The 118,238-nt window shown below is 36.4% G+C and overlaps 5 protein-coding genes across 5 annotated transcripts; 1 reads left to right on the top strand and 4 right to left on the bottom strand.

The window, feature by feature from the left end:
- Nucleotides 1–46,057: 46,057 nt before the first annotated feature.
- LOC145058376 (bifunctional dTDP-4-dehydrorhamnose 3,5-epimerase/dTDP-4-dehydrorhamnose reductase) lies at nt 46,058–47,619 on the top strand. The gene is made up of 2 exons (XM_079006293.1): nt 46,058–46,793; nt 46,983–47,619. The coding sequence occupies exons 1-2, from the start codon at nt 46,344–46,346 to the stop codon at nt 47,436–47,438; spliced, it is 906 nt and encodes a 301-aa protein (XP_078862419.1). The 5' UTR covers nt 46,058–46,343; the 3' UTR covers nt 47,439–47,619.
- An 8,117-nt stretch (nt 47,620–55,736) lies between these two features.
- On the bottom strand, nt 55,737–59,789 carry HMGS (hydroxymethylglutaryl-CoA synthase / HMG-CoA synthase / 3-hydroxy-3-methylglutaryl coenzyme A synthase). The gene is made up of 12 exons (XM_079005748.1): nt 59,569–59,789; nt 58,422–58,528; nt 58,199–58,331; nt 57,978–58,121; nt 57,751–57,909; nt 57,583–57,656; nt 57,428–57,503; nt 57,274–57,329; nt 57,080–57,167; nt 56,746–56,886; nt 56,506–56,655; nt 55,737–56,136 (listed from the first exon to the last, which is right to left on the bottom strand). Exons 1-12 carry the CDS (start codon nt 59,632–59,634, stop codon nt 55,954–55,956), a joined length of 1,377 nt encoding a protein of 458 aa, XP_078861874.1. The 5' UTR covers nt 59,635–59,789; the 3' UTR covers nt 55,737–55,953.
- A 32,188-nt stretch (nt 59,790–91,977) lies between these two features.
- LOC145059507 (protein FAR1-RELATED SEQUENCE 11-like) lies at nt 91,978–93,585 on the bottom strand. The gene is made up of 5 exons (XM_079007352.1): nt 93,325–93,585; nt 92,961–93,242; nt 92,446–92,698; nt 92,068–92,274; nt 91,978–91,982 (listed from the first exon to the last, which is right to left on the bottom strand). Exons 1-5 carry the CDS (start codon nt 93,583–93,585, stop codon nt 91,978–91,980), a joined length of 1,008 nt encoding a protein of 335 aa, XP_078863478.1.
- A 350-nt stretch (nt 93,586–93,935) lies between these two features.
- On the bottom strand, nt 93,936–94,277 carry LOC145059506 (uncharacterized). Its single transcript, XM_079007351.1, has one exon. It carries the CDS (start codon nt 94,275–94,277, stop codon nt 93,936–93,938), a length of 342 nt encoding a protein of 113 aa, XP_078863477.1.
- Nucleotides 94,278–99,490: 5,213 nt separating this feature from the next.
- Nucleotides 99,491–102,360, bottom strand: LOC145059505 (protein HOTHEAD-like). Its single transcript, XM_079007350.1, has 4 exons — nt 102,276–102,360; nt 101,134–101,769; nt 100,663–101,057; nt 99,491–100,114 (listed from the first exon to the last, which is right to left on the bottom strand). The coding sequence occupies exons 1-4, from the start codon at nt 102,358–102,360 to the stop codon at nt 99,491–99,493; spliced, it is 1,740 nt and encodes a 579-aa protein (XP_078863476.1).
- Between the last annotated feature and the right edge of the window lie 15,878 nt (nt 102,361–118,238).

Genomic DNA, 118,238 nt, shown 5'->3' with positions numbered 1-118,238 from the left:
ATTCAAGTTAGTTGATAGATTGAGTCCTTAGTAAATCACCCAAATGAAATACTAAGACTAGGACCCAACACAATATTCTACAACTCGGGAGAGGGATGCCGTAACCCTAATTGCAGAATATTTGAAGGTAAGTGAATGACGATTCACTAATTTCCACCATGAAAAACGAAAAAGAAATTTAAGTTTTAAATCAATGAAAACTCCTAGATCCTTTGAGATTCATTGAACTTTCAATGGCATGTTTAAATCTCGATATGCCCCTCTAGTTTGTGACTGGGATGTCGAGGATCACAAAGCGGGTGTGAATAACCATGCAAACTTACATGGTGCCCTCACATGTTACAGTCACCTATTCGATGTGCCGGTAAACCACACACGCTCCACCAAACTATGATAAACATTGAGTCACCCTTTGCTACCTTTGCTTAGAACCATTTAGTGTGCCGGTAAACCACACATGCTCCACTAACGTCTTCGCAAGGGCACTAAGTGTAATTTCATGGAATTGCATCAATTCACTTTTGCCTAAGTAACTAAGATTGGGAATTTTATGAAAACATTTAGTTACTTTTATACTTCATTATACTTATAATGGAAGGTTTTGTCCTATCCTACCCGTTCGGCTAACGACCCTCCACTAGTCAAGAGTGCGGTGGGTAAGAGTGGATACCCATTCAATCGCCATTTTATAGGCAATTTCCTTAAACACCCCTTATAGACCAGCTTCGTGAATGAGGCCTACTAACGGTAAGACTGACTTTTACTCATACATATATATATATATATATATATATATATATATATATATATATATATATATAAAATGTTATACCTTTAATGTTATATATATAGTATAGGGTGTATTTTATACTTTTTAAAATATTAGGTGGTCTAATTTAACAATTACACTTTTAATTCAATTAAATTGTAAACCTAAACTTTTATGGATTTATTAAACTTCTTTTAATTATACACCTTAATTAATTAATAAAACCATAAGGGTGTGATTTGAACTTTTTCAAAACAATACTAGAGTTTTAGAATTTAACATTCCTAATTTAACTTTTAATCAACTTTTAAATTCCAAAACTTGAGGGCAAGTTTTGAAACCTTTTTCAAAACATTAGGGTTTCAACTATTTAAATTTCAAAACAACAAAACTTTTGGGTTCAAATTTAAACTATAAAACCTAAAGGGCAAAATATGAAACTTTTATAACAACAAGGATCAAATAACAAATAATCTAAACTAACATTTAATTACATAATTATCCATATTTGATTTGTTAAATGATTTCTTGCAAAACAATTTATCAATTTACTCAAAATAATTAATCAATTATCTTATAAGGAAACAATTATCTTATTAATTGATAAATATCTTAAATTAGATCAAAAATATAGTCAAATATATCATATAATCGGATTAATATTGATCTAACATGATAAGGTAACTATCCCAATGCAAAAACAGCAAGAAATCCCGAAATAAGCTCTATCTGACGAGTTGACTCGTCGAGTCAAGCCTGGACTCGTCGAGTCACCTTGGACTCGGCAAGTTCAGCTATGGACTCGGTGAGTCCCGCCTCCAAAACACCAAAAATCGAATTTTTTAGATATACAATGCATCAATACAATTGAAACCAATCAAGGCTCTGATACCACTGATGGGTTTTGGTCTTAAGACATCCTATGTGCTCATACAAACCCTAATGCTTGGATCTAGGTTTCTCTATTGTACATGCTTTGAATCCAAGACTATAAACCCTAATTCTAGCATATGGAAATCGATATTAACATATAATTAGGTTTAAGATATTACCTTGATTGTTATGTAGCAATAACAATCCCAATTCCTCCTTGAATTGACTTTGGAAGGCTTAGAGTCACAAGTGTCACTCCTCTAATGGCTTACAAACACCAAGAGCAAATCGAGAAGGTATAAAGAGAGAGGAGAGAGGTAGGAATTCGTCCTTAGGACCTCTTGAGAAGGCTTAGACGAATTCATGAGCCTTAGGGGGTTTATATAGGTGTGAAGATTAGGGTTTTAGTCCTTATCCTTATCTAGTTGCTTGCCCACCAAGCAACCATAAGATAAGTCTTAGAAACCCTTATCCTAGTCGAATTCTAAGGCATTATCACCTTAAATTCGTTCACCCTATATTTAAGATAATCCTTACCTTATTTTGTAACTATCACATAATTACAATTCAGCCCCTCTAGTTTAATTAATTACACTTGATCACAAAATTAATTCTTAATTATTTATTGACCAATATTAATTAAACAAATATGATTTCTCCTTTAATATATTATTCTTATAACATATTAATAAATCATAATAAACTCTCTCTCTTTATTTATTTCTCCAATCAAGTTGCTTAGGTGAAGGCAACCCAAAAGGACCATGCACCATCGGGTCAAGTACATACCAAAATAGTTATGGACTTAGACACTAATCCAACAATCGGATGGTCAGAGCGGGCAGACCATCTTGATCTTGGAGGATATGCTGCAGGCATGCGTTTTAGACTTCATAGGTAGTTAGGATACTTACCTTCCATTGGTGGAGTTTCCCTATAAAAAAATATCTATCACGTGAGTATCGATTGTCCTCCCTTCGAGATGTTATACGGGAGGAAGTGCACGACCCCGATATGTTGGGGTGAGGTTAGACAGAGGGTCATGGGGAGTACCCAAGTGGTACTCAAGACTACAGAGAGTATCCAGCAGGTTTGGAGCAGACTTCAGACTGCTCAGAGTTGACATAAGAGTTATGCCGACAGGCGTCGTTTGGACCTGGAGTTCCAGGTCAGGGATATGGTGTTTCTGAAGGTGTCGCCTTGGAAAGGTGTCATTCGGTTTAGAAAGTGGGGCAAGTTGGGCCCCAGGTACATTGGACCCTTCAGGGTTGTAGCCCAGGAGCGCAAGGTGGCGTATAGGCTGGATATGCCAGTCGAACTTGGTCAGATTCATAGTTCTTTTCACATCTCCCAGTTGCGGAAGTGCCTGGTGGACGACTCGACAATGGTGCCTTTGGAGGATATTCAGGTGGATGATAGCCTGAACTACATTGAGCAGCCAGTGGTGATCCTCGACAAGAAGTCGAAGGATCTGAGGAGCAAGAGGGTGGATCTGGTGAAGGTGCAATGGCGGCACCGCAAGGGCTTAGAATGGACCTGGGAGCTGGAGGATGACATGAGGGAGCACTACCCTGAGCTTTTTTCGGATTCAGCAGCAGACTTCGAGGACGAAGTCTAAAATAAGTGGGGGAGAATTATAACACCCGGTTCCTGCTACATATTTAAATTCAATTAAGTTCATGTTCTGCTCTGGGACTTGGCGAGTCGGAAGTCCAACTCGTCGAGTAGACTTGATACTGACCGGGAAGTTTAATCAACTACTCGACGAGTTGGGAGACCGACTGCACGAGTAGAAGTTGTCTGGATGAAACCCTAATATATTAGGGTTTGCACCCTATTTAAACAGCTTATAACGCTCCAACCCAACCTCCATTGTTCCTCCCAACCCAGGGAAAGCCCTAACTCGAACCCTAAGCCTTTTTTCAGTATTCTTGAGCTTTTGGTGACTTTTGTGCTCATTTAAAGTTAGAAGAGAAGAAGGAAGCTTGGGAGTTCAACTGGAAGCTAGTAGATCCAGAGGTTTTGCTTTATTCTCAATTCGTTCAAGGTAAAAAGCTTAAACCTTGACCATCTATCTCTTAGATCTTGTTTTGGGGCTATTTTTCTACCCTTTTTATGATTTGTGAAGTTATAATCGGATTTTGTGAGTATGTCTGGAGTTACACTTCAGATCTGGAACCATTGAGGGTTCCCATGGCATAAAGGTGCCAACTTTATGGCCATGAGAGACCCATGCTTCTTATATACCTCTATTTATGGCTTTTTGAGCCAAAAACCCCATGCATGGACGTCAATATTGGAACTTTACGTATAAAATGGACCTTAGGAGGTCAGATCTGTGGTTTTGATGCATTAAGACCCATTATAATCGACTGAATAGTTTTGGACAAAGAGGGACTCGGCGAGTCACTTGGGTGACTCAATGAGTCGGGTCGCATTTTCCCCAAAATGTTTTCTGGAAATGGTCCTTGGTTGAGTGGAAGGAACACTCAGCCTGTTAGGGGTTTGTTATGGACTTGAAGATCAAAGGACTCGACAAGTTCAAGAAGGAATTCGGCGAGTTCAAGGCAATGTCCCAACCACATGAAGACGGACTCGATGAGTTCAAGGATGAAATCGCATAGACTGAACACCTTCATATGGATGAAGATGAACTCGATGAGTTCAAGGACGAACTCAGCGAATCGGTTGAAGATAGTTTGATGTGTTGTTGAAGGCGCGCTCGTCAAACTCTTGCTAGACTCGACAAGTCAGGATGGGTTGGTAGCTTTTGTGGACATGGGGACTCGGCGAGTTGGTGGACCAACTCGGCGAGTCGAGTCAACTAGATGTTGACTTTGACCAAGGTTTTGACCTTGACTTTGCCTTGGACTTGAGTGACCCTTGTAAGGGTTATGAGTACGAATTCATAACTTAGAAAAAGTTGTCATGTAGGGATTGAGGAGTTGATGAGAGTCAATCTTCATACCGAGGACAATGTAGATGCTACACGACATTGAGGTTAGTTACCTTCCAATAGGAATGGGTATAAGGCACCAAAGCAGACCCACTAGTAGTTGATTACAATTGAGATGATTGCATTTGTGATAATTGTTTGGTTTGATATTACTTGATGTGTTTTATGTGCCAGTATGATATGTTCTATGTGGTAGTGGTAGTAGGAGGGGAATAGTCCCCCGATTCGGTCGTTAGGACCGAAGGGTAGGTCGGACACCCCAGATATGTCTGACAGCATGATTATGATATGTTATTATGTGATAGTAGTAGGGGTGAAATAGTCCTCGTGACTGGGTGAGATAGACCGAAGGGTAGGCAAGCACCAAGAATGGCCTGACATGGGTAGGTCAGCACCTCACAATGGCTTGACATGGGTAGGTCGGGCACCCCAGAATTGCCAGGCAGTATGTATGTTGAATGGTATGTGATATGATGGGGGAACTCACTAAGCTTTGTGCTTACGGTTTTCAGTTTTGGTTTCAGGTACCTCTTCATCTAAGGGGAAGGAGCCGGTAGGGTAGCAGTGCATCGCATACACATGATTCTGCATTGAGAACCCTAGGATTGTACTCTGACCCTACACTATTAGACATTATGGTTTTTGAAAACATTTAACTATGGTTTTGTGGTTTGATGTGATATCAGTAATGTTTTACAAAAATAGTTTTACAAGTATTATAATTAAAAACCAAAATTTTCAGTCTCGGTTTTTGGGATGTTATAGATGCTTAGTTCGCTTCATTGACCTTGGTAGGTGACCTTCCCTACCACACACACATACATACTTTATCTTCCCCTTTCCAAAGTTAGGGTTTTTACTTTTTTTGAATTTTGACTGTTGATAGACACAAATTTGAGTGATCTATAGTGTTTGATGTAACAAATGTTAATCATGTCAAAGATATAAAATGGTATCTTAAATTATCATATATAATATCCTCATGATTTAAGAATCTGACTTTCATAAACTATATTAGTTATTCATGAACGTTCATGTGTTAAATTGCAGATATTTCGTGATTCAGTAAAAGAACATGGAATTTTCAATTTTAGTATGTGTGCATAAGGTTTTCGCAATTAATGATTGATCACCTTTAAGCAACAAAATATAGTTGTTCTCTTGTGGAAACTAGTTTCCCAACTTCTCTTATTGGTCTTTACGGCCCAGTCACGACTGGTTTTGTAAATCATCAACCAAGAAAAATAGGGAAATTGGTTAATGAATACCATTGTCGACATGGTTATCAGGTTTGTTTATGAAAATCTTGTAATTTATGATCCTGTGACTCGAAATACATGATAGGTAAGTGTTTGGATTTTCATCTAAAATTGACTTTTTTAACTTATTGACTTCTTGAAAAATCAATAAGTTAAAGAAAAGTGTATGGGTATAGAGAAAAACCTTTTAAAACAACTTTTTGTTTAGTCTTTGAAAGGAAATTTTAAGAAGTCACAAATTCTAACTTCTTCAAACAACTTATGGCTTATTAGGTTTATAAAGTAGATAAAAGGAAATTCTAAGCCAAACACATTTTAACTTATTTACATATTGACTTTTGCAACTATAAAAGCTAATCCAAACACGTTTTTAAAAACTTCTTTTCTCACCTTCATAAGTCAATAAGTCATTTTGGGTAAAAGTCCTTTTTAACTTCAAAATGCAATCACAAACACCCTCTAAATTATTCAAGTGGATATCGTTTGTCGTGATATGGTTGCAATTGACAGTAAAATTAAAATCAAGAATTCTAGCAAAATGGAAACAGCGAAGAGTGTCAGTGTAACAATATAAAATTTTGTGTTATGGTTTTTTATATAGGTTTTGGAGTTAGGATTGTAGATGTTTAGGGTTGGGATTACTATGATATTCTAATGAGCCCAATTTGATAATGGGTTTACTCTTCAAATTACAGTATTTTATAAAGAGAAATTAAGTAATCTAACCAATATAAACGAGTATTTTAATAATAATAACCACCATAATTGTTGTTATTTTTTTTGAAAAATGACCATTTTCTCCAGCATATCGTATTCTGGAGTAGTTACGGACATTCCGGAGTTGGGGTTGGTCGAATGGTTTGGGTCCGGAATTTAACAATCATAAGGTCCGGACTGACAAAATGGAATCCGAACTATGGATTCCAGAATACGATATTACAGAATATATATGTTCATTCCGGTATTGGTGGTGGTTAGTAGGATTCAAGTTTGGGATATGACAAACGTAGGTTTTGGACTGTAAAAGTATATTCCATAATGACCTTCAAAATGTACGGCCATTATGGAGTGTAATTATGGAGTGGAAAAAAAAGGCTATTTGAGTTCTTTGTTCATCCACAAGAGTATATTTGTGTCTTTGTTCCCCAATTCATCCATAATCAACTTATTCAATAGTTTTCCTAATCTAAAAGAATAAGTATGTATACAGATTTTTTCGAGTGCTAGTCTCTAGTAGATGGCAATAACAGCGTATCAAGGGATTTATGCAATATATTACTCTAGACTACACATGCTTTGGTGTAGATAAGCAATGATATCAACTTCAGTGGGTTAATTACGTTGGTTGCTTCTAATTCTAGGTTATACACTAATCAAATATGCAAATCTTTTCAATGTGTTGGATCAAATATAGTTATGCCAATTCTTGACAATAGTGATGTGAGATATTTTCTTAATTTTGTTAATAGTATGCCTCCAAACACGGTATGATTATTTTTTGTTAATAATGTTATGGAAAGTGGTAGTCATCGATTTCCTAGGAAAAACCATTTGTGGTGGAAATTGGTATTCTGGTGCTAGAAGTAACTAAATTTGTAATTTATTACCTATGAAAACCAACCATGTTTCTTCTTACAATGGCCCTATAGATAGGGGTGATTTTAGGTATAAAGGTAAGGTTATTGATGAGATTCTCCGGTAGTTGATGTGGATGAATCTGCAAATGATGAGGAAAAACTTAGTTTGTTAGTTGATGATGGTAATATGCTTCCATATGAAGAGACAGTTGCATATTTTCAGAGTCTCACTAAATTTGTTGAGGATGATACTGAAGGTGAAGAGTAGGAAACTGAGCCCCAAAAACCCTAAAAACTATAAGAGGAAAAATTTCCTTATTTTCTTTTACGATTCTGAAGAAACACAAACCACCCATTAGGGTATGCCTGAACCTTTACCATTGCCCGAATTAACTCAACAAAAACATAAAGGTGTCACAGCCTACAATTATACTTCTTATGTGAAGAAGTATCAACTTGTAACAACCTATAAACCATGATAAAAAAAATTCATTTTGAAACAAGAGTTACTGTCATCAAAATTGTTCCCAAACTATCACATAGTAAAAATGTCAAATTATCAGAGTAACAATATCAAAAAATGTGGAAAATAGTGAAGGGAGAATGTTGTGCCATCATGCCGGGCCTTCCCCTTAGTAATGGAAGTACCTGAAACCATAAATATAAACTGTAAGAAAAAGCTTAGCGAGTTTCCCCAAAGTACTAGATACCATACATAAATAAGTTAGTGATATGGGCCAAATCATAGTCTTACAAGTAATTCATGGCGATGGCCAAATCATGGTCTTCCATACATGTGTCAGGGGCTAGATCCTGGTCTTTCATACAAATGCTAGGGGCAACATCCTATTCTTTCATACAATTGTCAGGGGCCAAATCTTGGTCTTTCATACACATATCAAAAAGATAGCTAGCATCCTATATCACAAATAGTGGGTCAGCCTTGGTGCCTTCGACCCATTGATACAGTGAGAAAACTCACCTCAGTCCGTTGATAAATAACTAGATGCTCGACAACAGAACCAGAAGATCCTACACTAAACCCAAACAAATAACCCTAATCAAAATTGGGTTATAAACCATAATTGTGGGTCTAAATCCCAAACCCAAACTCCTAGGATAAAATACCATTTTATCCTCCTATAATGGGCCTAACCAAACTTAGCCCAATAACACAATAATGGCCCCCAAGGTCCAAAAAGACCCAAATCGTACAACTTAAGGTCCACTAACAAAATCTTAGGGCCCATTCATGCTTCAAACAGTCCAAAGCCCAAAACCTAACTAAAGCCCAAAAGTCCAAAGCCCAACCAAAGGCCAAAAGCCTACAAAGAGCCTGTAACGACCAATTTTTTTTCAACCAAAATTTTCAATTTTAAATTCATAAAAACACATGTCACATCATTAATTCTCAAAAGTCAAATCACAAGTTTCCAAAACAATCATTTAAATCCAGGATCATAACTCCATCTCGATGTAGGTGTACAATCATGTCGGTGCCTTCCCGCGATCCTCTAAAGTACCTGAAACACATAACACGTAACACGGAAAGCATAAATGCTTAGTGAGTTCCCCAAAATACCACATACACATATTAGCCTCTCGAGGCTATAGCACTATATGACCTTCCGGTCCATGTGTCTTAGTGGGACCTTCCGGTCCCACAGCTCTAGTAGACCTTCTGGCCCTTCCATGACTTGCCTTCCGGCCCCAACTCTGTTTGCCTTCCGGCCCAATTCATACATCATATACATATCACAATAAACATATCACATAAGTCACATAACTCATACAAATACATAAGACCTTCCGGGCACACATAGTTACCATTCCGGTCACACATACTTGAGACCCTCCGTGGTCTCAAGTATCCCTTATTGACCCATTAACTAATCAACTGAAGTCAGCAAAATTTAATCTGTTCGGGTCGACCTGACTCGTCGAGTGCACTCCCGTGACTCGTCGAGCCCAGTCGCATTTCTTCGAGTCTCGCCCTAGAGTCCACTCAGCTCGTCGAGTTTCCTCTCAAATCGATGAGTTCATACTTAGTCAAATATATCAGGTCAAACCCGCTACGACTCGTCGAGTCATCTTCCAGACTCGGCGAGTAAACCCCATGAAATTCTCATTCAACCTCCTGAGTTCAGATCTGTGACTCTAGCTTATAGATCTAAGCTTCTAGCACCCAATAGTCACGTAAAGGTCCGATTTTTACGTCTATGCATCGCAAATCTAGCTCCGTTTGACTAAATAACTCTCATAATAGTGTTTTAGACCCAGTACTCTTATGTGACTACATAAAGCTTGAATCATGGGACTCTCTGGACCTCTCAAGGTCCAAATCTAAAGTATAGGACTCAAAGGGGCTTCATATACATCATAACTTCAACGAAAAGAGAGTAAAGAAACCCTAATTCATGAGATCTACTAATGATACGAAAATAAGTATAGCTTTATACCATAAACAGTAGCCTAGAGTGGAATGGAAGTAGATCTGAACCCCTCTAGCCAAAATAGCTTGCAACATCTCCTTCTCCCTTGTAAGAATGCACCAAGATGATGACAATTAGCTTTCTCTCTCTCTCTCTCTCTATATATATATATATATATATATATATATATATATATATATATATATATATATATGCTCTCAGGATCGATTAGGGTCTCTCAAAGGGGAGTGTGGCCGCAAATGAAGGCCATAAGCTCCTTTAAATAGGCCACAGGCCAGGGAAATTAGGGTTTTCCTCAGCAGCGCTGACTCGGTGAGTCAGCCCACCGACTCGTCGATTCCATTCATTAAACACGTCATCAGGCGCGATCCTACTCGACGAGTTGAAGCACCAGCTCGTCGAGTTCCTCCCCAAAATCCAATATATTTAAATAAAATAATATATCTGGAAATCCAGATGTTACAATTCTCCCCCACTAGGATCAGACTTCGCCCTCAAAGTCATGCTCTGCAAATAACTAGGGTTGATGCTCCCGCATCTCTGACTCCGGCTCCCAAGTCAACTCAGACCCCCTTCGATGCTGCCACTGGACCTGAACAAGGGGCACTTCCTTATTCCTCAAAACCTTCACTTTACTATCCAACACTGCGATCGATCTCTCAGCATAATTCAGGCTCGCATCGATCTGAATGTCCTCCAGCGGGACAATTGTCGTCTCATCGGCCACACACTTCCTCAACTGGGATACGTGAAAGGTGTTATGAATCTGGCTCAACTCCTCAGGTAGCTCCAGCTGATATGCTACCTTGCCCACCCTGGCGATCACCCTAAACGGTCTAATGTATCGAGGCCCCAACTTGCCCCACTTCCTGAACCGTATCACCCCTTTCCATGGGGAAACCTTCAGGAGCACAAAATCTCTGACCTGAAACTCAAGCACGGATCGTTCCCTGTCTGTGTAACTCTTCTGACGAATTTGAGCCGTCAGTAACCTCTGTCTGACTTGTTGAATCTGCTCGGTCGTCTTCAGCACTATTTCAGTGCCGTCCATAACTCTCTGCCCCACCTCTCCCCAACATATGGGAGTACGACACCTCCTCCCATACAGGAGCTCAAAGGGAGGCATAACAATGCTCGAGTGATGGATGTTGTTGTACGAAAACTCAAGCAGAAGTAAATAAGTGTCCCAACTTCCTCCGAAGTCCATGACATCGCACAACATATCCTCGAGTGTCTGGCTTGTCTGCTCACTCTATCCATCTGTCTGCGGGTGGTATGCAGTACTAAAATAGAAGTGCGTGCCCAACTCCTCGTGAAATTTCTACCAAAACCTGGAAGTAAAACACATGTCTCGATCTGACACAATCGAAATCGGCACTCCATGCCGAGATACTACTTCCTACACATAAATCTCAGCCAACTTTTCGGTTGAAGAGCGCTCACTAATGGCAAGAAAATGAGCACTCTTGTTCAGTCGATCCATAATAACCCAAATCACGTTAACTCCGTGCGCCGTCCTCGGTAATTTGGTGATGAAATCCATAGAGATCTATTCCCACTTCCATTGGGGAATCTCCAAAGGCTGCAATGGACCATGTGGACATTGGTGCTCTGCCTTGACCCGGCGGCAAGTCAAGCACCTCTCAACTACCCATGCAACATCCCTCTTCATGTAAGGCCACCAATAATCTCTTTTCAAGTCTAAATACATCTTAGTGGCCCCGGGATGGATCGAGAACCTCGATCTGTGCACCTCATCCATCAGTATGCTACGTGCTCCGCCCGTGTAGGGCACCCAAATCCGCCCTCGAAAGGTCATAAGTCCTCGGGTATCCGTCAGAAGCTCAGATATCTGCCCAATCACCGCTCCCTCTTGCGGTTCTCCGGTCTCACGGCCTCTACCTGGGCCTCTCGAATGGTATCCAATATCGGAGTCATCATTGTCATCCTCATGCATATATCTCGAATCGGGGCACTCTCCGCCCTGCGGCTCAAGGCATCGGCTACCACATTAGCCTTGCCCGGATGATACAAAATCTCACAATCATAATCTTTTACCACATCCAACCACCTCCTCTGGCGCATATTCAGGTTGGGCTGATCCATATGATACTTCAAGCTCTTGTGGTCCGTGTATATGGTACACCGAACCCCATACAAATAGTTGTGCCAGATCTTGAGGGAAAACACCAACTCCCCCAACTCCAAATCGTGGGTGGGATACCTCGTCTCATGAGGCTTCATTTTTCTTGAAGCGTAAGCTATCACATTCCCTCTCTGCATAAGTACTGCACCCAAACCCGATATAGATGCATCGCAGTAAACCACAGAATCCTCCATCCCCTCAGGAAGGGCTAACACTGGAGCTTCGCATAATCTCTGGCGAAGAGTATCGAATAAGGTCTGCTGCTCGAGATCCCAAACGAAAGCAACACCCTTCTGGGTCAACCTGGTGAGAGGAACGATGATATTGGAGAAATCTCTGATAAACCTCCGATAGTAACCGGCCAACCCCAGAAAACTCTTGATCTCGGTGGGGGATCTCGGCACCTCCCAACTCATAACAGCCTCAATCTTGGCCGGATCAACCAAAATCCCCTTCTGATTAACGAGGTTCCCCAAGAACTGGACCTCTTGTAACTAGAAATCACACTTGGAGAACTTGGCATAAAGCCTCTCCGATCTCAATACCCCAATAATCTCTCTCAAAATTCTCCTCATGCTGGTCTCTGGATCTCGAATACACCAAGATATCATCGATGAATAGGTTCACAGATCGATCCAACATAGGCCTGCACACCCGGTTCATGAGATCCATGAACGCTGCCATTGCGTTGGTGAGCCCAAAAGGCATCACCACAAACTCGTAATGCCCATAACGAGTCCTAAATTATGTCTTCTGAATATCCTCGTCACGCACCCTCATCTGATGATACTCAGATCTCAAGTCAATCTTGGAAAACCAAGACGCACCCTACAACTGATCGAACAGATCGTCGATCCTCGGTAGTGGGTAACGGTTCTTGACCGTCAACTTGTTCAACTCCCGGTAGTCAATGCACATCCAGTGTGAACCATCCTTCTTTATTACAAAAAGGATCGGAACACCCCATGGCAAGCTACTCGGTCAAATGAATCCCTTCCCTAGCAGCTCCTGAAGCTAAGAGGATAACTCCTGCATCTATGGCGGCGCAAGGCGATAAGGTGCCTTGGCAATTGGCGTCGCACCCGAAATCAGATCAATCAGGAACTCCACCTACCTCTCAGGAGGCACACCCGGCAACTCCTTGGGGAAAACATCAGCAAACTCACACATTATCAGCACATCAGAAATAGAACTTGGTCTGGCATCAACAACCCGCATATCCATCACATACGCTAGGAAACCCATACAACCATGCTGTAAACTTTGTCTCGCTTGGGCCGCAGAATAGAAGGCTGATCCGGACCTAGTACCCTTGTCGTACACCGTAAGCACTCCCCCACTAGGGTCTTGTATGGTCACCAACTGACGCTCGCAGTCTATAACCACTCTGAATCGAATCAACTAGTCCATGCCCACAATGACACAGACATCTCCCATCGCAATCGGTACCAGATCTATCGGAAACTCAACACCGAAAATCTCAAGTATACTACCCCGAATCACATCAACAACATAAATTGTGCGCTCGTAGGCTATGGAAACTCGTAGAGGTCGACTCATCGCCTCTCGTCGGATGCTAATGTGACGGCTAAAGGCTATCGACACGAAGGATCGAGTCGCACCCGAGTCAAATAACACCAAAGCAGGTACAGAATTCACAAGAAAATTACCTATACATATAATAATATAAGCATAACATTTTACAATAATAGAATGAGTAAGAGAATACATACCAGCCACAACATCGGGTGCTGTGCGGACCTCCTTCGCAGTCAACGGAAAAACTCTATAGTGAGCCCTCGGAACCTCGGCCTTCACTGGCCAACTCTTTGTAACTCGTGCAGCAACAGGGGCAAATCCCTATGATGGTCCCTATGTCAGTTATGGGCACTCGGCCTTCCGATGGCCAGTCTGATTGCAGTGGAAACAAACCATAAACCCCTTGGGTCAATCCTTGGCTATATTCCCCTCCTTGCCACACTTGTAGCAAGCACCCGTCTGACAAGTCCCCTCATGTCCCTTGCCGCACTTCCCACAAGTGCAGCCCCTCTGGCCTCCAATCCTCGAATCGGCGGGCTTTGCCCGCTTGGCTGCCAGCTAAGATTGTATCGGTCGCCTATCCCTTTTCTGAGACTCCATATCCTCCCTGGCCTGAGTCTCTAGCTCAATCTCCCTCTTCCGGGCATTTGCCTAAAGCTCAGCAAATGTCCGGTATGACGAGTTCGCCATGAACTCACGAATGTCCCTCCTCAGTATTCTCAAGTATTAGCTAATTCGTGCCTGCTCAGAAGACACGTGCTCAGGGCAAAAGAGCGCCCTCTCATGAAACATCCTCGTAATCATTATCACAGACTCAGTCCCCTGCTTGAGGGACAAGAACTCCTGGGCTAACCGGTCCCTCTCCACCGGAGGGACATACTCGTCACGAAACATAGTGTTGAACCTCTCCCAAGTCACTGCAGTGAGCTCTGCAGGAGTGAAATCAACTGTCACAAACTTCCACCAGTCCTTCGCTCCCAAGCGAAGCTGGTTCAGCATGAACCGTACCCTCAGATGTTCCAGGCAGGAACAAGTGTAGAAACATCCCTCCATGTTAGATATCTACCTCATCGCGGCAATTGGATCCTAGGTCCCATAGAACTCTGGTGGCTTCGTGTTGATGAACTCCCGGTACAGCAATGAGTCACCCCCCTGAGGTCTAGCAGCAGCGACCGTTGCGGTGGCTGCAGCTGCAGCCGCCTGAGTCACAGCAGTGTATTGCTCATCAAACATCTCAATCAATGTGGTCTTAATAGACACAAACATCTCCGGGATAGCCTCACAGGTGGCTGCGGCCACCTCCTCATGAATCATGCGGCATATCTCCTCGTCAGTGGTACCACTAGTACCGCTGCCCCCAACGTTGTGGCGTGTAACCACCATGATGTCTCTGAAACACAACATAAAATAATCAGAGACTCGACCAAGATCACTCACACTCGATCACTCGCTCCACCTTGTTCCTTAGCACCCTAAGGATTCTTACTTGGACTGCGCACTAACCCAATGTTTTTAGTAGTACGGGCCCAATACTACCTTCCACACCGTATCTGTATGCATTCCAAGTCTTCCTCCTAGGATCCTAGCTCACAAGTACTCTATATCTCATCAGGCATCGACCACTCTCATAAGAGATCTATCACATGCTCATTCCTGCTCCTACTTGCACTCAAGCAAATCACAGATAGCAACCCCTAGGCAAAGGCATCACAAATAAGGCCACTCTAGTCCTAAATCAGGAAATACTTAGCCTATTCTCTAGCATGCATATCATATCTCATATCAGTTCATGACACTTAATGTAAGGGTATTTTGGGTAATCTCCGTTCGGGCACTGGCTGATTGTACACACTGCTCGTTTCCTCTTTCTCTTAAAATCTCTTATTCATTTTTAGGAAAATCATTTCTTTTGAAAACTTTTCTCCAATACTCAGTTTGAGTCCAGACATACCCGAAGGTGTATCTGAATCCCTCAAACCAAGGCTCTGATACCAAATTGTAACGACTAATTTTTTTCAACCAAAATTATCAATTTTAAATTCATAAAAACACATGTCACATCATTAATTCTCAAAAGTCAAATCACAAGTTTCCAAAACAATCATTCAAATCCAGGATCATAATTCCATCTCAATGCAGGTGTACAATCATGTTAGTGCCTTCCCGCAATCCTTTGAAGTACCTGAAACACATAACACGTAACACGATAAGCATAAATGCTTAGTGAGTTCCCTAAAATCCCACATACACATATTAGCCTCTCGAAGCTATAACATTGTATGACCTTCCAGTCAATGTGTCTCAGTAGGACCTTCCGGTCCCACACCTCTGGTAGACCTTCCGGCCCTACCATGACTTACCTTCTGGCCCAATTCATACAGCATATACATATCACAATAAACATATCACAAAGGTCACATAACTCATACAAATGCATAAGACCTTTCAGTCATACATAGTTACCATTCCAGGTAAAGCATAGTGAGAAGACTCACCTCGCAGCTAAAAGAATACAATCAATCTCTCGGAATCATGAACTAGCCTTAGCCTAACATATTTAGACAAACATCACAATCATTATCCATCGTTTTACACATAAAACCCTATGGTTCTCTTTCTATCTCTTGGAATAGGTAAAAGACCATTTTACCCCTCCGTGGTCTCAAGTATCCCTTATTGACCCATTAACTAATCAACTAAAGTCAGCAAAATTTAATCTGTTCAGGTCGAACTGACTCGTCAAGTGCACTCCCGTGACTCGCCGAGCCCAGTCGCATTTCTTCGAGTCTCGCCCTAGGTTCCACTCAGCTCATCGAGTTTCCCCTCAAATCGATGAGTTCATACTGAGTCAAAGATATCACGTCAAACCCGCTACGACTCGTCGAATCATCATACAGACTCGGCGAGTAAACCCCATGAAATTCTCGTTCAGCCTTCTGAGATCAAATCCGTGACTCTAGCTTATATATCTAAGCTTCTAGCACCCAATAGTCACGTAAAGGTCCGATTTTTACGTCCATGCATCGAAGATCTAGCTCCATTTGACAAAATAACTTTCATAATGGTGTTTTAGACCCAATACTCTTATGTGACTACATAAAGCTTGAATCACGAGACTCTCTGGACCTCTCAAGGTCTATATTTGAAGTATAGGACTCAAAGGGGCTTCATATACATCATAACTTCAACTAAAAGAGGGTACAGAAACCCTAATTCATGAGATCTACTAATCATACGAAAATAAGTACATATTTATACCTTAAACAGCATCCTAGAATGGAATGGAAGTAGATCTGAACCCCTCTAGCCAAAATAGCTTGCAAAATCTCCTTCTCCCTTGTAAGAATGCACCAAGATGATGACAATTAGCTTTCTCTCTCTCTCTCTCTCTCTCTCCCTATCTATCTATCTGTATGCTCTCAGGATCGATTAGGGTCTCTCAAAGGGGAGTGTGGCCGCAAATAAAGGCCATAAGCTCCTTTAAATAGGCCACAAGCCCGAGAAATTAGGGTTTTCTGTAGCAGCGCTGACTCGGCAAGTCAGCCCACCAACTCGTCGAGTCCATTCATTAAACACGTCATCAGGCACAATCCTACTCGACGAGTTGAGGCACCAACTCTTCATGTCCCTCCTTAAAATCCAATATATTTAAATAAAATAATATACCTGGAAATTCGGATGTTACAAAGCCACTGCGAGGCGTACACGACCAATCGCCAGTACGCGCAGTGTAGCAATTGGTACGCCTAGCGTACTGGGCTGCTTACCAACCTAAGCCATTTACTGCTTAATCCATTCATCCATACGGTTTAACTCTCATATCTCTTCCATTTTAGGGTTCTAATACATAAAGTTGGCAACTTTAACCCTTAGCATGTCTTAATGGAACCCAAAATCCATTTTTGTCCAACAATACTCATAAAAAGAACGCAAATTCATGCATGGACCAATAACGACCATCAAGATGACATTTTTATGCATCATGAACAACAAAGAGGTTGAGATCTAACATATCTAACTCCTAGAGTTGCTCAAACTCACAAGGAGAACCCATGAAACCAAATAAAGCTCACAAACAAGCCCTAATCTCAAACTATCAAAATGAATCATCAAGGTAAGAATTTTATACCTTCTAAAGCTCACAAAGTTGATGAAGACTCTAATTCTAAAAGCTCAACCTCCGCAAATTCTTGGTCTCCAAGCTCCTTCTTCTTGAATACCCACAAAAATGCCACAAAGTTACTTTCAAAGCTCAAGAACACTCAAAGAATGAATTAGGGTTTCAATGGGATGAAATGAACAATGAAGGCTGATGAGGGTAGGGGTCCAAAGACTATAATGATGTTTAAATAGGGTTCAAACCCTAAAAATTAGGGTTTGAACCTGGCAGCCATACGCCTAGCGTACACCAAAACAATCTCGTACGCTAAGCGCACCAAACATACGCCCAACGTACGAGGGACCAATTTTTTCATTTTTTCTAACTTAAAGGACCAAAGGCGTAGTACCTGGAATCGAGTGTTACAAATCTACCCCCACTTCAATTAGACTTAATTCTTGAAGTCTATTAGTGTAAAAAAGTCTAGGTAGTGCTCCCTCATCTTACCCTCCAGCTCCGACGTCGACTCAGGGTCCTTTTCGGTGCTGCCGTTGCACCTTCATCAAATTCACCACCTTATTATGTAGATTCTTAGTTTTCCTGTCGAGAATCTCAATCAACATCTCCACGTAATTCAGACTCTCATCCACCTAAATATCATCCAACGAAATCACTGTTGAATCGGCGGCTATACACTTCTGTAACTGAGACACGTGGAAAGTGTTATGGATCTAACTGAGCTCATTAGGAAGATCCAGTCGGTATGAAACCCTGCTCACTTGGGCAGTAATCCTGAAAGGACCAATAAACTGGGGGCCGAACTTACCCCGTTTCTGAAAATGAATGACACCTTTCCAAGGTGACACCTTCAGCAGCACCAAGTCCCCTACATGAAACTCGAGGTCTGAATGTCGTCAATCAGCATAACTCTTCTTTTTTCTTTGCACGAATCGCAACCTGTTGTGCACCTTCTGAATCAACTATGTGGTCTTAAGCACCACCTCAGTGCTTCCTATGACCCGATGACCAACCTTACCGTAACAAACCGGGGTCCTGCACCTCCTCCCATACAACATCTCAAATGGTGGTCGATCAATACTGCCATGATAACTGTTGTTGTAGGAGAACTCAACCAGTGGAAGGTAAGTGTTCCAACACCCTCCAAAATCCAACACACAAGCCCGAACATATCCTCAAGCGTTTGGATCATCTGCTCGCTCTGGCCATCGGTCTGAGGATGGTATGCTATACCGAAATGCAACTGAGTATCTAACTCATCATGAAACTTCTTCCAAAAGCTGTAGGTGAAACGAACATCCCAATCCAAGACCACCGAAGCTGGCACCCCGTGCCTAACTACCCCCTCTCGGACATAAATATCAATTAGCTTTTTTGCGAATATACTCTCGGCAATGGGGAATGAAATGCACACTCTTGTTCAGTCTGTCCACAATGACCCAGATCAAATCAACACCATTTACCATCCTTGGTAATTTTGTGATGAAATCCATAATGATCTCCTCCCAATTCCACTTGGGAATGGGTAAAGGATACATCTTGTCGTGGGGTTTTTGATGCTCAGCCTTGAATTTCCTGCAAGTCATACATCGCTCAACAAACCAAGCTATCTCCCTCTTCATACAGGGCAACCAATAACTCAACCTAAAATATGTGTACATCTTTGTGGCCCGTGGATAAATAGAAAACTTTGACTTATGCGCATCCTCAAGAACCGGTTGTCTCACCACACTTGATATCGGGACCCACACTCTACCACACTGAGTCAACAATCCTCAGTTGTCCCTGACAAACAACGGGATCTGCCCCCTGATCCACTCAGCCTTACAGTTCTCCTTTTTCAAACCCTCAATATGATATTCCTTGATCAAATCCAACAAAGGCGGGGTGACAATCATCCTCAAGAAAACATATCTGATAGAAGAGATTGCCACATTGCGGCTCAACTCATCGGCCACCACATTGGCCTTTATAGGGTGGTACAAGATATCGTAATCGTAATACTTTACCATATCCAGTTATCTTCATTGTCTCAGAGTCTCAAAAGCCAACTGCGAATCAGGCCCCTAACAAAAGGTCACACACTTCTTTGTCAAACAGGTCAATGGCACAACAATCTTGGAGAAATCATGGATAAATCTCTAATAATACCCTGCAAGACCTAAGAAACTCCAAAGCTCAGATGTGGTCCTCAGACCTCACAACACATCACAGCATCGATCTTGGCCGATTCAACCAAGATTCCATTTTGGAAAACGATGTGCCCCAAAAACCACGCATGGCGTAACCGAAACTCGTATTTAGAGACTTTGTCATAAAGCCTCTCCCTCCTTAGGGTCTCCAACACCTCTCGTAAATGTTGCTTGTGCTTCTCCTTGGTCTTGGAGTAGACCAGAATATGATCAATGAATACAATCACATACCAATCCATGGGCCTGCAGACCCGGTTCATGAGGTCCATGAACGTTGCTGGTGCATTTGTGAGCCCGAATGGCATTGCCACGAACTAGTAATGATCATAACTAATCCTGCAGGTAGTCTTTTGCACATCCTCGTCCCTGACCATCATTTAATGATATCCTGACCATAAATCAATCTTGGAAAACCAAGACGCACCCTAAAGTTGATCATACAAATCGTCAATCCTAGGAAGTGGGTAACGGTTCTTCATTGTTAGCTTATTCAGCGCCTGATAGTCAATGCACATCCTGTGTGAACCATCTTTCTTCTTCACAAATAGAATCGGTGCTCCCTATGAAGAACTGCTCAGACGAATAAAACCATTATCTAGAAGCTCCTGCAACTATATAGACAACTCCTGCATCTCAGATGGTGCCATGTGATACGATGCCTTGGCTATCAGAGTCGCACCAGGTACCAAATCAATATGAAACTCAACTTGCCTCTCAGGAGGCACTCCAGGAAAATCCTCTAGGAAAACATTAGGAAAATCCCGCACAATGGGTACCCTGCTCAACTCCATCGTGTCCTCGACCCGCGTGTCAAAAATAAGAGATAGGAACCCAGAACAACCCTGTTGCAAATATTTCCTGGCCCTCGAAGTTGAATAGAGAGTTGGCCCATGAAAAGATCTCTCACCAGAAATAGCGAGTTCTCCCCCACTTGGGGTTTAAACTCTCACCAGCTGCAGCTCATAAACAATCACGACCCCATTATGGCCCAACCAATCCATCCCGATGATCACCTTTGATCCCTTGAAGGGAATCGGCACCAAATCAATAGAGAACCTATCGCTAAACATGTTCATGACACACCCACAGAAAACCCTCAAAGCACTCATGGTATGGTCATCCGCAATCTCCATATCTAGGGGAAAATTCAAGGTCCGCAGAGCATCTTGAAACTTCTTGCTGAGTGCAAGAGATACAAAGGATAGGGTATCCCCCAAATCAAATATAACATGAGCAGACAAACCATTAACCTAAAAGGTCCCTATACAAGATCATAATAAACATAAGCATAAACAAATGAATCAATAAAAGACAGGTTTAAAACACATATTAGTAACTACATCCGGCGCTGCAAGGGCCTCATCGGTGGTCAATTGAAAAGCCTTGCTCTTCCCCACAGGAGCCTCTGCTTCTTTGCCTTGGTAGCCATCGGTAATCCTCAAGGTGGCTTGCCCAACATACACATCTAAAATTTATTAGACAGGTGTAATTAGGTCTTATATTGAGGAAAAGTATGATATGAGTAGAATCATTTATGGTACGACTTGATATATGATTTATTAGGTAACAAGTTGTGAAGAAAGATTCTTCTCAAAACTGTAGAGGAAGAGAGGATTGAGATAAAAAATCCAAGCCCATTTCAACAATGTGGCAGTGTTTCGTTCCGCCATTCCTTTCTGTTGTGATGTATACAGGCATGATACACGATTCGTGATACCAGTTTTTTCTAATATCTATGAAGCTTATGATACTCACCACCCCAATCAAATTGGATGGTGTGAATTTTGGCATTTAAAAGACATTCAACATGATTTTTGAAGTTGTAAAGGCTTGTTCAACATCAAATTTATTTTTAATAAGATAGATCCAAGTATAACGACTATAATCATCCAAAAAACAAAGATAATACCAAAAACCTCCACTAGACACTCGATTCGGTCCCCAAACATCAATGTGAATAAGCTCAAGTGGGTGAGGAAGTGACATGAACATAATTACTATAAGAAATTTGATGACTCTTTACACGTTGAAATGCATCACAAATAGAAGACACACTATTAAAAAATTATAATTTATTTGACTTCAAAATAGACTTGACAATTGCTGGAGTAGGATGTCCAAGACTGCGATACCACTAAGATGAAGAGACTTTAGCACTGGATGCAACATCATGAGGAGTGTGACTAATTGGCACCAGAATCATACCACTTTTGCTTTTACCAACTACAAGAGGTTTGTTCGTGAGAATGTCCTTAACAAGAAAAAACTAGGGTAAATTTCAATGAATACATTTTTAGGAGAAACAAGTCTAGCAGTTGAAAGAATGTGTTTGTTAATTTGAGGAACACGTAATACATTTTTTAGAACAAGAGGTCGACCTAAACTTTAAATTTTTGAATAACCAATATAGGAAATATGCAAACCTATTCCATTAGCGACTTGGACTTGATCTTTTCCATGGTATCTCTTAAGAATTGATAATTGATCAAGGTCACTTGTGAGATGATCTATTTCTCCAGTCTTTGTTGTAGTGTCCAAAGGTAGCACTATTCCTGCTACGATAATCCTCAACTTGATATGCATGATTTAATCGATTTCTACAATTCAACACGGTGTGACCTCGAATTCCACACACTTGAAAATGGGGACCTCCAACATTGTGTCTGTTGCGACCACACCCTTGACCACGGCTACTACCACGATAATTGTTTTGTTGATTATTGTTATTGGAGGCAATATACTCGTTGTTGTTGTGATTTTTGCCAAAATTTCTTGAGTATTGTTTCATGACATTGTTGGCAGAGGAAGTGAAGTTTTTTTTACATTCATTGCCATGGTTTGAGCTTCATGGGAAATTAAGTATGAGTAGAACTCTCGTAATTTCACTCCTTGATGATTGATGAGGACGATAATGGCAGTAAATAGATATATGTGTCTTGGACCAAGGCCTACTTGGATATAGCCAATAACTTCTTCATCAGTCATGGGGTGACCGATATTATCCATAGTATCAGCGGATTCGGTCATCTTCTAGTAATATTCAGACAGGTTCATGTCATCCTTTTTTGTATTTGAGAGTTGTGTACGGATCTTGATGGAGTTTCCTCTATGTTGGGTCGAGAACATTGTGTGAAGGGAAGTCTATAGTTGATTTGATGTGTTGTGTAACGCGTATGTTGAGACAAGTCATCTTCAACATAGAAGATAATAAGTCTCCAAGAATAGCTTGGTCGTGAGTAACCTATGCCTTGTGATCTGGGTTATTTTCTTGTCTTGTTGCATCACTGGTTCCTATTGTGATATTGGTTTCCGGTGTTGGATAGGTTCCATCGAGGAAACCAAACAGTTGAACACCACACAATATGGGGACGACTTGTGCTTTCAAAAGCAAGAAATTTGCGCGGGTTAATTTGCAAGTAATAGCAGTGGCAATCTTGGAATAACTAATGAAAGGGGATCCATGATAGAGGGATGAAGGGAAGAGAAGAAGAAAAAAATGCAACCGTGAGAATCTTGGCTCTGATACCAAGTTGAAAATAACGATTTTCCTTATAATTTCCTTTTAGATATATTCCATATATATATATATATATATATATATATATATATATATATATATATATATAAGATACAAGGATAGATCCAATAAGTTATGATCATTATCTATACAATAGCTAATCGATAATTACAAATAAATTCTATCTATTCTCTTCTGAAACATTGGGATAGCCTTTCTATTTACATGATACTTATGCTTGCTCAACTGACATAGGTGGCAGATAAAAAACATCTTGAAATCAAATGATCATACTTTATATTATTAAAAATAAAAAGGCATAACATAAACAATAAACTGCCTTATTAATCTTTTTTTTGTTGGACAAAACCATATGTATTGTTTGGGGAACACTTTTGAATTTTAGTTATTAGTTATTACACTCATAAAATAAAAGAAAGGGTACAAGAACATTAATCGTTTAAGGTTGGAGGGAGGGGTGTCACACTTACTACGGTCCACGTAGGCCCTACATCAGATTTACACACTTTAACAAAAATTTGCTATTTGAATGGCGTGGGTTGCCACACTTATCATGCTATTTTTTTCTAAAATTATTTTATATTAAGACAAAACTTCAAAAATGGTCCCTGTGGTTTCTAAAAATATCAAGTTTAGTCCCTAAGTTCAAAAAACCTCATAGATAGTCCCTGTGGTTTCAAAACTTTTAACAAATGGTCCTTTTCGCTAACTCCGTTAGCTTTTGGGCGTTAAGTGAAGGACATTTATGTCATTTCACAAAACAGGGACCATTTATGAAGTTTTGCTTTATTTATAAAAAAAGAAAAAAATAAAATATATTATTTAATATAAAAGGTCCTCTCTCTCTCTCTCTCTCTCTCTCTAAAAACCCAGATTTGCCTTTTTCTTTTTTCTCCATCTCCACTGAGTTATTTTTCTCCAACTCCATTGAGTTTTGTTTCTCCAATGCTTACAAGTGTTCATTTCCATATTCAAGATCCAAAAAATTCCAAGACCCACTACGGAGATCTCCAGCTCCGATGAATTCGAGTTGCCGACAACCGACAAATTCAACAAACTTTCCCTTCTGTGAATTTTGGGTATGTAAACTTAAAACAAAAGCGAAGAGTACTCTCTCTTTCTCACTCTATATTTATGTGGGAGTTTTTTGGGAAGAATCGGGGTTGAACTTTTTATGGAATACATGGGTCCTAATGTTTCTTATCAAGTTCCAAGGTTTGAACGATTAGAAGTAAATTCTCGTTCTATCTCCATTGCATCTGTAGCCGAATCATTTTTAGATTCAAGAAGATCCATCACTCATGACCCCCCCCCTCCCCTGTAATTGAACCCGTACCTTTGCCATTTCTTATAGACCACATGTAACAGATTCCCCAAATCAAAGTATAGGATATCAAAGAGTTCTGAATATGTAGTTTATATTTTGCATAATGGTGATTCATTTTCAGCTCCCCCTTCAGGTTCTCCTAGTTCTTCTCAAAACCTACAAGTTGATGCTAATGAAAACAAAGTGAGAAGAGGTCGAGCTCCTGTAGTCACTTTCAACAAAATCGATAGATCCGAGAGGAAAGACATGGGGCCCGGATACTCCGAATATGTTGCAGTTTCTAAAAAAATGAAGAAGATGAAGACAACAAAAAGATGAGTTTGTTACAGGTGTGGGAAATGAAAGAATCTTGTTTGGTTTGTGATGCAAAATATTGTAGTAATTGTGTTCTTAAAGCAATGGGATCGATGCCCAAGGGTAGAAAGTGTGTTACTTGATAAGTCAAAACGATGGAAGAATTCGAGGTTGTTATCTCGGTTGCTTAGTCTTTTGGAAGTGAAACAGATTATAAAAGCAGAAAAAGAATGCTCTACTAATCAGCTAAAACATAGAGAATGGAGAAGGGAGATGTGGGTTTGGCTTTCTTTTTTATCAAGAGAAAGAGAGAGAGAGAGAGAGAGAGAGAGAGAGAGAGAGAGAGTAGGGCCCTTTTATATTAAATAATATATTTTATTTTTCTTTTTTTTTAAATAAAGCAAAACTTCATAAATGGTCCTTCTTTTGTGAAATGACATAAATGCCCTTCACTTAACGGCCAAAAGCTAACGGAGTTAGCGAAAAGGACCATTTGTTAAAAGTTTTGAAACCATAGGGACTATCTGTGAGGTTTTTTGAACTTAGGGACTAAACTTGATATTTTTGGAAACCACATGGACCATTTTTGAAGTTTTGTCTTATATTAAAAATAATCAATTCAACAAAATTATTTTAAAACTAAAATTTCATTAAACTTCAAAGAAAATTACAACAAACAAACCCAAAAAACATTGAATATAAAAATAGAAAACATGTAAATTAAAATTACCAAACCTAGATAAAGCTAAAGGACATCTTCACAGGAAAATTTATTGTCTAAATCATCGATCGGTTTCACGTTAAGATCAATGTGGTCGACAGTCCAAATATGTTCTGTCAAGTCTCTACGAAGAACATGATGGGTCTCAACATCATGAATTATTGCCCTCCTCGTCAAGTACTCATCACTTCCAACCTCAAAAGCTTGTGTCAGTGGAACGATCTTGTTTTCATTATATACACATATTGCATGTCCTTCGTCTCCGAGAATCATATTATGCAATATGATACAAGTATACATCACCTCAGTCATTTTCTTCTCTTCCATATAAAGTGCAAGATATTTAAGAATATGCTAACATTATTTCAGAGCACCAAACACTCATTCAACATCCTTTCTCACCTTCTCTTGAGCTCTCTTAAGCTTCAACCTTTTGCGATCATTTGGACAAGACAATGACTTCACAAAACAAGCACGCTCCACAGATCCCATCCACCAGATAATACTCGTTCCTATACGATGTTTCATGCACTTGAAAAGGAGGAATCTGGTGTAGTCCCATTATACACGTTGTTGAATAAAGGAGACATGTTAAGAACATTAATGTCATTGAGTGAACCAACAAAACCAAAGAATGCATTCCAGATCCATAAATCATGTGAGGCCACCACTTCAAGTATGATAGTTGGATAACTATGATCGGTGTGGGTGTATTGGCGTTGATAGGTAGTCGGACAACTGCCCCTGTTGGGCACAAAGTTCTCTGTTAGATGACTAGTGAAGACTTGGCTTGAGAAGACCCGCTTGTACATATGGGATTGGAACCTTGTGACATGTGTTTGTGTGTGTGATAGATAGATAGATAGATAGATAGATAGAGAGAGAGAGAGAGAGAAAGACTTGTTAGCAGTTCTATAAATAGTGGGTTGCGTTCCACTATTAGAGTTCGCTTAGAGATGTACTTCATTGAGATTAGTGATTGGGATATTTATGTAGAACTAGATGTAGATCCCTTTTTGTAACTCATTGCTATAATCGAATACATCTTTTAGCATCCAAATCACCATGTTCATTGTATTTTTTACAATTCCGCATGTCAAAACAAATGTTCATAATTCTACAATTGGTATCAGAGCCTAACCATGAAGATTCAAGCTATATATTCATGGAAACGATTCTCGATTTGGCAACAACAACACAATGTGAATGATCTATGGTGAGTCTCTCGAAATCTCACATAATCTCTCGGAATCGTGCTTTTGTCATTGAATTTTGATCATTTTGACTCGTTTGGATCAAATATATTTTGAGCACAATTGTTATGATTCAATAAATATTTTCAATAAATAAAGCCCAAAATCAAAATTATGATCCGGTACTATTCATTAATCCATATTTCTTTCAAGCCTAGATTGATCAATTTTTTTAAAGTTGTCCCACAATTTCTTTCCGGTTCGTGTTTCTCGATTTTACCATTCTTGAATCAATGTTCTAGTTCGATTTAATCGTAAATTGAGTTTCTTATCAGAATTTAAGATGCGTTCCAAATGTTTTATTGATTCATGAATAATATGACAATAATCGACCTGTTCATCATCATTATAGTAAATCTAAATCCTTCATAATCATGTGATTTCTTCTTTGAATCATGATGTTCTACACTGTTAAAATTGTTTCAATCGAGCTTTATATTTAGATTCCATAAGAAAGATTTACATAGAGCTTTGATTTGGAATTTGAATTCATTCGATTGAGTTCTTGATTTCAGTCTGCACTCTATAATTGTTTTCGGATGGAAAATAATCTGATTGGAGGATCGAATGATTTTGCTATACAAATTCAAAATTGATGTTCCTATTTGATCGAAGAGTTTTTGCTGAATTTGTTGACGTATTCATAATTGATCGATGTTGGTTCGATGGCTAATCAAATCTATTCTGGAAGTTGAATCGATGGTCAAAGATAGAAAAGTCAAAATCGGTGTTCTTGAGAATATGGAACTGAACCGAAATTGATTATGGATTTTGAGTCAGAACGAAATTGATGATTGATGAGTTTGGATCGAAAGTACTTTCTGTGAATATCCTGAGGTTTGACATTGATGGCAGATAACGAAAGTTGAAATTGGTGTATAACTTGCGCCAAAGTTATGAATTGGAATTTGAAGGCTGGGTATCGAAGGGATTGCTTCGAATTGAAGTCTTTATTGTTGTTTCAATTCGACATGGAAGGAGAAATCGAAGCTGATAATGAAGTCCTTTGGAGTCAAAATTGATTAAAGTTCATGTGTAATAGCGAAGGTCAAGATTTCGATAATGGTTATGTGAACAAAGGTTGAGTATCGAACTTCAGTGATTGAGTTTATTATACGAATCGAAACTGATAGTGATCATTACAAGTTGAATGGTATCACACTGAATGTCGAAAGGCTGTATTCTTAACGAGTTGTTGCAAGGTTGATTTCGAATGATTGGTTAAATATCGATTTTTAATAGCGGATGACCAAGTCGTAACGAATTTTGCAACGAAGAAATCGAATTGGGAGGTCGATTCGAAAGATTTGAACAAAGGTACTGATAACGAAGGAGCTGATAACAATTTTCAAGTCGATATTGGTTGAAGTACTTTCGATTCGAAATGGTTTGACGTCGAAAGTTCAAGGTTGGGATAGAAACTTGGTAATTTTGGAGTCGAAAGTGTGGTTTGAGCTTACGTATTTGTTCATTCCAATTTGCATTTGGAATTAGGGAAGATGAAAGAAGTTTCACCTTTGGTCCCTATAGTTTCAGAAAAATGACTCTTTTTACCTAGAAATCAAAATCTTGTCAAATATTGAAGATTATTTTGGGATTTTCAAAAAGTGGTCATTTTTGCAAGTAGTTTTCAACAATATGAACGAGTTTGTTCATTTCAAGTCAAAGGCAGTCCAAGCAGTGAAGAATTCGGAAATTGTCATATTTTTTGGAATTTTTTGATTTGTGTGAAACGTTTATGCCACATATCTCGGGGGAGGATTGTATTGCATATTCCACATTGAGCGTTTTCTCATTTCATAATCTTATTTTTTATTATAAAAAGGAGGAGACATTAGTAATATGAGAATTCGAAGTCGAAAGTTTTGTATTTTTCATATTTGGCGAATTTGAACACCGATGTGAGCTTGAGAAAGAGAAGTTTATGAAGTAATTTGAATTGGAAATTCTGAAGTGATTTGGGTTTTTCCCGGTTTCATGAAGGGTTTGGACATAATGAAGATTTTTGGGGTGTGTTTTTATGCTTAAAAATTGGGTAATTGATCCTTGGAGATTTGGATACTCCAATTTACCTTTTGATGCTCAAATTGTATCGTCTCACATTCTAGAACCTAGATTGGTCAATCATTGAAGACTTGAAGATTTGATGCTCACTTCTGCATTTGTCATACTTGAGGTTTCATTCGCAAAGTTGCTCTATTTCGAGATTGAAGCCGAGTCATCCATTCCTAACTTTGAGGGGGAGAATGTTGGGTACAAAGTTCTCCATTAGATGAGTAGTGAAGGCTTAGCTTGAGAAACCCACTTGCATATGTAGGATTGGAGCCTTGTGTGTGTGTGTGTGAGAGAGGGAGAGAAAGAGAGAGGGAGAGAAAGAGAGACTTGTTAGCACCTCTATAAATAGTGGGTTGCATTCCATTATTAGAGTGTGCTTAGAGATGTAGTTCATTGAGATTAGTGATTGAGATATTTATGTAGAACTAGATCCAGATCCTTTTTTGTAACTCATTTTTATGATCGAATACATCTTTTAGCACCCAAATCACCATGTTCATTGTGTTTTTTATAATTTTGCATGTCAAAACAAATGCTCATAATTCTATAGCTCGTTTCCCAGTGGAGACAATCTAGGCTTCCTAACATTCGATGGAAGCCGTGAACATTCGAATTATAAGCATATAATTGTTAGACGACATTACAAGTAGTTTTGTGTAGATACCATGGACCATATAATCTCATGACATATTGACAAAATTAGACAAGCTTTGTCGTGCAGTACGTCCAGACATCCTAATATTCTCACCCAATGCATTAGGGGAAGTGGCATATGCTAATTAACGAAGTGCAGCAGTGTATTTTTATAATGAATTAAAACTAATTGTATATCTAACGTCTAAAGATTGTTGAAAATATGGACACGGCGACATCGTTGACGACATGTAAAAATAGAATTTTATGTATACGGAACCGTCAACAACAGTAATTATAACGCCCACAGATTTGGGCTAGTCAATTTAGAGACAATAAACGTCAAAAATGATTTTTTGATAGAAGATTATTTAGAATAAATAATATTAACCAAGTTATAGTATATGTCATAAGGGTTCTGTACATATAAAGAACGTCGGAATCCGAGTTATAACGAAGAAGTTATGACTTATCGAAGTTTTACGGCTAAACCTGCACGACACCGCGTAACGTAAAAAGTGAATTTTTGATAAATTACTTTTTAGCCTTAGAAATCTAAAAGAAAGTTGTATTATACGTTAAACCGAGAGCGTGCATAAAAAGAACGCCCAAATCTGACTTCGTATGAGGAAGTTATGATTTTTCTAAAATTTGGCATAGCAGCACACAGCCCGGAATTCGAATTTTAGATTGTTCGATTTTTGGCCAACGCAAACTAAATGATAAATGAAGATCTCATTAATAGGAGCTCAACGATAAAAAGTCGGATGAAAACGGAGTCCGTATGTAGAAGCTATGAATTTACACGATTATTTAACTGTGTAATCTTCTCCGACTGTTAAATTTAAAATCAGCTGAGAATTAGCTGATAAAGTCAAAAGAAGAGTTGTAGATCTTGTCAATACCTACGTGTGGATATAAATAACATCGAATACGGAGCTCGTATGTGAAAGTTATGGGGTTTAGAAGTCGGCAGGGTGCTACTGCAAAGAGGGTGACGTGGCTGAATCTGAGCCATTGCTTTCTCCCAAAGCCTTGCTACCACAGGGTGACATGTAGCACTAAATCGATGAGTTGGAGGCCCAAATCGACGAGTTGAGCAGTATTTCAGCCTATAAATAGCATGCAAAGGTCTCCATAATTCTCATACCAAAACTCACTTCTCTCTCATTCTAACTTCTCTCTAAACCTCCCAAAACCCCTCTAAAGCCCTAGTAACCTCAAGGTGCTAGTGGAAAGCCCCAGAGTGCTCGAAGGCTCCAAGAAAAAGAGATTTTCGACTCAGAAGTTCTGCTCGCACAGAGCCCAGTTCTTTGCTAAACCCCCTATAAGATGAGTTATGCTTACCGTACTTTAAGTATAACTTATATTGAAGTTCATTATCATTATTATGGACCTATAAACAAAATTTATCAGTGATTCCAAGTCATTATACCGATTGATTTACTTACGGGGATGATGTCTAGTGACACACCCCCAAACCGGAATGGTGGAAACGTTCGGGGGTGGAGGACATCATGTTTAAGTATCACAACAATTGTATAATAGTAATCAAAGCAACAACAACCATTATATTGATAACATAGTATTTACATGGTATTCCAAAATATTACTTGTTTAACATTCATACTATAGTAAAGATAAGACGAAATGCTACTATGCTCCGTCTTCGAAACACCTGAGAGAGAGTACCTGCCAACTAACTTTCCTGAGAATACAAGTGATTTGAAAAAGTGTCAATATTAAAGTTGGTGAGTTCATAAGTATTTTGTTGGAGAGGATATGGATAAATATATGTCATTCGATGAGATGAAATCATGTTTATTTATAACAATGAGAGTGTTTATCCTGAAAAATATTATATTTTCCATAAAACTGAGTTGTAAACTGTTTGTTCGTAAAGTAATCATATCTATCCTGGAAAATCCTATATTTTCCATAAAACTGAGTTGTAAACTGTTTGCTTGTAAAGTATTGACGTTTATCTTGGAAAATCTTATATTTTCCTTAAAGCTTATTTGTAAACTGTTTGCTTGAAAAGTATTAAAGTTTATCCCGGAAAATCCTATATTTTCCTTAAAGTTGATTTGTGAACTTGTTTGCTTGAAAAGTATTGACGTTTATCCCGGAAAATCTTATATTTTCCTTAAAGCTGATTTGTAGTCTTAATTACTCCAAGACCGAAAAGTGTAAGTATATTACCATACTTAAGGCTAAATTGTAGTTTTAATTACTCCAAGACCGAAAAATGTAAGTATATTAGCATACTTTAAGTTGAGTTGTAGTCTTATTTACTCCAAGACCGAAAAGTGTAAGTATATTACCATACTTAAAGCTGAGTTGTAGTCTTAATTACTCCAAGACCAAAAAATGTAAGTATATTACCATACTTAAAGCTGAGTTGTAGTCTTAATTACTCCAAGACCGAAAAGTGCAAGTATATTACCATACTTAAAGCTGAATTGTAGTCTTAATTACTCCAAGACCGAGAAGTGTAAGTATAGTACCATACTTAAGTTAATGACATGTAGTTTTATTCGTTTATAAAACTGTTTGAAGAGATGTGTTTTCACGTAAAAATAAGTGTATTGTCAATTTCACGTAAAATAAGTGTATTGTCAGTTTCACGTAAATTAACGTATTTTCATTTATCATGTGAGTTTTCATAATCGTGTTAACAAATGATTTGCCTGCTGCAACATTCTTCAAGCATCGTTATGTTTGATATTTGTCACCCATAACCTGTCGGTCGTATTGTAGCTAACAGTCAGGGTGCAGGGTCATCAATCACGTATAGATCTATACACAAGTATCACGCTCTTCGGGAGGAGACTCTGGTTATAAAATAGGACTTCCATGTATACCTTGGTAGGTATAACGAAGACGATGTCTAACAAATTTCCAACGATATATGTGTTTTGTTATTGAAAATATTCATACATGAAGTTGTTACTCCTTCCGTTATGTTTATAATATAAAAACAATCGTATTTTTATATAATCGTTTCTTTTCACTGAAAGGGTAAAATAATGAGAATGTAACATAAACTATACATATTATAGTTTACAATGTATGTTTCATTTGAACTGATAACTGTTGTGTCATAAGATGTTCTGTATGCACATGTTTTCATGTAATAGTTATATAAACTGTAAGAAAACAATGATTTGTAGTTTAACACATGTTTCCCTATGTTACTTGAATCCCCCTCCCTAAACACATAGGAAAAGACATGAAAATGTATGGGTATGAACTCACCTTAAGAGTGATTGCAGGGAGAATCAAGGTAGACACTGGCAACAATTAGTGATCGTCGGCACGGGAAAACGACTTGAATTCAGCAACACGGGAGAGAGGATAGTGTATTTGTGTAACACAAACAAAGAGAGAAAGATCTCTATTTATATTTCAAGATTTTGACTCTCACGTCATGATCATGCATGGATCATGTCGTGAGTTTGGTCCTGATCATCCCATAGCTTTTCCACGCGCGTTTCTAGCTCCGAAAGGTGTCCAGATGACTCCTCACGTCGTGAGCTTTTAACGTAGACTTTTTGTGTGTCATCTAGGCTTGAAAAGTGGCATTTTGACTCCTCACATCGTGAGAAATGATGCTAACATTGTGAGTCATGTCAGATTAAGGTTTCTGACACGCGTCATGCTCTCAGACAACTGTATCTTCGGAAGGTCATAACTTTTTCATACGAGCTCCGTTATTGACGTTCTTTATATCCATGTGTAGGTGTAGATGTACTCTACAACTTTCTTTTAGATCATTAAGGCTGAAAAGTAATCTATCGTAAACTCACTTTTTACAATGCCCGGTGTCGTATCCGTTTTGTCGCGAAACTTCGACAGGTTATAACTTATTCGTTATAACTCGGATTTCGGCGCTCTTTATATGTACGGAAACCTTGTGACATATACTACAACTTAGTTAAGACTATTTATTCTAAATAATCCTCTATCAAAAATTCATTTTTGACGCTTATTATCTCTAAATTGACTAGCTTGAATCTGCGGGCGTTACAATTATCTCCCCCTTAAGACGATTATGTTATGAATTCACTGGCACATGATTGAAGTTTAGACCTAACTTGGTCTAGAATTTTCCAGTTGTCACATCTAGCTGTGATTTAGTGAGGTGTTTAAAGTGGGATTTCGAAACAGTATACTTCGTATACCAAACAAACGCTACCTTCGATATGATCCTACCTGGTTGTTGCTTACATGATAGATCATGAAAGTAGACTTTGAGTTAATGATGAATCTAGACTAATAATTAGTCGTGCGACTGATTAGACTAAAACTTAGTCATAATAATTCTAGGTTTCGTCGAAGAAAATAGAAACGTTAGAAGCGAAGCGCTGCCTGAATTTGGAATTATCACTTTAACAAGTGAGTGCATAGTTACTTTCATCTTACACATAGATATGAAGTATTTGTATATAAATTACGTGCTATGTGTGGATATTATCTGTTTACTTCATATATATGCTAGATGAACGATCTTATACATTTTTTAAATAGTTTAAACTATATATGTATTTTATATCTACAAAATATGTTGGGTAAAACATGGGTAGATGAATGATAAGGGATGAAAGTTGATATTGAGGAACATTGGAAGTTATGGACATAGTGCCCTACAGGTGAACATTGGCATCAATGGACTTAATACCCTATAGATGAGCATTGGCAGCTGTGCCACAATGTGTAGATGTTTTGATCTACGATGTACTCTAAACATCCTAGCAGTTGCGCTCAAAGGGTAGTATCGGCAGTTGCACCTAATAGAGAACATCATAACCCTGACAGCTGCCCCTAATAGAGAATGTCATAATTCTGGCAGTTGCGCCTAAATGATAATATTGACAGTTGTGCTTAATAGATAACATTGATAGTTGTGTCATTAGGCAAAAGATGGACTTCGTGCCTATTCCTTAGGACAATCCTTAGGAATGAATGAGGGAATGATAAATGATTCTTAGTATAGATCTTTAAGAAATAAAGAAGATAATGGGGATGGATAATTGGGTTGATTGTTTAATGATTAAACATAATTATATTATTATGGGTTGAAAACCCTATGTATTCACCAAATTTCCCAACCTGACACACTCAAGTTTATTTGTATCACATGTGTCGATACGAAACTACTTTACACTTAGAGATTAAGGAGATGTAGATCACTAGTGTAAATGAATGTAAGGTCTGTTTATGCTTATGTGTCTGTATTGACGATGACATCCCAAAGTTTTAAAAGAAATGAAATACATTTATTCGGAAATGCTTTGATAACACATTTATCATGTTTTTCTGGGAACAAATTCCGCAACACTTTTCTTTAAAAATGTTACTCTGATTTTCAAACAAAGCATAAACAAATCGGTCTTTTCTGGCCGTGAAAATGGGGATGTCACAAGTAATATCCTTGAAACGTCGTTTTTTCGTTAAAGTAATCCTGCATGAGTCGTTGATTATCCTCCTCGTGATGTCTTTTTATGCACCTTCTTTTTATCTGGCTCGTATTATCTGTATTTGGTTGTCGTAGTGATTCAATCTTCTTTTTAGCATCTTGAATGACCTCCAGTGTTGCAAAAAGTGGCCTAGGCGGCCGATTAACTGAAATCGAGTAGGGACTGAGGCACATAATTAGGAATGGTCAAAATCAGCTCAAATTCGGTCAAAATAACGAAAATTCAGAATCGGTAAATATCGGAAAAAATCGGGAAAAATTGAAAATTTTGACTTTTTTTTTAGAAAAGAAATCTATAATTGTTATTGATATTCATCTATTTTGTTATAATTTTTAATAAACTTGTTATATTTTATATTTGTTATATATATATATATATATATATATATATATATATAATTTTCATATAATATATTTGTTATATATATAATTTTCCTAAAATTATTTTGTTATAATTTTTAATAAACTCGCTAGGTGTTACTCGGCCGCACATCAAAAATACTCGACGATAAAGATGATTCAGATGCCATTTTTAGAGAGATTATGGAAAAAGTAGAAGATGGTTTTGATGTGTTAAATGAATTAGTGTTAGGTTATATATATATATATATATATATATATATATATATATATATATATATATTAAATTTAAACCAAAATCAGTCGTTGCCCCATTGGTCGAATACACTTGGTCAAACTCGGTAAGACTTGACAGAGTGCGCATCGGCAAAGCTAGGCACACCTAAGAAAACACCGTGCCTTGTCTTCGGCGAGCTCGGTTCGGCAAGGAAACTCGGTAAATATATCTACCGATGAGAGAGAAAGGAAATCAACTATTTTCCTTCTGTTTTTTTTTTACTATTTAATCAATTTTCGATTTTCAAAAAAAACTATATGTTCAAAAAAATACGCCCTTTTCAAAAATATAATTGTTTTGTTTTTAAAATTTTAAATTTTAAATTTTAAACTTTCAATCCTCAACTATAAATATCATCATCTTTATTTATTATTCACCACACTCAAATTTTCTTAATTCAATTGTCTTAACTTTCTTAACCTACTCGTTAAAAATGGCTCATGTTTGACCCCCTTTGATATAACAGAAGACCCAATCAACATTAAAGTCAATGTGTGTAGTTTTTGGGGGTGAATCGCCGAAACATACAACTGCCAAGCTTCTGTTCCTCGATGTACATATTAACTCTTCTCCAAATCGAGACATGCAAACGCACTTGCAACTCATTTTAACAATATGTTTGGTAGGGTGATGCATGAAGCCAAAAATTGAAAAACTTAAAATACTTTGCTGGAGAATGTTTTTGAGTCTTGAGACTTACCATGTTAAAGCTAACAAACCTTTCTTGCTTGTTAAGTTTTGACAAATTGTGAGGAAGTCCATGAAATGACGTCAAATTTAAAGTTGTTGTCTTCTAATTTCTAATGGGTTGTGTGTTTAAATTTCTAGTGGTCTTGTGTTTTAATTTTTATTTCAAGTGTAAGCTTTTTAATTTCAAGTGTGATGTTTTAAATTTTGTTGTGCTCTTGTGACGCTTTTTAAATTCTAATGGTGTGTTGTAATTTTCTTATTTCGTTTAATGAAATATTAATTTTTTTTAATAGTATGTTTAAAGTTTTTATTTTTTTAAATAAAGGAAAATCTCTAGAAAAATATCATAATATTTTGGGGAAATTTTTAATAAAGTCCTTTTTTTTAACAAAAAAAGCTTCAACTATTTAACATTTTGAATAGAAAAACCTAAGAAACCGGTTAACTTATTTACTTTAGCCCATTTGACCTATTCAGCAGGCTTAGGACTAAATCATTATTTTCTTCCAAAATAATTGGATTTTTTTGTAGATTTCGTCAAAATTTTTATATAATGTATAAACCTATTTTTTTACATATTTATACATATTTTAAAGTATTTATGCATTTTTAAAGTATTTATATGTATATGTTTACGCATTTTTATGTATTTTAAATGTATAAACATATTTTTTACATATTTATATGTACTTTTAAGTATTTTTGAATTTTTCTGTAGTTTTATGTGTTACTTTTTTATGTATTACGTGTATATATATATATATATATATATATATATATATATATATATATTTACGTATTTATGTATTTTTTAAGTTTTTATGTAGATGTTTATGTATTTTAAATATATTAATGTATTTTTTTATGTATTTTTATGTGTTTTTTATGTATTACGTATTTATATGTATTTTTTTAAAGTTTTTTTATATAGATTTTTATGTATTTTAAATATATAAATGTATTTTTTATGTATTATATGTATACTTAAGTATTTTTATATATTTTTTTATCTATTACGTATTTATATGTGTTTATGTATTTTTTTTTAAAAGTTTTTTATATTGATGATTATGTATTTTTATGTGTTTTAAATGTATAACTGTATTATTTTTATGTATTTTTGTATTATTACTTAAAGTCGTCTTCACAATTTCATTCAATTCTCACGGCTTCTTAAAGTATGTCTAGATGGTTTTCCTATATACCCACATATTTTAAGCTTTTCCGATTCATTTATCTTGAAATTAAACATCGAATTAAAAAAAAAATTATGATCGCGCAGAATGCGACTGTCTTAGAGATGTTAAAATTACAGAACATTTTATTGACCACAAACAAAATATGTATCCCTTTCAAATTACAAATTTATCAAAAGGAATTTAAGTATGTAATAGCTTTTGTAAGGTTCTTTACCTAATACCAAGGTTGTAAAATGCATCTCTAACATCTCGGCGATGAGGTATTTCCAAATTTAACCCTTAAGTATAAAGGTTTATGGTATTTAGCCCTTGTGTATGAGAAAGCTTGCAAAACTGTCTATAGTGGCATTTTTGTAATTTTAGGCCGAAGGTTAGTACGCTGGGCGTACATGCACGGGTCTAGTACGTTGGGCATACATTGGATATGCAGGGCGTACGTGCAAAGGTTACAAACCCTAAATTTTAGGGTTTGGACCCTATTTAAGCATCTTTATGGCCTCCAACCTCATCTCTAATCAGCCTCCAACAACTCCATTCGAATTTAGCAAACCCTAGGCACTTTTTTTAGCATTCTTGGCCATTATGTATGTTTTTGGTGGTCTTGAAAGAGAAAGAAGAAAGTAGAACCACCTTAGAAGCTTGAAGGAGCCTTGGATCTGGGATCTTCACCTCTCTAGCAAACTCTAAGAGGTATAAAGTTTCAAACTTGGATTGTATTTCATTATATCTTGTTAAGTCCTTGATTCATGAGCATTTTTTCCCAAGTCTTGACCTTTTTGGAGTATGGCATTCTTTAGTCCATTCTAGCTGTCATTTCAGATGTTCTGTGCGGCTTAGAAGCATAAAAATAGGGTTTTGGCTCTTAATCCTTCTCCATGCATGTTTTTGTTTGTCTTAATGGGTTAAGAGGATAGGGTTTTCAGCATTTAGCACTTAATGTCCATGCAAGACCATAAAGTTAAAAATTTTATGGTCAATGATGATATTTGGGACTTGGATCTGCAATTTGGTCGTAATAGCTTAAGTATTAAGCTCTTAACACATTAAAAATAGGTCTAACTACATACGTTGGGCGTACAATTTGGTACACTGCAAGTATGCAGTTCAACCCCCGACTCCTCGGACAATGAGTACACCACGCGTACATCCGAAGTATGCCCCACATACAAGGGATGAGTTGACTTAGTCGAGTTGACTCAGCTAATTAGTTGGTTTTGACCATTTTTAACAAGGGTGTTTTGAAATTGCTATTAATATTGAATGGGAAATGTTTTGATTATTAGGAGTCGAGTAGAGCCGGTTGTCAGAGCAGAGATTCATTCAGACTGTAGTCGGACCGAGAGGTGAGTTTCCCTTATTGTACTTATGGGTCGAAGGCACCAAGGCCAGCCTATTGGATTATATATCTTGATTTGTTATATGTTGTTATGCGGAGATATGTGGTTATTGGTTATGTGATTAGACTGGTAGATCTATAGGTAGGGTTGTTAATCGAGTCAACCCGATCGGGTTTCGGGTTAAACGGGTCGGGTTAATCGGGTTTTCACAAAAAATAATTTAACCCGACACCCGACCCTATTAAGGTATGGGTTGGTCGGGTTCGGTTTAATAGGGTCGGGTTAGTCGGGTTAATTCACTAAACACTTAATTTAAACACAATATATATAGTTTTTTCAAGAGTGAAACCATTTTTTTACTCTTTTCTTAACATCAAGAATGCATACAAATTGAAATAAATTAAAAATAAAAGATCATGGTGCTCATGGTTATTACAACATACGAGAAATCATGCATACCAAAATAGCTAAAAGAGTTCTTCCATTATAAATATTAAATAGATGAACTTTCAATCTCTAGTTAACGATCATCACCATGTAGTTTATTCATGTTTATAGTTAGTTTAAAGTAGAAATAACTATCAAAATAAAATCTTTACTTTCTCAACCACTCCAGTACTTTTGAGATGTGGAGGTTTTATATCTTTTTTACTTCAACTTCACAAATGGGAATTACTTGACCCTCATATGCTTCTAGAGTCACAAAATTTTACATTTTCAAAGGGTTTGTAGTCTTTTTGTACTATTCAAGTAGAGAGCAGTGGAATATGTAAAGGTTGTGAATTCCTAACCAGGTTATTCAGGTTGACCCGAAACCCGATTTTTTTATAAAAACCAACCCTAAACCCGACCTTAACTACAAATCAGGTTTGTCGGGTTAACCCGAATAACTCGATTTGGAATTCTAACCCTATTGAACCCGACCCTAATTACCTTATTCGGGTTTGGTTCGGGTCGGGTTAATCGAGTTCGGGGTTTTTTTACACCCCTATCTGTAGGACTACCTGTGTTTGCTATTATTGATTGATAAGTGTTATACATCGATATTATGGTTTACTAGGTTGAGGCAAACCACCTGATACTGAAGGCCAAGATACCTATGGTGGTCCTGATAGACTGAAGGCTTGCGAGGCAGTCCAGTCACACCGAAGGCTCAGAGTGCGACCCAGATAGGATGAAGGCCTAGTGAGGCGGTCCAGTCAGGATGAAGGCTCTGTATGCATGTTGTTGGTTGTTATGTTATGAGGTGGTACTTTGGGGGAACTCACTAAGCGTTGGCTTACAGTTTTAGTTTTATTTCAGGTACTTTTGAGGACCGTGACATGGCGAAGGCGTGACCGTACACATCGTTGGTTTTATGTTGTTGGATCTTGGGAGACTCTGATTTTAAATAATGTTTTTAGGAACAATGGTTATGTAAACACTTTTTTAAGTAAATGAGTTGTTTTGAAAAGCTTTAACTCATTGTAATTTTTGAGATGTTCGGTTCACATCTCATTTTTGGCAGAAGTTCCACGAGGAACTGGGTACGAGGTTGCATCTTAGCACTGCATATCATCTGCAAACTAACGGTCAGAGTGCACGGACCATTTAGACACTTGAGGACATGTTGAGGGCTTGTGTCATAGATTTTGGTGGGAGTTGGGACTCCTACCTTCCCTTAGCTAAGTTTTTTACAACAACAACTATCACTCTAGTATCGGTGTGCCGCCTTTTGAGCTTTTTTATGGGAGAAAGTGTCGTACCCTAGTCTGTTAGGGAAATATTGGACATATGGTATTAGGAAGGACTGAAGTAGTCCTTCAGACGTCAGAGCTCATTCAGCATATTAGACAGAGGTTGCAGACAGCTCAGAGTCGACAGAAGAGTTATGCCGACAAACGTCGATCTGAGTTGGAGTTTCAGGTCAGTGACATGGTTTTGTTAAAGGTATTACCCTAGGAGGGTGTAATACGCTTGAGGAAAAGGGTCAAATTGGGGCCTCGATATATCAGGCCATTTTCGGGTGATTACTAGGGTTGGCAAGGTAGCTTATAGGTTGGATTTGCCTGAGGAGCTCAGTCAGATTCACAACACCTTCCATGTTTCATAGCTGCGGAAGTGTGTGGCCGACGATTCAACGGTTATTCCTTTAGATGGTGTTAAGGTTGATGATCAGCTCAATTACATTGATAGACCGATGACGATTTTAGATCGGAAGATGAAGACCTTGCACAACATGGTGGTATCTTTGGTTAAGGTTCAGCGGCAACATCAGAAGGGTTCGGAATGGACATAGGAACCCAAATCTGAGATGCAGGAGCATTACCCATAGTTGTTCAAAGCATTAGACTTCAAGTACAAAGTCTAGTTCAAGTGAGGGAGAATTTTAACATCCCAACGATGAGGTATTTCCAAATTTAACCCTTAAGTATGAAGGTTTATGGTATTTAGCCCTTGTGTATGAGAAAGCTTGAAAATGGCCCATTGTAGCATTTTTGTAATTTTAGGCCAAAGGTTAGTACGATGGGTGTATGTTGGGTGCGTTGGGTGTACATGTGCTGGTCTAGTACGCAGGGCGTACGTGCGAAGGTTGCAAACCTTAAATTTTAGGGTTTGCACCCTATTTAATCATCTTTATGGCCTCCAACCTCACCTCTAATCAATCTCCAACACCTCCATTTGAATTTAGCAAACCCTAGCCAATTGTTTGATCATTCTTGACCTTTGTGTGTGTTTTTGGTGGTCTTGAAGGAGAAAGAAGAAAGTAGAACCACCTTGGAAGATTGAAGGAGCCTTGGATATAGTATCTTCACCTCTCTAGCAACCTCCAAGAGGTATAAAGTTTCAAACTTGGCTTGCATTTCATTAGATCTTGTTAATTCCTTAATTCATGAGCATTTTGTCCCAAGTCTTGACGTTTTGGAGTATGGCATGCTTTAGTCCATTTTAGTTGTCCTTTCGGATATTTTGTGGGGCTTAGAAGCATACACAGTGTTTTGACTCTTAATCCTTCTCCATGCATGTATTTGTTTGTCTTATTGGGTTAAGAGGATGGGGGGTTTTAGCATTTAGTACTTATTGGCCATGCAAGACCATAAAGTTGGAAACTTTATGGTCGATGATGATATTTGGGACTTGGATCTACAACTTGGTCATAATAGATTAAGTATTAAGCTCTTAACACGTTAAGAAGAGGTCCAATTATGAATTCTAGAAGTACCATTTGGTATGCTACGCGTACACAATTCAACCCCCCGACTTATCAGACAGTGAGTACGTCCTGCGTACATCCAAAGTACACCCCACATACGAGGGCTGAGTTGACTCGGCTGGGTTGACTCGATTGATTTGTTGATTTTGACCAATTCTGACCAAGGGTATTTGGGAAATTGCTATTATGTAACATCCGGGAATTTACAGGTATTTAATATTGTTACCCTAATTGAATTGTGGAATTGTTTGGTTTGGGCTTTGACCTTTGGGCCTTACAAGTGGGTTGAGGAAACATTGTATGCGAGGCGTACCTTGCCATGTACACTCATCATACTCATGAGAATGGACCGCGGAAGCCATGCACGTATGCCCAGCGTACCAGGAGTACGCACAGCGTATGTGTGCAGATCCTTAAACCCTAAAATTCAGGGTTTGCTCCCTATATAAAGAACATTACCCCTATTTTCTCAGCCTCCCTTCACCCATAGACAGCCACCATGAAAACCCTAGCTCATATTTGTGTGTCTTTGTGATTTGGAAGCCATTTGAGAGTGTTTGTGTGTTGTGTTAGTGAGAAGGGAAGAAAGGAGCTTGAAGAAGAAACAAGGATCCACCAAGAGCTTGTAGATCCAGGAGATTGGCATCACTCTTACTCTTTTAAGGTATCAAGTTCCATACTTGGCCATTGTATGCTTAGATTTGTTTATAGGGGTGTTTAAGGTCACTTTTGGACTCCATTGTTGAGACTTCTTGCATCTTTACGATTTTAGATCATAATAGTTGTCCTTTTAGGCTCTTAGAGGCACTAAGAGTCATAAAAATCGGACCTTGATGGTTAAGCCACAACCATGCAAGTGTTAGTTGGTCTTAAAGATTGTTAAAATGACCAAAATCATGTTTTGACCCCAACCATGCATGCAAGCACATAAATTTTGTAACTTTATGGGTTAGGAAGTCTTAAGGGGCCTGGATCTATAGTTTGGACGTGAGGACTTACTGGATTAAGTCATAAATGAAGTCCCAAGGAAGTTAGCCAGTATGTTGAGCGTACACCCTGGTACGCTATGCGTACTGGATCAACTCCCCGTTTTGGTCAAGGCAAGCGTACGCTAGGCGTACGTGCCAGGTATGCCGCGCGTACGCATGCAGAGTGGATATATTGGGCTTTTGGGGCTTAAGGGACTGGGCCTGGACTATTGGGCCCCGTAGCCTACTGTAGAGTATAATTTTGGACTTGGGAATCTGGAACTAGAGTATTATGCCTATTGGGCCATGATTGGACCTTTTGGAATTATCATATTTGGACTTGGAACTTTTTGGACTTGTAATGGGCCCATTTGGGGGTTAAGGCTCAATTCAAATTTTGGGAAATTAGTGGGCCCTTAGGGAGCCTTTGATGGGCCATAGGAGGGTTGGGTTAATAAGTTAGAATTAGGTCTTATGAATGTTCCAAATTAGACCAAGGGGTAAAATGGTCATTTTACCCTAAGTAGTGTTATAGATGTTGATTGAGTGTTAATGTGATTATGATAGTCGGGAGTCATCGGAGCAGCTGTTAGAGACTACTTTCCGCGAGATTCGACACGCAGTTTTACGAGGTGAGTTACCTTCCAATAAAAGTGGGTCTAAGGCACCAAGGTCGGCCCACTAGTAGTTAATTATAATTGAGATGATTGTCTTTGTGATAATTGTCAGGTTTGATACTACGTGGTATGTTTATGTGCTAGCATGATATGTTATATGTGATAATGGTAGTAGGAGGGGAATAGTCCCCAAGTTCGGTTGTTTGGATCGAAGGGTAGTTCAGCACTCTAGAACAACTTGACATGGTTAGGTTAGCACCCCAGAACTGCTTGACATGGGTAGGTCAACACCCCAAAACTGCTTGACAAGGTAGGTCAGCACCCCAGAATAGCCGAACAGGGTAGGTCGGGCACCCTAGAATTGCCCAATAGTATGTACGATATGTGTTATGTGGTATGTGGTATGTGGTATGATGGGGGAACTCACTAAGCTTTGTGCTTACAGTTTTCAATTTTGTTTCAGGTACCTCTTCGTCAAAGGGGAAGGAGTCGGCGCGGTAGCAGCACATCACACACCCTCACACAGGATTCCACATTTTGAGATTCATGGGATTGTACTTTAATTTTTATTACTATTCGATGCTACGATTTTGAGACTTGCTTGTTATGGTTTTATGGATTGATATGACATTGACTATGTTTTCAGTAAACGATTTTATAAGTTAATTATTCAAAGACGAAATTTTTGGCCTTGAAAAAGGGATGTTACATATTAATCTAGAATGGGAAATGTTTTGATTATTAGGAGTCAGGTAGAGCCGGTTGTCGGAGCAGAGATTCATTCAGACTGTATTCGGACCGAGAGGTGAGTTTCCCTCATTGTACTTATGAGTCGAAGGCACCAAGGCCTATTGGATTATATATCTTGACTTGTTGTATGCTGTTATGCAGAGATATGTGGTTACTGTTTATGTGATTAGATTGGTAGATTTGTGGGAGTACATGTGTTTGTTGTTATTGATTGATAAGTGTTATATACCGATATGTTATGATTTACTGGGTTGAGAGGGACCAGCTGATATTGAAGGCTAAGATACCTATGGTGGTCCGGATAGATGGAAGGCCTACGAGGCGGTCCAGTCAGGCCAAAGGCTTAGAGAGCAGCCCAAACAGGCTGAAGGCCCGGTGAGGCGGTCTAGTCAGGCTGAAGGCTCTATATACATGTTGTTGTATGTTATGTTATGAGGTTGTACTTTGGGGGAACTCACTAAGCGTTGACTTACAATGTTAGTTTTATTTCAGGTACTTCTGAGGACCATGGCAAGGCGAAGGCGTAACCGTACTTATGTTGTTGGATCTTAGGAGAGTTTGATTTTAAATAATGTTTTTGGAAACAATGGTTATGTAAACACTTTTTGAGTAAATGAGAAGTTTTGGAAAGCTTAAATTTGTTATGATTTTTGAGATATTACAACATTGTTGGACTTAGCTTAAGGTATTAATTGGTTAGACGTGGATTAATCAGGGGATTATTTGTGCACCATTAATTATTACAAAAATTATTTGAAAAGTAATAAATATAAGTTTAATCCTATGAATATAAATATACAATAATGTTTTTCCTTATACAAAATATGCAACAATGTTTTTAAATAAGGCTGAATAGTACTTAAAAATACATATAAATACGTAATACATAAAAATATATAAAATACTTAAAAATACATGTAAATACATGAAAATACGTTTATACATTTAAAATACATAAAAATATGTAAACATATACATATAAAAACTTAAAAAATAAATAAATACGTTAAAAAAAATACATCTATACATTATATGCAAATTTTGACGAAACCTATAGAAAAGTCTTATTATTTTGGAAAAGTTAACGATTTAGTCTAATGATAAAAAAAATACTAAAGTGAATAAGTTAACTGGTTTCTTGGACATTTCTATTCAAAAAGTTAAATAGTTTAGTCTTTTCTGTTAAAAAAAATTTTTAAGATTTTATTAAAAGTTTTCTCAAAATATTAACACTTTGCTAGAGATTTCCCTTAAATTAATTAATTTTTTTTAAAAAAATTATACGTCTCATATATATGATAAAAATTTGAAGCTGTGCGAGAAATCCTAGATGGCGTCTAGGATAAACCATAAGAAGCTTGATATCACTTCCTTCTACTTAATATTCCACCGAATTGCCGAATAAGCTTGACATGCTGAGGTGTCAGCAGCCAAATGTGCTCGCCGGGTGGCCGAGGCTATTGCGGAGGCCACTCCGGTTTAAGGAGGTAAAAGGTCAGATATGTGGTAAAATTAAGTCAACCCTATAAGCTAGCGAGTGGTCGGGATCCTCCTTGATGTTTCAGCCTCAATTCTTTAGAATCTCCAAACCCCAAAGACTCCATTACATCCCACGCATCAGACATCGCTCTCCTATATTTTTTACTGGCGGATATCTCTCCCACCTACTTCGCATAATCGCATCTTCCAAATCTTTATAAAAAACACTCCCAAATTCGTTCTATCAATTCTTTAACCACCACGATCCCCCGTTTATCTCTCTAAATCTATCATGGGTTCCCAATCCAATGGGTCGTCGGCGAAGCCATTAAAGTTCTTGATCTATGGCAAAACCGGTTGGATCGGAGGTCTCTTGGGTAAGCTCTGTCAGTCTCAAGGTATCGATTATTCCTATGGTTCCGGCCGTCTCGAGTCGCGGGACACCCTGATCGCCGATGTCAACACCGTCAATCCGACACATGTCTTCAACGCTGCCGGCGTCACCGGAAGACCCAATGTTGACTGGTGCGAATCGCACAAGGTGGAGACTATCCGTGCTAATGTCGTCGGAACCCTAACACTTGCTGACGTATGCCGTGAAAAAGGGTTGATTTTGATCAACTATGCGACTGGTTGTATATTTGAGTATGATTCAAAGCATCCTCTGGGGTCTGGTATCGGGTTTAAGGAAGAGGATAGTGCGAATTTCGTTGGATCCTTTTACTCCAAGACCAAAGCTATGGTAATGTCAATAAATTCTAATCAAATTTCATTGAAAGATTTCATTTTTATTAACTTTCGGTGATTTCTGCATTGACCCGTGTGATGATTTGTTCTTATTATGATCTTTATGTGTGAATCTGTTCATCAAATGTGCTGGATCTGAGATATATTTTTGATCCAATGTATATGATTAAAATGTTTCCTGCAGGTGGAGGAATTGCTCAAGAACTACGAAAATGTATGCACATTGCGTGTTAGAATGCCGATTACTTCCGATTTAACCAATCCACGAAACTTCATCACAAAAATCACTCGTTATGAAAAAGTGGTAGATATTCCAAACTCCATGACTGTTCTTGATGAGCTTCTTCCAATCTCCATAGAAATGGCAAAGAGGAACCTCACTGGGATCTACAACTTCACAAACCCTGGTTGCATTAGCCATAACCAGATCTTGGAGATGTATCGTGATTACATTGATCCAAAGTTTACATGGAAGAATTTCAATCTTGAGGAACAAGCTAAAGTGATCATTGCTCCAAGAAGCAACAATGAGCTTGATGCCACCAAGTTGAAGACCGAGTTTCCTGAGCTTTTGTCAATTAAAGATTCACTTATAAAGTATGTGTTTGAGCCAAATCGTAAGACCCCTGTGAAAGCTTGATAGTTGCTTGAGGTTTGATGACTTTTTGCTTTGCCTTTCATTCATAATTATTGTTTTATGATGAGTTTAGTTTCTTTGATGTCCTATATGACACAATATGGTGATATTTTCTGTACTTGGTTGTGTTGTATTATTTGGATTGATTCGATTAAGAATAAATTGTGGTACTATTCGAGCTCCAGGTAATCACTACATCACTTAGAAGGCAAGCATATCCTAATTACTTTCTCTTCTCCATAGGGAAATAGGATTAAAAAGATTATAAGGTTCAAACTCCTCACTTACCCAAACATAAAACAAGCCCCATTTCCATCATCCAATTTTTTCTCTTCTCCATAGGGATGTACACATGGGCCAAACTACTAAATACTTAATTTTTTTTTTTAAATGTGGCTTAGTTCATGTTCATGATTTTAATATCACCGTCCATTGGTGGAATAAATACAATAGGGATTAAAACTACGATCCAATATCAAATTAAAATGTGTGGAGAGCACACTTGTATATAAGACGAGTTTGTTCTCAGACACGATAAAATGGAGGGTCACGAGGGGCAACGTCCTTTCGGGGTTTGGTGCAACACCCCCAAAACCTTATAACGTTTCCAAGTTAGAATGTTGATGTGTAAAATCAAAGTCTTATATTTTTTTTAATAGGGTTTTACCAATGTTAGAGATTATTACACGTCTAGGCAAGTGTACATAATCGATATAATATAGCTTTGGTAAGACTGGACGTCGAACTCTTGGGAAATGGATATAGTTCAGTTAAAAAACTTCAAAACTATGTTAACTCAATAATAGATTATAAAGATAGAAACTTTAACACATATGAATCCTTGATTAAACAAACATGATAAGATAAATAACTACAAAATATCCAAATCATAGAAATCAAACTATATCATTAGGGTTCATATACTCCGAGTGAAAACAAAAGTTTTTAGCCCATGATCAAGGATAAGGAACACAGATAAGTCACAGATAATTTGTTAATCATGATTGATAAAACAACCCGAATTATATTACTGTTAATTCTTCAAATCCTTGTTCCAAATCTGTTCACCAACCTTCAAATCACCTATCGACTGCTTCAGGTTGCTTAAAAGAGCATAGAAGTTACACACCTCTTTGGGTCAAAGATAAGGATCTATTTATACTTTTCATAATCAACCTAAAATGTGTTGCATATCTTCAACACTCCGCAGTGAACTCTAATTCCTCAAAACATCGTGTTTTCCTTCTTGGACTCAACATTGCTTGATGCTTCTTCTGTTACAACAAATTCTTTTCACCTATAAAAGTAAATTTCAAGCTATTAAGTACCATTTATCTTATTTTTTAACCGAAACATAGCTCAAAATATTTTGATGTCACATGAAATGCATATATAAAAATGCCAACATGAGAATAACCCATTTTGTGGAGGCTTTGTCTCTTAGATTGAAGGTCTAAGGTTTTAATTCAGATGTCGACGATTTATACTAACGTGGTGATACTAACTTCTAACCATTAACCAATCATTCATATATATATATATATATATATATATATATATATATATATATATATATATATATATATATATATATATATATATAACATCAAATGTAGTGGAAAACTTTTTTCCCTTAGAGCATTAGGTATGAGTCACGTTATAACACCAAATTCATATGTCACCTCAACCATAACACCACCATAACATTAAGGGGGGAAATGATGTTCCCCATGTTATAACATGTTAAGAGGTAGAGAGAAAAAGAAAGAATATGATTTGATTGGTTGATAAAGACAACTAAAATGATTGGTCCAGAATCAATCATACATGCACACAATAGATAGTGAAAACATCTTAACCTAACTCTATATATATATATATATATATATATATATATATATATATATATATATATATATATATATATATATATATATATAGGGTCTGGATCCGATAGGAACCCAAAAATTGGTATGAACCACGAGGACTATTCTTCACAAATCATTTCGTCAAGTGCACAAACGTCAAAACCATTACTTGGTCGTGACGCGTTCGTAGGCGGGGCATGTGTATGGAATGTAATACGAAGTTGAGGAATAATCATGCGCGATGAACGTTCATGGAATGTAATTTAAATGGGTTTTTCTTTTGTTTTTCATTTATTTTAGTTTTTTTAATATTTTTTTTTGTTAAAAAAAAATTCAATTTTTTTCTTAAATAGATATATGCTCAGTTTTAATGTTTTTATATTTTTTTTTGTTTATTTATTTTTGTTTTTATTTATTTTTTTGTTTTTTTAATATCTTTACTACATACTTGAAGATAGTAGGGTTTTTTCTTTTTTCTTTTTGTTTCTTTTTTATTTTATTTATTTCTTTTTTATTTTTTTTTATTTTTTAAACTAAATATCGGTTTGAGTTTTTTATGTTTAACAATTATAAATTTTTAAATAAAAATAATATTTAGGATCATAATATTTTCCATTCTTTTTTTTTAATCATATTATTTTTTTATCATAAAAGTTTGGATGTGTGTAGGCGCGTGTGTGTTCCAAAAATCATATTTTATTTTCTTTTTGTTTTTACTTTTTAACCTTCAAAACATTTAACCTTGACCAAAAATAATTACCAAATCATCATATTATCTTGCAAGATTTCGATGATAAATAAAATTAAATCTTTACCTTTTATTTTTTCAATCTTAGGGTCAAGATTTGTTCCCACCAATTTTTGAGTTCCTACATTATATATATATATATATATATATATATATATATATATATATATATATATATATATATATATATATATATATATATATGAACCTTTTTTTTGGAAAAAATTAAAAGGTCAATATCATTTATGATTATTATTAATGGATATTCAAAACTTATTTTTTATACCAAAATATATATTATTTTAAAGAATAAGATTTAATAAATGTTGTTGTTTTGTTTTGGGAAATATAAAGTCATTATATAAATCTATCCTAATAAATAAGAATGATTTTGCTACATGTCATCTTCTCCTTCATTTTGACACTTGTTATTTTTTAGATTTTTTTAAAATTATTTAATATCCACTTGTCATTTTTATAGTTTTTTATTCAAATCTCACCTATTAAATGTCATCTCATATTAATTAATTTTATTAGTATATTAATTAATATACATAATAACTTTCTATTTTTGAATTCATCTTTCTATTAATATATTAATTAATGTATATGTATTGTAATGTAGATAGTACAATGTGAATTCATATTAATTAACTTTATTAATATAGATTAATTAGGATCAAATTACATAAATAGTCCATGCGGTTTACCAAAAGGTCACAAACTCAATCATTACTTTTTTTTTATGAACATAATCTTTGTGGTTATCAAAACTTTATTTTAATAAACTCGTGTAATACACGGATTTCACACCTAGTTTTATAATTTGTCCTTGGTTCATGCTTTCACCACCATAGTTTTATAATTTGTCGAGTTTGGTCCCTCTTAGTCTTCCTCAATTAATAAGAGACCTGTGTCTTCAAAGTGACGACTATGTTTGCATCACCACCTGGGTTGGCTTAATTTCTAATGATTCGTCTTTGGCTTAATCTCTTTTACCATGTTCTCTAGTTTTTTTAAGAGGGAAAGGAGGGAATTAAGAGGGGAAGACTTGCTCTTAAGTTTATTATTATTATTATTATTTTTTTAAGGAGAGGGAAAATAAAATGAGAGATCAAGAGGGAAAGAAAATGAAGAATTAAAAGCAATGCTTTAAAAATTGGGTTGAACCGGCCGGTCTAACCGGTTGGACCGAAAACTAAGGATGGGATCCGTTCAACAACGACCAGTTTTCTGTCAATTTCCAAACTGGATCGAACTGAATAGTTTCTTCAAAAAAATCTGGTTGAATTGGTCGATAGAACCGTTAATAAACCATTTACACTAGTTTATTGGATGTGTATAGTTAAATTTCCCTTAGCCCGTTAAAAAATAACTCATTTCCAAAGCAAAGTGAACATTTTTGGAGTGTACATAACTCGAAGTTCATCACACACCATCACCAGACGTAGGAAAATTCTTGGTTGAACAGATGGTCGAACTGGTTGAACCAACAATCAAACCAGTTGAACCAGGAATCGGTCACCAGACCGGTCCAATTAGAAAACTGGTTTTTAAAACATTGATTAAAAGCAATGTTTTAAAAGTCGGTTTAAACCAGTCGGTCGAACCATTAGACCAAAAACCGGGGACGCGAGTGGTTCAATAACAACCGGTTTTATGTCATTTTCTAAACAAGATCGAAATGGACAGTTACTTCAAAAAACCAGTTGAACCGATGTGATAAAACTGGTAAAAAACTGTTTAAACCAGTTTATTGGACTTGTATAGTTGAATTTTCCTTAGTCCGTTAAAAAACAACTCATTTCCAAAGCAAATTGAACATTTTCGGAGTGTACACAACTCGAAGTCCAACACACACCACCACCAGGCGTAGGAAATTTTTTGGTTGAACAAACGGTCGAACCGGTTGATCCAACGGTCAAACCATTTAAACCGGGAATCGCTCACCAGATCCGTTCAACTAAAAAACCGGTTTTTAAAACATTGATTGAAAGTAATGTGTATCCGCCCAATTTCGGATTGAGAGGGAAAGCCTAAAATGAAAAAAAGTATAACCTTTTCGGTTTCAAAATCCATGGACATTTGTCAAAAGCATCTCATCATTAGAAAACACTTTCTAATTAAGATCTACATTCTTCAATTTCTTACCATGGTGTTATCTCCTTTACCTATTCTTACTTCCGTAAAACACTAAACCTCCTTACACAAATGATTTGGTGTTATTTAATTATTCATATATGAGTATGTATGTCAAGAACAAAACTACTAAGTGTTGTGCTAAAAGGTTTTACACTTATATATCCCTTACATGTAATGGGACCATTTGAGCAAGAAGTTACCGATTGATTTAAATCTGGTAAAAAAATTGGTTTAAACGGAAAAGTTTAGAAATATTAGTTTTTTTAAATTAAAAAATTTGTTGAGTCCATCTAAAAAAGACTAAAATATTATGTATAGGTACCGTTTGATAGACATCTTTTCAGGTCCAAATAGATCTTTTTGGCTAAATGGATCGTAAAGACTGTTTGATATACATAAAAAAATAGGTCTTTCGATAAGATATGTTTTTCCCAGAAAGCTCCAAAACCATATCTTTCTGGTCGAATAAGCTAGAAAGACAATTGTGCTCCAAACCTTGCATCTTTCTTTCTTGGATTATTAATTTCTTTTACATAATTTGTTTAATTTCTTTTTTATTGAATTATTAATTTTTTATTGGATTATTATATATTAATAAATATTATTTTTAATACATAATATTTATGTATTAATTGATATTATTTTATTCGATTATTAATTTCTTTTAAATAATTCTTTTTTTAATTTCCTTTTTATGGATTGATTCATTTTTATTGGATTATTATATATTAATAAATATTATTTATAAATATATAATACTTATATATATATATATATATTAATAAATATTACTTTATTGGATTATTAATTTGTTTTAATTAATTTTTATAATTCATTTTTATTGGATCAATTTTTTTTAACAACACCATCATCCTAATATATTTTAAAAAATTTCATCAATCCCACCACTAGACATAAACTAGATCAAGAATCACACGCCGCGTAATAAAAATAAAAAAAAAACAAAAATGGCTAAAAAGAATAATAACGTAACATCAACTTGAAAAACAATAAACTAAAAATAACTTAATAAACATTATGTTTGGATTTTTTAATGATTATTGTGTAAGTTTGATTTTGTATGACAATTTGTATGTTTTTATAATTATTCAACAACTTCATCTATCACAGTATAAAACAGCAGGGTAATATTATTGTTTTTCACCATTCAGCACAATCAATCAGATGTACAATCAAACAACATGATTTCTTTCACAATCAGAAAACATTTTCATACAGCACTTTCCTAGAAACACTTTTTTCGGACAAAAACTATCAAACGGGACCTTAATTTCTAAATGATGTAATATTGTCAAATGAATTTTAGTTTTGCTTTCAAATAAAAATACAAGTCTAAAATGTACACTATAAATTACATTATTTATTTGTAAAACTTAATTCAGAACTCATACATTCAAAAAAATCTATTAAAACATACTTTGTTATTAAAAATTCAAATTCTATTGGAATAATAATAATAATAATAATAATAATAATAATAATAATAATAAAAAAAAAAAAAAAAAAAAAGTAAAAAACAAAGTGCTCCCATATAAATGTCATTATTCATTTATATATAGATTAATTGTTTGTTCCTCTAGAAAAACATTTTCTATTGGACTTTTTTTTTCTTTTTCTTGATAAGTAAAGTTTCTTCTTTAAACTTTGGTAACAATTGTTTGTCATATTAATACTTTTGGTCCGCTATTCTTTAATGTTATATTATTTGGCTACAATAATTTCTACAACTTGGCAATTTTGGTCCATACTCTAATATTAATTACAATAAGCCATAATATTTTCTACAACTTAGCAGTTTTGGTCTCTTCTCTAATATTAATTTTTGTTTTCCAACATCTAACTACCATAGTTTCTATATTTTGTCAACTTTCGTCTCTTTTCTACAACTTGACGCTTTTGGTCCATTCTCTAATATTAATTATAGTAAGCCATAATATTTTCTACAGCTTGACGGTTTTGGCTCATTTTCTAATATTAATTTTCGTTTTTCAACATCTAACCACCATAGTTTCAATATTTTGTCAACTTCGTCTCTTATGTATATTCTAAAAAATTGTCCCATAAACAAACACGAACTATGAAATTTAAAATAACCAAGAAAACAATAAAAAAAAATTCTGACCCCTAGCAAAGCGAGGGCACACCCTCTAGTTCATATAAAAATAATATGGCTTGTAGTGGTAGGTTGAAGTATTTTTTGGTGTTTTATTAGTGGGTGTTTGGCTAAATTATTTAAGCTTATTTTTAGTTTATTATTGGTTCCACAGTGTTATAAGCTTTAATGGGTGTTTTGATAGAACTAACTTATACCGGTATCATATAGGTAATAAGTCAAAATTTATAAGTTAGACACCTCTAACTTATCATCTTATAAGTTATAAGTCATAATTTGAAAAGTGTTTATGATTTTTTTATAAGCTTAGCCAAACAATCCCTAGTATTTCAGTGATCCCTTATGGGCATTTTATCATATATAAAAAAACAAATGTTATCCATAACCCGAAAATATTACATATAATAGTTATACATACAGTTTAAAATGATATTTTGCAATATGTATATTAATAAATGTATGGTAACTAAAATTGACAAAAAAGAAAAACAAAAAAACAAAAAACAAATTATACTAAAAAAATATCTTTTTTTTTTTTATGAAATCTTATCACACCAATGAACATTTCTATCTTCATTTCATATAAATATCGATGGGTACAAGACTTGTAAAAATGCCCTAAACCATATTTCAAACAAACCAAACATGAATTTATTCATTTGTTCACTTTTTATCATCACAATGCTATCATTTTGTATGGCTTCAACACCCGATGCTATTATCGAGTTTAGAATGTATATCACCAACGGCATTGAAGATAACATTGCAGTCCTTGTCTTTGGCAAAGGTGGAGGCGATCAAGGAAATCACACACTTGCTTTTAATCAAGAGTTTGATTGGAAGTTTGGGGTGGGGATTGGCACATAATATAGAGGAGAATTTTGTTGGGGATCAAAGTATAGAACTATTAGTGTTTTTAATACTAATATCTATGCTTTTTGTTTCAATGAAATAGTTTTTGAGGTTCAAAGACGTTATTGGTTGATAAAACCAGATGGATTCTATGCATTGTTTTGGAATGACACATATCCTGGTGCATGGTGGAGGATGGAAACTTGGTAGAACTTGTACTCACGTTTATTAATTGATATCAAGTTTGAAGCAATGTTAGGTAGTGATTATGATGAATTGATGATAGTAAAGAAGTGGAGTTGGAAATTGGAATCTACATCTCCATTTTGATTAGGTTGAAAGCTTTTATTGCTTTTGTGAATCTTGAAATATGATTTGAACACTACCACAAAGAGTTTGTATTTAGGGTTATGGGATGTAGACATGTTTGGCTGAACCTCTTTATATATTTAGGTGTTTGATTTCCACTATCTTGAATTCTTAATCTAATTTCCTAATATCTTTACATTACTTTGTAAATTTTATCTTGAGCAAATAATTTGTAAATGGGTAATAAATTTACAAACAATATAATCTCAATACATTTCTTCAAGATAATTAACAAGTGCTATTATGTAACAAACTTTAAATCAAAAGCAAATAAATATTGGTTCCTCTTTTTTTTCTCTTACAACATCAACCCTAACCCTAACCCTAAACCAAACCAAATCCATCACTTAAAAACAAGACCCAAAGTTGATTTCCCATATTTGCTACATTCTTCCCTTTGACTTTTCAATGGCCATTAGACAACTCAGTCGTCTTCTTGGCATAAAATCTTCTGTATTTGGAGTCAACTTCAGTCAAATAGTAAGTCCCGGGAGCTAAAAGACTTGTATCTTTGCTAGTCACAAAATCCTTGCCTCCATATCGATGCTCCATCACCTTCATCAGTTCCACAAATTTTGCTGGTGGAAGCTACACCAAATAACAAACAAATGATCAACTGTCTAAATATGAGTAAATGACCATTTTGCCCTTCTATATGTATCAAGTCAAAATGAAATGTCCCTATATTATATATATATTTGTCCGGAGAAAGTCTTGTATACGCAAAGATTGTTTTTTTTTTTTGGACCGAATGAGCTGTCTGAATGTGAGTAAATGACCAATTTACCCTTCAATATGTATTAAGTAAAAAGAAATGTTCCTATATATTTGTTTAAAGTAGGTGTTGTATATGCACAGACTGTATCTTTTTTGGACTGAACGAATTGTCTGGATGTGATTAAATGACCATTTTACCCTTATTAAGTGAAAAAGGAAGTACATATATGTATGATATACCTCAGTCCTTCTCTTCAACTTGTCATCAACATTCATCACCTTTGCAATGTTTGACAAACTAAAAGGTGCTTTTCCCTCACTAAGATGCAATGAAAACATGGTGGCAGATAATCCACTTCCATATGAGAACATCATCACCCGATTTCCATCCTGAAATCAAATCATGAATCAATATTAAAAAAAAAAAATTGGATTAAACTTTTCTAAAACATTGAACATTTATTTCAAATGCTTAATTACCAGAGAGCTGTTCTTATCATGAATAAGAGAAGCAAAAGCTGCATATATAGAAGCAGTATACATGTTCCCAACTTGCTTGTTGATCAAAGTTCCAGGTTTAACTTTTTTATCATAATACGGTTTCGCCACTTGTTGAGATGCCTGCAAGTTTATAAACCATGAATTTTTTTTAAATCAAGAAATAGGAATGTACTTTCATTTTTTTCTTATTACAACATTCTACTTTATAAAAACTAACCAATTATAAACAAATATATGAAAGTATGTTGCTATTTCTTGCATCTAATCTAATCCAATTTCTATATAAAAAATCCAAATTGAACTATAATAATACCTTTTCAAGATCACGATTTTGGTAGCTTTCATCACCTTTTAGAGATGTGAATTGTCCTAGCTTCTCTTTAGCAGACTCATCAACAGAGCTGAAAAAATAACAACATACTTTCAAGTTCAATGGAAGGGTAAAAATGTAAATAAGTAAATAAAGTTGAGAAAACATTATAAACAGTTTAAAATTTCAATAGTCACCTGGCATTTCTAGCAACATCACTGAAAACTAATCGAGCAAAACTCTTCTGTACAAGCTGCAAAATTTTATAAAAACATATTAAATATATATTATTGTAGATTCTATAATGAGTTTCAAGAATGGAAATAAAATAATTGTTGGTTAATCAGTTACCTTGTTGTAAGGAGAATGAAATACAAAATATTCAGCATCAGCAATTGAAAACTGTTTTCCTTGCAATTTCTCATACCTATAGAATAAAAAAAAATTAATAAATAATCTTTTTAACATATTTTGTTATTCACATTAAACTAATAATAGAAACTTACTTCTGACAATATCCCTTGTAGCAAGACTCAAGTGCCATGAGATAACAAGTTTGTGAAAGCTTTCCATCAACAACCTAAATCAAAAAAAAAAAATTAACAAAATCTAAAAGATTAGCAACTTGTTTTTTTTATGTAAATTGACCAAATTGCCCTTGTAGGAGAATGTACCGGATATTCACTTGCAAGGTCAGGCTTGTAAAAGTCATAAACATGTGACATATGACTTGCTCTAAATTTGCTTTCAAATGCAATTGGAGCATCTGGTCCTATCAGCATTGCAATGGCAGCTGCTCCTCCAGTGGGTCTAGCGGGTCCCTCTGCATACACCTAGTAAAAGAAAATGACCAAATTGCCCTTGTGGAAGAAAATTTTCACAAAAGTGAAAGAATACCTACCGCACTGTCTGTACACACAACTAATCCATAGCGTCCATCCCATGAGTTGCTTTCAACCCAATTCACACAGTTTAATAATGCTGCAGTTCCACCATAACAAGCATTTGTTGAATCAACACCTTCAATATCCGTGTTTCCACATTCCTACAAAAAAAAATTAATCATTTACTTTTCGAATTGTTAAAAAAAAAAAAAAAGATGGATTTATTGATATTTGATACCTCAAAGATATCCATGAGGAAAGTCTTGATGGATTTGCTTTTGTCTATAACAGTTTCACTTCCTACTTCCAAGCGACCAATTTGCTTTGGATCAACCTCGTATTTCTCAAGTAGTGAAGTGACAGCTGTCAATCTGAAAATATGAAGAATTATAAGTTTCATTGATTGTTTTAAAGAATAACATCTCTTTCTAATATGTTGAACTTGAAATTACTATACTGACCCCATGGAGATGACATCTTCTACTTCTGAACAAAATGCCATGCAATCTTGTCCAAGTCCAATTGTGTATTTTCCTTTACTGACTCCATCAAAATCCTCTAGAGTATCCTGTAAAATAAAGAAAATGTTTTATTTAAGGTTGAAAACAACTTATATTTAAGATCTTGCTTGCAAGTAAATGTCAGAAAAAGACTGAATAAATAGTTAAATACAATGCATCAATGTCTTCTGCTTTACTTACACAACATACATAGAGAAGAATTAAGCAATCAACTATAGTCTACACTAACTTATAAGATAAAAGTTAAAAAATATCAAATAGTGTGTAAATTACTTAAAAGTCCATGTCTTTGAAGGTCTTAACTCCAAAGTTATGCACCTTTCTTCATGGGATGTGTAAAGTACTAAAGTTGCAACTTTTAGCTTTTTAGCAAAATTTCACACCAAAAGGTTTATCTCGTTTTAAATATCGGTAACTAATGTTGATGGCATTGATTTTGATCCACAAGATTCCTCCTATTTTGTTGTAATAATTGATTAAATCAAGTGCAAATTCGAACATTCTGCATATATATTTTTGTGTTTAAAAAGGTGTGCATGTGCAACTTCCATAAGTTAGTCATGCTTATATATAAGAACTCCATATTTGACCTTATACGAGGCATACAAAATTGCTAACAGTATCCTGACCCTGAGTAAAAACTCAGTCGAAAACCCCTAAAAAATATGTATTCGGTTTAAGGTTATTTACCATAGCTCACAGGAATTAAAGCTTTAGAATTTATTTTTTTTTCTCAAAAACATAAATCAACATCAAGACTCTGGTCATAATCATGTTGGCATGAATAACTTAACAAAAAGCAAACAGCCACAAAATCCATAAGATTGTAAGATTATCCGTATTAGATCCATTTTGCATGTGCAACTACCCGTCAATCTTCACAATAATTTAATATTAACCCAAAAAAGACATGTCCTTTTGCACTAATCGATGTTACGGAAAGCAAAATCCAACTGTACGATAACAGCAGTCACATAAAGTTGTGTAAAACGATTTCATGATAATAATCGGATTGAAGAAAGCAAGTATGAAGTGTCGTACAAGCAGTTTAATGCATTGATTACTGAAGAAGACAAAGAAGAATTACCTGTTGGATACAAGTAGGAGGAAAGTAGATTTCCATTGCGAGAATTCCGACGTTTTGAGGAGCCATTTTTGCTTCGTTGGCCGAGAAAATTATTGCGAAACAGTAAAAGGGTAATAATCACTAGATCAAACGGAGAACAACGATCTGGATTTAGATTTAGATTTTTGTTTATATTTGACAGAGAGAATCTTTCTTTCTACAAGTAAGAGAGGGATAAATAGGCTCACATGTTGGAGTTGTATTTATATACCAAATTAGAAACAGATGGATAACGAGGGAAGTGGCTAGCGATGGACTCGTTATAGATTTAACCCTCCTTCTTCACGTAATTTACATAATTTGCCACTTCTAATTTGCCATGTCTTTTCAACAAACCAATAGCAAATTACACCAAAAAAAAAGGATATTTTCACAAAAAAAACGTAAACTTGTAAAAAAGTACAAATTTACCTTTTTTTCATTTTTATATTGATTGCTCTTTCCCCTCTAAGATTTGGCTTGACCTCCGACGTATGATGCCCCGCACACTACGGGTAACTAATCTTATACCATCAGTCTCCTTAAGCCCATTTATAAAGGTAGAGCCACTTGGCCCATTATATGTAGAATTGCTCTTGTTGGAGTTGTTTACACACTTGGCAAGAAAGTAACAACCGAGTTTTCAAAAAATGCGAGAAAAATGTATGATACTTAGGTGAAACATGTCATTGATGATGTTCTTTGTAGACTCCTAAGTCTCTCCATGAAGCCATCCTCTAATGTATTCATGTCCAGAAGGATTTGTTCATTCCTATAATAGGAGGTCCTCTTCTTTTCGCTCCTTTCCATCCCTTTTAATCAATTTTTGGTGCTCACTTCGTAGGAAACTACTTATGAGGGTGTAACATCCGGACTTTCAGGGTTGTTATTGTGTAGTTTAATCTTTTGATTAAAGGGGAGACTCGACGAGTTGAGGATCCAACTCGTCGAGTCGAGTCGGGTTTCTCACGCGGATTTAATGAGAGGACTCGACGAGTCAGAGGAGGGACTCGCCGAGTAGGTGTTGGGCAGAGAAACTCTAATTTCTTGGGTTTGGGACCTATTTAAAGGTCCTTATGGCCTTCATTTGCGGCCACTACACCCTGAGAAACCATAGAGAGCAGAGAAGAGGCTTGTAGTGCAAGAGGAGGGCTAATTCATCATCCTTTGGGGTGTCTTAGCAAAGGGAAGGATGAATTTCGAGTTGGGTTGTCTTGTGGGACTCAAATCTTCCATCATTTCGTTCAGAGCTGCTGTGAGAGGTAAGGATTCATGTCCATCTTCGTTTGTTTAGTAGATTTCATGAATCTAGGGTTTCTTCATGCTTTATTTAGCTTGAATCTAGAGTATGAGAGGTCCCATGGTGATATGACTCCTAGATCTGGACCTTAAGAGGTCCGGAGAGTCCCTTCCATTCTGCTTTATGCCTTTTCTGTAACAGCCCGGAATCTCAGGTATTATTAAATTATGTTTTTGGGGTGATTTAAGAGGGGACTCGGCGAGTTGGAGCCTAGACTCGCCGAGTAGGATCGCAGACTTGGTCGCGGGATCGCGACTGGACTCGACGAGTCCAGATATGGACTCAGCGAGTCGACGCTGTTTAGCGAAAACCCTAACCGTTCAGGTTTGGGTCGTATATAACGCATTATATGCCGTCATTGTTCGTCTTTTAGTCGACTGAGAAGAACCCTAAACGGCTGTGGGCATCTAGAGCAAGATTGAAGGGTATTAGGGCTTTGAAGAAATTGTTGTGCAAGGAGGAGAAGAGTTTTGGCTAAAGGAACAGCAAGGGATTCGAGTTCTGCGGTTTGGGGACACAGAGAGTGCGTTATTCAGGTAATATTTCGGATTCTTTCTGTATTGTTGATGTGTGCATGGATTTAGGGTTTATGGAACCCATTTGGTGATTAGATGAATTAGTACATTGTTACCCAAAAGACTATAACCCTGTATTAGGACCGTTAGAGGTCCAGAAGGTCCCATGCTTGTGTATTTCGGGACAAAACTTATCTCAGGAAGCAGTTTGATCGACTGCATGGCATGGACTCGCCGAGTCCGATGAACAGACTCGGCGAGTAGCTTGGAGATTGACTGGAACTCGTCGAGCTGTTCTTCAGACTCGGCGAGTGGAGTCGGGGTGGCCCCGCGATTCTTCCACGAGGATCTCGTCGAGCCAAGAGGGATACTCGACGAGTAGAAAGGGAACATCAGGGGAAGTTGGGGAGGACGTCTAGACTCGCCGAGTCGCCATGGCACTCGCCGAGTCCGGTCGAGTTGACCGTTGACCGTTGACCGTTGATCAGAGTTGACCTAAGTCTGACTTCTTAGGGATAGTCACACTTAGAAGATATAAGTGTTAATGAGGGATATGTGATGTTATAGGGGGGGTTGTAGCTCGTCGGATTGTGCACGAGTGATTTCAGGATTTGCTAGCTTTCAGCATTCACGAGGTGAGTCTTCTCACTATACTGTACCCGGAAGGGTTTGACTGTGTGACCGGAAGGTCGGTTATGATATGTGATATGTATGCTATATGTGGTAAGTTATTTGTTATATGTGTGCTATGTATGTCATGGGCCGGAAGGCGATTATATTATGGGCCGGAAGGCAATATGTTATGGGCCGGAAGGCGATATGTTGTGTGATGGACCGGAAGGTCGGCGTGGGTAGGACCGGAAGGTTTACCCAGCAGGGACGGAAGTCCCCTGAGACACATGGACCGGAAGGTCAGGGCCTGGAAAGGCGTATGTGCGTAAGTTGTATATTGGGGAACTCACTAAGCATTTATGCTTACAGTTGTTGTGCAATGTATTTCAGGTACTAGCGAGGACCGTGGGAAGGCGCCGGCGTGATCGATACACACTGAAGAATGCTTTTATGATCTTGGGGTTTTGATTATTTGTATTTGACAGAATACTTAAACTATTTATGCCTTGTTTTGAATGAAAATAAATATATTTTTAAAAATGAAAAAATTTGTTTGAAAATTTGCGTTGTTACAATTGGTATCAGAGCCTTGGTTTGAGGGATTCGGGTGCACCTTCGGGAGTAGCTGAACTCAAACCGAGGATTTGAGGAAAACTTTTTAAATAAAGGCATAAACTTTTGTAAATGGTTTTGTGGTAAGCAAGAAAGAAGCAGTGTGTACGATCAGTCAGCGCCCGAACGGTAAAGATCCCCAAAATACCTTACAATATTATATGATATGAATTGTTATGCATGCTAGAAGACTAGGTATTCATGATAGGACTAGAGTGGCCTGATTTGTGATGCCTTAGTCTAGGGAAGTTTGCCTATATGAGATGCGTTGCTAGTATGCGGGTAGATAGTGCATATCAGAAGTAGAGTACTCACTATCCGGAGTTTGGGGAGGAAGACTTGGGATGAACGTTGATGCGGTGTGGCCGGTAGTATTGGGCCCGTACTACCGAGGACACCGGGTCAGTGGGAGACCCAAGTAAGAATCCCTGGATATCGGGGACTGAGTAGGGTTGCGTATCGAGTACGATTATACTCGATGGAGTCTCTGATGGTTTTATGTTGTATTTCAGAGACATCATGGTTAGACCACGCCACGGAGCGAGTACGAGCGGTGTGAGTGACGAGGAGATTCGTCAGATGATTCACGAGGAAGTAGCGGCGGCGATCCGGGCTGAGATCCCGGAGATGTTTGGGTCTATTAAGACCACCCTGATGGAGACGTTTGATAAGCGGTACGCCGCATTGACTGAGGCTGCAACCGCTGCAGCTACCGCAGCTGTGGCCGCTGCTAGGCCACAGGGGGGTGACTCGTTGCTGTTCCGAGAGTTCAGCAACACGAAGCCACCAGAGTTCGATGGGACGCAGGATCCGATTGCTGCGATGAGGTGGATCGCGGATATAGAGGGGTGCTTCTATACTTGTTCATGCCCGGAGCACCTGAGGGTACGGTTCGCATTGAACCAGCTCCGTCTGGGAGCGAAGGACTGGTGGAAGTTCGTGACGGCGAACTTCACTTTGGCAGAGACTACAGCAATAACATGGGAGGGGTTTACTGCCATGTTCAGAGATGAGTACGTTCCCCCGGTGGAGAGGGAACGATTGGTTCAGGAGTTCTTAACCCTCAAGCAGGGTACTGATTCTGTTGCGGTGATCACGCGAAAGTTTCATGAGAGGGCGATGTTCTGCCCCGAGCTGGTGTCCACTGATCAGGCTCGGATGAGCCGGTACTTGGGAGTGTTGAGGAGAGATATCCGGGAGTTTGTGTCAAACTCCACTTACCATACTTTTGCTGAGCTTCAGGCGAATGCCAGGAAGCGCGAGATCGAGTTGGAGACCCAGGCCAGGGAGGAGGCCGAGTCTCAGCGGGTGAACCGGCGACCGGCTCAGTTCCAGCCGGCAGCCAAGCGGATAAAGTCCGCCGATGCGAGCAAAGGAGGTTCGAAGGGCCGCACTTGCGGAAAGTGCGGCAAGGGTCATGAGGGGGCGTGTCGATCTGGTGCTTGCTACAAGTGTGGCAAGGAGGGGCACATTGCTAGGGAGTGTCCCAAGGGATTTACGGTTTGCTTTCATTGCAACCAGACAGGCCATAGGAAGGTCGAGTGCCCTCAGCTTCTTCAGGGATCTGCACCTGCTGCCGGAGCTACTGCGACTCGACCGGTGAAGGCCGAGGCCCCGAGGGCTCGGGGAAGAGCCTTTCAGCTGACTGCGGAGGAGGTCCGCGCTGCGCCCGATGTCGTGGCAGGTATGTTGTAATTCATGTATTTATTTTAAATGTCGAGATGTTATGCTTATGTTATTATATGCGTAGGTACTTTCCTTGTGAACTCTGTGCCTGCCTTAGTGTTATTTGACTCGAGTGCGAGTAGGTCCTTTGTGTCCTTAGCCTTTAGTCAGCATATCAGCGTTAGTCGTGAGTCGTTGGGTCGACCTTTGAGAGTTTCTATAGCTGACGAGAAAGTGATTTGTGCCACGGAGGTTCTTCGGGGATGTGTACTAGAGATTTTCGGGGTTGAATTCCCGATTGACCTGATTCCTATTGCGATGGGTGATGTCTGTGTCATCGTGGGCATGGACTGGTTGAGCCGATTCGGCGCTGTCATCGACTGTGAGCGTCAGTTGGTGACTATACGAGACCATAGTGGGGGAGTTCTTTCGGTGTACGGCGAGGGTACCCGTTCGGGATCAGCTTTTTGTTCGGCCGCTAGGGCGAGGCAGTGTCTACAGCAGGTCTGTAAGGGTTTTGTGGCGTATGTGATGGATACACGGGAGGTTTCCGAGAGACCGAAATCAGTTGAGGAGGTCCCTGTGGTGCGCGAGTTTCCAGATGTTTTCCCCGAGGAGCTGCCGGGAGTACCTCCTGTGAGGCAAGTAGAGTTTGGTATCGATCTGGTTCCGAGGGCCACGCCTATTGCTAAGGTGCCTTATCGTCTTGCACCTCCAGAGATGCAAGAGTTGTCCTCGCAGCTCCAGGAGTTGCTGGGGAAGGGATTCATTCGGCCGAGCAGCTCGCCGTGGGGAGCACCTATTCTGTTCGTCAAGAAGAAGGATGGTTCACACCGGATGTGTATTGATTACCGGGAGTTGAACAAGTTGACGGTCAAGAACCGTTACCCGTTACCGAGGATCGATGATTTATTCGATCAGTTGCAGGGAGCGTCTTGGTTTTCCAAGATCGATCTGAGGTCAGGGTACCATCAGGTGAGAGTACGGGATGGGGATGTCCAGAAGACAGCGTTTAGGACGCGATATGGGCATTATGAGTTTGTGGTGATGCCTTTCGGGCTCACCAATGCCCCGGCTGTGTTCATGGATCTCATGAATAGGGTATGCAGACCGATGTTGGATCGGTCAGTGATTGTATTTATCGACGACATTCTGGTGTATTCTAGATCTAGAGAGCAGCATGAGGAGCATTTGAGGGAGGTCCTCGAGGTATTGAGGTCGGAGAAGCTTTATGCAAAGTTCTCCAAATGTGACTTCTGGCTGCGGGAGGTCCAATTTCTAGGACATGTTGTCAATCAGAAAGGGATATTGGTCGATCCGGCCAAGGTTGAGGCGGTGATGAGTTGGGAGGTGCCGAAGTCACCTTCTGAGATCAGGAGCTTCCTTGGGTTGGCAGGGTATTATCGGAGATTCATCAAGGATTTCTCCAAGATCGCAGTGCCACTCACCAGATTGACCCGGAAGGGTGTTGCATTCTCATGGGGGCCCGAGCAGCAGACCTCCTTTGAGACACTTCGCCAGAGGTTGTGCGAAGCCCCGGTATTAGCTCTCCCAGAAGGGATGGAAGATTTTGTGGTATATTGCGACGCATCGATTTCGGGACTGGGTGCAGTGTTGATGCAGAGGGGTCATGTGATAGCTTATGCGTCGAGGCAGCTGAAGCCTCATGAGGCGAGATACCCCACGCATGATTTAGAGTTGGGAGCAGTAGTGTTCGCTCTCAAGATTTGGCGTCACTACCTGTATGGGGTTCGATGTACGATCTATACGGACCATAAGAGCTTGAAGTATTTGATGGATCAGCCCAACCTAAATATGCGTCAGAGAAGGTGGCTGGATGTGGTCAAGGATTATGATTGTGAGATCCTGTACCACCCAGGTAAGGCTAATGTGGTAGCCGACGCGTTGAGCCGCAAGGCGGAGAGCACTCCATTGCGAGATGTATGCTTGAGACTGACTGTGATGACTCCTGTATTGGATGCTATTCATGGGGCACAGGCCGAAGCGGTGCGACCAGAAATGCAGAAGAAAGAGCGGGTTGTGGGGTTAATTTCAGAGTTCGTTCAGGATGGTCGAGGGCTTATGACGTTTCAGGGCCGGATTTGGGTACCGTTCGTGGGCGGTACACGTATTACTTTGATGGAAGAGGCTCATAAATCGAAATTCTCGATCCATCCCGGTGCTACGAAGATGTATTTGGACTTGAGGAAAGAGTATTGGTGGCCCTGTATGAAGAGGGACGTCGCATGGTTCGTTGAGAGGTGCTTGACCTGTCGTAGGGTTAAGGCCGAGCACCAGAGACCGCATGGCAAGTTACAACCATTGGAGATCCCCGAGTGGAAGTGGGAACAAATCACTATGGATTTCATCACCAAATTGCCGAGGACTGCCAGGGGAGTTGATGCAATTTGGGTGATTGTGGATAGGTTGACGAAGAGTGCACACTTCCTTGCCATCAGTGAGAGTTCTTCCGCGGAGAAGTTGGCGGAGATATATGTGAGAGAGGTGGTATCTCGGCATGGGGTGCCGATCTCGATCGTTTCAGACCGTGATGTGCGTTTCACTTCCAGGTTCTGGAAGAAATTTCATGAGGAGCTGGGTACCAAATTGCATTTTAGTACCGCATACCATCCCCAGACAGACGGTCAGAGCGAGCGGACGATTCAGACGCTGGAGGACATGCTTCGAGCGTGTGTGTTAGACTTCGGGGGTAGCTGGGATGCATATTTACCCTTAGTAGAGTTTTCCTACAACAACAGCCATCATTCGAGCATTGGTATGCCACCTTTTGAGCTGTTGTATGGTAGGAGGTGTCGGACCCCCATTTGCTGGGGAGAGGTGGGACAGAGAGTGATGGGCAGCACGGAGATCGTGCTTCAGACGACAGAGCAGATTCAGCAAGTTAGACAGAGGTTATTGACCGCCCAGAGCCGACAGAAGAGTTATGCAGACAGGAGCCGATCCGTGCTTGAATTTCAGGTCGGCGACTTCGTTCTCCTGAAGGTCTCTCCTTGGAAAGGAGTGATTCGATTCAGGAAGAGGGGCAAGTTGGGGCCCCGGTATATTGGGCCATTTCGTGTGATTGCAAGGATAGGCCGGGTAGCCTATCGGTTGGAGTTGCCAGCGGAGTTGGGACAGATCCACGACACCTTTCATGTGTCGCAATTGAGGAAGTGCATAGCCGATGAGTCGGCGGTGGTTCCATTAGAGGATATTCAGGTGGATGCGAGCCTGAATTATGCTGAGAGACCAGTGGCTATCAGGGATCGGAAGATCAAGGTTCTGAGGAACAAGGAGGTACCCCTGGTGTTGGTTCAATGGCAACACCGTAAGGGATCGGAAATGACTTGGGAGCCGGAACGTGAGATGCGGGAGCAGCATCCGGAACTATTTTCAGAATGAGACTTCGAGGGCGAAGTCTAATCCTAGCGGGGGAGAGTTGTAACAGCCCGGAATCTCAGGTATTATTAAATTATGTTTTTGGGGTGATTTAAGAGGGGACTCGGTGAGTTGGAGCCTAGACTCGCCGAGTAGGATCGCAGACTTGGTCGCGGGATCGCGACTGGACTCGACGAGTCCAGATATGGACTCGGCGAGTTGACGCTGTTTAGCGAAAACCCTAACCGTTCAGGTTTGGGTCGTATATAACGCATTATATGCCGTCATTGTTCGTCTTTTAGTCGACTGAGAAGAACCCTAAACGGCTGTGGGCATCTAGAGCAAGATTGAAGGGTATTAGGGCTTTGAAGAAATTGTTGTGCAAGGAGGAGAAGAGTTTTGGCTAAAGGAACAACAAGGGATTCGAGTTCTGCGGTTTGGGGACACAGAGAGTGCGTTATTCAGGTAATATTTCGGATTCTTTCTGTATTGTTGATGTGTGCATGGATTTAGGGTTTATGGAACCCATTTGGTGATTAGATGAATTAGTACATTGTTACCCAAAAGACTATAACCCTGTATTAGGACCTTTAGAGGTCCAGAAGGTCCCATGCTTGTGTATTTCGGGACAAAACTTATCTCAGGAAGCAGTTTGATCGACTGCATGGCATGGACTCACCGAGTCCGATGAACAGACTCGGCGAGTAGCTTGGAGATTGACTGGAACTCGTCGAGCTGTTCTTCAGACTCGGCGAGTGGAGTCGGGGTGGCCCCGCGATTCTTCCACGAGGATCTCGTCGAGCCAAGAGGGATACTCGACGAGTAGAAAGGGAACATCAGGGGAAGTTGGGGAGGACGTCTAGACTCGCCGAGTCGCCATGGCACTCGCCGAGTCCGGTCGAGTTGACCGTTGACCGTTGACCAGAGTTGACCTAAGTTTGACTTCTTAGGGATAGTCACACTTAGAATATATAAGTGTTAATGAGGGATATGTGATGTTATAGGGGGGGTTGTAGCTCGTCGGATTGTGCACGAGTGATTTCAGGATTTGCTAGCTTTCAGCATTCACGAGGTGAGTCTTCTCACTATACTGTACCCGGAAGGGTTTGACTGTGTGACCGGAAGGTCGGTTATGATATGTGATATGTATGCTATATGTGGTAAGTTATTTGTTATATGTGTGCTATGTATGTCATGGGCCGGAAGGCGATTATATTATGGGCCGGAAGGCAATATGTTATGGGCCGGAAGGCGATATGTTGTGTGATGGACCGGAAGGTCGGCATGGGTAGGACCGGAAGGTTTACCCAGCAGGGACGGAAGTCCCCTGAGACACATGGACCGGAAGGTCAGGGCCTGGAAAGGCGTATGTGCGTAAGTTGTATATTGGGGAACTCACTAAGCATTTATGCTTACAGTTGTTGTGCAATGTATTTCAGGTACTAGCGAGGACCGTGGGAAGGCGCCGGCGTGATCGATACACACTGAAGAATGCTTTTATGATCTTGGGGTTTTGATTATTTGTATTTGACAAAATACTTAAACTATTTATGCCTTGTTTTGAATGGAAATAAATATATTTTTAAAAATGAAAAAATTTGTTTGAAAATTTGCGTTGTTACATTTTCCTTGGAGTTATGAGCTAGGGTTGTCATGATATGAAGGATTTCACCAAAATAAGCATAGAGAGCCTTGCATGTGTACCAAGATTCAACCTTTACGTGGTTATTGGTCCTAGGGAAGTCAGATCTATGGATTAGAGGAACAGATCTTACCTCAGAAGGTCAGATGAGTGTTGTCTTGGGAGCAACTCGCCGAGTTCATGAGAGGACTCGACGAGTCGGGGTTGCCCCGCGATTCCTACCAGGTGTAACTCGTCGAGTAAGGGGTTGGCTCGATGTGTTAAGCGAGGCTAAGAGGAGGATTTCGTGGACACATGTGGACTCGCCGAGTCGCCCATGTGCACTGGACGAGTCGGGTCAAAGTTTGACCGTTGACTTTCGTTGACTTTAGGGTTTTGGTCAAGACTGACTTAAGGGAGTTCAGGGAAGGGTAGAATGGTCTTCTACCCAATCTTTAGAACTGAGACAATGAGAGAGTATTGATCGGGGATGTTATTTGAATAATAAGAGGAGGCCAGGTCGGGACGTTGAGCACGAGAGTTCATCCGACTTCGTTTGAGGTGAGTCTTCTCACTATACTTTACCTAGAGTGGTAACAGAGTTATGTGACAGTGTATTTTAGAGTTATGTGATAGAGTTATTGTATTCTATTTATGTGATGTGTTGCATTGCATTATTTCTATGTGATTTATGTTGTGTGTATATCAGAGTTAGAACCGGAAGGTTCACAGAGCTAGGACCAGAGGGTCCACAGAGTTAAGGCCTGCGGAGTTATAGCCTTGAGTGGCTAGTATGTGTTATGTGTGGTATTTTGGGGAACTCACTAAGCTTCGTGCTTACAGTGTTTTGTGTTATATGTTTCAGGTTTTCTCAGGATCACGGGACGGCACCGGCGCGATTGTACACACCATAGGAAGCATTTTTTTTGAGGATCCTGGTTTATTAATTGATTGAACAAAAGAGTCATGTATTGGGGAGGAAAATCTTGTCTTTTTTCTTGATCGGAGTAGTCATCCCTTTTTATAAAAAATAAATAAGTAAATAAATAAAAAGAAAAAACTAGAAGTCTTTTAACTACACATTGCTCGTATATACTAATAGGGAAATGGACCCTAATAGACATTTTTTGGGGTTAAATTCCAAAAAATTATTGAATTTCCACGTATAGATATGCATTTCGCGGAGGTGAGCTCCACGAACTCTGCGGAATGAGTAAAGGCTCTGAGGAATCGATATATATATATATATATATATATATATATATATATATATATATATATATATATATATATATATATATACAAGAGTATTGAATGGTTGAATATATAAATAAAGATGTTACATTAACATACATTTAAATCAAAAGAAAAAACTAACATTCGTCAACTTTGCTCAAACAAAAAAACCTATATCCGTTTTCTGAATCTTCTTTCTTCATTTAACACCATTGAACTATAGAAACTTGATGACAATTCTTCACTAACCGGCAATCAAAATATTTTTCTTGAAAAAGAAGAATCAGAAAGAAATTCCAAGCAAAACATTGATGTTTGGAGAGTCACATTCAAGATTCTGAATATAAAGAAAGAATAGAAAAACTTCATTTGTTTTGGTTGAAAGAAAAATCATATTACAGTTATCATCGATGCAACATAACCAATTTCTTCAAATTATCATATTTATATGACAAGATTACATAAATGGTCCCTATGGTTGACACAATTGACCAACAATGGTCCTTATGTCAAATTTTGTGCATAGATGGTCCCTATGGTTTCAAAATCTTGCAAAGACAATTCTTTTGGCTAACGGTGTTAACTTTTTCAGTTAAGTCCCTTGTAAAATGACATATTTGCCCTTCTGTTCATAGGGGTCATTTATGTATTTTGTTTCAACTATAGGGACCATTTATATAACTTCGTCTATTATTTATTATTATTTTTATTTAATTTATTTATATTTCTATGATTTAGATTTTTTTGACATTTTATTTTAAATATATTCTTTAATGTTTTTTTTATATATTTTCGCTAATATTTTTTGATATTTTGTTTGTATATTTTTTTCTAATATTCTTGACATATTGTTTGAACACATTTTTTAATATTCTTTTTGAATTTTTGTGTGAATATTTCCTTTTATTTATTTATTTTGTTCGAATATTTTTAAATGTTTTTTTATAATTTAGATTTTATTTGTCTATATTTGTTAAAGATTTCATGGTCACTGTAATCGTAATTCCCAACTTAATTCACTTAAAATCATATTTTACTTTTTTTTGTTCTTTTAATATAGATAAGGTTTTCTAAGTATTATTTTATAATTCATATTTAACTATATAACACATATAAGTTTGTATAATTATTATTTTTGTAAAGCTTTTCATAAACATTTTTTGTAAAAAAAAAATATAAAAAAATTGTTCAACGTGAATATGATTTATATAAATTAGGTACACATAGGTTAACCTAATAGTGTCTCATATTCTTAACGAGAGCGCCATGTCATTTCATATTAAACTTAACTTTAGTATTTTTTGAGTTATTTAAATCTTTTAGACATTTTTTTTTGTTTTGAAGTTATACAAATTTCGATTATGTATAACTTGACATCGGTTTTGGATTCCGATTAGTCTATATATGTTCCAATTAGCCTATATATACTAATTATACACATTTAATAAACTTTTTTATATTTTCTTTTAAATGTTTATAAAAAGCTTTACAAAAATAATAATTATACAACCTTATATGTATATTGTTATATATTTGAATTAAAAAAAGAATAATTAAGTTACGAATTATGATTATAGTGAAAATGAAATCTTTAACAAATATAAATAAAAAATTTAATAAAAATATTAAAAAATATATTTGAAAAAAACGTCAAAAAAATTAGAAGAAGTTATTCAAACAAAAAATCAAAAGAAATATTAGTAAATGTATTCAAACAAAACGTCAAAAAAATAGAAAAAATTATATTAACAAAATATCAAAAAATGTAAGCGTAAAAAAAAATAAGAACATTAAGAATATATTCGAACAAAACATCAAAAAAAAAATTATAAATCACAGAAATATAAATAAATTAAATGATAGACAGTTACATAAATGGTCCCTATGACCGGAGCAAATTACATAAATGGTCCATATGGCAGGAAGGGCAAATGTGTCATTTCACAAGGAACTTAACTGAAAAAGTTAACACCGTTAGCCAAAAGAACTGTCTTTGCAAGATTTTGAAACCACAGGGACCATCTATGCACAAAATTTCTCATAAGGACCAGAGTTGGTCAACTGTGTCAACCACAAGGACCATTTATGTAATTTTGTCTATTTATATCGTGAATGCTTCAATTATATGAAAACTTTTGAATAACAATATCTTCAACCAAATGATGACCTTTTGTAAGAAAAATGTACTAATATACTACTTATATAATAAGAGAATGCAAAAAAAATATTGGAAATTTGTAAATATTATAAATGTTATTAACTAAGGAATATAAAAAGTTATGTAGGTTTCAAATCAATATGGCTTGAGAAAACAAAATATCTCTAAACATATGATTTTGAATAGTATGATTTGAGAAAACAAAATATCTCTAAAACATATGATTTTGAATGCTCTCATTTATACTATTGGAAAAAAAAATATATAACACGATCGAACTATGATTAAAAAAATGATACATTCATCCACAACCTTGACTTATAGAGCTCTTTTAGGGATTCCATCACTGCAAATATGTTCTATAAGAATTATGCCTATTGGAAAATTTTCTTTTCATTTCTTATGACATCTTTCTTACATGTAAGATTTTATATAATACAAAAGACACAAAAGATTGACCTTTTTATAGTAAACTTTTTACTAAATGCTAATTACATATAATATAAGTTATAAAACTTTTGAGTGTTAAATAATAATTAAGAAAACTTTTGAGTTGCATTAGTTAAAAAAGGGAGGTTTCAAATTAATATGGTTTGAGGAAGTTAAAAAAGGGGGTTTCAAATGCATGAGATTCAAGAAAAAATGATAGCTTTATAAGTATGTATGATATATATATATATATATATATATATATATATATATATATATATATATATATATATATATCCAAACAACAATTTTGCAAAGATACCTCAGATTAGTGAACTTTTGCTCCACGGAATGAGCATAAGCTCCGAGGAATCTATGTGAAAAAAAAAATTAAAGAACAATCCCACAGAGCTACCTCTGAGGAATGAGTTCATTCCTCGGAGGTAGCTCTGTGGAATTGTTCTACAATTTTTTTTTTTTGCGCCACATCGATTTCTCAGAGAGTAAGTCCATTTCGTGGAACACTCTGCATAATGCATGTCTATATGTGGAAAGAGTTTTTTTATGTCTAAATTTTGGACAACCCCAAAATTTGTCTATACGGTCATAATCCCATATATATATATATATATATATATATATATATATATATATATATATATATATATATATATATATATAATAGTTGAAGACTCTAAATTGTATTATTATTATTATTGTTATTGTTATTGTTATTGTTGTTGATGTTATTATTATTATTATTATTATTATTATTATTATTATTATTATTATTACATATATTTTTGAAGGTTTAAATACATTTTTAAAGGTAATTATATTTTTGAAAACATGTTTATATATTTAAAAAATACATTTTTATGTGTATTTATAGGTATAAAAATGTATTTAATAGGTAAAAATATGTATAAGTATGTTTTTATATGTATATAAACAAGTTTATATGGCTGGATACATTAATATATATATATATATATATATATATATATATAACGTTTTTATATGTATTTAAAAGTATAAAACATATTTATACATACTTAACATATTTATATGTATATACATATAAATATATTTAAACGTTTATATACGTATTTAAACATACAAAAAACTTAAATGTATATAAAAGCTCTTTCTTTGTAAAATTACATAATTATATGTAATGCCTGGTTTTCATATGTGCTTAGTTGGGAATCTTGAAAGAATGAGTTTGAAGGTTTTGAGGAAAACTCTTGTTCGTGATGCACTTAATGGATAAGTGTAGCGCATGTATTACATGTCATGGGTCGAATGCACCTAAGTATGGGTCGCAATGCGAAAGCCACATAAAGCCCAAACCCTAATCACAGGCAAACCCTAATCCTAAGCCTTAAGCCATATATAAGGACACTAAGTTCTAGGGATAGTCTTTCTCTTTAACCTTCATCCCTAGGAAACGCCATATCTCAAAATCTTGGTTTCACTCGCCTCATTTGGTGTTCTTGGTTAATGTTGGTGAAGGTTAAAGTACACACAAGGATGTTTTGGTACACCCAAGGCTAGATCCAGAGGTTACAACCTTCTTGACCTCACCCTTTTATATGTAAGTATTAAAGTTCTAAAATGTATATTTGTTAATTGTTAGATCTAGGTTTTTAAGCATGTTTTAGTCCCTTTCATGACTTTTCATGGGGTTAAAGAAGTTCCAAGTACAAAAGGTTGTATTAGATGGTCTTTTGGACCCTTGCTGGTGAAAATAAGTGGATGTTACCTTGCTTTTTGGTCCATGCATGATTTTAGTAGCATTTTAGACTCTTTAATGACTAGAGTTTAAGTTCTGGTTTGTTATGGAATTATAAATGGATAAAGTTGAAAACTTTATTCATAAAGACCCTTGTTAGATTCAGATTGAAGAATGTTGACCTTTGCCTTTAAAGATTAGGAATTTATAGGATTAAGTTTTTTTGCCCAAAAAAACATGATGTGACCAATGCATGGTCATTGCATGGAGTTTGGCTGAGGGTCACGTCTATCTTGTCATCTAGTGGACGCTATGGGACTAGGTCTAGGTAGCGACACGTTAGCCGTTGAATTTGACTAAGTTGACCATTGAGCTATAGACTGAGGTTTAACATATGTTTGACTTAGGCGGTTTATGTAGTTGATTCATTTAAGGACTTGTGTGAGTGTGCGATCTCAGCGCTTTAGTTTTAGTTGAGTCTACTCACTATATCGTGTATGAAATTGTATGTCTATTGTGGTCAGTTGGAGGGGTACTATTAGGGTACAACTGTGTTTAGGATGGTTAGTATATTTATCTGTTATGTATGGGATCCTCGGGGAAATTAGTCGTAAGCCTCCATACCCAATAAGATGATAGCTAGAAGTCTAACAAGTTAGACTGTGATGAGGTGTAATGTCCCAAACTACTAAGTAAAAAATTTTATTTTTAAATCAAACAACACATCAATCATTCATTTTATAAACCGATAAAGATGTGTCAATGTAGAAAATAGCTATCAGAGTGCAATTTAAAACATCGAATGCAAACTACTGGTTGATGCGGTGTGATCATGTCGGGCCCTTCCCCTTCAAACTTGAGGTACCCGAAACTATAAAATGTAACATCTCAAAATTTCCAGGAATCATATTTGAGAAATTCATGTTCCTTAGCAAAGCAACTAGACGAGTTGGATAGCCAACTTGATGAGTGTAGTCGTTTTGGCCGCGTGGGTTTAGTGACCAACTCGGTGAGTAGAGAGACCAACTCGGTGAGTTGGAGCTATTTGGAGAAACCCTAATTTTCCAGGTTTGTGTCCTATTTAAAGAGCCTTAAGCCATTATTTCCTCCTCCTTTATCTCCATAGAGCCCTGTGAGAAACCCTAGATCGGTTCCATCCATTGTGAGAGAGAAAAAGACTAATTTGGGTGTTCTTATGCAACTTTGGAAAAAGATTTGGAGAGCACCTTGGCTTGGACCAGGGATGGACGTTTGGATCCAGAGATTCTTCAATGGTTAGCTTCTGTTGGAGGTAAAAGACGCTAACTTGATCATTCTTTGTGTAGATATTGATTTGGGGGAGCTTTTAGGGTTTTCTCCCATCCACCTTGTGTTATTGAGTCCCTTGAGCATATCTTGAGGTTGAAACCTTATATCTGGATTGTAGGAGGTCTTTTGAGCCCAAAGACCTAAGCTTTGTGGAGCTAGAGTCAAACTTTTGAGCACTAAACCCTTGTAAGAGCTTGTATTGGCATTATTAAGCCAACATGCCATGCATGAACGTAAAGCTACAAGCTTTACATGATATTCGAGCTTTAGGAGGTCAGATCCAGAGTATGGAGTAGCAATTCTGCCTTAAAATGTCTGAATGAGAATTTTGACTTAAGTGACTCGACGAGTCGATGAGCCGACTCGACGAGTCGGTTAGGGTTTATCCCGATGAGTCTAAGCATGCTGTAACTCGACGAGTTGACGGGTCAACTCGACGAGTTGAGTTGGTTTTCATGAGGCTTCTGAGGAAACGAGGGGACTCAATGAGTTGCTTTGATGCACTCAACGGGTTGGGTCAACATGGACTGTTGACTCAAGTTTGACTTCTATTGACTTCTAGGGTTTTGACCAAATGTGAGGAATGGAGACCGTGGAGGGGTAGAATGGTCTTTTACCCTTCCCAAGAGTTAGAGAGGGGCTAGTATGAGTTTATTTAGAGTTTTGATTTTAATTAGACATAATTATCATATGTGTTAGGCGGAGGCTAGATCGGTGATTCGTGCACGAGGTGTATTTGCTTACTTGCTTCGAGGTGAGTCTTCTCACTATTCTTACCATGAGTGGTATCTTTGTGCGACCGTAGGGTCCTATATGCTTGCTTGAGTTATATGATATTATGCATTTTGTTTGTGTGATATATATATATATATATATATATATATATATATATGTGTGTGTGTGTGTGTGTGTGTGTGTGTGTGCTGTATTATGTGTTACTAAGATAGGACTGGAGGGTCCAAACCGAGTTGTGGGACCGGAGGGTCTTCACTGAGATACTGAACTGGAGGGTCCAAACCGAGCTATGAGACCGGAGGGTCCTCACTAAGACACATGACCGGAGGGTCCACGCCGAGACACATGAGACCTATATATATATATATATATATATGTGTGTGTGTGTGTGTGTGTGTGTTGTATTCTGTGTTACTAAGATAGGAATGGAGGGTCCAAACCGAGTTGTGGGACCGGAGGGTCTTCACTGAGATACTGAACTGGAGGGTCCAAACCGAGCTATGAGACCGGAGGGTCCTCACTAAGACACATGACCGGAGGGTCCACACCGAGACACATGAGACCGGAGGGTCCATGCCGACTTATAGCCATAAGAGGCTTATTATTTTTGTATGTGGTATTTTGGGGAACTCACTAAGCTTCGTGCTTATCGTGTTGTGTGATATGTGTTTCAAGTACTTTTTATGATCGTGGAAAGGCGTCGGCTTGATTGTACACACGAGAGAAAGAGTTATGTTTTGAGGATCCTGGATTTCTAATCAAACATTCATGGAGTTGTGTTTTGATGATTAAATACTTGGGATTTTGTGAAATATGTTATGGGAATTATGTGATTTTAAAATGACAATTTTATTTGAAAAATTTACGGTGCTACAATAAACATAAACTGTAAGAACAAATATTAATGAGTTTCCCCCAAAATATCACACACCATAAACATATCGGGCCCTGCCCGACATCTATCGGGCCCCGCCCTTCATTAAACCTCGCCCGGTACAGATCTGTTAGTAACATGTGGTGAGCCCCACCCAACACACTCATGAAAACATTTCCCGACATCAGGCCCCGCCTGGTATACATACAAAAACATGCAAGAGTCACACAGACAACTAGCTATTGGACTAGCTGTCTAAGTCAATAACTAAATTGGTATATATTGAATTAAAATCAAAGTCCTTTTTGGGTTTCCCTCAAAACTAGTAATCGACATAATAACTTTTTGGAGAGAGAGGTTGATTTATTGGTTTATTATAAAATTAATAAATAGCAGTAAATAATTTATTAATATATTATGAGATTAATATATTAATTAGAAATTGTATTATTTAATTAATAATTAATCATAAATTAATTGGAATTAATTTAGGATTAATTGGACTAATTAAAAGTGCAAGGACCTAAGTTGTAATTGTTCAATAGCTGAACAAGAAGGTATTCTAGATGTAACACTCGATTTCGAATATTTTCATTATTCGGGGCCATGGCCCAATTATCATAAGGCTTAAGGCCTTGGAGGAAGGAGGGCATTGGCCCTCTTTGGATGCGCAAGTTATGGATGAAGTAATCTGAGTGTTCGATTGTGTTTTGAAGCCCAAGGGTATAGTCGTAATTTTGACAGTTCGGGCGTTTATGAAATTTAGGTCTTTGTTCGGGAAGTCTTAAGGCGAGGGTGAGTTGATAGAAGTGTAGGGCTTCTCGTCACCTTTCTATGGATATAAAGTTCGTTGGAAACGGACTTAGGGCGACGAAGTTAGGGCCGATTGAAGTTCATGCGTTTTAGGGCTTAGTCGAGTATGTGGGGTGTACTCACCAAGTACGTTGGGCGTAGTGAGTCATTTGGTCGTGAGTCTTCTGAGTACATCGAGCGTACTAAGGGGTACGCGGGTTGTACTCCCTTCAGCATGAAACCCTAATTTTGAAGATTGTACCCTATTTAAGCCATAAGTTAGCATTGAGTTGCCTTGTTTAACTAGCCTCCTCACCCTTGAAAATCTTAATTCATTCCTTAGCCTATGTTTGGTGCTTTTGAGTTCCTGTGAAGCTTTTGTGGAGGATTTAGTGCATCTTGAGGGGAAAGATGAAGCTTGAAGACTCATTCTTTGGAAGAGGACTTTGAGATCCAGCTTAAGCACCTCCATTTTGTGGTTTGTAAGGTATAAAGTTCAAAGCTTAGGAATACCTTTCTCCATAGCAAAATCATTAATTAATTGTCGAGCAAGGATCTTTATGGCCACTTTGACCCTGATTAAAATATGTTGGTCTACTTTGACTCTACCGAATTCTCTAATACCAAGGGTTTTCCCCATTCTATAGTTTGATAGATGTGGTATTGGTAAGCTTCCATTACCACTAGTTTCATGCATTTTAAGAGACTCGGAGTTTCAATACCCCCAATCTTCAGGGGGCCTACATAAGAAAAAGAAAGGTACCACAAAGTAACAAAATAGATTGATCGTTCATCGTTCTCAGTTCCCACAAATTAACAAATAGATCGAGTGTTTTCATTAGGAAAGAACACATAATTAATCAAAATATAAGAAATTGAGGATGCAAAAGCGATTCACCTCTGAAAATTGGCAAATACCCATATGATTTGATGTACATGTATTTATAGATTCATGGAAAGAAGTCAACAACATAAGAAACACTAGTGTTGTATTAGGATGCAAAAGAGATTAACCTCTGAAAAGTACATATATTATGAACATCGTTTTGAATCAGCAGGCAAACGTTTGTAAAAATACGAACTGAATCTTACCGAAAGGGGTGCTCATAAATGGCGACTTTGGATGTTGAAGAGGGCGACGCTCGTAGACGGCTGTGCTAGAGGTGGAAGAGGGCGTCGCTAAGGAGGTGGGATTTTTCCTTACTCCTTCAATTGATTGCCAAATAAAGGGAAAAAACACGAGTATGTTCTTTCTGAACATTCTATTTTACCGGTTGAAGATAAACGGTGGTGGCTTATGGTGTTTGGTGGCGATGGTGCCTCGGTGGTGGCTGATGGTGTTGGTTGGCGAAGGGGCAAGACCCATCAACTTATCTTCTACAATCATCGGCACATTTAGGGTTAATAAAGAAGAACGATGTGTGAATTAAAATTGATTTTCCATTTAAAGGGGTTATTAATTTATTTAACAATTACCATAAATAATTATGGCTAACATTACCAAATTACCCTTTAGGAATGATTGACTCACATCCATTCCTACATCCACACAATACTTAGTTAGAATGTTTGAACATATCTTTCTCTCTCTCTCTCTCTCTCTCTATATATATATATATATATATATATATATATATATATATATATATATATTATTCAAAAGTATGTACAACAAAATGCCTATAGTTTAGTGGTTTTGCGTTGGCATTATGGATGAAAGCTTAAAAGGCTCAAAACCCGTCAAACCCCTTCCTTCTTGGTGTCTTGTGATTTTTTTTTTCGTGTATTAGGTATCCGTTATACCCACCACTAACCATTATAGTGGTGGGTGCTACATCATCATCACATTCATCATCACTAACCACGAGATGCCTATCACTAAACACACAACTCCAACTCATTTTTTAATTAAATTTAAATAAAAAAATACATAAAAATCATATAGTTTTTTCGAAATACTAGTTTTTCATTAATTTAAAATACCAAATTACATTAGATAAAAACTACATTAATTAAAATAAAAAAATGAAAATAACGTTAAAAATAAAAATTACATTAATTAAAATAAAAATAAAATAAAAATAACATTAAGAATTGAAAACCTAAAAATACCAAACTTCTAATTTGTGTTTTTAAGCAAGTTTATTCCATTTTGGGGAATTCTTCAACTTTTGTCAAGCTTTGACATGTCTAAAAAGTTTATGATTTGTGTTTTCATATTGCTCCATGTCCACATTAACCGGATCGATATCGGCTTCATCTACGTTATTTATAACAAAGTTGTAAATTCCATTGAACAAAGAACATTTGGCCCTCATATGACGCCACTTCGAGCATATTTCATCAACATTTCAAATTGCACAACCCATTAACCCATGCGAAACACTTCCAACATTTCTCAAAAAAAAAAAAAATCAGAAGTTTGACCATCGCCTTCTTCAGAAACCATCACCCATGCTTGTACTACTTTCTCTTCTTCCTCTTCTGACCATTTCTTATTTTTGGGAGGCGTGGTTTTTAAAGGATCAAACAACAAAAATGTAAGATGAGTGGTAGTATTTATAGGTAAATATTGAAGGAAGATAAGTAAATTGAAAATAGCCGTTAGGAAGGAGGTCAAACGAGATTTAAGGCAAGAAATGAATTCATTGGCCATTTGAAATCGTTGTCCGGAGCACGAAGGGCCGAGATTTAAGGCAAGAAATGAATTCATTGGCCATTTGAAATCATTGTCCGGAGCACGAAGGGCCACGACCACGACCCACCATGAACCAGTGGGGTGGTGTGCACGGTCATGGTTCGTGGCCAATTAGACCACGACCCACTTCGTGACCACCATACCGGATGGTCTTAGAAACAGTTGACATGACATTCCATGTACGTGAATCACAACCATTGCCAGCGTGAGACTTAAACGTGGCATGGGTAACCGAGATTTAGGATAAAAATTGTACATTTTTGTCAAAGGTTTGTTGATAGTATATCAACAGAAAACTAGAAAAGTTATCATATTTTGTTTTGTTTTGTTTTTTTTACTATAACTATATTTTATCCTTTTTTTAATAAAAGCAATTCTATTTAAATGAAGTTTTCTTTTAATTAAAACAATTTTATTTAAAAGAAATATTTCACCACAACTTCTTATCACTAGTTTAGCACATTACCATAGTAAAATGATTTTTTTTCATAAACCCATCCAGTTTTAATAATTTTTTTTCCAGACAAAAATAATAACTTTTTTTGCTAAAGATTTTGTAATGCCCCATTCCTGATATATATTTAATCTATTAAAGCATTCATTTTTGTAAGAGCTACTTGTAACACCCGCGTTTCCAGGCTAGTCATTATCATTGATGTAATAGTGTAGGTTAACTCTTGTAACTCTTTTTGGAGTATTAATAATGAAATATTTGAGTATTATGTGAATTATGTGTTTATTTTCTTAATTATTATAATTTAATGAATAAGAATAAAATAAACGTCAAAATTAAAGTATGAGATAAGCCCGATATCTTTGCATAAAGATGTAGTGGTTGAAACAAGGATTCTGAAGATATAAAGAATGCCGAAATCCGAGTTATAACGAAGAAGTTATAACATGTCGAAGTTTCGCGACAAAACTGACAACGTTGAATGACGTAAAAAGTGAAATTTACGTTAGAGTGATATTTAACCTTAGTGATCTAAACGAAAGTCGTAGAGTTCGTTAAACCAAGAGCGTGCATAAAAAGAACGCCCAAATCTGACTTCATATGAGGAAGTTATGAGTTTTCTAAGTTTCGACTTAGCAGTATGCAGTCCGAATACTCGATTTGAGACCAAGTGGTTTTTAGCCGAAACAATCTAAACGAGAATCGAAGATCTCGTTAATTGTAGTGAAACGATGAAAAGATAGGCGAAAATGGACGTCGGATGAAAAAGTTATGAATTTATAACGAAGTTTTCCTGTCCCGGCCTACTAAAAAAAGTCAAAATTAGCCGACGGAATCTAAACGAAAGTTGTAGAGCGTAGTCTCACCTACGCATGGATATAAAGAACGTCGAAAACATAGTTTGTATGAGGAAGATATGAAATTTTGAATTTATTAAATATTTCGATATTTAATTTAATTTAAATATAAAATAACCGATATTATCCATTGGGGGGGGGGGAGTCAGCGATCTTATCCCCATTATGCCCAGCGTAATGTGATTTACGCCCAACGTAATTTGGGTTTCCAGCCCCCTATAAAAGGATGTTGAGGACAGCCGAGTTCTTTGCTCATTTCTTCCCTTTCTCTCGCGTTTTTGTATCGTTTTTCGTGCAAGAATTATCCCGAAGCCCCGGTATCATTCCCGAGCCCCGAAGCAAGTCCCGAGGCCCCGAAGATCCCGAGAAGTGCAATTCCCGAGCCGAAGCTCTGCCCGCGAGGAGTCCGGTTTTTGTGAAGATCTTCCAGATCTACCGAAGAATACCACTTCTACAAGCCGTAGTGCTGTCTGATCATCTTCTGATCAAGTGAGTGTGTAGTTATTTTCTTCTAACACATAATTATGAAGTATTATATATGGAATACGTGTTATGTGTATATTTTGTTGTTATATGTGTGAATGTATATTCACTTTCTTCTATCTCATAGATATGATTTATTCTCTATGAAATACGTGTTATGTGTATGTGTCTCATTTGTTGTTTGAAATATGTATTGAATGAGAATGCTATACAAGTTTTAAACTATGTATAAAAATATATATTTTTATCTACTAATATGTCGGGTAGAACATGGGTAGATAGTTGTGTGATAAACAGATGAGAGACCTCGTTGTTGTTGCTGATTCAGTCATCTAGCGGAGTTTAGATGATGACCACGGACTTTTCTAGACATTCTTGTGGAATGCTAGCATGCTCGCCACCTGTAGGTGTTAATGAACTTGGGTGTTCATTCGCTGTACTCCATCCCCCTCATGGTTGCCTTATTTGACTTATATTGCTGAGGAACCCCCGAAGCATGTGTTGTCGCCCCGATGAAATATTCTTAGACTAGGTCCCTTGTGTTAGTTGTTTTAGGGACATAAAGTGAGAATAACGGGAATGGGTAATTGAGTTATTGTTGGTTAATGAAAATAAAGTTAATTACTTATTGTGGGTTGAAAACCCTATATGCTCACCAGGCTCCCAAGCCTGCCTGACCCACTCAGTTTTATTTGTATTACAAGAAGTGGCGCAAGGGCATAAGATGGATGAATCATCAAGTTGTTTTGTTTACAAGTCTATATATGTATATATTTTTTGAACGACTTGTAATGTTATCGTTTATGCTTTATGGTCTGTATCGGAACATGACATCCCGAGTTTTGATTATATAATGAAAATACATTTCTTGATGAAAATGCTTTGGTAAATGTTATCTTATCATACTTTGTTTTTGGGAACAAATTCTGCAACTCTTTCAAATCAAAAGGATTTACTCTGAAATTATTTTAAAAGCATAAATGAAAATCGGTCTTTTCTGGCTGAGATTTTGGGGATGTCACACTACTCGACGAGTTGGTAGCCCTAGCTCGTCGAGTAGATGCTAGATTGGTCGCGGGGTTTAAGTGGTCTACTTGACGAGTCGAAGCCTTGACTTGACGAGTAGGTCCATCAGAAGGAAACCTTAATCTTTAGGGTTTGCACCCTATTTAAACATCATATCTAGCCTCCACCCCAGCCTCTATCACTTCCAAACCCTGATCTCGAAACCCTAATCCACCTTAAGTGATTTTGAGCTATTTCTTGCCATTTTGAGTGTTTTTGTGCCTTTTGAAGCTTATGGAAGAAGAAGAAGATAAAAGGCTCAAAGGGGAATAAGTAGATCCAGGAACTACACTCCATTTGCTACATTTTCTAGTAATCAAGTCCCTAACTTGATCATTCTTCTCTTAGATCTATTTGTTTCCATTTTATGAAGGTTTGGGTTCAAGAACCTTGGTCCTTGGGATTTGGACGTCCTAAGTGACTTATATCTCAGATCTGGGATCTAAGAAGGGTTCCATGGAATAAAGATGCAAACTTTATGACCATGAAAGCCCCATGAAAGCTTGTAAGAAAGTATATGGCCTTTTTATCCCTAAAAGACCATGCGTGGAAGGAAAGCTCGGGACTTTATGTGTCCAATAGATGATAAAGGCCTAGATCTAGTATATTGTGCCTTGGTTTAGGGTGTTATGGCTTGTGGGCCAAGATTTATGCTTTAGAGAAGTTAGGGTTTGGGTTAAACCCATTAAGAAGGACTAAGGACAGGTAAAGTTGGAAACTTTACCCTTAAGAGTGTATTCCGAGCATGTAGATGAAGTTTGGAGCATAGATCTAAAAGGTAGGAGCATAATCCTTTGGGATGGCTCAATCAGACAGGGGAACTCAACGAGTCCAGGGAAGGATTCAACGAGTTGAAGCGGGCTGTCCCGATCTTTACGACAGGAAGAATTCGACGAGTCTGTTATAGGACTCGACGAGTTGACTCAGTTGACCACGAGTTTGAGAATTGCAGGGACTCATCAATTTGGGAGATAACTTGACGAGTTGGGTTGAATGAGAGTTGACCTTGACTTTGACTATGAACAAGACGTTGACTTTGACCAGGGGTAAAATGGTCATTTTACCCTACGACGGGTTATCATATTTTGATTAAGTGTTTTTATGGAATTAATAGCTGGAGTGTCGTCGGAGTAGCAGACAGGGATTCCTCACTTGAGTTTTTAGTAGTCAGTCTTGTGAGGTGAGTTTCCTTCAGTAGGAACGGGTGTATGACACCAAGGTCGGCCTGTATATGTGATATGTTAGTAGCTGAGTGTGGGCGGGGTCCGGATCTCGTAGCAGCCTAGAGTGGGCAGGGCTCAATTCTCATGGTATTATTTGAGTATAGATATGTGATTGTTTGGTAGATATACTTGTTGTCTGTGTGATACCTGTATGCATGTTAGTAGTGGAGTGTGGGTGGGGCCCAAATCTCCTAGACAACAGAGTGTGGGAGGGGCCCGAATCTCCTAGACAGTGGAGTGTGGGTGGGGCCTGAATCTCCTAGATAGCGTAGTGTGGTTGGGGATTGAATCTCCATGAGAGTGGGTGGGGTCCGTATCTCCTAGTTGCATGATATTTGTATGGAATTTGGTAGTTGGGGAGACTCACTAAGCTTCGTGCTTATAATTTTCAGTTTTGGTTTCAGGTACTTCCACTAGCAAGGGGAAGGGCTCGGGATGATCGCATGGCACACACCATATTTTCAGCCTGGGATTGTTTAGACTCTGATATATTTCTCATTTGATTTGATACAGTTTTTGAGATGATGTTTGAGATACATGATTCTTGATTTTCTTCTTTATGATGATGGATGATTTATGGTTTTACTAATGGTTTTAAAAAGAATTTTTTGGTCTGTATTTTTGGGATGTTTCAAGTTGGTATCAGAGCCTTGGTTTGAGGAATTCAGGCACGCTCTTGGGTGTGTCTGAACTCAAACTAAGGAATTGGTATGAAAATTTTTATAAGAAAAACATTTTTAGAAAAAGAACTTTGACAAAGAGAAAAGAATTTGAAAAGAGAAAAGAACTTTAAAAAAAGAGAAAAGGGTGTGGTGCATGCAATCAGCCGAGCTCAAGTAAGTACTCCCAAATTACTCATACATGTTTATGTTATGATTATCAGCTTTATGAGAACAACATGCTAGATTAGGTCTAAGGATCTAGGAAGGATGCCTTATGCGCCTGTTATATGTATCTCAGCTTTATGAACTACATGCCAGTACAAATTAGTCAGGGATAGCCTGAGAGAGATATGCTTGATTATGTTTACTCGATGCTCGAGTGCTGCTTGCTTTGTGCTTTTAGGAGTTCTATTTATCTCTACTAACCAATAAGTGAATATGTTACGTTACATATTGCGAGGATTAAATAATTTCAGAAGGTTAGGTTTAACTCTATTACGCAGCTCTTGTTTGAGTCCAACCGTAGTAGGGTAGGATCTATCATTTGAAGAATATCTAGTCTTAGTGGCATGTAATAGTATTCACGAGCTAGTTAGGGGAGGTAGCAGGGACTTCTTATGTAGCTGATAGTAGAGAGTGCATTGGTGGTTACCCTAGGGTAAGCTTAGGAAGATTTTAGTATGAGATCAACAGTAGCAGTAGAAGGGACTTGGTGGAGTCGAAGCAGTTCTTGAGGAAAGTACAAATATATTTGGAAGGTAGTATGGGCCCGTACTACTAAAAGCAGAGGATCTGTGCTCGACTCAAGGAAGGCTGAGATGAATCTAGGATACTTGTAGTATGTTATATCCCTCGAGATATGATGAGTATACTGATGTTTGTTATGATGTATTTTCAGTATGGTGGTTCTAAGCACTAGGTCAGTGGGCACTTCAAGCAGTGGTGAGGGATCAGGCTTGGGCTCTGGAGCCGGGCAGTTGAATGAGCAGACGAGGGAGTTTATTTCGTCTAAGGTTACATGCAACATTCTAGATCAGACTCCTGTGATCTTTGGATCAGTCAAGGGTAACTGTGAACACCATTATGTTGGCATGATGTAGGACAGAAAATACTTGGAGGCCCTGGATTGATTCAATATACCATTGATAAGATTTAATTGGTATGAGAAAGAATGAAAGTGGCCTAGGATCGACAAAAGTTATATGCAGAAAAGAGAAGATGACCCATAAAATTCCAAGTGGGTGATACTGAAGGTATCCCCGTGGAAAGGTATTATGAAATTTGAGAAGAAAAGGAGATTGAATCCTAGATTTGTTGGACTTTTCAAAATTATCTAGAGAATTGGTCAACAAGCATATCACTTGGAATTGCCTAAAGGTTCGACAGATATACATGATATATTTCATGTAAGACATCTACATAAATGCTTGAGCGTATATGATGAAACAATTTCATTATCTGAGGTGAAACTGGATAATAAATTAAGTAGAAGAGATTGTAAATGGAAGAACGACTAATCTACGTAATACAGAAGTGAAGTTGGTACTTTTCAAGTGGAAACACCATCGAGACCCAAATTATACTTAGGGAAAATAATAATGAAATAAGAGTGAAATATCCTCATTTATTTTCATCGTTATGATTTCAGGGACGAAATCCTAAAAAAGAGGAGGTATTTGTAACATACACGTTTTGAAATCGTGTATTGTAAATTAAAAAAGAGAATAATATTATGAAATATTATGTGAAATTGAGTGTTGAGTTCTAACAGATTTTTTTTACTAGAAATGAAGTAAAACTATGTTTAGAATCACTCAGAAAATATTGGAAGTCTTATGAGATTCCAATTAAAAACCAAATAGTAAAATTTAGTGAAAATATAAAATTTGAAATAAGTAAAATTTATTATTGAAAGTTGTAGATAATCTCATTAGAAACATGTAGGCGAAAACCTCGTCGAAATCCGAGTTATAACGAAGAAGTGATTACCAATCGAAGATCCGCGACAAATCCAGCACAGCGCCGAATGACGTAAAAAGTGAGTTTTTGATAAACTACTTTTTAGCTTTAGTGATCTAAATGAAAGTCGTAGTATTCGTTAAACCGAGAACTTCGATAAAAAGAATGCCAAAATCTAACTTCGTATGAGGAAGTTATGATTTTTCTAAGTTTCAGCTTAGTAGTAGACAACTAAAAACTCGAATTTTAGATCGAGTGATTTTTAGCCGACACAAGATAAACGAGAATTGAAAATATCATCAATAGTGGTACAACGGTAAAAAGTCTGACGAAAACGGATGTCGGATGAAGAAGTTATGAATTTTTAACGGATTTACCAGTCTTGGTCTGTTAAAAATAATAATATTAAAAATAAAGTCAAAATTAGCCGACGAAGTCCAAACGAAAGTTGTAGAGCATAATTTTACCTACGCGTGCATATAAAGAACGTAAAAAACGGAGCCTGCGAAAGTTATGGATTTTAGAAGTTTTTGGCTCAAAAATCGAGAAAAGCCCGAAATCCGAAAATTTTCGCATGGTCCGGAATAGGCCACGTCACCCACTCCTCGCATGCGTGCCCAGTGTCAGATTGTGATACGAGCGAAGGGAGGCCCAACCGAAGCATGCCCCGTGTCCGATCTTGCTGAGTCATCCGAATCGTGGCAAGTCTGAAGACCGACGCGTGTGCCTTGGTGGCGAGCCCTCGCATCCGACGTGGGTCGCGATGACTCTCGCATCCAAGCCAGCTGCTTTGCTCCGTGGACGCCACCTGCCCTTCGCTGCTGCTGCCATCTGTCCTCTCCGGTCCGAGCCTCGCCCTATAAATACAAGGCTTGTGAGCGTTCTCGGGTAATTTTGGAAAATTGCCATTTTATCCTCCTTTTTCAATATTTTTATTATTTTGACATACCCCGAAGCCCCGGTATGAATTTTAGCACCCGAAACACTTCCTAAAGTTCCCGAGAAGCCCGGAAAATTTAGCTTTTCGGTTTGAAGCTCTACCTCTACAGAGCCTGGTTTTTCAATAAATCTCCCGGTTTTCAACGAATAAAGTCATATTTGGAGCCGAAATGCTGCTCAAATTACTATTTTAACCCCCGGTTATTTCAAGGTGAGTTTAATATATAGTAACAATTGTATGTTATGTGTTATATGTACTATGTGCTTTTCAGTGTTATTATTCCGAGTTATTTTCCCGTGTTATTTTTATTCGCTATTTTTAATAGCAAAGAAATACCTTTAACCATGTGATGAGTGAAAGGACTTAGATTCACATTGGTACTGGTATGTAGGAGTGTGCACCAAACCGCATAAACCGCCCGCACCGCACCACACTGCACCGCATAATGCGGTTTAGAACTTTTGCGGTGTGGTTTGCGGTTTGTTATATCATTAAACTGCACTATGCGGTGCGGTTTGTGGTTTTCAATTACAATGTCGCGATTTAAACCACACCGCATATATATATATATATATATATATATATATATATATATATTAGCCTAAAATTAGTGAATATAGTCATACAATAGGAATTAATTAACAAACGTATTACATAAAATAACTTGTTTTTGAGTTTTTTGCAAAACATTTCTAGTTTCTAGTTTTATATCTCAAAACATCAAAATGTTTTTTAGATTTTTCAAAAGTTATAAAATGTAGCAACTCATCAAACCTCAAAACCGCACTTAAACCGCACTTAAACCGCCCGCAACAATCCGCACCGCATAACACGGTTTTGAACTTCTGCGGTGCGCTTTGCGGTTTCAAAAAAACTTAAACCGCATATGCGGTGCGGATTGCGGTTTCGACTTTAAGCCGCACCAAACCGCACCGTGCACACCCCTACTGGTATGAAGCCTTTGGCCATGTAGAACATGTCTCCGTAAGAGAATGGTTTCTATTCTATGGTATTGGCAGAAGGTTAGACAGGGCTGAAAGCCTGAAATCTATCAAAATGTTTAATCAGAAAGTCTATGTCTTCTGTGCCATTTCGGCCGAAGCTTTATTAATGTATATCAAGTATGAAAATTGTTATGTCTCATTGATTGTATATCTTTGAATCAAATCAATGATTGACATGGAACGTTTGTCACATGATTCACATATGTCTTTGTTGTTTCCTTGTTCCTCTTTGCTTCTGCCATATTGAAATATATATATATATATATATATATATATATATATATATATATATATATATATATGACATAAGTTATATTGTATCTATTATTGAACTCACTAAGCGTCACCGCTTACCCTCTCAATGTTTAACAAATTTGTAGGAGATAAGTAAGCAGTATAGTCATATATTGTCGGAAGGTTTAGAATAGTTGTATTATTACTTTTGTATTTAGGGATCATGTATGTATACATGTATAGTATCTAGGGTAGTTGTGTAATATATAACACTTTGTAATAGTCGGTTTGTATCCTTTCATTTGTAATCTCTTTATCAATGTAAAATATTGTTTTTATGAATATGCAAACAACATGTTTTGGAGTAACTATATTGTCAAGTATGAAAGTTTGGGTCTTTCAGAAATACGAAAGTGAGGGTCTTTCATTTATCAGGGACTGAAATTCAGTCCCATATAACATTCTCTCCAAAGTCAAAGTTGGTGCTAGACTATTCGAGATTGAAGTTCAATTCCCAGTGTGTTTCCCACCAAACCTAAATGGCTGCAAACAGATTAGGGGCTGAACTTTAGTCTCAAATAATTTTGTTCAATCCCTAATGATTCACACATTAAAATCAGTCCTAGATAGTATCTGAGACTAATTCATCAGTCCCGGATACAGGGTACCCAGGTCTTAATGAGTCTCTAATATTATAGTCACAAAAGACCATTTTTCTTGTAGTATAAGTGCATAATGTTTTTTAATCAAGGGAGGACTCAGTGCCTAGTCAGCGGAAGAAGTCCCAATCACAACCTATGTGGCATGCCATCTATTTAAGTTAACCGGGTAGCCGCCTAAAAGGGTGAAAACGCAAAAATTTACGTAAACTTCCGGCATAATTGAACACACCCCTAATCCTACTCCCTCACATTACCTTACCCATCTCACAATTTTTCCCTATTTAAATAATACTCTTTTTAGGTAAGACAGAGACCAAGCATGTAACAAAAACAAACAGTACGGACCAAGCGTGTAACAAAAACAAATATTAGGGACCTTCAAAGTTTAAAAAAAAATTAGGGACCAAAAGTGCAAATTACTCCGAACCATAAGGACCATTAGTGTAATTTACTCTAGCTACCATTTGAATTATTCAATTTTGTTTTGATAGAATATTATTTATAGTTAAGAAATCCTTATAAACACATTATTATGGTTCACCTACGGATTTATATGTTATTTTCTTTACGTGTATATTTTCTTATTAATGAAAATCATATGAAAAAAAATATTTTTTTATAATTAATAATGATTAAGGAAGATTAAAAAAAGGGTTTTTCTAATATGTGCCCTAAGGCACATATAAGAAATAGTAATTATGGTAATTTTTTATTAAAACTAGGATTTGGTATTAAATAACAAACTCTTTTATTCTTTTTTATATTTACCTTCCTTTTATTCATATTCTAAAAATAAATATTAGTTAATTTATTTTTTTAATCTCTCGATTTTTTTCTCCACTTACCGTAGATATATATATATATATTTTCATTTTAGTTCCTTCATATATTCTATGTTTATATATATATATATATATATATATATATATATATATATATATATATATATATATATATATATATATTTTAAATTCTTGTTTTTATATTATATCTTCGTGTCATTCTTAAACAACTAATAATTTTTGGTTTCCTTTATTTTACATTATATTAATTTCAATATTGCCATTAAAATATGGAATGCTGAAAACAAAAACAAAAGGATTTTCGTATGATAACAAAAAGTAGAGTTGATACTAATATTACAATTTAGCATTTAAAATGAAATATTGGATTGAAATCTTCACTCTGTATATCAGGTTTTTTTTTTTTTTTTTTTTTTTTTTTTTTTTTTTTTTGTTTTTTGTCACTTGTTAAGCATTATTAGACTTACGCTCTGCACATGTGGTGAAGTTGTGACTAGAAGATCTACAAAGTCTGCAACGCTTTACTTGTCTTGCTAATTCCTTTCCACTTTTCATTCTCTTTTGTTTAGGGCGTCCTTTTGTTTGTGAGATAACTGGGCATCGAACCAACTCAATTGCATTAGTTACAAGATCACTATTGTTTCCACAAGACGACGAAGCATCAACATTTCCTTCTATTTGTAACTGAGAAATTTCATCAAATTAAGCCTCTTTTCGACTCCAGCGCGATAACCAATAATTAGAAGGAATTTCAAAGGAACCCTTATGGAGAAGAACACTTAAGATGTGACGACAAAGTATCCCGACAAATTCAAAGTTTTTGCAAGTGCATTTAGCCGTCTTACCATCCCAAACCACCTGATGTTGTCGAGCCGCTTTGTAATGTTTGACAATAAAACTTGTACCATTTTCTTCTCGAACTGAATATTGAATCGCTTGAGCAAACTGATCTTGAAACTTCTTGAATGCGTATGGAGTCAAAACTTGGTAGCCTTGTTTTTCTAATGGTGATAATGATCTCAAATGCGACTCTTGACATTTTGACACCATACTATCATGCATTTGTCTATGCCCAACATCTTCAATGGTAAGATCAACCTATACAATTATAAGTAAAAAAAAAGATTAATTAAAAAATGATTAACCTAAAAAAAAATATAATAAACTAAATATTGGTACTTACTTGTCTAATAAACTCAATTAGACATGTATTGGAAGATATAAATTTTTTTTATAAATGAATTTATGCTCTCTGATAGCTGGAAGATATAAATCTTCCTGTAGTCATCATGCAACCAAAGAAAAAGCCACGAAGATAGCTTGGAACCCAAAATTTTTTAATCTGGTATAACGCTGTTACATGCTTATTCTTTTCAAGATTGTATTTTGCACTTACTAATGGCCATTTTTGCTCAAATTCTTCAACCGAATCTAACTTATATAAGTTGTGAAATTCGGTGCACCAACTTGAATATTCACTTCTTAGCACCGAAGTAAACCAACTGCTAAACTTAGTGGTGATGTGCCATATGCAAAATGCATGTTTAGTATAAGGCATCTCCGTTTCAATTGCTTGTTTCATCCAAGGATCTTGATCGGTCAATATCGTTTTTGGTGACTTTTTCATCAATAGAGTAAAATTCTGAGAATAAAGTAAACTTCATAAATTTAATCACATAATAATACAAATAGGTTTAAAAAAAATCAAACAAAAATATACTTACCTTAAAGAGCCATTCAAATGTTTTTAGTTTCTCATTACGTAGAAGTGCACAACCAAATAATATAGTTCTTCCATGATTGTCAATACCGACAAATATGCCAAACGGCATGTCATATGAATTCACCTTGTATGTAGTATCAAATACCACAACATCTCCGTATTTTTGATACAATTCAAAACAATGAGCATGACACCAAAAAATATGTTCTAGTTTACTTTCGTTATCTAGTGTAAATGCATATTGAAAATTAAGATTTTTCATTTTTAGCACAGTACTCCAAAAGCTCTCTTGCATCATTTTGTGAGTGCAGTTTATGATTTTTGGTAAAAAGGTTATAGACATCCTTTTTAAGAAAAGAAAGTTCTCCATGTCTCACATTCCTTTCAAGCTCAATCACACGCATAATTTGTGTAACGGACAAACCCCCTTCTTTTAATAAAAGTATGTGTTTTTCATCTTCTAATGTAATATTACGGTAAGATGGTAAAAAACGAACCTCTTGAGCATTCAACAAAACATGATTATGCGCCGCAACAAACTTAGTGACTTGCCACTCTTCGGGGAAGATTTCGTTAATTCTTCTCAATGTTATACGCATGTGAGCCTTGCATTCACATCTTGTATAACCTCGGTTTCTTGTTTTTTTTTGTGTAATCTTTTTTAAACTTTGATTTTCCTTCATGATGACAAAAAAAGTCATGTCTTTTCCTTTCTCCTGTTTTCTTGTTCACGAACCTTCCTTTTCGAACGGAAAACCCTTTCTTTCTCGCATAATTTTGATAAAAAATAAGAGCCTCTTCTTCACTTAGAAAATATTGACCAACAAACGGTTCATCAAAAATTGTCTTGTTGTTTTGACTATGTTCTTCAGTAGCAGTTTCTTCATGTCGTGCATTTATGGAGTTTTCTTCCACAGGAACTTCATTAAGATCAAAAAAGATGCGTTCTTCCATCTGTAAATGTTAGCAAAATGCTAAACTATTGTTTGTTGAAGAAAATGACAGAAGATATACTGTAAAAAAAAATTAACAAGATCGTATATAAACGTGAAGATATTTAATCATATTATAAAGAACAAAAACTAATATATATATATTAATTTGGAAAATAAAAGAAATAGTTTGCTAATTAATACAAATCCTAGTTCCAATATTTTTTTTACCATAATTACTATCTTTTATATGTGCCCTTAGGGCACATATTAGAAAAACCTTAAAAAAATACATAAAAGGGATGAGCAAAGATAAAGTTGTCTACAAATAACTTTATCTCGTGTGGCTGTCGACTTTTAATTTTAGCTGTACATGTAAAGGCGGGGATTTAGGTTTATGATCTCCACTAATCCAACTTTGAGTGAAAAGGGTTCTTGAGTGGATATTTTGCATTCATTTTCGGTGTGTTGATGATGACATCGAAAGTGAATTTTAATTGAATGTAACAAGAATGGGAATGAGAATGAAAAATTGGAAATAGGAAGAAAGGAATACCAATGGATGATATAAAGAGATAGATGATGGAGGACCTAATGATTTTGCTGGAAACCCTAATATGAATTCTCTTGAAAGACTTTAACGTACGTTTTATGTTATAAATTTCCAAAACATTTAGATAATGATGGGTTGTGGATGGTATGTAGGAAGCATGAAATAGTCACAAATGTATATATAGTTCGAAAACTATCTAAGTCGGAAAAATGGTTTACATATATAAGGTTTCGTGACTCTTTATTGCTACCTAATTTGCTAAGTAGTTAATTTGCAATGATTTTGCTAAGTAATTTATTTTGTCACATTTTTTGCTATGAAATTATTTGGTAGTTAATTTTTTTTTTATGGAATAAGTCCATAGTTGATTTTTTATAGGATAAGTTCAGAATTGATTTGATAACACTATTACTAAAAAATTAGTCTATAGTTAATTTTCGACGAAACTAGTCTATAACAAATTCTTTAGTACATTGCTACAAATTGTATAGCTATGAAAAATTTAGCTAGGAGGTAGCGGTGATGGTGACGGCGATATGTTGTGGTGGTGGAAGTAGTGTTAGATGGTGACAGATGTGATGAAAATGTTTGTGATAAAAATAGCAAAGGTAATTTGATAATCTTTAATTTTCCCTCTTTAATTGGAATCAATTCATTTAATTGGAATCAATTCATTCCTTCTATTGGAAAAATGATATTTCCCTGTTTATGATAGGAAAAAAAATCATTTAGAATTATAATTCCTTAGAAAAAGTCGAACCAAACATAAATAAATAAATAAATTAATAAATAAAATAAAAATAAGTGGTACTAAATTCTTCCACATTTTAGAGAAGCCAAAAGCCAACCAAACAAGCCTTAAGATTAGCCTATCCGGAGTGGGCAACTCAACCCACGCATGGAGCTGAGCTGGAGGGTCTGAAGACACGTGAACACCGTCCCTGACCCGGTGGCTTGTGTGTGGTGTCTTTATGAAGACGGACGAAGACGGGTCTCGCCAATGGTTGGCTTCCCGTTTTGACTGAATGAATGCAAATACAATACAAAAAAAAAAAAAAAAATCTTTACAAAGGAAGCCAATAGACCTCGTTTAATCAGGAAAAAGACATATTTTTCAACAATTGTCAACTATGGTCCCTTGAGTTTGGATCAAAAGCAGAACAAACCTCTTTCCTAATTTTTTTTTTCTCAAAATTGATTTATAAAATTTACAAATTCCACCCTAGACTTTTATATTATTATTATTATTATTATTATTGTTATTATTATTATTATTGTTATTATGTTTTTATCAATTATGTTTTTTATTTAATTTAATGTAAATAAAAGATAAATATTGTGGAGTGGTAACCATTTCCAATGTCTAGTGAGTTGGTGGTGGACTGACGTGGTGCTGAGTTGGTAGTACTTTTCCGGTGGCTTGGGTGTGACCACTCCCCACAACCTTAGGATTTAGTATGCTTCTATAAATTATTTTAGGAAGTAAACTTTAAATTATTGATGTCACATTCAACCTCGCCTTCATAAGATACATTTACTTTTACTTGAATTCTTCGGTTGATATCGAAATTTTAATCTTCATTGCCAAGCTTGCTGAATACGGACCCAAAACATCCAATGTAGAAAGGAAGTAGTGATTTGTAAAATCATCATCATTTTACCGTTTAAATAAAAACCTTCACACCAAGCAAACAGTTAGTAAAACTAATGTTTTAAAAACCGGTTTGAATTTGTTGGATCGAAATCATAGACGAGAGTGGTTCAACTAGCATCAGTTTTATGTCTATTTCTGAACCGAAATGAACCTGTCAGTTTTTACAAAAATACGATTGAACCAATTAAATTAAACATGTTGAACCGGGTAAATTAAATAAAAACACATAGAAATGAATCATTTTCATAACAAACTTTAGTTTTTTTCTCACATCTATTTATATTTCTATGAATAAAAACACATATTAATATTTTAAAGTTTTTTAATGTGTTTATATTCATCTAAACTATACTTTGTTTCTATATATACTCTATTTTATTTTTGATATATGTGGATTGATGTAGAATTTACGGTAATGTATTTTTAATGTATTTAGATTGATCTTCAACTTATATTTATATGTATTTTTAATGCTTAAACTTGTGATGTCTATGTGTATGTAGGAAAATAGAAAAAAAAAATATGAAAATTATAGAAACCGGTTGAAGCAACTGTTGAACAGGTTAAACTGAATGAACCGAGAACCATTCATCGTACCGATTCAACTAAAAAACTGATTTTTAAATCGTTGAGTAAAACAATAAAATAAGACTTAAGAGCTTCATATTCGTTATCATTAAAACAGCTGAGAGTGCTAATCATACCCACAAAATGCACCAACAATGCTTAATGAACTTTAAAAACGGAATTAGCCGATACAAATTTAGGAACTCTTCAAAGTGTTTAGTTACCAAAATCATAAGTAATAAAAACAATGCCTATGCTCTTATTTATAATAATAGAATTTCTTTAATAAAAAAGAAACAAATAACTTAAATAAGCTATGAAAAAACCCCAAGAATTATCCAAAAACACAGTTAAGAATGAAGCCCAAAAGAGGATCAAAACAGACCGTTTCTAGGCGTCCAATCATAATGCTACAATTCCTGATCGTAGTCGTACAATGGCTTCAGTTTAGCCCTATGTCATCTTCATTTTGAGCCCGATGATGGGGCACTCGACCCCTACGATGGAACCCTTGACTATTACGGGAATTTCTTCTGTCACTACGGCTAAAAGTGCGAAAACTGTATCGTCTTTTTTCCTTTGATCGTTTGGAAAGCCATTCCCTGGATGCCCTGCATCAGAAAGTTGATTCATATATAATTTCATACAAAATCCCCTCACCCTTCAACCCTGTTTATTTGTAAGTATTCAATATTTTAGCTTTCGTGGTCCTTAAGTATATTTTTTGTGTTCGTTGATGTAATATACAAGGAGGTTATGTAACATGTCACAAAAATCAGGTTACAATCTTTTATAGCATGTGGCAAACTAAGAAGCGGATTGACCTTATACAATGCTTGTAAATGGAAGTGCTCTTATATACGATGTGCCCCGAATACACCCAATTAATGTCCAAAAGAAGGCACGACATGTACATATGCCAAATTTTTATAATGATCTTTATTAATAATACCTTTGATTCCACGTGATGTAATGCTTGAAAGCTTGACCAAAATGAACATTCATGGTTGTAAACAAAAGAGTCAAAGGGCAACTCTCCTTTGGCAGTAGAATGTATGTTAGAGAAAGAATGTCCTGATTCAAGATCGATCGTTGATCATTCTTAAGCACCAAGTATGCAACTGCCAAAAGAAGAGAAACCCTAAAACTAGTTTGCTTATTAGATCGTAAAACCTGACCTTAATGTTGTAGACTTCTGCTTGAGCATGATCGCGCTAAGGATCATACTTAGAGCTTATATATGTGTTTTTTCTATCGTATAAACCATTATGAAATAGGATATGCCTATGGGCACCTATGGTTTATACCATGGATATTATCCCCATGAGAGATATAGATTCCTAGAGAGCCAAAGCTTCTTCATTTCAGAAAAAGTGTTAGATTCTATTTGAAGCATGATATAAACACTTGAATGTTCTTCTACACCATCATGTGTCTTTGTGTGGGGACAGATGGAAAAGATATATAAAGGTGATGGAAGAAGATGCTTCCCCTTAACTAGCTAGCTATAAACAAGTGCACATCCGTTTATCCCTAAAAGTGTGCTATAAATATGTGCACATCAGTTGATCCCTAAAGGGGTTATTGTCAATAATGAGGATGAGGAACACATTAATGAAATTTTCAATCTATGAGAAATTGAGAGAAAGTTCATGTCCTACCTTGTTCCATATTTTTAAGTGATATACAAATATTACAATATCTCTTTGATATTAGTCGCACTTCAATTCAATACCCCCGAAACATATTATGTTTAGCCAGAGATAATTTTTAGAAATCTTAAAGATAAAACATTTGTTTTTTCATTAAGCATTATTGTTAACTCAGTTGGCACTACAAAAGTTTGGAGTTCAAATTCCAAACATCTAGGTTGGTGATATATTTCATGCTTTGATATCTCCTCTTCATAATATATGTTTTTCACATCCAAACAAATAAACAAATTCACTAGATAATATAGCTTATAAGCTAAAAACTAGCTTTTCAGTTAGCTCACCAAATAAAATTTAAATAAAAAACAAATTTGTATTAGGAAAAAGTGGTTAAAATGAAGATAACTATGAAATAATCAAATTAGCAACAAAAATTAAAAAAAAAAAAAAGTTAAAAACTACCTACAGCTTAAGCAAACTATATATTTACAAATTATAACCTCTTATATGGTTAGCTATTATTTTCAATATATTGATTATTTAATTTTGAAAGTAAATGTAACTATATTTGACATATCAACGCCAAAGCTTGTTCAACCAAATCCTATTCGACACATATGTAGGTAACATATTCTTTAAAAACTTTTGTAATAAGCATGCATGCATGTATCTAAACTAATATACAGAAGAATTTTATAATATATAATTGTAAGTATTTACAAAACCCTAAACTAATTGCTCAAAGAAATCAAGTGTTTGAAGAACAAATGTTGTTTTTGTTTGTCCATCAAAGAATAATACGTACACAATCATGAATAAGTTTCATTTTTTGCATACCTCTCGCGCAACATTTTAACACCCATGTATCTTCCGAGCATCATTACTGTAGCTTGAGGATTAGTTCCTGGAGAATAATCAAAAGTTGATCCATCGATAACCCTAAGAGCATCAACACCAATAACCTTATAATCACGATCTACCACTTTCCCAACATGACATCCTCCATGGTAATGCCATATAGTCATCACTGTATCTCTACAAAACTGTTCTAAAGACCTCGATGCATTTGCATGTTTAGGCAACATGTTAACAGGTGCATTAGCTGTCATGTTTAGAAGGCTTGAGATTGGGAGATAATTATAGCGAAATCTTGAAAATGATCTCGATTCAATCACCTTCTCAATCATTTTGATCCCTTGAACACATCTTTCTAAGTCTCCACGATCTTTAAAGTAATTGAATGTGACTGCAGGATTATCATTTGGGTTTTTAGTTCGAAGCTGAAGATGGCCTCTTGAGAGTGGGCCCATAATCTTCTCCAAGATAAACCCACCCACGAATGCACTTCGTGGGAGGAACCTCATTGCCTGTATTGCCCTATCTAATGCCTTTTGTGTTCTTTGTTTTGGAGGCAAAGTTGAGAATTGCCCAATCTGAAAATACAAAAAAAATCATTTCAATTGACTGGGTTACGATGTTTTTATATTTTGGACTAAGGGAGTGTTTGAGATTGCTTCTTAAACTCCTTATTGACTTTTTGGAAAAACATAGAATTCCTAGCTTTTTTTTTTTTAAATCATTTTTTCTACTAAAAAATTAGTGTTTACCACAACACTTTTTTAACTTGTTACTTTTTAAAAGCTAACATGTGAATAAGTAATTTTAAAAAGCATTCTGAAACACCCCTAAATAAATATTCTGAACATGATTGAATTGACAAAAATATTTTTTCAATATTATTAATTTTAATAATATTCATCATTTTTTAGGCGAGAAAAGTAGTGTGTGTGGTATGGGGAGACAAAATGGGCAAAAAGTTAGTGACTTGATAAATTATGCTCGATTTTTTTGCTTAGCACATTAAGTCATCTTGTCAATATTAAGTAAAAAAAACATTTATAGTTATCGACATTAAGTGCTTATCTCATTTAGCTCATTAAGTAAAAAAATAATAATAATAAAATATTTTACAATTATATACCTTTGGAGAAAACATCCCAAAATCTCGAGTGCTTTGAGTTTGATCAGTACCAAAGTTTTCACCACTAGCACCCTCGATATAACTTCCATTGTGAGTGATACCAACGACTTGAATGAGAGACACCTCAACGGGTCTAGGAGAGGGGACAAAAACCGCATTCATCGGGTTATCGGACATCCCTTGGCCCACCAAAGGCTGATCCAATACCACAGATATGTTATGGGCCTGAAGGTGTCTCTTTGGACCCAACCCACTCAACATTAGAAGTTGTGGGCTTCCTAGTGCCCCAGAACAAACTATCACTTCACTATTAGGACCTCTTCTCAAATAAGCCCAGTGGTTAAGCCCACTTGCGTCTGTGAAGATCACCCCATCTGCTGTTGGCCTTGGTTTTCCTGCATGTATAAAATTACGAGAAGAGTCATGAATGTACTGTTTTTAAGGCATGATTTACAATAAAAAAACGCTCACCTTCTGTTGTAAATAGTATTTTCTGAACAGGTGCATGGAGGAAAACAGTGATCCCTGAAGGGTTCGCGTAACGAAGCAAGTGAGCAGACGTATGCCGCCGCCCATATCCATCGAAAATGGTGCCACCAACCTTTGTTCCGTACAAATGGTCAAGCGTGTAGCCATTGTAAGGCCGTATTCCGATCTCCAGCAAACTATTTCTCACCGCCGACTGCCACTGTCTCAACGGCGGCTGAAACGCCACCACTTTTTCAACCCATCGGTACGACTCGTTCACCAATTTGGCATCCCAACCGGCCTTGGCGATGTATGGTGAGCCGGCACGTGTGTAGAATCCGGCGTTGAGGGATGTTCCGCCGCCGAGCACCCGGGCCCTGGCGTTGATGACGCCGTCCTCTGAGACAAAGCGTTGAGAAGGTGATTTGGGGGAGAGGTCGGAGAGCGCTGCTCCAAATCTTGATAAGTGGGTGATGTTGGGGTTCCGGAATGGGGAGCCACCGCGTTCGAGGACGAGTACGGAGTAGGTTTGAGAGAGAGTAGCAGCTAACGGGCAGCCGGCGGTGCCTCCGCCAACGATAATGTAATCGTAGTATGACACCATCGGAGCTGCTGTTGATTGGTGTATAAAAGGGAAGCCTGTGTCTTTATGTGAGAAAATAATTAATTACATTAGTAAATCATCAATAGTTTCAATACAGATATTTCTCTTTATTTATTTTCTATAAAAGAAATTAGAAAACAACCTGTAGACCTTTTTCTTTAAATTCACTTCTTTCATGTTTAAACTAACGTTTCCTAAGTATCTTTGATAATAAAGAAAAGAATGAAAGAGGTGCATCTACTCTTCTTTAAAGTAGTTTTGCTAGATTCAATGCACATTTCCAAATATGTGAAATAATATGATCGATCGAGGAAGATCGGTAGGTGCATAAGAAGTGGTGAAACTGATACAGGGACCGAGCTAGCTAAGAAACATAAGAAGTGGAATTGAATTTTAGAAAATTGATTATAATTTATCAAAGTTGTTGTATGATTTCATATATATTGATCTTATGAATAATACCTTTATTAAAATAAAAATTTAGAAGGGGGCGAGCTAAAAGTCTTTAAATTTTGTATTTCACCACGTAAAAAGGAGTTACCTCCACGACCAAAGCAAAATCGAAGACAAAGTAGCAATGCAGAGAGACCAGTAGCCATTTTTCTCCACCATCTTGAAGAACCCATGTTTTAGTTTAACTGTGTGTGTTTGTGTGTGAATTTTTTTTAATGTATAAGCGTGAGTGTGTTAGGGGCACAACAGAAAGATGCAATGATGGATAGGGTTTTTATGGAGGCGAAATCCAAGAATCTTAACGGATTTTAGTTAGCAAATAATACAAAGTACAAAGATTTCCTGTTTTTTTATGATTGAATGTTGTTCACCAATAACACATCCATATCTGCATTATCTTTTAACATTCTTGAACACTGCAAATACCGAAAATTCTCAAGAAAATCCAAGAAACGTGACAACTCAAAACCTACAAATATACATTTATGAAGAGACGCTTTATACCCAATTCGTTTTTCTTGATCAATAAACCACAAAACATGCTAGAAATGCAAATGTCAATTATACATGTGTCCGTCGAGCCAAATTAAAACAGTGTTTTTATCTCCCGCACCCACCTTCTATAAAGCATTCGGCTTATATTATTTCCAAGTTTATTGAAGTCATCACCGATTAAGTTTTGCAATTAATCGATTTCCATGTAGCCGATAATCTTTGTTTGACAACAATAAATTTGTGTGCCGTATGTGAATAGCATTGATAGTTAGTTTTCACCCATACGGGCGATTCACAATGTTAAGCTAATTGATGGGAAGGGTGGGACTGATGCACCATAGGCGCCCCGCAGGTGGGCGAGCAACCAGCTATATCAAGGTTGTTATGACCAAAGGAAAACCATGGCAAGGCCATCAGCCAAGTTCACGGGTGAAATCCAACTTGCAATTTGCACTTACTTGGTGAAAAAGATCGCGGCCAGCTAATCCTCGATGTGATCCTCGGAAGTGACCCATTCCACCGATGAAAAACCTAATCGGGACCAATATTGCCCGACGTCATGCTTGTTCCAAAATTAAAAGATGGGAAAGCTATTTCAAAAAAGAGCATAGAAGGTATGTGGTCCACTATTTCTCAAATTGACATTAGGTTTGAAAAGGCACATCTTGTTGACTACTAGCTTAATAAGGTTGTTGGCAGTGATAAAACATTCTTAAAGAGGTTTATCCTAACCTCTATATAATTGATAGGAAGAAGGATTGTCTAGTGGAGGAGAGATTGTTACTATAGAGACATCTTAGGTTTCTCGGTGTGGTATGCGGTTTGGAACCGCAATTACGCCACGTAGGACAGGAACACCGCCCCCAGGGTGCGGTTTGGGGCGGTCGAGACCGCACTGCGGCCTTTGAAGACCGCGTTTGCTGATTGGCTATTTCTTTTTCTTTTGACCGTTCAAATATTCGTGTAATTTAATTTTTTTTTTTTTAACCTTTTACTCCATCTATATATAGATATGTTATCACTTTTACATTTACACAACTTTTAAACACATATAAATACAATCATTTCATCCAATTTTCTTTGAAAAAATGTCTTCTTCCAAAAGACCTAGCAAAGAAAAAACATCAGTCAGAAACACCAACACCCCAATACCTTCATTTCATCAACCGATTTTCTCACCTCCGTATTACCACTATGGCGGTATGTTTCCTTCTTTTCCACAACGACCAGGGCAACCACATCCACAAACACCACCACTACCACAACCCGACCCGGATTTTAATCCATTTGATTTTTTGTCCCAACCCGAGTTTGTTCAACAAACACAAACACAACCAGAAACGGTTGTTTCTGATTCTGAACTGGAATTCGTTACAGAAACGGTTGTCCCAACCCGAGTTTGGGAACCTTTGGAAGCGTTAGTGTTGGCACAATCTTGGATCGATATTTCAGAAGATGCGACGGTTGGAAAAGACCAAAAGCATGACCGCTTTTGGATTCGTGTTTTACACAGGTTCCATAAAGGAATGAACCGTGGAGAATACCGTTCAAAACATCAAGTGTACTCCAAATGGGGGAAGATGAACAAGGAATTCATGTTGTTTAATGACTTGTGGAACAACATGAAACGTTAATGGAAAAGTGGAGAAAGCGATGAAGTCATTTTGAAGAAAGCGTTGAAAGTGTATCAAAAAGAAAATCTGAAGGCTTTCAAATTTCTTGAAGTTTGGAATTTTTTGAAAGATAACAGGAAATGGCTGAGTAGCAAAACATGTGACCAACATATCGACAGTGGGTCAAAACGCAGCAGAACATCTGAGTCCGACCACACTACATCAGATGCTCGTGTTCAATTTGATCTGAACGAAGATGAACCTGTTCCAGTTTCACCACCTTCCCGACCATTGGGAAGAGACAAATCAAAAAGCAAAGGCAAAGGCAAAGCGTCGGATTCAGATGATTTGAAAGAAATGGGAACCGACATGAAGGATATAAAAGAGAGAATGGACAAGATTTTGAAAATTGCTTCTGAAAGAGAGCTTCGGAAACAAAGGGAGAGCGACATGCGAATACTAGCAATGGACACGTCGAATATGACCGGGGCCGAGCTTGAAGTGGTTTTGGCGATGAAGGAGGAAGTGAAAAACCGTTAAATGAATCGTGGCTAATTTCTAGTTTTTTTTTTCTTCAAGTTTTTAATGGTTTCTTGTGTGTTTTTTTTTAAGTTGTTGGCTTTTTGTTTTTCTAAATTTTTAGGTTTTTTTATTAAATTAAGTAATTTATGGTATTTGTATTTTTAATTAATGAAATATTATGTTTTTAAAATTATGTTATTTTTATTAAAAAATAAGTTTTATTAAATTAAAATAGTTAACAAAAAAAAAACAAACAAAAAAAAAAGAAAAAAAAATAAAACTAAAACTGTGGCACCACATCTTTGGTGTGGCAAGAAACCACACTTAAGTGGTAAAAAGTGACGTGACGCTTACGTGGCGAGGGAAGGAGTGCGGTTTCAGTGGCACCACTCCTTCCAGCCGTAGAAGGGGGCTTGAGTCTAGACAATTCTCTGATTTGACTACCTTGTTGGATGATTTTCAATTTTATAAAGGGCATGACAGGTGGTTATCGAAGGGCGATGGAAGCAATATGCGACAATTGTGAAATTAGATCATTAATCTTTAAACCCAATCGTTTTAAATAGATGTAATAGAGCTAATGAAAACATTTTAAATCATTTAGGTGCAAATAAAGTTCACACACTTCAAGAATGCATATGAAATATTATAGAAACCTTCAATTTGTATAGATCGTCGATTAACAAACATTTGTCATCATACATATATGATGATTGGATACATATCATCTGAATATATATATATATATATATATATATATATATATATATATATATATATATATATATATATATATATATCAAGCATTATTATGTATAGATGAAACACTAAACGAAGAGTACACCTAATTATGAAACTACAGACATAAAGAACATTGAAAACGAATCTCATATGAGAGTGTTACAATAATATATATAGACATTAAACATATGAGACACGAACCGCAATCGTAAAATGAAACTTCAAACGATTCATTAGGTTAGCTACGTCGTGTTTCAGTTGTCGTCCCCATAGGTCTTTAATCTTCTTGTGGCAAAAATGTCTTAATATATTATAGAGTGTAAAGTAATCTAATATTTGAATAGAACTTTAACTTTTCGCAAAAAAATTAGATTCCGACACTATAACACGTGGCTCCAGTCGAAACACCTAACACCTAATCTCACCAATTCACTCACAAATCTCTCTCTCCCCTTCTTTTTCTTTCTCGGTTTCCAGCAAAGAAACCCACCAGGCCACCGTCTGCCGCCACCTCCGACCACCGAACCTCCGACGATTTTTACGACGAACCTTGGCCCATTATTTCAGTGAAACACTATTCATTTTCGGCGAAATACTATTCACTTTCGGCCAATATTCTGGCCAACCTCGGCGAGTTACCATTCATATAGCGAGCGCTATTCATCCACTAGGTGAAGCGTTGTCCAACTAGTTTTTCCAACAAAATTTCGGCATTCTCTCCTAAATCTTATTTAAAGTTACGCTAACACGAAATTGAGTTTTAAGATCCTTTTTTTATAACATTTTAGAGTTTTCGGGAGAGAATACATGTCAAACTACTATTTAACTATTATTTAGACTAAACTGCACAAATGGTCCCTGTGGTTTGCTCAAAATTGCCACTTTGGTCCAAAATGGTTTGGACAAGCACCAAAGGTCCAAAGTTTTCATTTTGTTGTGATTTTGCTCCGTTTCATAATTGGAAGTGTGTGAAATGACCTTTTTGCCCTCTTTATTTGGTTTTCCTTTTTATTTTTATTAATTTTGTATTTTTCCAATTAACAATTAAACAAAAAAGAAAACAAATATAACCCTACCCAAATTACACTCCATCCCCCAACTCCTTTTCTATGTTTCTCTACCCCTCTCTCTAAACCATCACTGGAAAAATTAGAACACCTTTGGAGTTGACACCACCACTAGAGTCACCACCTTTGGAATTTTGGAACACTACTAGTTTTCAGATGGCGAGCTGTTAATCCTAATAATGGTGGTACTGAACTCGACCTCATTGACAGAGGTTTGTTGACTACCACCTTTGGTAGCTCGATTTTCAGATCTAGTCGGACCAGATGAAGTTAGAGAGATGAAGATAGAAAGGGAGTTGGGGAAGGAGTGGGAAACCTTTGTCAAAACGTCATCACCTCCCCATGATAAAACAATGAACGCCGTTGGTCTCCGGATCTATTTGCCAAAACACCGCCTCTTCGTTAGTGCTGAAAACCCACCTAGTGCCACCGTCTGTCATAGTAAACCATGGCGCCGTTCTCCGTCTCCCTCCTTTCTCTTCTTCTCGTCGGACGACCACCGTAGCAAAAAAAATTGCGGCTCCGCTGAAACAAGGGTTTCTTGGAGGAAGAAGATGACATATGTACATGGGAACCATCGAAGTCAAGGTCTGATTGCCTTTACTCCATGTAATTTCATCGACATTGGTCTAACTCGTCAGCAGCTTGGTTTCGTTAGACTTGTGTATATCTCATACATTCCACACTCCATATGATTTTTTTGTTACAAATCTGATTTTTCTTGTGGGTTTGAAATATTGTTCTTGGTTTTGAGGTTACAGATCAGGAAAATGTAATGTTTGAATTTTTAGATCTGGAAAAAATATGTTTGAATTGATCAGATGGTGGTAGTAGTTCTTGAGTTTTAATTTGAAATTGTAGATCTGGAATTATATGAGTGTTTTGTTATTCAGATTTGGAAAAAAAAATTATAATTTTGGTGTTGATGGTGATCGACGGTGGCAGTGGCAGTTGTTGGTGACCAATGGTGGTGGTGGTGACTGGCGGCAATGATGGTGGTGATAGCATAACTGGTAGTGGTAGGAGAAAGAGGAATGGAAGGGATGGGGTAGGGATATGGGTTAGTATTTTCTTTTTGGTATTAATTTTACTTACAAAAATTCTAAAATGTTTTAAATAAAAAATAATAATAAATAAAAAAGTAAGGGCAAAATTGTCATTATAGAAAAGTTCAAAAAAAACTTGACCAAACTCGCAACAAAATGAAAACTTTGGACCTGTAGTGTTAGTCCAAACATTTTTAGATGAAAGTGGCAATTTTGAGTAAACAATGGACCGTTTGTGTTGTTTAGTCTGTTATTTATTACAAAAACTGTCGAACTTATGCTTACAAAACATATGCATTAAATATATTGTAAAAACCCAAAATTTAGAGTGATTTGACTTTTAGTCAAATATTGACCATAATGGCAAAATGGTCATTAATGAGAATTTAGTGAGAATATGAATTTTTGACTTCATGAAAATGACCAAGATAAGTTTAAGTCACTAAGATGAGAGTAGATGCGTAAGTTCAAGAGAAAACATGCATGAGAAGTTGTATTTTGGCCAAAAGGGTAAAATGAGTATTTTTATGCTTTTGGGCCAAGTTTGTGACTTAATGGATTAAAACATGTATTAATTTAGTGATACATGACTTTATAGAGTTGTAGAGTATGTTACCACCTTTGCGTGAATATAAAGATCATAGAAAACAGGTTAGAAACAAAGAAGTTATATGTGTTAGAAGATTGAAAGAAAATGTCCAAAAGCTGGAATGAATTTAGCTAAGGAACTGTTGTCAAGCAGTTATCATGGTGCGGTGAAGGATGACGAGGATTTTCGTCGTAAGTAGATGGCAATGTACTTTGCCCCGCAGCCTAGTATATGGGTGCCACGATGCAGTGGCCAAAGTAGGATGTTGTTGTGGGAAGGCATCGCGACTCATGAGAGACTAACCATGACCAAATAACGCGCACCGCGATGCTATTACGAGACAAATTAAAGGTTGATGAGCATTCATTCTTGCCAAAACACCCCCACAACCCTTTGGAGCTAAGATCTGGTGATTACAAAATAGGAAGACGATCAAGTGACGATTAATGGTGTTTATGGCTTGGATTAGAGATTGAAAGCTCATTATGTCTAAGATCAAGGAAGATGGATCAAGATGAATCGATTGAAGAATGGAGCTAAGGTGAGTTATATTACCCTCTCTAGATTATCTTTATATATATTTACATATAGGTGTATGTATGATGAATCTTGGGGCACTAAGTGCATGTCCCCAAGTGATTAAATGAAGATAAATGATGATTATACGTGTAAGAACATGTATCAGAGCATGTGTGTATATTTAGAGTATGTATGAAGTATATGTCAGAAATATGTAGCAGAGCATGTATATATACCTATAGTATGTATGGTTAGATGAGAAGGGTATTTGTATAATACCTAAGAGAATGTAGATAGAGACAGAGAATGATTATATGCAGTATAATCATAAGAGTATGTATATATGTCTATACATTAATGGTATTGTGTAGATTACTTATATGTTACTAGACATAGATAAAGATTAAGTACTAGATGTCTATTAGCAGATCTATTGATGAGATAAAGATATAGAATGCCCATGGGACAAGTATTATGGGATGAGTTACATAATAAAGATAGAGATGAGTAGAAAGATGATTCCTTCGGGAATGAGATAGAGGTTCCTTTGATAACAAATAGTATGATTCCTACGGGAATAAGAATATGATTCCTTCGTGAATGAGTTAGAGGTTCCTTCGGAACAAATAATATGATTCCTACGAGAATAAAAGGACGCTTCCTTCGTGAACAAAGAGTATGATTCCTATGAGAATAAGAGGATGATTCCTTCGGGAATGAGATTATGTCTCTACAGGGAAAAGAGATGATGATCCCTTTGGGGATGTAGATATATGATTCTTGCGGGAATAAGAAAGTGTATGATTAGAGAAGAATAGAGAAAGGGTCCTTGAGAGGAAAAAGATAAGAGAGTTCTTTGTAAGAAATTAGGGATAATCCATGAGGTAATACGAGTAAGGAATTCATGAGGGATTCAAGAGAAGAAAGAGAATGTCAATAGATCTATGAGGGATCAAGATGAGAAGTATGAGATAAAGCAAGAAGAGTATGAAAAAACATGCTAAGAGTTATAGATATGACAAGAGTAGAGTAAGAGATAGAAAAGAGCATGCATAGAGTATAGAGAAGACCGGAGAAAGATAAAAGGAGATAGAGTATGGAGAAAGATATAAAGAAGAATAAAGAAGAGTATGAGAAAGAAAGAAAGAAGAGAACGAAATATGTGTAGATTATGAGATGAGACTAAGAAGGGAAAAAAGTGAAGGAAATATTGTTGGATTAAGGTTTCTGAGATCATAACTAAATTGCTATAAAGTTGCAAACTGAAGCAAAGTCCTTTTTGGGTTGCCCTCAAAACTAGTAATTGTATATAATGACTTTTGGAGAGATAAGTTGATTTATTAATTTATTATATGATTAATAAATAGCAATAAATGATTTGTTAATATATTATGAGATTAATATATTAATTAGAAATAGCATTGTTTAATTAATAATTAATCAGAAATTAATTGGAATTAATTTTGGGATTAATTGGATTAATAAAAGTGCAATGGCTTAAACTATAATTGTTCAAAAGTTGAACAAGAGAAGGATTCTAGATTCTTCCTAGGGTGGCCGAAATTTTGGCTTACCATTAGGGTTTCTAGAATGCTCCATGTGGATAATAAGGAAACTGGATAAATATCATATTTGAAATAATATTATTTTACTTCAAATTAGGGTTTCTAGGGTTTTTCTATCAGCTATAAATATGACCCTTAGGAGTCCTTATTTTCATCCATACCTTCTACCAACAGAATAGCCAAAATTCTCCTCACTTTTCCTCTCTCCTTAAGTCTTATTGTTACTAGGGTTTGGATACAAACCATTAAAGACATTAGATTTATGGTGTTTGCCTTCCAAGGCTTTTGAAAGAAGGATTTGATTTGGTTATTTGCTATAATAATCAAAAGGTATGTAAACCCTAACTTTCTTGTATTTTCGAAATTACTTAGGGTTCTTGATGTTCATGGTTTATTGTTATCAATAGAGAAAATATAAATTCAAATAGGTTGCATGAGAACTTAAGAGTTGAGTATTTTTTTCTGCCACACGCATAAATTTATAACCTATAACATAGCCATTGTTTTCTATGGATTGTACAAAAAATGAATAGATCAAAATTAAGGTTTATCGAAAATAAACCTTAACCCTAAAAATTTCATTTTTGGCTAGGGTTCTTGAAACCCTTGCCTTCACTCTAATTTTCAAAAATATGGCTCTAGGGTTTCATTAGGGTTTATCTTGTTTCTTTAATTATTATTTTAAATGCCTTAAAATTTGAATAATTAAAACCTGATAAACCTAAACCCTAATTTTTGAAAATTAGAAGGGTTTGGATTAGGATTAAATTTTAATTATTTTTATTAATTTTTTAATTTTAATTATTGTTTATTCACTATATGATTTAATTAATTGTTTAATTAAAAGATAAAGATAAATCATAATTAGCTTAACATTAATTAATTAAAAGTTCAATTCAGATAATTAATATTTAAGCCATGTATTTTAAAAAGTTTTAAAATACACCTTATATATACCATTAAAATTTTTAATTACCATATGTGTAAGAAAAGTTAGTCGAATCAATAGTAGTTCTCATTCACGAAATCATGCTATAAATAAGGTATAAGGAAACGACTTATAAAATGACTGTTGAATGAGTGTCCTTTTCACTCACCTCTCTCTTGTGTGGTGGAGGGTCGTGTTAGATTAAGTTGTATAAGTTAGTAACTAAATTGGTATGTTTTCGTAATTACAAGCAAATGCCTTTTTGGGTTGCCCTCATCACTAGAACTTGATTAAAATGACATTTATAGAGAGATGCTGGTTATTAGATTATTATATGGTTAATAATCTAATTAAAAATTATGAGGAAATGATTTGTTAATATATTATATGATTAATATGTAAATTGGAAATAGATAGTTGATTTATTAATTTATTATGTGATTAATAAATTAATATGAGATCAATAGTTAAACAATTGATTTGTTAATTTATAAGCTTAATTAATTAATAAAAAATCAATTGGAATTAATTAATGATTAATCGAAATTAATCTGGATATAATTTGGGATTATTTAGAATTAATTAAAGGTGCAAGGGACGAATTGTAATTGTTCAATAGTTGAACAAAAGAAGCAATTCTAGAACCATCCAATGGGTGGACGGTTTTGGAAGCCTCCTTGGGGTTTCTAGAAGCCCCTTGGATGCATATGAGAAAATGATTTGGATTAGGATTAAATCTATTCAAATCTTGTTTGCTTACCTAAATTATAAATAGGACCCTCTTATGATCTTAATTTCGTTATGCACTTCCCATAAGCCTTAGGAATGAAATTTTCCTCTCCTCTTCTCTCCTCAATTGTCTTCTAGTTCTAGGGTTTGGGTGTGAGCCATTAGAGGCATCATATTTTTTATGCTAGCTTTACAAGCTCCTTAAAGGAACGATTGAAGTGATTTGTTTACTACCACAAATCAAAGGTATGTAACCCCAATTCTTTTGTTTTTGGTTATACTAGGTTTTCAATTAGGGCTCATGTTAGTTTTTTTGTTCATATTATGTTGCATTCAAAGTGTATGATATAAGTCCTTAAGGTTGCATATGCCCTTAATTGTTAAGTGAAATTCCACAAGCACATAGTTCTTGTAACCTATAAAACCCATCAGGTTGTTAGCATAACGGGTTCGATAAGACATAGCCTCATTAAAAGTATAATGATATAAAGTACTAGAGTCTTATTTAAAATCTCACTCTAGTTACTTTAGGAATAATGTGAAATTGTATGCTAATCCATGAAAATGTCCATCATTCTTTATATGTCGTTAGTGTAGCATGTTTGGCTAACCAGAACACTAATTTGGTACTATAAAGTTGAATGATGGTACAAATCATAAATTACCATTATTGATGTAGCGTGTTGTAACGCCCGTAGATTAGGACTAGTCAATTTAGAGACGATAAACATCAAAAATGACTTTTTGATGGAATATTATTTAGAAGGATTAATTTTAACTAAGTTGTAGCATATGTTACAAGGATTCCGTACACATAAAGAACGCCGAAATCCGAGTTATAACGAAGAAGTTATGACCTGTCGAAGTTTCGTGACAGAACCAGCACAACATAATGCGACGTAAATAGTGAATTTACATTAGAGCGATATTTGGCCTTAGCAATCTAAATGAAATTTATAGAATACGTTAAACCGAGAGCGTGCATAAAAAGAACGTCCAAATCTGACTTCGTATGAGGAAGTTATGATTTTTCTAAGTTTCAGCTTAACAGTATGCAGCCCGAAGTTTGAATATGAGATCGAGTGATTTCTAGCCGAAACGATCTAAATGAGAATCGAAGATCTCATCGATAGTAGTCCAACGGTAAAAAGACAGACGAAAACAGACGTCAGATGAAGGAATTGTGAATTTCTAACAGAGTTTTCCAGTCCCGACTTACTAAAAATAATATATTGATAATATATTAAAAATAGAGTCAAAATTAGCCGACGAAGTCTGAACGAGAGTTGTAGAGCATAATCTCACCTACGCGTGGATATAAAGAACGTCGAAAACGGAGCTCGTATGCGAAAGATATGAATTTCTGAAGTTCAGGGCGCGAACCCCGACACTATGTTAGAGTTCACGACGTGAACTCAATATTTATGACTTCTGGAGCCTGACAGACGCAATTTGCGATGACGCACCTGATGACTACTGAACTCACGACGTGAATCCAGAAAAATGGCCCTATAAATAGAAATCGAAGGGCAGTCGGCCATAGTTGCTAATTCCTTCACTCTCTCACTCCCGATACCCTATGTAGGCCTTTTGAAGCACCCCCGAAGCCCCGGTGTCATCCCGATACCTGAAGCGAGTCCCGAACCCCGAAGATTCCGAGAGAAAGAGTTTTCGATCAGAAACTCTACTCGCGAGAAGCCCGGTGTGTGAAGATATCTCGGTTTCTTAACAAGTGAGTGTGTGGTTACTTTCTTCTACCACATAGATATGAAGTATTTGCTATAAAATACGTGCTATGTGTTTATAACTTATGTGTTTACTTGAGATGGATGTTGAATGGATGTTTTATACAGGTTTTTAAATGATTTAGACTATATATGTAATTTATATGTACAAATATGTTGGGTAGATGATATAGTTGGTGTGTGATGAAAAGTTTGAGGATGAGACGAAAGTTGATATAGATCATGAGATGAGGGTGACAGGTGAAAAATGAGTGAAACCTTTACCCAAACGATGAATGATGGGGGCCATCGTTTGGGTAAAGGTTTCACTCATTTTTCACCTGTCACCCTCATCTCATGATCTATATCATCTTTCGTCTCATCCTCAAACTCATCTTTCATCACACACCAACTATATCATCTACCCAATACTAAATCCATAGCTACCAAGGTTCATCTATACAATACTAAATCCATAGCTACCAAGTTTTATCTATACAGTACTAAATCCATAGCTACCAAGGTTCATCTACACTGTACTAAATCCATAGCTACCATCGTTTTATTATAAGACACTAAATCCATAGCTACCATCGTTTTATTATAAGGCACTAAATCTAGCAAGCTCGCAACTTGTAGGTGTTATGCACTTAATGTTCACCGGTGTACTCTAAAAACCCTGGCAGCTATAGATTTAGTGTCTTATAATAAAACGATGGTAGCTATAGATTTAGTACAGTGTAGATGAACCTTGGTAGCTATGGATTTAGTATTGTATAGATAAACCTTGGTAGCTATGGATTTAGTACTGTATAGATGAACCTTGGCAGCTATGGATTTAGTGTTTGTTATAGGAACCTCGGGCATCAATGGACTTTGTACCAATTCCTTAGGTCAATCCTTAGGAACGAATGAAGGAAGGATAGTCGCTTCTTAGGGTAAAACCTTAAGAAATAAAGAAGATAATGGGGATGGGTAATTGAGTTGATTGTTTGATGATTGAATATAATAATTATATTATTGTGGGTTGAAAAGCCTATATGCTCACCAGACTCCAAAGCCTGACCCACTCAGTTTTCTTTGCATTACAGGTAATGGCACAAGAGTATAAGTTGGTGGACTTGACGAGAGATTTTGGATAATAGATCAGTAATTATAAATAACTGTTGTAAGGTCTATTTTATACTGTTTATGCTTTTGGTCTGTATCGGAACATGACATCCCGAGATTTTGTTATTTAATGAAAATACATTTGTTTAAAGAAATGCTTTGATAAATTCTTATCATATTTTGTTTTGGGAACAAATTCCGCAACTCTTTTAATCAAAGGATGACTCTGATTTTATAAAACAAAGCATAAACAAATCGGTCTTTTCTGGCCGTGAAAATGGGGATGTCACACGTGTGTGGTTAATCGACACATCAACTGGAGATAATAAAAGACATCGTGGTGGTGGTGGTGGTGGCGGCTACTGCCTCTAATGGAGAAACAACATGCTAATCTATTCTAAATAAAATAACAATTGAAATTATATTGCTTGAGACTAGGTCTATCTCTTTTCATGCATGTGAATAATCAAGGAATCAATATTATTGACATACTATTGAAATGTGATCGTATCAAGGGTAGTAAGAAAATTGTTAAGATTTCTATACATGTCGCTCTGTCATTAAGCTATTATATTCATAATACCATACTGTACTACATTCTCCATTCTCTAAACGGCATAAGACTCCTCACTCACAGTCAAATTACGATTTCAGTACCCGATCTAAACGTAAGTTTATCTAATTGCATAACTCCTGTGACAAATTTTTTTTCTAGAATGGATAAATTATCTTCAAAAAGAAATGGAAAGAAAAAATAATTGTTAGGCTATAGCTCACCAGAATCATATTACACGTGCTTCTCAGGAAGGCTTCTCCTTCAACAAGTAATGATTCCACCTCCCCAAGGCGGATATGTAACAATGACTTAACTTTTTTTAGCTCTTCGTTTTGTTTTCTTGTCTCTACTGCTAATAAATCAAATATCTACAACAACAAAAAGAGTTAACTATTTTTTAATTAAGGAAAAAACGTATACAAAAATGACATTTTTTTTTGACTTTTTAGACAATTGAAAAAAATGGGAATGGGACCACTCTTAAATCATTATTTAGCTGAAAATAAATCATATATTTTGCAAAATTGTTCTTCATGAAATACATAAGTTTTCTTTTAATGTTTTTTTTTTTGTTTTGTGGTGTGAAAATTATACAAAAGAAAATTTTCAGCAAATAATGATTTCATAGCAGTCTCCTCTCATTGCAAAATATGCAATCATTTGTGTAAAAAAATATGGTTATTTTGTTAAAAAGCTTATGCTACTTTGGTCATTTTTGTGAAGAAACACTTATATATGGCTTAGTCTTCAATATCATTCTTTATGATACTAAACCCATCGATTCAAAAAGAATACCTCCATTTTTTTTCTATCTACACAAATGAACCAGTTGAATTGATGTATTTGACCTTTTACTGTGAGCTCTTAATCATTTTTTAACCTGAAATTTTATTGTTTTTTTATCTTACTATTCTAATAAAAAAATAGGTTTATTCTCCTATTGACAAATGTCTTACTATTAGAACTACTCATACTCTCTAACAAATGAGGGTTTTTTTTGCCACTTGTTACATTATCATTCAATTTGCCAAATGTCATTTTGTGGTTATTTTGAATTAATTTTTCTTCCACATGTTATTTTATAAGTTTTTCTATTTTATTAAATTCACATAATATTTTAATGTAATAATTGCAATAAAAATAGTAATAAATTGATACTAATTTCACTAATAAATTTACTTTTTAATTTCAAAATTCTCAAAATTAAAGCTTATTAGTTTATTTTCTTTATTTAAATTTAAAAGATAAAAAAACATTTCCACTGTAATACATCATTATTTTTCTTATTTTCTTATTAATTCATAGTTCTCAAATTTTTTGACTTAACCCATGAAATACATGGGTCTCACAACTAGTTAATATTATATATCACATATCATGCCACTGGTCAACCTATTAATTGTCCATTTTAAATTTTAAAATTTAAATTTCCACTCTAATTAAATTGAATTAATAATTGATAATCCATTTTAAATTTTAAATTTTAAATTTTCCACTCTAATTACATTAAATTAATAATTGGTTCTTCATTTTAAATTTGCTCACTCTAATTATATTAAATTAATAGCATTAGATTTAAAAATAAAAGAAAATTAAAACAGATTATAAGGTGATATAACTTCATGTATTTATTTAAATTAATGATTATAATTTTATATAACTAAAAAAACACCTCATAAATAATAATTTATTAATAATTTTAATTTTTTTTAAATGAGAGTTTAATTAATTTTATAACCGTGGTTCTTACGAGTTATAAACTAGTTATTTAAATGAAGGTGAAGTGTAAAAGTTTTACTCTAACGTATCACATTTCGATTTATATCCCTTTAAATATGCACGTAAGTTATACATCATTTATTTTGATTTTTCTAATTTATTTTCCTTATTAATATTTTATCATTTTTGTGTTTTTTTGTTTTCTTTAGTCATAATAATTTAAATAAATATACATTATTATTATTATTAACACTAATAATATATATTTTTTGTTTATTGGAACTATTTTTGTATTATTTTTTCATCGAAACTATCACTATGTTATTTTTCCGTTCGGATTATTATATAACTATGTTATTTTTCCGTTCGGATTATTATGTATCAGAAATTAAATATCATCATATTTTTTCTTTATATCCATTATTCTATCAACTTTAGATAATGACAAGTGTAATAAAAATTTATTAATTTTAATAAATATGACAAATATCATAATCTTAAGTATATAGGAAAATGATAGAAAAAAATACAATGATATTTGACTTCTCATTATATATATATATATATATATATATATATATATATATATATATATATATATATATATATATATATATATATCAAGGTTGCAGAAAACGCTCGACGTAAGCTCGGCGGTGGACTGGGGTCAAGGGATTAATCGGCTAGACGGGTGTTAATCGGGGACTATTAACTATTAAAAAAATTTAATAAATATAACATTATAACATGAAACTATGATTACACAAAAACCTTTTGATCCATAATACATCACATCTAAAGACTTGGTGCAAACTTGTTAACTCAATCATACACTTACATTCCTAACTGCAAAAGGTAGGTATAGTATTCATGAAGAAACCGAATTACAACTTACATTTTACAATTACCATTCAAGAACAACATTTTCGTGTTTGGATGTGAAAAAGGAGCATTTATGATTATGACTAGCACTAGCTGTATTGCTGATGTTATAATTAAATGATTTTCATCATCATCTGTGTACAGATGACACAAGTATATCATTTACCATTCAAACAATAGGATCAAGATTTGAAACACTGAAAATGAAATAAAAAAGGATGTAGAATAATGGATTGCAGACTTTAT

The sequence above is a fragment of the Lactuca serriola genome, chromosome 6 (genome assembly GCF_051521515.1).
Source record: "Lactuca serriola cultivar US96UC23 chromosome 6, Lser_US96UC23_V15, whole genome shotgun sequence".
Taxonomy (NCBI): Eukaryota; Viridiplantae; Streptophyta; class Magnoliopsida; order Asterales; family Asteraceae; genus Lactuca; species Lactuca serriola.
Note: the sequence above shows the minus strand (reverse complement) of the source record. Positions and strands in the feature narration are given on the sequence as shown.

Coding starts and splice junctions, on each gene's coding strand:
- LOC145058376 (XM_079006293.1), top strand. CDS start 46,344: ATGGGTTCCCAATCCAATGGGTCGTCGGCGAAGCCATTAAAGTTCTTG. Junction 46,794..46,982: donor ACTCCAAGACCAAAGCTATG/GTAATGTCAATA, acceptor TGTTTCCTGCAG/GTGGAGGAATTGCTCAAGAA.
- HMGS (XM_079005748.1), bottom strand. CDS start 59,634: ATGGCTCCTCAAAACGTCGGAATTCTCGCAATGGAAATCTACTTTCCT. Junction 58,529..59,568: donor CTCCTACTTGTATCCAACAG/GTAATTCTTCTT, acceptor TTTATTTTACAG/GATACTCTAGAGGATTTTGA. Junction 56,656..56,745: donor ATGATAAGAACAGCTCTCTG/GTAATTAAGCAT, acceptor ATTTGATTTCAG/GATGGAAATCGGGTGATGAT.
- LOC145059507 (XM_079007352.1), bottom strand. CDS start 93,585: ATGAAAAATCTTAATTTTCAATATGCATTTACACTAGATAACGAAAGT. Junction 93,243..93,324: donor CATTTGAATGGCTCTTTAAG/GTAAGTATATTT, acceptor CTTTATTCTCAG/AATTTTACTCTATTGATGAA. Junction 92,699..92,960: donor ATCTTGAAAAGAATAAGCAT/GTAACAGCGTTA, acceptor ATAATTGTATAG/GTTGATCTTACCATTGAAGA.
- LOC145059506 (XM_079007351.1), bottom strand. CDS start 94,277: ATGGAAGAACGCATCTTTTTTGATCTTAATGAAGTTCCTGTGGAAGAA.
- LOC145059505 (XM_079007350.1), bottom strand. CDS start 102,360: ATGGGTTCTTCAAGATGGTGGAGAAAAATGGCTACTGGTCTCTCTGCA. Junction 101,058..101,133: donor AATACTATTTACAACAGAAG/GTGAGCGTTTTT, acceptor TTATACATGCAG/GAAAACCAAGGCCAACAGCA. Junction 100,115..100,662: donor TTGGGATGTTTTCTCCAAAG/GTATATAATTGT, acceptor TTGTATTTTCAG/ATTGGGCAATTCTCAACTTT.